At 44.8% G+C, this 125,631-nt stretch overlaps 3 protein-coding genes across 5 annotated transcripts; 2 read left to right on the forward strand and 1 right to left on the reverse strand.

Annotated features, from left to right (window-relative positions):
- Nucleotides 1-448: 448 nt before the first annotated feature.
- LOC135237417 (cyclic AMP-dependent transcription factor ATF-7-like) lies at nucleotides 449-24,748 on the forward strand. Of its 3 annotated transcripts, none has more exons than XM_064304551.1 (12): nucleotides 449-575; nucleotides 1,899-1,971; nucleotides 6,760-6,863; nucleotides 9,075-9,210; nucleotides 9,616-9,744; nucleotides 11,447-11,607; nucleotides 12,509-12,605; nucleotides 13,589-13,708; nucleotides 14,325-14,486; nucleotides 17,199-17,387; nucleotides 18,037-18,142; nucleotides 19,345-24,748. In XM_064304551.1, exons 2-12 carry the CDS (start codon nucleotides 1,924-1,926, stop codon nucleotides 19,572-19,574), a joined length of 1,482 nt encoding a protein of 493 aa, XP_064160621.1. In that variant the 5' UTR covers nucleotides 449-575; nucleotides 1,899-1,923; the 3' UTR covers nucleotides 19,575-24,748. The 3 variants fall into 3 exon arrangements, with proteins under 3 accessions (XP_064160621.1, XP_064160622.1, XP_064160623.1); XM_064304552.1 differs by having other exon boundaries at nucleotides 11,450-11,607; XM_064304553.1 differs by lacking the exon at nucleotides 14,325-14,486.
- Nucleotides 24,749-34,350: 9,602 nt separating this feature from the next.
- On the forward strand, nucleotides 34,351-115,701 carry LOC135238299 (disco-interacting protein 2 homolog B-A). The gene is made up of 38 exons (XM_064306079.1): nucleotides 34,351-34,707; nucleotides 68,035-68,106; nucleotides 71,415-71,579; nucleotides 73,725-73,847; nucleotides 74,238-74,450; nucleotides 77,989-78,135; nucleotides 79,049-79,168; nucleotides 79,821-80,018; nucleotides 80,742-80,833; nucleotides 81,737-81,847; nucleotides 82,259-82,382; nucleotides 83,565-83,674; nucleotides 85,378-85,480; nucleotides 86,037-86,047; nucleotides 86,748-86,841; nucleotides 87,349-87,468; nucleotides 88,269-88,383; nucleotides 89,398-89,537; nucleotides 91,210-91,346; nucleotides 91,568-91,648; nucleotides 92,396-92,523; nucleotides 92,852-92,966; nucleotides 93,910-94,111; nucleotides 95,467-95,579; nucleotides 102,012-102,092; nucleotides 102,398-102,521; nucleotides 103,069-103,190; nucleotides 105,219-105,330; nucleotides 105,937-106,046; nucleotides 106,667-106,797; nucleotides 106,993-107,161; nucleotides 107,783-107,953; nucleotides 108,173-108,234; nucleotides 108,708-108,765; nucleotides 109,971-110,045; nucleotides 110,184-110,358; nucleotides 110,807-110,930; nucleotides 111,121-115,701. Exons 1-38 carry the CDS (start codon nucleotides 34,623-34,625, stop codon nucleotides 111,371-111,373), a joined length of 4,686 nt encoding a protein of 1,561 aa, XP_064162149.1. The 5' UTR covers nucleotides 34,351-34,622; the 3' UTR covers nucleotides 111,374-115,701.
- A 4,956-nt stretch (nucleotides 115,702-120,657) lies between these two features.
- On the reverse strand, nucleotides 120,658-123,681 carry LOC135237219 (probable N-acetyltransferase CML5). The gene is made up of 3 exons (XM_064304101.1): nucleotides 123,625-123,681; nucleotides 122,075-122,467; nucleotides 120,658-122,022 (listed from the first exon to the last, which is right to left on the reverse strand). The coding sequence occupies exons 1-3, from the start codon at nucleotides 123,629-123,631 to the stop codon at nucleotides 121,745-121,747; spliced, it is 678 nt and encodes a 225-aa protein (XP_064160171.1). The 5' UTR covers nucleotides 123,632-123,681; the 3' UTR covers nucleotides 120,658-121,744.
- Nucleotides 123,682-125,631: the final 1,950 nt, after the last annotated feature.

Raw genomic sequence — 125,631 nt, forward strand, 5'->3', positions numbered from 1 at the left:
TTTAATAATAAAATGTTACCTATTCAATACCGGAAGAAATCCACTTCACTGAGGCTGCTGCGTCAGTGGAGCACTGAAGTGCCCTGGAGGCTCAGTTTTGATCAGTTATGACTAATCGAATTTTGAGCCACTATAGATATAAGAGATTGGAGACGAGTCCATAGACTTCCTGTTATAAAAAGGTATGAAAATGTAATATTTCCCAAATACATCTGGACCAAAACAATCATTGTCTCACAAACTAGTACACATAATTAAATTGGATTTTTTTTTTTTAATTGACCAATCAAGTTTTCATGGATTGTCAAACCAGTTTAGCTTTTTATATTTAAGCAGAGAGTTTTAGCTTAAATGTATCTCTGATTTAAGTAAATGGGCAGAAATAGTATAAAAACATATTTTATATTAACTGTATAAAAACAGAAAAAAAGCTCTTTCGCACACAGCACGCATACTTCCGGGTGCTTCACTGCCTGGCCCCTCCCACCCTAACTTTCAATCTCGCGAGATTTCACGAATAGGTCAGTGTCGGATTCCAGTGGATAGAGGGAAGAGGGTGAGAGAGGGGCGCTTGGGTGAGTTTGTAAATACTTTACGGACTAGTGACAAAACACACGGTTGTAAATCATCCAGAATATGAGCAGAGAGGCTCCGCAAGTATCAGTGAGGTATTAGTGGGACAATGACAGCCTCATGATGTTTCTCAGTCGCGGTCACAAGCTAACATTAGCTAGTTAGCTAGCTAGCTTGTTATGTTTTCAACTCCGCTCTGTCGATTTTGGCTCTGTCTTTTTCCATTTCGCTTTTTTTAACCTAGTGACGTCTTTTGGAATATGACTTGCGAGACAGTTATGCAGATTTTTGACGCTAGGAAAGGGGCTCTTCAAGCATGGTGAATGGCTGTTGGGTTTGTTGTGGCACATTTGCCATTGCACGGGGCCTTCTGGGTTGAAGCATTTGGTGAAGGGGGAAATTCCAACCATTGATAGGCACTTCGAGGACCCAGTTATAGTCAACTGTGAGTCACTATTGACAGGTACACGTCCAATGAGCAGGTGGTGTTTCGCTGTTCTTCTGTAATAAGACCAATCAGGAAGAAAAATAGGCGGATGTTGAGTGGATTAGGGCAGGGTCATGGTGGTCCTGACACATTCTAGTGGGTTGCTAGCTAGCTACTAGGTAGCTATTAGAAACGAGCTACCATTAGTTAATTTGTTCGTTAACGTTATATAGATTGTTAGCATGCACGCTAGCTAACGGAAGTAGAATTAATTTCGCGATGCCACTGAAACTTTAAAATAAGTTTTTCCGAAGAGAATTTATTCACCACAATCCTCACAGGTGACATTAACCTTTAAGCGATTTTTGTATGTGTTACTGGCGAGTTTGGTTTTCCTATTATCCTCAGCGGTAAATCTAGCCCTACTTTGAATGCTTTTGTTAAATTGGACCACTATATATCATTTACCACCAGACTTGCAATGCATAGGCCATAATTTGCACGCGATCAGTTGGATTCTATTATTATTATTCTTCTTATTATTGTGATGATGATGAGGCAGTCACCCATATCCAAATCGAATTCCAGTGCACAAATACATTCTCATTCAAGTTTATGAAAGTTTAACTTGTCTGACATTTTTGGTTAAAACTGTTTAGTAACATTGCATAACTATCAGTATAGAAATCCTGAATAGATGTCTCCCCTTTCTTTTTTCAATAAATTTAATTCAGTTCACTTAAGTTTTAATTGTACACCACTTTTTACAGACATACTGTCTCAAAGATGCTTCACAGTGGAAATACAAAAGAAATTCAAGCAAAAAAACATGATCTGCTACTTGGTCAAGGATGCAAGAGTAAGCCTACAACTTCTGCTTTTTTTTTTTTTACATCAGTTACGTTTCAAGTACGCTGAAAAACATGGGGGACGATCGGCCTTTTGTGTGCACTGCCCCAGGCTGTGGACAGGTAAGTACCTGCTCTCAACTTTGGTCCTGGAGCTGTCCACGTGTGTGTGTGTGCGTGCGCGTGCGTGCGTGCGTGCGTGTGAATCACCAGCCTCTGCAAAACACTCTTAGACCTCATAACTTAAGTTTACTTGTTTATTTGATGAGGTTCTTGTGGGTAACGTTTTGTTCCGGTGATGTCTGGTTTAGTGGGCTTACTTTAATTGTTCTGGCTCCGCTGTGCCTTCTATATATATTTTTAAGATAAACAAGAAAATAAGATTACTTACTTTCAACAAGAGCCAGTGCTAAGGATACAGAGCTGACGATCTGGATAAAACATTGATAATCTGTGGTTAAAACTTCTTGTCATCATTTCAACACAGTGTCAATAATGTACAGTGAAATTGTACTGTGATCTGGGTGGGTATTTATGGTAGTGGATGCATCAAACCTTGCCTTACAAGAGACATACCCTCAGCTGGGTAGAATCATCCATATTTGGAGAGAGACATGACTTGTTCAATTTTGTTTTCTAATTTGTTTTCAATGTAAATTTTCTATTGGGGAAAATAATCTGTTAAATGGAGACCGTCATTTACTTTTTTGATGGCCAGTTGGTAGAAAAGCTACCGTCTTGAGTTAAAGTGAGCCTTTTCAAACGTTATATTGCCTTTCTTTAATCTAGCAAATGCTCTTCTCCAGAGCAGTTTAGAATGAAAGAGAATGTAAGTGTGTCCATCTGAGCTATATGAGCAGCAGTATCAAACCTGGTTAACAGCATTTCTTAGGCCATGCAAGTGTATGTGCATCATCACCAACCACTAAGTGGAAGTTAACTTACAGTGACAAGAAAAAGTATTGACTGATTGCCTGATTTTCTCTGTTATTGCTTATTTGTCACACTGACTGGTTTCAGATCTTTAGACAAAATGTAATATTTGACAGCGTGAACCTGAGTAAACGTAAAGTACATTAAAAAATTATTATTTCATTTATTTAATGAATGGCCAAAAGTGTGTTAACACCTGACATCCAACATCTCGTCCATAATTACGGGCATTAATATGGAGTCGGTCCAACCTTTGCTGCTATAACAACCTCCACTCTTCTGGGAAGGCTTTATGCTAGACGTTAGAGCATTGCTGCAGGGATTTGCTTCCATTCAGCCAGAAGAGCATCAGTGAGGGTGGGCACCGATTGGGCAATTAGGCCTGGGTCACAGGTGGCTTTTTAATTGATCCCAAAGGTGTTTGATTGGGTTGAGGTCAGGGCTCTGTGCAGGCCAGTCATGTTCTTCCACATCGTTCTCAACAAAATCATTTCTATATGGATCTTGCTGTGTGGGGGCATGGTCATGCTGAAACGGAAAAGGGCCTCCCCCAAACCGTTGGGGAAGCACAGATTTCCCTTCACTGGAACTAAGCACCAGAGACAGACCTGCCTATTGAGCTCTAGTTCTTTGAATACAAAGGTTGTTGTTGTGACATCCCTAACGCTATTGGATATGACATGTATAAATACATGCTGCACGTAAATGCTTTCTTAGGCTATTGGTGATCAAGTCGTCGTATTTGTGGTTTTGTTTGATAATTTGCAGCTACTGGTCATTTAAAAATTGTGGGTGATTTACTTGGATTCACAGGAAATTTGCATTTGACCAATCAGAGAAGTACAGGACTGCTAGCTCCACCCAGTAGTTCCTGGTACCTTTTTTTGCTACCTCTGGAAGGGTAGCAAAATTTAGTTCTGAGAACTTTACACGGTACACTTCTGCTGGCAGTGATCATGGTTTCATGGCATGGGACGGTACAGCAGTGGAAAAGGGGGCTGTGCGTGAGGAAAAAGTGCTCGGGAGTGAGAGTAGGAGAGAAGGGGGGATACACAGATGGCACCTGGTGGCAGAGCAGAAGGGTCTGATGGTGTTTAAAGGTAAACGGAAGCTAGCTGTCCAGTAGGCCCCGTGGTGGCTGAGCAGAGGGGTCTGATGGTGTTTAAAGGTAGACTGAAGCTAGCTGTCCAGTAGGCCCTGTGATGGCAGAGCAGGGGGGTCTGATGGTGTTTAAAGGTAGACTGAAGCTAGCTGCCCAGTAGGCCCTGTGGTGGCAGAGCAGAGGGGTCTGATGGTGTTTAAGGGTAGACTGAAGCTAACTGTCCAGTAGTCCCTGTGGTGGCTGAGCAGAGGGGTCTGATGGTGTTTAAAGGTAGACTGAAGCTAGCTGTCCAGTAGCCCTGTGGTGGCAGAGCAGAGGGGTCTGATGGTGTTTAAAGGGTAGACTGAAGCTAGCTGTCCAGTAGGCCAGCGTGGTTGCTGAGCAGAGGGGTTTGATGGTGTTTATATAGGTCAGACTGAGCAAGTTGGAAGCTGTCCAGTAGGCCCTGTGGTGGCAGAGCAGAGGGGTCTGATGGTGTTTAAAGGTAGACTGAAGCTAACTGTCCAGTAGTCCCTGTGGTGGCTGAGCAGAGGGGTCTGATGGTGTTTAAAGGTAGACTGAAGCTAGCTGTCCAGTAGGCCCTGTGGTGGCAGAGCAGAGGGGTCTGATGGTGTTTAAGGGTAGACTGAAGCTAGCTGTCCAGTAGGCCAGCGTGGTTGCTGAGCAGAGGGGTTTGATGGTGTTTATAGGTAGACTGAAGCTAGCTGTCCAGTAGGCCCTGTGGTGGCTGAGCAGAGGGGTCTGATGGTGTTTAAGGGTAGACTGAAGCTAGCTGTCCAGTAGTCCCTGTGGTGGCTGAGCAGAGGGGTCTGATGGTGTTTAAAGGTAGACTGAAGCTAGCTGTCCAGTAGGCCAGTGCAGTTTTAAACTTGGTGTGAGCTGCAGCTGGGAGGCAGTGAGGTGCGATGAGGAAGAGTGTGACGTGAGCGTACTCGGGAATGTTGTGCGGCTGGGTTCTTGAGCAGGGACACTTATTCCTTAAACAGCATTAAAAGCTTGTCAGAATTTAATTTCCCAGTTCAGTCCGCACAGATAGGCAAATACGGTGTAGGTTAATAATAATACAGTAGAATCCACTTAATCGCATATTGCATTATCGCGTAATTCGTGTATTTGCATAGGATCGCCATATCTCAAAACATTTCCCACTCATTCCTTTGTAGAGAGAGTGCGTGTTTGCATAAACCATTGGCGCATATTTTGGATATTGTCATGGAATTATGTTCAATTACATCACACAATGATCTATAAATATACGTTATGTTGGCAGATGCGGTACAAACAAACCGACAATTGCCTCATAAAGACACAAAGCCGCAAAAGACATTTCCGTGTAGGAAAAACCTGATCATATCCCGTTAAAAAATCTGAAACACGTTTGACCTTTGACTAGATTTTCTGGTTGAAAAGAAAATTAGCTGAATGTTAGCTGAATATTCAGCTTGGCTGAATATTCATTCACTTGAATAGGGTCTGTCCACTTAGATTACGAACTGCCATCAGTCATACGAGGCTTTGCAAGGAAGCATAATGATGAGCATCAGTCCATCTACGCTCATCATTCGCCAGAAATAGATATAGTCTGAATCTGATAAGCTCTGTCTGGTTGAGCTTGGTGTTTCCTGTGTCACGTTCTAGGTGTTTGTGTTTGCTGACAATGCATATCAGAGCTGGTCGTGTTACGTAAAATTGTTAGCCTATATGTTGCTTATTACTCGTTATTGCTTTAAAAAAAGCAATGTCTTGTATTCCTGTATTACGTTAGAATAATGGTAAGGCGTTGTATTACTTTATTCTAACGCCACTAAGCCCATTTGACCTTACTTATTAGTTGAAATTGTGTTCAAGTATTTTACAGATCGCTGCTACTCAAATCATGGCCCTCGAGGTCCAACACCTGCTGGGTTTTTACCCTCCCTTTACCTGGGAGTCAGGTGTGAATACGGTCTGGCCAATCGGGAGCTCTAATTGTTCAGTTAAATACCTGGGAGAGAAGAAGACCAGGGCCGGATTTGGATTCAGGGTCCAGATTTGAGTATCCATGATTGTAATAACTTTTTAGCTACTGCCAAATAGCCTAGGCTATTCCCTATTATCAAGTGGACGTTTCGCCAGTGATAACAGACAAAACAGACACACAGAACTGTTGTTTTTAATTCATTTTCTTAAACTCCTTCAGCTCAGCACCTCTTGACAATTTCAAATGTAACCAGAAACAGAAAAGATCTATACAAATATCCAAATAACCAAAATGGTCACTTAAAATTTTTTTTCTCCCCTTCCTCAGTTAATCTCAAGTAATTAGAGTACTTCTAAATGCAAAATGTTGGACGTGCCTCCACAGTTTCAAAGTCTGCGTATAATATGCGACTGTGGGTTTTATTTTTTTAAGTCTTGAAAAAATCTGAAGTGGCGTGTTGCAATTTTTTGGGCTTGTTTAAAAAAATCCAGACCTGGTTTTCCCACATTTCTGGTTTGTGGACACACATTTATAGACAGTAACTAGCTTGCTTAGGTATTGTACCCCCCCGCCCCACCCCCCGGCGCTCACTCCTTCCTGTTTTGTTTTCCTTTTAAAAATCTGTACTCCTCAAAGAAAACATCAAAGGGGCAGTTAACCCAAAAATGAAATGAAGGTGTGTCTCCATGAATATGTCCATCCAGATAACTTGTCAAATTTCAGCGAAGCTCTCTAGATATTCTATAAATTTTGTTTTCTGACCTCAAACCATTTTATCAAAATGGTAGCCCTGGAGGCCCAGCTCACCATTTAGGCTAACTCCTGCTTTCTGAACGTTTTCTTTTGGCCTTTTTCTTTTTCTCTTTCCGTCTCTTTCTCACTGACGTTTTTCGTTTCGCTCTTTTTTCTCTCTCAGAGGTTCACCAATGAGGACCACCTCGCCGTCCACAAACACAAGCACGAGATGACCCTGAAGTTCGGACCCGCCCGGACCGACTCAGTCATCATAGCAGGCGAGTCCTGGTCCCCTCTCTCTCCTTCCTTTCAGACTGACCCCCCATGCTGGGTGCTTTTGTGAAGGGATCGTCAAATCAAAAGTGTTTTTCTTACATTTTATTTTGTGCAAGAGCATGATCTGTGTAAGATTCCTTTTTGGAAGCTATAGTGTAGATGCCTACAAATTATGCACCTTTCTGGAATGTGTTTTAAAAAAAAAAGCAATTTTAGGTCATACAAATTTGTATTTTTTTCAGAAAAGGGTTAATGACCGACCAGCCTAGACTGATACACATAAAACATTTTAGATTTAGATTTCAGTTTACTTAGGTGGTCAAAATGAACTTTGTTTACTTAGTAGCACTAGTGCTCCTAAACTCAAATGTTTAGGAGCACCAGCAAAGATTTAGGAGCACCCACCAAAATTCCAGAAGCACCAGCAATTTTATATTGATTTAGTTGTCTTTTCTGAGTAGATATCTCTTCGTTTTAAAAGAAGCTCTAACTAGTGAGTTTTGAACGCGATATGCCCCCATTCACATCGGTCAGCCCCAGTGAGGTAGGCTCTACTTGGGTTACACTAGATGTGATTCTACCTTAGCGTGATGGATACGGGGCTCCACGATGATGTAGGGTATTGGCTACTCTGCATTGGCTACTCAGGGGTGTGGTCTATTCTAGCCAATAGGGGCCCCCTGCTTGTCTATCAGCATTAGTTGAATGTCACCTTGTTCGGTCAAAAATAATAAGAAAAATAGCATTTAAAATTTTTTTACATTTTTATTATCAAAAAATAAATCACACTAGGGCAGAGCCCTCTGGGCATGGCCCCATTGCACTGTGGGGGTTGTGCGGGGGTGTGCTACACCAATGAACCTGCTGTGCTTAATAACTAGCCTACTCGATTGGATTTAATCCAGTATAGCTGGATCTGTATGTGGTGAGCCTCATCCGTGTGAAACTCGAATGACTCTCCATAGTACCATTTCCAAGTTATATGAGGTGAGGATAAAATTTGAAATTTAATATACATAACTGTAATTGCAGTGTAGGCTAATAGAACTGATCACAATCAACCAGTCCATCACATAAGCCATGTTGGTAGATTGCATGTCTTTTTAAAAAAAATGCATCAGTTAAAATTCATATTCTTCCCGTTTTTATCCCCCTTCCCTGTGGCTTCCGACTGTCCGACTGGTAGGCTACCCTTGATTGACGTGAAATGTGGCCAATCTGCTGCTGAGGACTTTGTTACAATAAGTACGCCTATTCATGGTATAGATACGATTGTGCACTCAAAACGTTGTGGTATGGTCGCGTAAATGTCCAACATTGCATGACAGTTACACAATAACTTTGCCAACGCATTTTATATGGGTCAGAGCGTTCTGGTCCATTTTGGGCGGGTGATTTCGCTTAATGGTGCAAATCTGAAGCTGGGATTCTGTCCTGATATGATACTGGTCTAACAGTCATGGTGGTGAAATGATAAATCTGGTCCATTTTAGGCAGGGCATGTTTCTTTCAATAGCTGAATGTTGATGGTGTTTTAAATCTAAAAACTGGGATATTTCTTTGTTCAGATATGATTCTGGTCTAATTATTTTACTTTTATGCCAATACAGGTACAATTCTACTTGATTTTGTAAATAGGCACTGAAAAATGCAGTTAAGCTTTGCCCTATAATAGATAGGCCCTATATAGAACACTGCTCTGCTCAAAACAGAAAACATTGCATAGCGGTTGCACACAATATTATTAAGTAACCTCAAAAAATAAATCTTTGTAAAAAAACAAAAAAAAAAAAAACAAGATTGTTGCATTTACTTAATAAAATTATGGACAGTGGACCTGCTTCACCTTCATTTCAGATGGAGTCTGCATGGACACAGTTGAATATATGTGACATTTTCAACTTAATCAGGTTGTCACAGCCAACTTAATAATATGGCGTGAAACCGCTGTCCCAACGATTAATTTATTTGTGTGTAGAAACGACGTTGCGAAATCTGCTAGTTTAGTAAGCGAGCTGTGGACCGGTAATGTCTTGTCGGAGTAATCGATGGGAGACGCGTACCGGTTTGCAGTGAATTTGCGTGTCGCCGCCTCACCTGGTCTGACGTCTGCGTTGCGTTTGAACTGTTGATTTGGCGGCACTGTGCTGATGTGTGGGCTGAGCCAGTCCAGAACGTTCCGGAATGTGACCGTGTTCCGCGCGTCCTTCCAGACCAGACGCCCACGCCCACCCGCTTCCTGAAGAACTGCGAGGAGGTGGGCCTCTTCAGCGAGCTGGCCAGCTCCTTCGAGCAGGAGTTCCGCAAGGAGGACGATGACAACAACAACAACAGCAGCAGGACGGCCAAAAACTCGGTGAGCCAGCGACATTTTTTTTGCTGGTTTGGAGGTGACTGTACAGATAACGTTATTCACTTCCAATGAGTGGGTGAAGCAGAACTGAGATACTTGCCACTGTTGCCCCAGGCGTGCTGTTTGGTCGGGGGGCGTTGGGGGGGGGGGGGGATGGTTCAAGCCTGGATCTCTGCTTTGTGACAAATGCCCTTTGTAAAATACACTATACAAATAAAATGTAATTGAACTGAGATACACTTACCTGCTCTCACACTTTCTCTAACAACAGTTAATGAACAGAACAAGAAAATAATAAGAATATTGAAAATTAGATAAGTCAGGAAAGAAGAGTTCAGGTCTAATTAATGGAAAGACGCGTGTTCATGATGAGTCTGTCTAAAGTGTCTCTGATTGGCTGTTCCCCAGTCTTCGGCCGTGCAGACTCCCTCTGACGTCAGGGTGAAGCGGGAGGCGTCGGTGGAGCTGGACTCCTCCCCTCCGAACAGCCCCAACTCCGTCTCCAGCATGTCCGACTCGGAGAGCAGCGAGCCCACGGTAACAACGACGTGGATGTCCAGACGTCTCAGTTAGCACCCTGTTTAGCTTTAATAGCGACGTCTTAATTAGCACCCTGTTTAGCTTTAATAGAAACGTCTTAATTAGCACCCTGTTTAGCTTTAATAGAAATGTCTTAATTAGCACCCTGTTTAGCTTTAATAGCAATGTCTTAATTAGCACCCTGTTTAGCTTTAATAGAAACGTCTTAATTAGCACCCTGTTTAGCTTTAATAGAAACGTCTTAATTAGCACCCTGTTTAGCTTTCATAGAACGTCTTAATTAGCACCCTGTTTAGCTTTAATAGAAACGTCTTAATTAACCCGTTTATCTTTAATAGAAAAGTCTTAATTAGCACCCTGTTTATCTTTAATAGAAACGTCTTAATTAGCACCCTGATTAGCTTTCATAGAAACGTCTTAATTAGCACCCTGTTTAGCTTTAATAGAAACGTCTTAATTAGCACCCTGTTTATCTTTAATAGAAACGTCTTAATTAGCACCCTGTTTAGCTTTAATAGAAACGTCTTAATTAGCACCCTGTTTATCTTTAATAGAAACGTCTTAATTAGCACCCTGTTTAGCTTTAATAGAAACATCTTAATTAGCACCCTGTTTAGCTTTAATAGAAACGTCTTAATAGCACCCTGTTTAGCTTTAATAGAACGTCTTAATAGCACCCTGTTTAGCTTTAATAGAAACGTCTTAATTAGCACCCTGTTTAGCTTTAATAGAAACGTCTTAATTAGCACCCTGTTTAGCTTTAATAGAAACGTCTTAATTAGCACCCTGTTTAGCTTTCATAGAAACGTCTTAATTAGCACCCTGTTTAGCTTTAATAGAAACGTCTTAATGAGCACCCTGTTTAGCTTTCATAGAAACGTCTTAATTAGCACCCTGTTTAGCTTTAATAGCAATGTCTTAATTAGCACCCTGTTTAGCTTTAATAGCAATGTCTTAATTAGCACCCTGTTTAGCTTTAATAGAAACGTCTTAATTAGCACCCTGTTTAGCTTTAATAGAAACGTCTTAATTAGCACCCTGTTTAGCTTTAATAGAAACGTCTTAATTAGCACCCTGTTTAGCTTTAATAGAAACGTCTTAATTAGCACCCTGTTTAGCTTTAATAGAAACGTCTTAATTAGCACCCTGTTTAGCTTTAATAGAAACGTCTTAATTAGCACCCTGTTTAGCTTTAATAGAAACGTCTTAATGAGCACCCTGTTTAGCTTTAATAGAAACGTCTTAATTAGCACCCTGTTTAGCTTTAATAGAAACGTCTTAATTAGCACCCTGTTTAGCTTTAATAGAAACGTCTTAATTAGCACCCTGTTTAGCTTTAATAGAAACGTCTTAATGAGCACCCTGTTTAGCTTTAATAGAAACGTCTTAATGAGCACCCTGTTTAGTTTGAACCAGCATAAGCAGTCTTTTCATCTCTTTGAGGTCAGTAGCTAATGGAGTGATTTTGATATTTTTGTGAGTTGGGTCTCACTTGGGTCTCAGTTTTTGGCGTGCAGAATAATTTCTGCCGCAGTGTCTGTACATTGGTCTCATGTTAAACGGCTGTTAGTATTTCACGGGGCGCTGCCTGTTTTTCCGTTTGGTCTCTGAGGTCAGTCTTGGTGAGGAAGTGCACAGCTTTATCGCTGTGGTAACTGTGAGCGGGAAGTGGCGGGCACTCACTGCGCTGTGTTGGTAGCAGGTCCCCCAGCCGCCGCCCGCGCTCAGCTCGGCGCCCACGCCCACCATCGTGCGGCCCGGCTCCCTGCCCCTCCACCTGGGCTACGACCCCCTGCACCCCACCCTGCCCTCGCCCACGTCCGTCATCACGCAAGCCCCGCCCTCCAACCGCCAGCTGGGGTGAGTACTGACGGAGAGCCACGCCCGGAGCCTCTGCTCATCTCTGCTGATCACGCACACGCACACACACACATGCAGGATAACACACACGTGCACACTGACACACACACACACACACATGCAGGGTAACGCACACGTGCACACTGACACACGCACACACACACACACATGCAGGATAACGCACACACGCACACACACACACACACACATGCAGGATAACGCACACATGCACACTGACACACGCACACACACACATGCAGGATAACGCACACGTGCACACTGACACACACACACACACACATGCAGGATAACGCACACGTGCACACTGACACACACACACACACATGCAGGATAACGCACACGTGCACACTGACACACGCACACACACACATGCAGGATAACGCACACGTGCACACTGACACACGTGCACACACACACACACACACACACACACACACACACACACACACTGACACACACACGCACACACACAGGATAATGCACACGTGCACACTGACACACCCACACACACACATGCAGGATAACACACACATGCACACTGACACACGCACACACACACACATGCAGGATAACACACACGTGCACACTGACACGCACACGCACACACACACACACACATGCAGGATAAAGCACACGTGCACACTGACACACGCACACACACATGCAGGATAACGCACACGTGCACACTGACACACGCACACACACACATGCAGGATAACGCACACGTGCACACTGACACACGCACACACACACATGCAGGATAACGCACACGTGCACACAGATACGCGCCCAGGTAAGTAGCTGCTGCAGTTTGCCTGGGAGAGGTCTGTACAGCCTGCGCTTCTCCCTCCTGATTGGATGCCTCTCTCTCTCTCCCCAGGTCCCCCACGGGCCCATACCCAATGATGATGCACCTCCCCAACGGTCAGGCCGTCCCTCTCCTGCCCAGCCCGGGCCAGATGGCTTCAGTCATATCAGTAAGCGCCACACCGTCTCCACCTTCTCCACACACCTGCACTAACAGTCACATTCAGACTTCTGTCTCTTACCCACGTACAGAACCATACAGGTAACACAGCACTGCACAGTGCCAGATTATAGGACGAGGTCGATTCTGGGAGCTGTGTCAAATGTGTCATGCTAGTGTTCAGTCGCTAGCGCAGGGGACCCCAAACCTCGTCCTGGGGAGCCAGAGGTGAGGAACAGGTTTATTCCCCAGAGACCTGCTGAGCTGAGGTGTAATTAATCTGTTTTTTGCGCAACATATCGATTAACACAGTAGAACCTGAGAGACGCAGACCCGTTGGGAAACGGGGTAGTTGAGAAGATGGAATTGTTTGCAAAATTAAATTTATCAATATTTATTTCAGTCATTTATTGACTGCATTCGTCTAGCCTTTTTGACGGGCTTATATTTTAGCTTTAGGTCTTTTTAATAATTTAACCAGCAGTCATGAAGGTTTGCGAGCAGGATCCCATCAGAACATTCGTTTTTTTGAACACACAGCATTAATATGAGACATCATAAGTCTGCAGTTTACGTCGGTTAAAAATGCGTCGCCTTCTCAAAAGCGTAAAAACACTACGGGCTGTGAGGTCTACGGTAGCTTTTGTATTACGTTACACCGTTCCCTCAGAAACTTATTCTCTGCCCACTCAGAAGAGACGGACTCAGCATGCAGTTACTGAGGGCGACGTGTATTTCCAGTTCATCGGTGGAAAGAGTCACTGTCTTCGCTCTCGCGCTCACTTTTTTTAACGCTCGACAGCACAGATCTTTTATGTCTTGTGTAAAAAAAAGCGGCTGATTGGCCGAGCCGTTTCTGGGGCTCCGTGCCCTTGTCGAGCTGGCGGCTCAGCCTGTGACGCATGTGAAACCGTGTGTGGGCGGAGTCTCCGGCGCGGTGGGCATGTCGCGGTTTCAGATTCGCTGAGCGTGTGTTTTCCTCCCCCCCCGCAGCTCGCTCGTCCGCTCTGCATGGTGCCCAACGTTCCCGGCATCCCCGGCCCCCCGCTGGGCGGAGTCAGCAGCGGCTCCTCCTCCCCCTCCGGATACAGCGCTCACTCCGACGCCAAGATGGTAAGCTTTGCGTCGCAAATCTTTTTTTTTGACCCTATATTTTATCCAAATTTTTATTTAAACTCCGCTGGGCTTGTTGATCTCCCGCTGCACCCCCTTCCTGCCGTCGTCAGGAGGAGAGAGGACACACGCACGGACTCCTTAGACTCACGTGACGCCTGTTCTCGTGATTTTCTGATTATATGCCGCCCATGTTGTTGGAGGTCAGCGTATTCTCCCTCTGTGCATCCGCAGTACCAGCGGTGCCCTCTGGAGGGCGATGAGATCAGTCATTCCCCAGGGAGACTGGGCCAATTTTTGCCTCTCCAGTGCAGACCTCTGTCCTCAGCCAGCAGGGGCGTGGCTGGGACTCCAGGGAGACTATCATTGTGTGTCAGAGAGAGAATCACTGGGTTTCAGGGAGATTATCACACTGTGTGCAGCAAGACTATTGGTTTCACTTAGATTCTGATGTTCTTTGACAACGACAACGGTGACTTGGGGTGAATGCCATTTTTGACGTCGCGTCGTTCAGAAAAACCTCGGTGACAGGACGGTCGCGCAGCCGCGGACTGGAGCGCTTGTCGTCCGAGAGACCGTTGCCCTGGTGACAGAGTGTGCTGCTTCTCCCTCACAGAGGCTGAAGGCGGCGCTGTCCCAGCAGGCCGCGGGCGTTCTGAACGGCGCCGGCGGCGGTGGCGGTATGGCGGTGGGCTCCAGCCCCATGGTCTCCCAGAGGCAGGAGCAGGGCCAGCTGCTCTCCCAGCACCCAGACACGCCCTCCCCCGCGCAGCCCCAGGTAGAGCCCCCCCCTCCTCCCCATTACACAGAACGTGCTGCTCCCCTTCTGCAGCGGAAGAGCGACCTCCATGACCTCCACTTCACTGTGGACGGATATGCTAGGGCTCTGCTCACAGTTATCAGCATGGCTGCATGTCTTAACTGGACACATCAGCGGCGCATGTCATTTTGTTTATAGTTACCAATGAGGTGGTCTTCCAAGTGCAGATGTCTAAGTGCTAAAACTAAAGCGAATCAATCATAAACGTAACATTTTTATTTGTTTATAATGTATTATGTGGAAGCTCATTGAACTTCAGAGACTTTTTTTTATCGTACTTCTTTGTTGTTCTTGGATGGAATTTTATGGTTCCTTTAAATTTCCCAATAAGCAACTGTTGATTTGTCCCTCAATGGTATCTTATTTGATTTTTAAAAAACTTAATTGAAGTTTGCATGTGCGTCAGGATGTGTGTTGCATTGTGAAGCACTTGCCTATGCTCAGCCCTAAGAGGAGATGCTCTTCTCAACATTTAGGGGCTCGGTACTGCCCCCTGCTGTTCAGAATCGCAGTAGCGCTTCTGGTTATCTCAATTACATGCATGGGTGGCAGTACTGTATGGTTCAGTACAACATTACAGTACAGTATGGAATAATTTGACTTTTTCCAGACCCGTTTTATACCAACCTGGGACTGACCTTTCCTTACCATAACCGTGCCATCCTTCACCCTCCCTCTTGACTGTACCACCCGTTGATCTGTGGGCAAATACATCTAGCCTGCTTGTGACATGCCATAAAATGAATGAAGCTGAATCTCCCAGAGTATCCCATCTCTAACTATGAAGTTGATGTTTAACTGCCAGTATGGTTTAGTGGGGGGGGGACCCAGATACAGGGAGTTGACATCAAGTTGACTGTTTTGCTGGAGGATATCAGTGGCTGTTGTGGTCATGGACGTATGTATCCAGGAAGGGGACCCGTCTTGTCCCGAGTGTCTCTTCGCCGTCATCTGACGCCTGATTGATGGATGGCTAGCCTGTAATAATGCTCTGAGAGCTTGGCCACAGCCATCGGTCAACCTCAGTGGGTGGATACTGAGGTTTGAGTGAATGCGCTTTCCTCCTCTTCTGTCCGCTGAGACACAGTGCCTCTCGCCGGACCTCTAAAAGGGGCCGTTATGTAGAATGTACTGGGGCCCTTCCACCCGTACTACAGCTGCAGTGCTGGAGCTCCTTTCAGGAGGCATCTCGCTCTGGTTGTCCTTCTCTTCTGTGAAGTTAACGTCAGGGCGATGGTTTTTTTACGGTGTGGATCTGATTATGCGTTCATATAGGGTCATGGGGTCACTGCTTTGTAAAGCTGGAGGTGTCAGCCTTGGTCTTGGTGTGAGGCACAGGTTCTGCTGGGGTAGGTTGCAATTTGCACTCAATTGGCCTTCGTGTCCAAGACCAGGGGTTTTTCACAATGTCTGTACTTGTGCGCTCTTGTGGTCTCGTGAACTCGTGTGACATCATATTTAACGGCCTAAGTCCTGTAAACCAAGAACGCATAGAAGCAAGAACGGTTAAAGATCCAGGAAAGTGGTCTTGGTTCCCCTCAAATGTCGAGTTCGCATCCGATGCATCCTTGCCCAATGAGAACGGACCTAATATCCCAACATTCATTGCACGATGGCAGATGAGACGGGCCAAGCTCACAATTAATTTTTTGTTTTTGTTTTCTCATTTCACTTATAAATGTTTCAAAAAGCCTTCTGAGAATGAAAATGAGGCGAGAAATATATGTTATAATATAAAACGTTCAATTCGAATTGGCGAACTCATAGAGTTTAGTCTGTTATCTGGGAGACCAACTCAGGGCCAGAGGATAGTATTACGTGTTAGCCGAGCCAAATTACACTTTTTTTAGTTTTCATTTCACCAATAAATGTGATTAAAATCTACGAACGAAAGAAAGAGGCAAGAAATAGGTGTTAAAATAGCTGTATTTTTACTCATTTTAAATGTAGCTTATTTGAGTAAGTATCGGCTCGTAGCCAGTACTGGCCTCTGCTGTGATGTTGGGTGCATCAACGGAGGCAATCGGAGTTGTGTGCTGTAGCAAACGCTGACTTGATGTTGTTAGCTGATACAGAGCAATTTTAAATGATCAGAATGGCTCTGCTAACTTGTTTTTGGGCGCTAGCTTGGCTGCATCGAGTTAGCCAAGCCTGCCCTTGTTGCTGTAAGCGCTCGGTAGATTTGTGTCGGTATGGAAAGTAATTGTGAATGAAGCCACCGACATGTATTAACTAGCTGGAGAACAGCGGATGAAAGAGACGTTTTTTTCACTTTCATAGGCTTTACAATTAACGTTAGTCTACAATTGAAATAAAACTATACCCCCAAACCAATGTAAAGCAGCCTTTGAAAGAAACTAGAATACACCGAGGACGGTGACTGTCAGGTAGCGTATCCACATGTCACAAGCACGTATGGTATCTCAAATACATATAACAGCATTCTTCCTTCTGTGAGCTTGCAAGTGCGGCCTCTCACAAGAACAGACTTCACAAGATCGCAAGGCCGGAGTTCGCGTTTTCGGCATTGAGAAACACTCCAGGACTTCTGCTTTGGACGTTTCATTTCCCTGTGCCTCTGAGCATAATCACAGATTCTGTAGACTGGCCGGACAGTGTGCCGAATCGTTGACGGGACACGAGCGACCCTCGCCCTCTCTCCCCACCCAGGTGTCCCCGGCCCAGCCCACCGGGGGGCGGCGGCGGCGGGCGGCGGAGGACGACCCGGACGAGCGGCGGCAGCGCTTCCTGGAGAGGAACCGGGCGGCCGCCTCGCGGTGCCGGCAGAAGCGCAAGGTGTGGGTCGGCGCTCTGGAGAAGAAGGCCGAGGAGCTCACCTCCATGAACGTCAATCTGTCCGTGAGTACCTCTCTCACACTCTCTCTCGCTCTCTTTCTTTTTCTCGCTCTCTCCTCTCTCGCTCACTCTCTCACTCACTCACTCTCTCTCTCTCTCTCTCTCTCTTTCTCTCTCTCTCTCTCCTCTCTCTTTCACTCTATCTCACTCACTCACTCACTCACTCTGTCTGTCTCTTTTTCTCTCTCTCTCACTAGAGAACAGTTCTGACCGATACTTAATTCACAGTTACTGAGTGACTACACAAAACGATGTTCAGTTAACCAAGAAAAGAGGCAACTGAAACAAAAGAAGTGCAGAAAATTATGCGTTTATCTGAATACCACAAGTAGAAGTTGCAACAACACTGAATAGATGCACTCTGCCACTTAAATGCTCTCAGAATTAGCAATACCATAGTGCGATACTTAAATTAGTTACCGCGAGGTCCGTTGTATCAGCGGATATCTCGAAAACTCATCAGATCTCAGCGATACTGTCTGGGTGGCACTCTGGGTAAATTTAAGTTTTTAAGTTTTATTTCATTTTTTGGTGAACTGCCCCTTTAAAAAAAAAGGGGGGCCTTAAGTTATGTTACCGTGGACCGAAGACCCCACTGGTCCCCTCTCATCGCTCTGTGTTTTAACCTGTGCTGTGCCGCTCTGTCCGTCAGAACGAAGTGTCCCTGCTGCGGAATGAGGTGACCCACCTGAAACAGCTGCTGCTGGCCCACAAGGACTGCCCCGTGACCGCTTTACAGAAGAAGGCCGCGTACCTAGGTGAGAGCTGTCAATCAAGCCGTCGGGCCTGTTGGGGTTTTACCGTTCAGCCGCTTGAGGACCGACTCTCGGACACTGGTGGTCTGTGGGTCACGCACTGCCAAAATGACCTGTGGGCTGTTTTACTGACTAAAGCCCCTTTATTTCCCTATCGGTGGAGTAAACACTGAAAATTCAGATGACTCTTCGCCAGACCCCCTCATGTTTTTCGCATGTTTGCATTCACTGGCTAAATAATGAATTTCTATTTCTGTGATTCTGGTGGATTTATGGACTAAGACCTGGCACAATGGAACCAAATACATATTGCAGAATAAAACCAAAATGTTTTCCGTGTGTACTTCAAAAGAAAACTCTGAATCTATCATTCACCAAAGCTGCTGTTGAGGAGATCTAGCTGGCCAGTAATTTTCCAGGGTATCTTTCAGACAAGGTTGCATGTATGTACTGTGTGATTGTAGTCTTGAGTGTATTTACAATAACATAAGATGGCAAAGGAAAGTAATGATGGGATTTGTGTTCCTACAATCAGCTGCCAGTCATTGACTTGCTTGAACCCGTCAAAAACGTTTGGCTCTCTGAAAGCAAAACACAATGATTGGTTGAACACAATCCTTGGGGCACAGGGGACAGTAAACACCACAGATTCTTTAGTCTCACTCAGCACTGTATGCTTAATATTGTGAGTGCTGTTTGCCTTCCCTTGGAGGAGACAAAATTAATTTGGGTGCCTCTTATGTGAGTCTGTGATGGGGGAATCCATGAAAGTACTTTCAGAGGTGACTGTAGTATGTTAATGATCTGCATACAGATTGTATAGGGATGGATTATTCTTCATGAAGTGACTGATATTAGTACTTGGGGTTACTGGTTACAGTGGGTAAAATGCAGAAAAATAATGAGCTGCATTAGAATCACAGATGTTGTTAAACGGAAGCAGCACAGACATGGCGGATAGGCGATCCGTATCTGTGAGATGATCTGGACTACAAATGGCCATGACTACAAATACAAAACTTTATTGACCACACGTTGGAAATTTGCCTTTGGCTTCTCTATAAAAGACGTAAGAGAAACATACAAAGTACAAAATACAGTTTTGAAAGTCAATCCAAAAAGTACCGTTGCTGTATTTTTGGATTGTGTTTTTTTGGGGGAGCCCAGAAAACCTGTCTGACTCGGCTTCTTCTGCTCCCCCGCAGGAGAGGAGAGCCCCAAAGACCCGACGGAGCCCAAGGGGTCCCCGGCCCCCGTCATCCAGCACAGCTCCCAGGCCCCCAGCCCCGCAGGACGGGCCAACGGGCTGAGCCAGCGCGCCCCCGCCGAGGTGGTGGCCATGTCCGTGCTGGCCGGGATGGGCGGGCAGCGGTCCGAGGGGGGCGGGGCCTCCCAGGTCATCGTGGCGCCGCAGTCGCAGCCCTCCACCAGATGATGCCGGGGGGGCGCCCCCGTGGAACTACTTTTAAAAAAATAAAATAAAATGAAATAAAAATGACTCGCCGGAGGGGGTGGCGGGACGGACGCTGCGAGAAGGAGGCGGGGTTTCCCTGCGACCGGGCCCCGCCTCGTCTTTTAGGCGTCCGACCCCTGCTCCCACGCTCCCGACCCTCTTTGGCTTCCAGATTCGCGGGAGTGTCGAACTGAACTGAGAATCGAGAAATTCCTTTTCACCATGCCATTGACTATGTGGGCTGTACTATTACCCCCCCTCCCTCTCATCCCCCCCCCTCCCCAAGCGGTCCTCCTGACCCAACTACGACCCCTGATACCCAACCTCACGATGACTGCATCCTCTGTCCCAGCAATGTACTCTGATACGCGCACGCACGCACACGCCTGTGGGTAGCAGACGACTGTATCGTTTTTTTTTTCGTTTTTTTTTTTTTGTCCTGTTAGTTTTGACTGTTAGACGAGCAGCGTTCGATTTCCTACGTCAGCAAGCCCTCCCCCACGGAAACGCGATTTTGGGAATGGCTTTTGGAAACGTGGTTTTGGGAATGGTTTTGGAAACGATGGTGGTGTTCAAAGCTTTCGTTTCCTAAGATCCTTCAAAAGAATGTCCGGCCGAGATGAACAGACGAGTGAAAAAACAGTCCTTTCTTGTGACGCAGTTAAAAACCATATCCATTGTTTCATATCGGCACCCTCAGTGTGTGTGTATGCATGTATGTGCATATATATACACGGATATACATATATACAGTACACACATGCATACATACATGTGTTTATGTAAAGATCAGTATATACCACTATATGCAGATGCAGTCAGATGCACTAATGCCTGGTTTTTTTAAACATGCTTTACTTTTTAGCTTATTAACAGTTGGGAGTTCCTATGTGTGAATGTAGCTGTGTGTTTAGAGGCTAATTTTTGGTTTTATATAAAATTGCACGGCCATGACATCACTGTCATCAGTGCTATTAAACTGATACAGTTCCCTTTAGGTTTTAATTGGCTAAAATTGCATGGCAGGAGCATCCATTTATTTCAGGGGTGATCCCATTTCTGGAAACATTTTTTATCCCTCTTGGACTGAACGTGAAACGTCTACTTAGGCGTCGCTACTGCAAGTGTCGGTAGTTGCAAAGCTGGAAGGGTTGGAATCTTCTAGAATCTGGTGTGTTCTGTCTCGTAACGATGTGGACCTGAAGCAGAGGGGTCGAGTTAGCTCTCCAGTGCCAGTGAGGCTTGATCAACAGGTGCTGGGGTTGGGATGAAAACCAAGCAGGTGCCTCTCCTTCAGGGAGGTAGTTCTTGTGCTGCTGCTCTGATCCTGTCCTCGTTTCATTGGATTTGCAGCAGATTTGCCGCACAGCGCACGGCTATGTTCTCTGTTTTTTGGCCCGGTAACATTAGTGCTTTTGTCTTTTGGGTAGGAGTACCCAACTTTAGTCCCTGTAACATTCGTGCTTTTGTCTTTTGGGTAGGAGTACCCAACTTTAGTCCGAGCTGGCCGCCGGGTATGCTTGTTTCTGTTGTCGCTCGGCACAGAACCAGTCGACTAAAGAAGGTTATTAGACATTTCACTCGCTTTGCCCTGTTTCTTGGGTCAGGATTCAAGGAGGACAACAGCAGGCCCTGCAGATATCCAGGACCAGGGTTTGGGACCCATTTCGTTGGGCCTGTGTGTCCAGCTTTGGCCTCTTGTGAGCTGCTTATCCCTCCCTTCTATTCTTCTGACTATTGCCGTTTATAGCATAAAGCCGATTCACAAATCTCCCCGCCATTTTAAGGATAGGTAGCATTAGGTAGGAAATTGTATTATTTTGAAAACTTGAGTTCAAGGGAGGCTTAGGGGGGTTTGTGACATCACTGCCTGTTGTCACCCCATTTCCTGTGGCATCTTGTGTATTATTTATTGGGGTGAGTGACTGTGTAACTGGGGGGGGGGGGGGGAGGGGGGGTTCCCTTGTTTCAGTGGCTCATTCTCGATATCATTAGATCACTGAGCTAAAGACCAAGGTACCTAGCCAAGGGAACCAATCGCGCACTTGTTTTTGCTCACAGGTAATTACTTGAGCTTCTGCTGCAAACTATCATTCGTGCCTCTAAACTGAAACCTTCGCTTCATTTTGCATATATGCCTACTTAGCTGCTAGCTGCATTATGATGGTAGCTTGCATTTTAGCTGACTTACCTTAGCTCATCTGGCTAGTGTTGGATAGTAACACCTGTACGTTAGATTGTTGAAATATTAACTCATTAAATTTCATTGTAAAAAAAAATTATCAATTACATTTTAAATCTTAGCAGACATTTCATTTTATATACTGTATCTGCGATTACATTATGACAGTTTAGCTACACATTTACATACATATTTCTTAATTTGAAATCTTTTTAAAAACAGATTCCCCATGTGTTGACATTGTTGGAATTTTCAAGCCAGTCTTTTCTCACTTTGCGAAGCAGACTGTTTGAAATACCATGATGGCTAGTTGGTAAATTATATACAAAGATTAGCTGACCTCAATAGTTTGTACTACATAAAAAATAGAATGTTTGGTATATGCAGGCTACCTGTATTGCCTTACTAACTAGCTAATACCATTTTATCTTGCGGGTCCTGGAACTTGCAGGGCTAGCTAGCTTGCTAACCTACATAGTTTGAGTTTGCTTGCTAGCATATTCAGAAGATATAATCTGTTGAAGCATTAGCTAGGACGCTAACTACTCACAGACTAGCCATCCTCCCTTTGAGGTAGCTGATGTGCTTTTTAGCCAGCTGTCCGTCTTTTTAGCATTGCAGTTTATTCTCTGTAATTCTGCATTAGTACACACAGTTTAAGCCATCTAGCAGTACTCCAGGGGTACTGCTGTGAATAAATGTGACTCATTCATTCTATACCAGTGTTCAATTTAAATTTTAAAGAAAAATGGTCATTGCTTTTTTTTTTATATACTTAAACTAAAATTGTGCTTCTCAACAATGACAAAAGAATTACAGAAATGTCTGGCCTTGACTATTTGGCCAACTTTTAATCAAGGTGCATGTTGTGTTAGTCTACATGACCCAGTTAGGTTAGGTATTACTATAGCTTTCTTGCTAGCTATCTACTATAACTATGCTTCCTGTTGTGCAGGCTTGTCAAGTGTAGCCTACTCGGAAAAACCTTTTAAATTTAGAGTACAAAAATGCTGTGAAAGGTCCTCTTACATATGTTTAATACAAATTAACGTGCACCCAGTTCAATTTTTTTATTTTTTATCTTTTTATTTTTTACACAAAATCTCCCAGCAGCCTCCCTGAATTGCTGGATGAATCACAGAAAGGCAGATTAACTTTTTTTTTTTAACCTGGAAAATGTCAGACCTAGGCAAGGTGTAATCAACGCTTAACGAATGTTTGTGATCAAATGCATGTTAGCCCTCATTGTACATGTTTGTGTGGTACATGTAGTATGTCATGTAAATGTATCAAAAGAGTGCCTGTGCCTCTCGACATTGAGAGGAGGAAATCTAATTAACTGAGACATGGTTTGGCGATGCTTGCCAGTTAGGCCAGGTGTAACTGAATGGGTTTGCTCAGCTGTATACAGGTGTATATGTACTTATGTACTTACAGGGTACTGTCAGTAAGGAGAGGGTCTGTGTGGAGTTGTTAATGTCCTGTGAAAAACCGAGCCTTCGGCTGCTATGAAACATGTTACAGGTTGCGTGCAGGGATCCATCCCTGCTGTTTGCCTGCACGGAACAGTCTATAGCAGTGGTCTCCAACCCTGGTCCTGGAGGGCTACAGGGTCTGCTGGTTTTTGTTTTCACCTTAAAATCAGCACCCACCTGAGACCCAAAACACCAGGTGAGCTGAGTTAACTGTGTAATCAACTGCTCTAATTTATTCATGAAGTGCAGAGTCACTATGAAAACCAGCAGACCCTGTAGCTCTCCAGGACCAGGGTTGGAGACCACTGGTCTATAGTCTAGTCTTCTGTCCTTCTGTGCTGTTGGAGGAATATGTAATCAGTTTGTCAAATTTTACTGCCCCATGGATCTTGGGGCTCCACGTCTCTGCGTGTTCTCTCCTGGTTTGATTCGAATGTTTGTCCATTAGCCCTGATTTGCTTGATGTTGCCTTTATAACACTATTTCTACCTTTTTCACACGCAAAGACACTCATGCACACACCGTAACGTCCTGCGTAGGTATAAAAGAAGCTCAATCTGCCTAAGAAAGTCCTACTTGAACTAGTACCCATTAGGACTCCCAAGTTTATTTCTGTAGTTTATTTTTAAGCCGCAAATAATTTGTTTCGTTTAATTTTGTTGGTACATGTAGACAGAACCATCGTGAGGAAAGGCATACAATAAGAAAAAAAAAATACTACATTTGTATAGGCCTCTGAAAGATTGGAAAACTACCCTCTCATTAAATTGTGATTTTCCTTCATGCATCCACTGGGAACTTTAAACTTCCTTGGTTTCACTGCCGGCTTAACTAGACTGTGATGTCATCCCTCCCCCTGTGACACACCTGTACTGGACTGGACTGAGGAGGAGGAGGATGAGGAAGGCCCACAGACACGCTTCCGTTGAGGATCACCCCCCCCCCCCCCCCATAACAGTCTGTGTCCAAGCACTGCTCAGAAATATAACATGGACTTCGTTTTTTATTCATCACCCATTACGAGCATCTTCACATCATGTGTTGTGGTCGACACACATTGTGGCCACTGTATAGATGGCACCAGAAGTAGTCTGGAATGCGGTGGCATATCTCGACTTTGTCGACGTTTGTCCAGGACCTTGCTTCCGGAAGGTTCTTTCCCCGGCAACTCGGCTTCAGAGTATAACCAGTGGAGCCCCCATTGTGCCTGTACCTTGATGGCATTCCCTCGAGTAAGCCAGTTAAATGCAAAACAATGAATATTCCTTATTCAGCTTTTCAAGTTCGTAATAGTCATTGACTTTTTAAAATCTTTGTTCTTGAATAGCTATTGTTAGAACAATGGAAATACCATGTTTTATTAACGCTTCACTTGTATGTTTTTGGCTGTAATTAATTTTTTTTTTTGTTTGTTTTTTTTTTCATTTCGGGAGGGCATCCACTTTCTTCCTTAAGATTGTTCTAGTTTCCTAATATATTAAAATGTGACTGAAAACGGGTCTGATTGTTCCTTAAGGTTTTATGTCGGTGTATATGTCTGTACTGGTGGTCTAGATTCTCTGTTCTGTTTGTGGTCTCCTCAATGCACCATTTTCTCTTCTTTTGCACCGTTTCTCACTTAATATGACTCGCATCACTTTTTATCTGTAACAGAAGGTGGTAAGGTACAGTGCCTTTGGAAAGTATTCGGACCCCTTCACTTTTTCCACATTTTGTTACGTTACAGCCTCATTAGAAAATGGATTAAAATCATTTTTATTCTCATCGGGGATTATACAATCAATCGGGTATAGGAGGTGACTTTTTAGTTAGATGTAGAGAGCACCAAAGCAGGTGCAACCCAAACAACCTTTAGTTGGGTATCTTTGTAATTCGCCACACGATCTGCGCAGCCACTGTGACAGAGAGCTGAACTGCTTGCGCAGTTGGCTCAGGTAGGCTAGTCAGAGTGCTTCATGAACCAGAAGATTCACCAGTGTACGGCTATGTATGGCTTTCAACTCCGTTCTGTTAAGTGCGTAGCATTAGAGTGATGCACATTTGCAAAGGTCAAAACCTACACTTGTTACAGGCACCACATCCATTCTTGTTGGTTGTCCATCAGGTCATTTTGTGCTCTCCCATCCTCACTGGAAACAGTGAGGCTAATGATGTAATTGAGCTCATCTGTCAGTCAACCAATTGCCCAACCCTAAGTGATCCACCCTATATAAGCCACCTCCACAAGTTTGTGTGTGTGTGTGTGTGTGTGTGTGTGTGTGTGTGTCTGTGTGTGTGTCTCTCTCTCTCTCTCTCAAATTCAAATTCAAATTCAAATTGCTTTATTGGCAGGAAATACATAGGTACATATTGCCAAAGCATCATAAATCAATTAAAAATACATATTTACAGTGGAATACTAATAATGAACATTCTATTAAAATAAATAAATAAATGTAAAAAATAAAATATAATAATAATTATTATTATTATTATTATTATTATTATTATTATTATTATTATTAATAATAATAAAATAAATAAATAGATAATTATAATTATGTACGATGGTCACTCAGTGTCCCTCAGGTTATGGCAAGCTGAGACATATTGAGCCGCAATTGGGGCTGTTGGTCCTTGTCCTAATAGGACTGCACATTTTTCGTTCTTTGATAAAGAATGGAAGTTTGGTATAATTTCTGAAAATTTTTGGTAATATATTTTTCTAATATTTGTATATTTTGTACAATTTAGGAGGAAGTGCATCTCTGTCTCAACCTCTCCTGTCTTACAGTGACCACATATTCGTTTTTCTTTTGGTAACCATGAATTTCTGTGTCTGCCTTTTTCAATTTCAAGGGTGTGGTCACTGAGTCTGTATTTGGTCAGGATCCGTCTCTGCTTTGTATCTCTGACAGAGAAGAGATACTCTGCTGGAGTATAGTCTTTTTCAGGGTTTGATAGCAATTTAGTCGACTTTGTGTTTTGGTTTCTTTATCCCAATGTTCCAAATACAAATTTTTGTTTGTTGCATAATTTGGGTTATTCTGATTTGCGCCTGGTAAGCAGTGCTGGTCTGAGCGTGATGCAGGTTAGTTTGGGTTATAGAATTAGTAAGCTTCAGTACCAGCTGACTGAGGGGACTCTTTTCTGGGTTCAGTTCTTGGGATTTTAGCGCTTTAAATTGTAGCGTGTTATTGGGACTTGATTTGAGATGTATCCAGAATTTTAGAGCTCTTTTTTGTATATTTATTACCAATGGGAATCGGCCTAATTCTGCCCTACATGCGTTGTTAGGTGTTTTCCTTTGTATTTGCAAGATATTTCTGCAGAATTCAGTATGTAGGGATTCAATTGGATTCTTGTCCTATGCAGTGTAGTCTTGCTGACTGAGTGGACCCCAGACCTCACTTCCATAAAGCGCAATAGGCTGAATTACACTGTCAAATAATTTGGACCAGATTCTAATTGGGATATTTAGTTTGAAAAGTTGTCTTTTTATTGCATATGTTGCTCTTCGAGCTTTTTCTTTTAATGCATTTACTGCCATGTGGAAACTTCCTGATGCAGTGATAGTCAGACCAAGGTAGGTATAATTCATAGTGTGCTCTAGGGCGGTGTTACCTAGAGTTAATTTGTATCTGTTTTCCTGACATCTGGGCTTCTTTTGAAAAATCATGATTTTTGTCTTTTTAAAATTTACTGCCTGGGCCCAGTTCTGGCAGTATTGCTGAAGAAGATCTAGGTGTTGCTGTAACCCTTTTTCTGTGGGTGACAGCAGGACCAGATCATCTGCATAAAGCAAACATTTGATTTCTTTGTCACACAGTGTGAGACCAGGAGCTGCAGACTGTTCCAACAACACCGCTAACTCATTAATGTATATATTGAACAATGCTGGACTGAGGTTACAGCCCTGTCTCACACCACGTCCTTGCGTGAAGAACTCTGTTCTTTTATTGCCAATTCGTACCGCACACTTGTTTCCTGTATACATAGATTTAAATATGTCATAAACTTTACCCCCTACACCACTTTGAATAATTTTATAGAATAGGCCATGGTGCCAAATAGAATCAAAGGCTTTTTTGAAGTCAATGAAACATGCAAAAAAAATTTCCATTTTTCGTTTGGTGGACATGTTTATTTATTAGGGTGTGTAGGGTGTAAATATGGTCAGTTGTACGGTGGTTTGGTAGAAAGCCAATCTGACTCTTACTCAAGACATTGTGCTCGTTAAGGAAGTTTAAAAGTCTTGTATTAAGGATTCTGCAAAATAACTTCCCCAGATTACTGCTTACACAAATGCCTCTGTAATTATTAGGGTCCAATTTGTCTCCACTTTTGTGAATTGGGGATATAAGCCCCTGGTTCCAGATGTCAGGAAAGCAGCCAGAGCTCAGTACCAGGTTGAATAACTTCAGCACAGCCTTCTGCAGCTCAGTAGTGCTGTGTTTTAGCATCTCATTTCTGATGCTGTCAGGACCACAAGCTTTTTTTGGTTTTAAAGACTGGAGTTTTTCAGTCAGTTCTAGCAATGAGATTGGGTTATCTAATGGATTTTGATTGTTTTTAATTGTTGATTCAAGGTGGTTTAGTTTGTCTTTAATTATATTCTGATTATATTTTAAGTCTTTTTGCGGGATATCTTTGTATAGATTCTCAAATTGTTTTTAGTCTTTAGTCTTGATTGTTTCTAGTGTTTCCAAATGGTTCCATCTTGTACAGCCAATTCTTGTGGTGCTGTTGTGCTCAAGTTATTCCACATATCCCAGAACTGATTTTGATTGATTGATTCTTCAATTTCGATTAGTTGTTTATTGATGTAGCTTTGTTTCTTTATTTTCAGGGTTTGTATTGTTTAAGTATTTCACAATACTTGAGGCGTAAATCTTGGTTATCCTGCTGTTTATGTTTTTGGTTTGATATTTGTCTCAGTTGTTTTCTTATATCTTTGCATTCTGAATCAAACCATTTTTCAGTAGGTTTTTGTTTCACATTTTTATGCTTTGTTTTTAGAAGGCTGGCATCAATCGCTGCTTTGTGAAAAATACAATTAATGTCATTAACTGCCAGATTAATTCCTTCATTGTTATAAGGGTAATGTGTATTGTTAAAAATGTTAATAGTGTTAGTTAACTCATTTGAACTGATTGCTTTGATATATTTATCTTTGCTGTCTTGTGCCCATCTGTATGGTTGGGTGAGATTGTAGAGCTTACTGGGCTATTTTTCAGATTTTTTCATATGTACAGTTTTTTTCAGGAACACATTTATTTGATTGTGGTCTGAGAGGGGAGTTTGCTGCCTGACAGTAAATGCACTGATAGAGGAGGGGTCCATGTCAGTGATTGCATAATCAACTGCACTACTCCCAAGAGCTGAAGAATACGTGAACTGCCCTAAGGAGTCCCCTCTGATCCTGCCATTAAGGATATACAGACCTAAGGCTTGACAGAGATGCACTAACTCTCTTCCATTCTTATTTACTATTTTGTCTGAGTTGTTTCTTTTTATTTGTGTGGGTGTGAGGTGCAGAGGGGTCTGTCCAAACACATGATTATTTCCTTTTGACTCTATGCAGTCATTTTCTGTGCCTGATGCCCGCACAGGCACAGAAAATGACTGCATAGAGTCAAAAGTCTCCACAGGCCATCACATTTCCCTGGGCCTGGAAATGGACAATTTCTGTGTGGAGGGTGTTGAAGAACTCCTCAGTGAAGTAGGGAGACTCTGATGGAGGAGTGTAGGCTGCACACAAATATATGTTTTTGTCACAGATGCCAATAGATTTACTTATTTTTAACCATATGTGTGTCCTTCCTTGTTGGACAGTTGTGATGTGCTTAGCGAGATCCCCTCTGTACCACACTATTATTCCTCCTGAGTCTCTGCCATGCCGCACAGTGCTCAGCTTCCAGGAGGGTACTATGATTTGATTGTATCCTGAGGGGCACTGAGTGAGCACATCAGTGCGACACCAAGTTTCTAACAGAATTACAATATCAATATTGTCTATGTTTTTTAAAAATTCAGGATCTGTACTTTTTAATCCAAAAGTTGTAGAGTACAAACCCTGCAGATTCCATGAACTAATTCTAAATGATCTTATTTTCAAATCGACAAATAAACATTATATAATCCTAAGTATAATAACAATGTATCTAACACAAATGTTTTTATTCTTCATATTATTAGTTGCATTTATTGACTTATGGTAGTTATAGTTAGTATTTATTTACTTATGATAGTTTACTTATTTAGTTATAATAATTAATGAAAAACACCATTGTGCCAGGTTTTTCTCCCTACCCTGTGGGTTGGTTGTACCCAGTCTGCTGCAGAGGATCCCCAGCAGGTGTTTAATTTCTCCAAGTTCTGATGGGGCAGGGAGGGGGGGTCTGGGGGGGGGGGGTGGTGGAGGAGGGGGTTATGACAGGGTTGCAGCATAGCACCCTGGTGCTCAGGGTGTGGGGTGCTGGGGTGGTGAGGGGGGAAAGGAGGACGAGCCGAATAGTGTGGTCTCTGTGGAGCTCTCTCTCTCTCTCTCTGTCTGTCTAGGGGCGATATAGCTCAGGAGGTAAGAACGATTGTCTGGCAGTCGGAGGGTTGCTGGTTCAAACCCCGCCCTGGGCGTGTCGAAGTGTCCTTGAGCAGGACACCTAACCCCTAACTGCTCTGGCGAATGAGAGGCATCAATTGTAAAGCGCTTTGGATAAAAGCGCTATATAAATGCAGTCCATTTACCATCTGTGTCTGTGTCTGTGTCTGTGTGTCTGTGTCTGTGAGTTGTTACTTGAATAAGCTATTGAATGGTTAAAGCTGCTTTGTGTTTAGAGTATGTTTACCTGAATCCTCCTTGGCACCCGACCCACGCCTGACCCAGTGATACTATGGCACCCTCAAGATCCACGAATGTGCGGCACTTCATCATGCCGGAGGAACCTGACGGAAACTTCAACGTTCTTTGCAGCAAGAGCTCTCTCTAATCTGCATGCACATACAAAGGATTGTATGCCCATGTGTGGCATTGTTGATCTCTGAACTATAAAAAATATTTGAATGTATCTCTGGGCAGGATTTAATCGCTTTGCGATATGCTGGTGTTATGTTTGATTGATCACCTGCGAGCGGCACTTGATTTTAATTAAATCAGCCCGACTGCTTCCGTTCTGGGGATATCAGGCGATCAATCCAGCATATCACCAAGCACATTAAGTCTGGGCCTTTGCCTGTTTCCTTTATTGCCCTGAATACACTCACAGCATACCTATACACCTCAGGACAGCAGACTGGAACCTACTCAGGCCCCTGTATCTTTACAATATCATGACCAAAGTTCAGCTTATCCATTTGAATGGACAAGGATCGTCTTGAGTTCAGGTGGAATGACTCATTTATTTTACATTTATGGTCAATTAAAGGAATACTTCACTTGATGATAATAATAATGATGATAATACCACAAAACATTCCCAGAACTATCCGTCATTCTATGCACACAAGCTGCCCTCATGTGTGGCCTCTGTCTGGAATCCTGTGTCCTTCTCTGCACCAATCAATCTGTGCATTGTATTTAGCACCAAAAACCGGCTCTTGGAAAAACTCGGCAAGTTTATTGACAGCGGGTAACATGATGTCTTTTCCTGCAATTTGCTTTTTCCTGATCTCCTGTGGCCTGGGGGTTCCTAATCTCCTGTGGCCTGGGGGATAGCGAGTGAAGTTGGGTGAGTGAATCCGAAAACGCACTCCTCGCAGGTATTCATCTCGGTGAGCGGCACATGCACGACTTACTGGGATAAGTTTAGCCAAGCTCTGTCCCTCATATCGATAGGTTCTGGGTTCAAATTCCAGCCGGGCCTTTCTGTGTGGATTCTGCATGTTGTCCCTGTGTCCATGTGGGTTTCCTCTGGGGACTCCGGTTTCCTCCCACAGTCCAAAGACATGCAGGTTAGCATAATTGGAGAGTCTAAATTGCCCTTTGGTATGAATGTGTGAGTGTATGGTGTGTGTGCTCTGCGATGGATGAGCAACCTGCCAAGAGTGTATTCCTGCCTCTTGTCCAATGCATGCTGGGATAGGCTCCAGCACCTTATACAACTCTGACCAGGAATAAGCAGGACTAGATAATGGATAGATGTCCCTCCTGTCTATAAATCTTTCAGGTAGCTTATCATTTGTAAGGTCTGTTACTATTTAATGACTGATTATTTTACAGTATCAGAAAACTCTATTTTGAACTTAAAAACATAAATGCAAAGAAGTTCACTCCGTGTAACAAAAGAAAACTGCACTGCTTGATTGTTTTATTACTTTTGATGTCAGTCTGGGATTGTTTTATCTTAAACTTTGTTAAGTAAGCCTGTCACTTACAATGAAATTTACATCCATGGTTACAACGTTCACCACACTGATCGGCCTAGGAAAGGAGGAAGCATTGCTATTTTCTTGAAGACCAAGTTCCACACAAACATTATTTTGTTTCAGTCTATTTAAACAATTTGAGCTAATGGCTCTGAATCTGGAGGTATCTACAGATTATCACTAACCTGTGATTGACTCTTACAAACCTATCCACACGTATGTTTGCCCTATTAATGTACTGTATGCTTGTACACACAGGGCCCAGTTACTTAAAACAATTTGGAATACTTGCTTAATTTGTGTGAGGTAAGATAGCCAATATTGTTTCTTGTAACTTGATGTAATTTTTATATCAATACTTTTAATGGAAGGCCTAAATTTTGCCAGTTTGAATTAATGACTTATAGACAGTGCTTTGTATGTGTGAGGTACTTGCCATTTTTATACGTGCTTTTCATCAGATATAATTTCTTTTTGTACTGTGTTTGTTATGAGTAACTGATAATAGCAATTCATATATAAATGTAGGCTATGACTAGCATGCATACACATACATGCATGCAAACACACCTAGCCTGCAATCTGAAAAAAGCACTTAGGCGTGGATTCAATCATGAAATTAAAGTGTATGTCATATTTTTAAATGGAAGTGTTTTTAAAGGGCTATTGTACACAACAGACTTACAAATTGTTTGTATGTCGGTAGAGGATCTAAAAGACTAGCTAACATTCATTTAGAACTGTGGTGAGAGTAGCCACAGTAGTTTAAAAGTAGTACAGGCGCAGCAATGAATATGACTTAAAGAAAATCGATACCTGGCGTGAAGTCCTCTCTTGAGGCATTTTCTATACGACCAGTAACGTTACTTACGGGAGCGAATGGCAACGAAGGTGTTGGAGCTTAATTTCGGAGGCATCTGTATCTGTACTAACGTTATACATGCGGTCAGTCGTCTCGTTAGCAAGGTAGCTAACATTAAACTCGGTGAAAATGCCGAAAGCGGAACTGTCTAAAGTGTGGGTGTATTTTATTTGGATTTCAGAAACATACATGTTTTTTCCCACAAAGATTTTACAGATGAAAAAGCAATAGTTTAAATGTTTTATTTTTAGTTAGCCAGCAAGCCAGTGTAATGAGGTAGAGACTTCAGGCTTCAGTCCTTTGTACCCGGAGCTGTCACTCTGCAAATGCACTACCCAGTGAGCTATGAGGGAGGTAGATGTCAGGACTGCCAAGTTTTGCTCTTTACATTACATGCATACTTGTATATATGTCCAACATAATTTGTGTTTGTATCCAATGTTTTTATTGGCTGATGTACCAAAATGCCCAATGGGGAGAATATTCTTTATGGGCCTGGAGCATTTGTGATGATGTAATCAGGCAGGAAAAAGAAGAAGGACAAATGCAAAATACCCTAAGTCTGGGGCTTTATTGTGTGGACGTGTGAAGTTGTTTGTGTATTCTGTCTGTTGAAATGCGGTCAGAAGGTTCAGAAATTAAAACATTAATTTCTGTACCTTCTGACCCATTAAGGGCAGAGAGTCTGTGGTCGTGGTTATTTCTGTAGGGAACCCTTCAAAGTGCCAAACCCTCGGTGCTGTATAGGTATGGGGCATGCCGCCCCACCAAGCCATAACTTGGCAAATTTTGAGAAAACCGTGAAAGAGTCGCAAAAATCGACACACACCTGCGTTGTTCTCAACAGACTTTTCAATGGATTGGTGCCTCATACCAATCCACTGTTATTCTGGATGGCACACGGCAGTGAACTTCCTGTAGGCTACTGAGCAAATTTGCATCTAGATACTTTCATGTACCTGCAACCTCTGCTGCCACAGAGCATCTTTTTAGCATTGGAGGCCACGTATCGAGACCAGACTGCTGTTTATTAATGAACAAGTGTATGCCCTTTTTGAAACACTGATGTTCTTAAAATGTAATATGCAAAGTGTCCCCCTCAATGACGAACAAATGTAAAATATCAGTTGAATAATGCCCACTTTTTCCTGTCAAAGTGTATTGTGAATTGAATCAAATTAAAGTTAAATGAGTGACCAGTGAACTTTGTTTCTCAAATTGTAGCAATTAAAGGTATAAAAACTATTTCAAAATACATCAAGCAATTCAAAATTATTTGGCTAAAAAAATACTTACAACAAGATCTCTTTTAAATTACTTCAAATACTTGCGATTTTTCCAAAATACATTTGCATATTTTTTTCTCTTCCAAATGACCGTTTTCTGTTTACCTTTGCATTCGCTTGACTGAAATTGAAATACCTAATAGCATTTCGACACAGGTCATGCATTTTACCCTGTGCTAAGTGAGGTTGTAGTCTACAGATTCACAGGTCAGGTTCAAACACAACACACAGGGCAATTGGAACGCCCATCTGTTGTCATCAAAAATGCGCATTAAGACGTTCGTCCGTCAGTTCGTTTTTTTCGGTAATTCTTTATTATCTTGAAATTAAACCTTGGATTGTGTACTTCTGTGAAGTTAAACCATTTGACCTATGATATTTTAAAAATGTTATTTTAAACGTTGAGGACGAACACGTGTGTATACAAAACACAGCTGTCAGGCAAACAAAATTCGCAAATCCCCCTTCCCATTCTTTTACACTGTCAACAGTTGGCTATTTTTCAGAGGTGGGGGTCCCAAACCATGATAATCATTGTTGGTAGAAACCCAGTACTATGTATTTATAAAATAGAAAGCGACACCAGATGGAGCAAAAGCCACTTATATCTACGCGGCATCATCATACTGCGCTTAGCCACAACTCGGCCCCTGGTTGTTCGGGACTTAGCTGGGTTAGCTTGCTCGCGCTTGGGAAGCGATATCATGTGACAGATTCCACACGGTGAAATTCCCCAGTATGGCGGAGTCAGAGAAATGCACTGATGGCTTGTAACCCGATTTTCAGTTCAGGTCTTGTCTCACTAATATCAGTTTTTGGAATTGTTTAAAGTCCAATCTGTTTTAACGGTTAGAAACGTTACTCTTTATATTTCCTACAATTATGGCGGACCGAGGCATGGATCTATCGTCTCTACCTAAAGAGGTCAGGGACCAGTTGGCTGAGTTGGATTTGGAGCTATCAGAAGGTAAGGCTGCGAGGAGCCCGATAAATCTAAGCAAAGGGGACGAAAGCTCGAAGATATTATTTTTGTGATTTTTCTGGATTTGATATGCGGTTACTTCGACACGCTTTACAACAAATACATAAATAACATTGAAGCGTTTCTAGTGCTGTGCCCTGTAAATGTCAATGCTTGCTAACTTAGTGTAGCGGACAGGCGAGAGGATTGATGTTGCTGTAGCGAGCTAGCCCGTTCCGACAATTTGGTGCATTGTACAAAAATCAATGTTAGCTAGCTAGTTGAATACTTTGTGATTTAGAAACAAATTTAGAAACAAATGCAGAGCAAGTTAACGCCATGCCTCGAGCTAGTTAGCTAGCTAACATCAACTAATAACTGTAGTCTCTTAACGGCTTGCATCATTACCCGTTGTTGGCAGTTACCAGTGGCGATTTAATCAAAAAATGTAGGCTAACACTGGCAAGAGTTTCTTTCAATATCCGAGTATCAGTCTAGCTGGATGGCAAAGTTATTACAATACTTTTTCGAGACAGAGTAGCCAAACATGAATGGCTAGCTTGCTAGCTGCTTGCCCCAAGGTATCGAGCAATTGACATCAAAGCTGTTGTGTCGACATCCGTTTGTCAATATTTTATTTGCCAGCAGTCATGTCAGTTGTCTTTAATATTCAGTTGAACCAAACGGACTGGGGTCTTTTGGCGTGAAGGGTAAAACAAGGATGAACAAAACATTCTCCACCCCGTTGAAGGACGAATAATGATTATGAGTTGTGGTGCTGAATAGGGTGTTATACAACTCCAATGTGTCCAGGACAATAATGTTAGCGCATGCTGTGATTAATGAGGGTGCTGCTTCGGGAAAAATAATTTGGGTATAAAATGAGTTGCGTGAGCTGAAGGATCTTTGTTCTGCTTTTGGTGTCGAGGCGGAAAAGACCTAATATGACCTCTGGCACGGTGCATATATTATTTAGGAAATTATTTAGGATTTTTATTATGGCACATCATGGCCATTTTATATACTTTTATTTAACCGAAGTGACAGTCGATTTAATACAATTACATAGAATAAAATTAACATATTTTGTTATATAATGTGCCTTTGGTGAGTCATTGTGTGGTGTGGCCCTGTGTAGGCTCCTGGCCCAGGGTTTTGTGAGTAATGCAATGTGTGGTGTGGTGGGCAGCATGAGTGTATACACACTGCACAGAACTTTGTCCCGCGCTGACTGTAATGGTGTCTTTGGAATAGTACTGGCAGTAAGCGTGTCCCGAAAGCTCCACCCACTCACCGGCAGCTTCAGGCTCTCTACGGGAGTGACTCAATCCATAGGAGAGGTTTTTCTTCTGCTATAACAATGGTTACCAGGAAGCATGCGATAACACACTTGGCAACATATCGGATTTAGTCCCGCAAAAGTGGACAATGCTTGTCTGTTTGCTAGTGAATAGCCAAACAGTCACGAAAGGAGCAAAAATGTATTTATACATTGTAAATATACAAAAATAAAATAATAACAGGGACATCTGCTATTTCTGCAAAGGAAAAAACAACAAGGCTCATTTAATCTCTGTGGAAATCTTGGTTACCTTGAAGGACTGAAGCTGCTTACCTCAAATTACATTTGTTTTAATTTTGAAGCCTAACATACACCAGAAAAAGGTAACTGTGTGACCTATTAGAGGGACTGTTCACCCAGAAATAAAATGAAGCTCTATTTCTATTTACCCAGTGCTATGTATCCATCCAGATAGGATTGCAAGGTTTGACGGGTTTTCTAGATATCTGCTGTCGCTCACCCTCATACAACGGATCTCAACAGTGCCAACGTACGTGGTGCTCAGACCACCAAAAATTAACATTAAAAAAACTCAACCGCAACGATTGTGCAATCAACAGCAGTCGACACCAAATGTATTGACTCAGTTACTCACGCACATCCACAGACGTTGTTGTGCATGATTTCCTCGAGAACTACTTTATGCCGAAGTACGCCAACTGCATATCTGGGCAAAAAGTCTCAACCAAAGCACAGCGGTATTCTGGGGCGTGGTGTCACCATTGCTAAAACAGTGTCGAAGCAACGTTGTAAAACGACGACGACACTGCGCCTCATGTTACACGAACTGAAGTTTAGTTTGTGCAGTATGGGAAGAGTGAAAGGTGCATGAGCTTGGATGGAATGTAAGATGCACACTACAAAGAGCATGACTTTAGGCAAACAGGTGCAGCAGTATCCGCCTGGTGCACAGCACACCTGGTTTTATGTTGTGCAGCTTGCAGCTTACCAGTAATGCATGCAAAGAGGATGACGGTAGGTCAGCAATTTAGGACAAACGCACATGCATCATTTCAAGTCCAATATCAACGTTGTGAGAATTCAGCTGGGGAAAAGACAGCCTTGATTGGCGGCTGGGTGTCATTCAGGATTGTGTTCCTATGTGCGAATATTCCACTGGGAAAAAGTGTAAAATCACATATTGCATGCATCTTTAAACATTCGTCATAAAGGGTCAGCTGGCAGAACTCAACAGCTTCATCAGAAGTGTACCCCACAAAACGACTGATGGTGTATGTGGCTGCAGATTAATCAACAGACAGGACAAGTAGTTATTTTTGAGTTATTTTATTTGGTCTTAAAGGAAAATCTGTCAGCTGATAGCCTACTTGCTGATACTCTGTATCACAACACTGTGAATTACTCCTTCCCTTGTGGATTGCAAATCAATGTCCTGCACAGCAAAGACAAAACAATGAAATATACTTCCAAATAATAAAAAAGGCAAAACGGTGCTCATCCATTGTAACCAACCATGTGGGTGCTGAAAGATCTCTTCATATGGAAGTTTTTACCAAGCATCATTCACAGGGACAGAAGAAACCAACACTGATTATGATTAGAGATGGGTATCGTTTGGATTTCATTGAATTTTATTGATACTTCTTCTCTTATCAATGCCAAAAATTTTTGGTTTGGTTCTTTATCGATACTGTTATCTGGGTCATGGTGGTAGAGGGAGGAGGAGTGGGCTGGGTCATGGTGGTAGAGGGAGGAGGGGTGGGCTGGGTCATGGTGGTAGGAAAATGCTGTCATGGTGGTAGAGGGAGGAGGGGTGGACTGGGTCATGGTGGTAGAGGGAGGAGGGGTGGACTGGGTCATGGTGGTAGAGGGAGGAGGAGTGGGCTGGGTCATGGTGGTAGAGTAAGGAGGGGTGGGCTGGGTCATAGTAGCTGGAGCTTCAGTCTGACTGTCTATAAGTTGCCAAATCTTTAAACTATATTTGTAGCTAAATGATTGGCTTTTGTTCATTAGCCTATTTTTAATAATTCATTATTAGCCTTGCGAACTCTGTATTAACGGTTCTAGTACATTACATTACATTACAGGCATTCAGCAGATGCTCTTATCCAGGGCGACTTGCACAACTCTTTACATAGCATTCACGATGCATCCATTTGTACAGCTGGATATACTGAAGCAATGCAGGTTAAGTACCTTGCTCAAGGGTACAAAAGCAGTGTTACTAGCTGGGAATCGAACCTAGGATGGCACCATGAGAGATGGAGAACCGTGAGCAAAGCAGTTGAGTTTTATTATGTTTGGTTGGCAGATGCTTGGATATTGCTTGTATTGCCTCCCTTACTGGAAATAGTCTTATTGCATTTGTGGCGACAGGCGTTATCGTCACCGGCTCGAGTGAAACATGACCACACGTGACCGTTTGCGTGTCTTGTGCGGTGGGGTTGTTTCCTGAACGCGGTGGACATTTGGTCGTTCCACATTAGGGGTGGGGGAGAGAGAGGTGTTTCCCTTTCATGCGATCTGTATCCAGATGTCTTATCGGGATAAAGAATAACGCAATGCAGCGTGTAAATGGGGTCAGAGAGGGAAAGCAGCAAGATTTTTTGTTACGCTGCGATAAATTCCTCAAAACCTGGCGCTATGGAAATCTCACGCTATAATTTCTCCCGTACCAATAGCAGATCCGAAATGTTGAACCTTTTGAACCGGTTCCCATGTAGAACTAGGTTTCCAGGGGCAACTAATTTAATCTTGAATTTTCATTTAAAATGTGTACATTTATCTTTATTATTATTTCCATCGATTCATCCATCCATGTTCTAACCTGCTCATCCCTGGTCAGGGTCATGGGGGGACTGAAGCCTATCCCAGCATGCATTGGGCAGGAGGCAGGAATACACCCTGGACAGGTTGCCATAATATATTCACCCAGACACTCATACCTAGACTTTCCAATTAGCCTACCTGCATGTCTTTGGATTGTGGGAGGAAACCGGAGTACCTGGAGGAAACCCACACGGACACGGGGAGAACATGCAAAGTCCACACAGAAAGGCCCCGGCCAAAATTTGAACCCAGGACCTTCTTGCTGCGAGGCAACAGTGCTTGGACACCGTTCCAAGTTTTATTATCATTCAATAAGCCTAAATAATCAGGACCAAATTTAATATGCAAGTATCCTTTATAAACATCACTGCAAATCCCTTTCTGTCCTTGATGAGTGGTAATTATCTATGATAGGCGTGGTGCCATGTTTGATGCCTGGCTTGACAAAAAGGTGGAGGATTGAAGCAAAGACTAGAGCACAGAGCAGAGTCCTCTGGTTACACAGGTGCTCAGTCTGCCTGCACAGGTGCTCAGTCTGCCTCTACAGCCCAACACTGAAGGTTACTCCTCACACCATGGCCATGCCTGCTCAACAGTCTGTTTCGCACTAGAGCACCTGAAGCCCCAAAACTGGTGAAGGACATCTAGGGTAAAACGAGACCCCCAGTGGAGACAGAAAGGGTGATACTCAACATGAGAACGGACTATTCCATCAAACTCCACGTGATTTAAGGGCGGAATGAAGTCTATGAGGCAAGAAATGGGAATTAAAAGGAAGTGAGTGTCACCTGTGGACCTTGGACCTCATGAATCAAACAAAATAATACAAAGTGTGAACGTCTTTCCCTGAACCAGTAGGGGGAAAAGCAAGCGTCTTTTTAAAATTTTGCCAAATGGGTTAAACCGAAGGAATATACTTAAGGTGCTCTGTTGTCTTCTTGGATTCGGATTGGACATAAATGGTTTGGATTAACGATGGGCTTCTTTTAAACTCCAGTTAACCAGATAAGTCCGGTGTGACCACATACCCTAAGACCTCAAAGAAACGGCTAAAATGAAACTTGATATTAGGCGAGGCTAGGCCTTCGGGCAAATTACTACGAGGTAATGTTGCAAGGACCTCACTGTAGTTTATACCATTGAATGATATTTGTCTTTGTTGGACGTCAGTCGGTAGTAGTTACAGTGGGATTCTGGGTCCACGCGATTTCATTAAGAGTTAAAAAAAATATTTTAAATGAAATATTATAATGAAATGGCGCGTGGGTGCTGGTCTCCCATTTGGAGACACAGTGCCGGCATTTTTATGTTCAGTTTTAACCGTGTTTCTTTGCGATACACACCAAAGACTGCTACTGGAGATGTTTATATTTAATCTGAGATTTGAGAGCGCCTTCCAGGAGAGAGTGGTCTGTGCTGTGGAAGACACTGAGGGTGTGCTTATTCACTGCATGGTCCGCTGTTCTGCTGCTATAGGTGACAGGGAAAAAAACCCAAGTTCTGTTTGCTGGTTGGATATGAGAGTAGCAGACGACAAACAAATGGTGTAACCATGGCCTTCCAGGGTTTTATCCTCAGTGGGTCAGTGCTGGAGAGAGGGAAGGAGGGGGTGGGTGAGAGAGAGAGAGAGAGGGAGAGAGAGAGAGGGAGTGAGAGGGGGGAGGGTGAGAGAGAGAGAGGAGTGAGAGGGAGGGAGGGAGGGAGAGAGAGACAGAGAGGTAGAGAGGTAGAGAGAGAGGGAGTGAGAGGGAGAAAGAGAGGGAGAAAGGTACAGAGTGGTGGAGAGAGGGAGAGAGAGAGAGAATGGGAGAGAGAGAGAGAGAGGGAGAGAGGGAGGGAGGGAGGGAGAGAGAGAGAATGGGAGAGAGAGAGAGAGGGAGGGAGGGAGGGAGGGAGGGAGGGAGGGAGAGAATAGGTTTCCCGGGAGGCAGTCAGTGTGCTGGGGAGAGCGAGCAGAAGATCGCGGCTCGCGTTTTCCCATCTAGGTCACGGAGCGCTGGGAAGGCAGCCTGCCTCGCTCATTTGCAGTCTGAGTCACGGCGCTCGCCCGCGCTCGCGCGGAGTCCTCGGCATCCGGACGGATCTCCCGCTTTATCCTCGCGCCTGGATTACATCATCGAGCGCTGAGGGGGGGTCGGGATTTGGCAGTCCCCGCGGTAGAGATGCGTGTCATATTCTCAGAATATCGGAGGGCACTTCTAAACGACTGCCTCTCAACAACAATACGCGCCGCTTAATTTCCAAGTCATTTGCGGCGTGCGATTCATCTCTCAAACACGCAAATTTAATGCTGATAGTACGTGGGCTTCCAGTGTAATGGCATGAACGATCTCTGGGAGACCTGCTAGGCTAGTGTTTCTGGAATAGCAACTCAGTGTCTGGAAACCAGTACCAGCTTTGGTACCTCAATATTGATATCAAACCGATACTGCAGCGAATCGCTGATAACCAAACATTTCCCGTTAAATGAAATGTGACCTCAACACATCTTTTCATAAATATTTATGAATACAGTATCTGATGCAGAATATCCTAAAAAAAAAGTCACTCAAGATGTGAGCTCTTTGTTGACAGTGGCCCTGTTAAACCACCGAAATACCTTCATCTACACTTGTCGTGCACAGTGCGGTGAAGAAGTATTTGCCCCCTTCCTGATTTCCTCTAGTATTGCGTACTTGTCGCACTGAATGGTTTCAAATATTCAGGTAAAATGTAATATTAGACAAAGGGAAACTTGAGTAAACACAGAACACATTTTTAAGTTATTTCATTTAATTAATAGTTAATAGAGACTTTGGTGGTGTCACAACTTCCGTTTATTAGCTAAAAAACACAATGTTTATGTGAATCTTCTCTGTCGCATTGTGCCAGGTGTCTGGCTGTCCCTCTGTTTTGCTTGTCAGATGAGGAGCTGACACCTGTGCCAGGTGAACTGCAGGTGTAGCTGGGGCCTGCAGGAGAGAATGGGGCTTAGCGTGCGCTCCTGGCCCGCACGCGAAAAACGCCTTTTTCCTTTTTCCCTCTCAGCTTTACTACTTATCATTTTAATTTTGTTAGTATCTTCACGGCCAAATCAACAAAATAACAAATGCCGAATGAACTTAGTTGAGAATTGAAATTTACCTTGGTTCTTTCTTTGGGGGGGGGGGGATTGGAAAAAACAAGTGTGCTTATTTGTTTTTCAGTAGTAATCCGATTAGTGAAGTAAAACCTTCGGCTTAAAAGTTTGAATACTGTTACCCCACTACAACAAATATGATAATACCCACCAGCACAGTGTGTTTCTGGCGCAGTGTATCTGCTGTGTCCTTCAGTGTGTTTCTGGCGCAGTGTATCTGCTGTGTCCTTCAGCGTGTTTCTGGCGCAGTGTATCTGCTGTGTCCTTCAGTGTGTTTCTGGCGCAGTGTATCTGCTGTGTCCTTCAGCGTGTTTCTGGCGCAGTGTATCTGCTGTGTCCTTCAGTGTGTTTCTGGCGCAGTGTATCTGCTGTGTCCTTCAGTGTGTTTCTGGCGCAGTGTATCTGCTGTGTCCTTCAGCATGTTTCTGGCACAGTGTATCTGCTGTGTCCTTCAGCGTGTTTATGGCACAGTGTATCTGCTGTGTCCTTCAGTGTGTTTCTGGTACAGTGTATCTGCTGTGTCCTTCAGTGTGTTTCTGGCGCAGTGTATCTGCTGTGTCCTTCAGTGTGTTTCTGGCGCAGTGTATCTGCTGTGTCCTTCAGTGTGTTTCTGGCGCAGTGTATCTGCTGTGTCAGCGCACCTTCAGTGTGTTTCTGGCGCAGTGTATCTGCTGTGCCCTTCAGTGTGTTTCTGGCGCAGTGTATCTGCTGTGTCAGCGCACCTTCAGCGTGTTTCTGGCGCAGTGTATCTGCTGTGTCAGCGAGCCTTCAGCGTGTTTCTGGCTCAGTGTATCTGCTGTGTCCTTCAGTGTGTTTCTGGCGCAGTGTATCTGCTGTGTCCTTCAGTGTGTTTCTGGCGCAGTGTATCTGCTGTGTCCTTCAGTGTGTTTCTGGCGCAGTGTATCTGCTGTGTCCTTCAGTGTGTTTCTGGCGCAGTGTATCTGCTGTGTCAGTGCTCCCGCGTCGTTTAGCGAACGCGCTAGGCGCAGCGAGCTGGCGGTCTGTTTACCGCGCGGCCGCGCTGGGACTCGGACACGCGACCAGCCGGTTACTCAACACCGGGGATCGGGCTCTCCTCAATTCTTAATGAACGCTCCCATCTGTAGGGTACCGGGCCATCGCTGTGCATTTCAGAAAGACCCTGAATTATTAACGCGTCGCTTTTTTAAAAAACCCGGCTGCATCGGGCTCACGTGCGAAGCCTTTCGCCTGTACGGTCACGCGGTCCCGTTCACGGAGACCGGAGGAGCGTCTCGGAGACGGACGTGGAGAGACGGTCACACGCGGTCCTGTCTCCCCCCCCCCCCATTGCCTGAGCGCGATGTGACCCCACCGGCCCAGCTCCGGGAGGCGGTCCGACCGATTATCGGGATTCTAATCCCCGAGTCTGTTCCTATTCGTTCGCCCACCCCACTGGGACTCGATTGGGTGAGAGACAGGTTAGACCAGAACTGTCTGTGTCTGACAGCCATCTGCTCAGGCAAGCCGATAACTCAGAGATCTGCTGCTTCCTGCTTCAGGCAGACTGTCACAATTAGGGAGAAAAATACTCCCCGACGCACAAGGGCTTACAGACTTTCTTATCCCCTGACACGCTTAATCAGTGAACGCAGAATCGTTCTCCGCACCTCTGCGTGTGTTATGCCGTTATTATAACAGATTAACATGTCTTAAAAATATGCGCTTAAAATATGTTCCTGTCAAAACAACTTGAGGGAAAGCACTTTGTGTCCAGTGAAATGTGAATGACGGTAGCATTAAACAATGAGGATAATTTTTCAGAAAAAAATATGTTTCACGATCTTGCCTCAGACTCTGTCACGTTCATCAAGTGGGGCTTTAACCCTCTGTTTGGAACCAGGGCCCTGAAGTCTTGTGCAATGCTTAATTTTGCAGTGTGTTTACTTAGAAAGAAAAAAGGTATGTTGTGGTGGAATTCAGGGGGTTGAGGGGTGGCATACCTCTAGAAAGTCAAATCTAGAAGTCTTGGAATGTCCCATCATTGCAGAAAGTGACAGAGAAAGTGTACAAGCGTCTGTGAAGTTACTTTTATACTTTCCTTTTCTCTTGACCAGGGATGGGAAACTCTGATGATAGAAATGGTCATTAAATTTTGGTCCCCGCTACCACGGGGCCTGATTGCAAATCCACACGCTCACCACCATTACTCAGTTAGCCGTTCGTGTTCGTGATTATTATACTGATGCTTTCGTTGTTTCAGATGCTTTATGGTGTTCAGTTATAAAGAACAATACTGCTGCTGAACAGAAACAAGAGGTCCATGTTTTCTCAGTTCCGCACATTAATATTAGTGCAGACAGACAGGATTATCTCAAACTCATCATTCTTTGAGATTTGAATTAAAGGCTGCTATGCATGGTACAAAATTAAAGTAAACCCGAATACTGAGTGCAATTAGCATCTTTCATACTGCAATTCCACTATACCCTCCCACTGCCTGACGTTCTTAATGCATCAACTCAAAGATCGTTCAGCGTCACCGAAAGACAACTCTGTAGGAAGTTCTGTCTTAATTAGGTCTGTCTTAATAGGCACACAATAGACTTGATATCAAATTCAGCTTCAAATTAACATCTCTCACCTGCTACGGGACTACAGGTGAAAATTAGCTCTTGAGCTAACTCTGGCACTGTACCATTTGACGCAACTGCGGAAATGTTGATTACTGTGTGTTGTCCCTTTTAAAATAAATAAATAAATAAATAAATAAAAAGCTACATTAGCCAGCCTGTTTCTTTCTTCGGGTTTGACGTGCTTCGCGGTTGTGAAGTTGCTCTTGCGGACGTGAGTACTTTCCGAACACGTTGTCCGCTGACGGCGCGAAACCCAGGAGGAGTGGGAAACATTACATTACAGGCATTTAGCAGACGCTCTTATCCAGAGCGACTTACACTGTATCCCATTTATACAGCTGGATATACATGCAGGTAAAGTACCTTGCTCAAGGGTACAACGGCAGTGTCCTACCCAGGAATCGAACCTGCGACCTTTTGGTTACAAGCCCAGTTCCTTACCCACTGTGCCGCACTGCCGCCTCCTGTCGAAACGGGACTCCTTGCAGGTGGGCAGACGTGTCGGATCCGGGCGGTCGGATGAAAGGCCGTCTGTAAAAAGGTCTGGCTCATTGTCGGAATGCGCTTGTGTGTGCGTTGAGATCAAACGCTTTGGTCTTGTCCTTGCGAGCTGCACATTCAGGCGATTCAGGCTGTATGGTGATATCTGCCAGGAAGGCCACGTCACAGAGAGTGTATCCCTGCATTCACTGCAGCCAGCGCCTTCTGATGCAGGACTTCAGGGCCTAAAGAACTTCTCCGAGCACTTAGCCTGGCTCTTCCATCTTATCCCTGTGTGCATCAGTAAATCTCAATAAGGAGAATGCTCCTCTCGCAAAAAAGTCTGTAAGCTTCCTGTGACTGAGAGACCTGTTCCCCCTCTTAGATTTGATTGGCTCAGAATAGGGCTTAGGTGCTGACTTTGCACAACAGCGACTGCGGTTGGGTCCGGCTTTACTGCCTGCATCAACTCAACGTGTCATCGCCCTATATTTAGCTGCGTTTACAATGTACTGTTCTGGTTTTCATACAATAAAATAATATTCCACTATCCGGAAAATGTTGCCAATTTTCGAGCTTCTCATAAACTGGTGCATCAAACTCAGCACATGACTGAGCCACCAGTGAATGCTTACACTACAGTATGTGAAATGCCTGCATTAGAGAATGGTGCAAACCTCTTGAAAGACTCGGTTTCATTGCGGTATGGATTCTAACAAAGCAAATCACGACAAGCCACTGTGCTAACACTGACCAGGGTATGCTAACAATTCCCCAGCTATTAGTTAGTCCCCAATACAAATAGGCTATGTAGATTATTAGTAGCCGAAGCTTGCCTCTTTGGACCATTGTGAATATAGGCTAACAATATCAAAAATATGCTGCAACATAAACTATTTAAATGTTACAAGCGGTAATATAATACATACATCTTCGCCATGTTTGTGTATATCCTCGCTAGACTTCATGCTTCCTCCTCCACATCTGGCCACTGTCAACATGGCAAGAGTTGGCTTTAGCCATGATGATGAGTTTGCAAAATTAGTAAAATATTCCGGAAAGGAAGTGCTGTAATTTCTGCATGGTGAAACCAAAATGTGTAAAAAATACCCTTTAAGTAAAGCTGAAAATGTGCACTTTGACCGCATGTGAATTGTTTGATTGTCTGACATGTCTAAAATTGTGGAGTACAGAGCCAAATCAAGAAGTAATATGTCTTTGTCCAAAACAGTAAGGAGTTCACTATATGTTTTAGGCAGTGTGTAAATATTTGAAATGCCTCTCATGCTTTGTGTCATTGTAACTCATACCTTTTGTTCACGGTGAAGGTTTGATTAACTTTGGTGTCTAGAATTCCCTTTTCATTTCTTTTACTGGCCCCCAATTTTGGCTTATCTGGTTATAACACCAGTGCACAATTCCCTGATCTAACACCTTTTAAAGGATGGGAGATTTAAGACTGGGCACATTGGAGACTGAGGCATTTCTCAACCCTGGCCCTGGACCCACGTAACCAGCAAATTCCTGTAATTGTAGTTTTTTTTGCGAAAATTTAGGATTTAAATATTTAACACGTGGAAAAGGCTGCGTACAGCTCATGTAGCTAATCCAGCGCACGTAACGGATGACCTGGGTAAATGTTATTATATGCGGAATTTATGGCATGCGCCCGTTGTTTGTTTTGTTTGCGTCGTGCTCTGATTGCCTCACGTTTTTGGCACCGCTGTTATAAGGATTTATGGAGGGTATGCATGCCTAAAATTCCAGTAAATTTGAAAGACTGATTTGGGAACTCAGTAGAGATTTATTGTCTGGGTAAGCAGTAAGAGTGATTATATAACAAGCGTTATAGAAAGGTGTTAAATGGAAGATTTAATGAATAAATACAAATAAATTTGATGAATGGGACTGTGCTTGGTTGTTTTCTTTCTACCACGTAGAGACACAGAAAAAAAAAATTTTCCGGCTATAAATGGCCCTTTTTTAGCTGCGACCGCAGCTCTATAGCTCTGTCTGTTGGTCGGTTGGTTGGTTGGTCGGTTGGTCAGTTGGTCCACAAAAAGTGTCCCACCCCGTAGCGGCCACAGTTTTCGCCCCAGGAGGCTGAAATTTGGCATGGACGTTGGTCATGACCGAAGGTAGAGCTGAGTAACTTTCAAGGCCGATTGACCAAGAGGGGGCGTGGCGATGGGTGTGGCCTATCACAAAAAGGTGCATAACTCCCAAATGGAGTCACATGTTTGCACAAGATTTTGTGGAAAGGTTGGTCATGAGCCAAAGAAGAGGTCACGTGTTTGCGTGAGGGTGTGTGCGTGGATGCGTGCACACATGGATGCATGCGCGTGTACGGTCGCAGCTATTGCGGATTCGCGCTAGTTCACAGAAAAGCCCATAGCCCATAGTCAGACATGGCAGCCTCCATGAATTGGCTTCCTGCACCATCGAGCAGCTTCCATAGGAATCTATGGAACTGGTAAATGGAAGCTGTCTCCAGTTCTTGTATATCTCGATGGTACATACGGACTCTAACATGTTTCATGTTTCGAATCATTGAAACTTATGTATTTTTTATTATACTGCCAAATTTGTTTGCCAGTAAGACTACACATGCAAAAAAAAGTAAACTTCTCAATACCTTTTAAAAAGTTGTGCAAAATTTTATTTTAAAAACCTGTAAGTAAGAAAGACCTCATTCTGGTGTAGAGGTCTTTCTTTATGAACATATGGAATCAGTCGGAATTGTGCATCAATGAGGGCATTTGGGTCAGTCTTCCTTCATAGACTAGACCTCATTCTCATTCACACATTTTGATCACACATTAATGTAAGTGTGAGATTTTAACGTCGTATTAGCCGTAGCTGTATCGGTGTACTGATAACACCATGTCTGTTCAAGTAGGAACAAGATGTGGTGACTAATGGGATTCATCACCCCGTCTTGTTCAGGGAACACAAATAACCATTCCTTCACAGGAGAGTTGATATGGATATTCTCCACTTACATATACATGAATATACTTCAGTAAAATGTCTGGCACAAATAATCATGTCTGTCTCTGATTCATTCATTTCTGTTTTTTTGTTGTGTTTTCTGAGGCCACATCTGTCTGTTCTCTTCTGCAGTAGGCTATCATGTAAGGGCACCATAATGTTTGGGACATATTGACCCCAAATCTGACCAATCCTTGTCCATTTAAGGGGTGTTCTGTTTAAGGCTTTATAATTCTAGGTGTGAGCATCACAGAGACTTGAAAAGTGGCTTAAATAAAGCAACATACTTTATTTACAGGACTGCTGGTATTCAGATTTGTTTATATTCATAATTTAGGTAAAAATAAAGTGGCACAAATGCTATTTTCTTGGCGAGAATGAAATAAATTAAGTTGTTCCCTCAATTTGAAATTTAATACTGAAAGATTGCATATATAATGAAGGTAAAACTATGCATGTCCTGGATCATAAACTCCTTGATCACAAGTGTCCAAAGTCTGAGGGTGATATGCAGAACTACTAAAGATCTATGAAGCCAACTTTCAAATAACATTCAAGGTGTATGTTTGGCAGCCAAAGGCTGGAACTGGACTCAACCTTCCAACACTGATAAAAATGGGACAGATAAGCTTTGATGGAGGAAGCACAGTTAACCAGCACACTCCGTAGTATTTCTTATGGTAAATGGTAAATGGACTGCATTCATATAGCGCTTTTATCCAAAGCGCTTTACAATTGATGCCTCTCGTTCGCCAGAGCAGTTAGGGGTTAGGTGTCTTGCTCAAGGACACTTCGACACTTATTAGCCGCAGAGGCTACAACAGCTAGCTAAGAGGATGGTTACAGTTGATACACCCGTTGAGGAAGATAGGAAAGCATACTACTAAGTGTGCTTTTTCCACTGCGTCCTCATTCCTGGCTGATGTGTCCCATTTCCATGAGTGTCGGAAGGTTAGGCTCCAGTTCCTGCCTTTGAGGCTGGTTATAAAACAGACACCTTTAATGTTGCTTGTTATTAAGTTCAGTGCAGCCTCTCCGGCAGGTAATTAGTCAAATAATGCCTTGCGTGCCGACGCCTGTTTTTCATAGTATGGTTGCTGGACTCGGTTGCCAAATTTGTGGAGGAGGGTGGTGACGCGCGATTGGCTGAAGCTCTGGGGGGTGGGGGTGGTGGGGGGGGGGTGGGTTGGGGGGGAGCCTTCAAGGCTACAGCCTCAGAGTCGCGTCAGGGCAAACAAGGCATGCTGGTTACTGGGAAACAGGATGCAGTTCCCACGACTCAAAAACCTGTTGTCGACCTGCTCCCTTCTCACACACACACACACACACACACACACAAGCCTCATTGTGTCTTTATGTACAGTACTTCTTTGAGACTAGCCCAGATTTGTATCTTTGTGAAATCTTGAGTGATAATACAAGTCCGTGTACAGAACCTGCCGAGCGTACGTTACAAAGCGTGCGAGTTTTCCCGCTATAGCGTTTGAATGACAGTTTAACTGTCATCCCAACCTTTATCGCTACCTTTCGGCTAACCGGGGAGCGTGAGTCACCATTGTAGCACCACTCCCTCCACCCCACCCAGCCCGACACGCTAAGGATCTTGTTTCAGTTTATAAGCCGTATATGCTGAGGAACCCATATCAGTGTATAAGCCATCTATGATGAGGAACCTGTTTCAGTGTATAAACCATATCCTAAGGAACCCTTTTTAGCGTGTATGCCATATTTGATTACAAACCTGTTTCATTGTATATATGTTACCTGTTTCATTGTATATTAGTTAGGCTATATATGATTTGGAACCTGTTTCAGTATGGAAGGCATCTGCTAGCAGGGTTTTTCCTGGCTGAAATAGAGCTTAGGTGGGGACTTGGTGTGACAGCGACTGCAGTCGAGCCAGCTTTACTGCCTCCGTCAACGCCACGTGTCGTCTCCCGATATTTACAATGTACAGTCTGGCCTTCCAGAAACTTCCACAATGCATTGAGATGGTGGCTATAAAAAATAAAACGCGTGACAAAAAATGGGAACAATTTAAATATTTATTGAAGGGTTAGCCTGCATATTGTAGGTGACAGAACTGGGGGGAAAATAATATATAATATAATTAATATAATATGTATAATTATTTTTTGTCCCTCACACTTATAATATTTAATTAACCCTTTAACTGAATTAATCTGCACAAATGCCACCTTAATCTATTCAGAATGTTTTTATGCATTCACAGAACCATTCTTTTTGTCTCTGGTATCTGCACAGATAGGCAGAAAACGGTATAGGTTAATACAGTAGAATCCACTTAATTGCATTACATATTATCACATAATTGGAGAATTTGCATAGAATTGCCAAATCTCTAACCATTTCTCATTAATTTCGTAGTAAAGAGATTGCATATTTGCATGAACAGTTAATTTGGAATCATGTCCTATTACATTGGATAATCTATAAATATATATTTAATGTCGGCAGGCTGATGTAGCATAAATAAATCAAATTGCCTTACAAAGACACAAAACTAAAATATCTAAAATATATTTATTAATGGTAGATGGACTGCATGTACATAGCACTTTTTTCAGCAAGCACAGCTACGCAAAGTGCTGTACAATTAATGTCTCTCGCTCACCCATTCACGCACACCAACGGAGAAAGGCAGCCATGCAAGGCGCCAACCAGCTCGTTAGGGGTTTGTTGTCTTGCTCAAGGACACTCCCCCCCCCCCCCCCCCTCCCGCCCCCCCCCCCCCCCCCCCCACCCTGAGCTAATGTCGCCGTACCAGTTTCAGTGTGTAAGCTTTAATAAGGAAACCTGTGGCATCATTGATAAAATAATCTTGGAATTCATAATGAAATGTGAGCGTACGGTCGTCTCTGAACATGTTCCTGTGAACGGTTTGTAAAATATCCACAATACACACAAATAAATGTCAAAATCCTTCCTACGCATGGTCTGTTTAGAAATAAAAAATCCATCCTAAAATTATGCGCGCATGAATGGGCTAATCAAATCCTCCATCTGAACACCCCCAAATATACGTATATGGACTGCGATATATACTCCCTGCACCATTACATTTATATGTGCCCATTTTATATTTTATTATGCCTCCACGACGGCACAGCCGTGGCCGGAGGCATTGTGTTTTCGGGTTGTCCGTCTTTCCGTCCGTCCGTCCCATTTTCATGAACGCGATATCTCAGGAACGCCTTGAGGGACTTTCTTCAAATTTGGCACAAACGTCCACTTGGACTCAAGGATGAACTGATTAGATTTTGGTGGTCAAAGGTCAAAGGTCCTAGCTGGCCTTCCTTATCAGCTTGTTGAGACTGCTGACCTCCAAGCCTTGATACCACTACCCCAGCACTACACCGCGAAAAACAGAGCACTGGCTACTGGTTGGCGGAGGCATACAACCGCAAGGCAGTATTTCTAGTTTTATATTTTTTATGGATATGTTTTGTATTTGTATCTTCTTTCCCCCCTTTTTTCACTGCACTGCAACTGGCCCTTTAAAAACAATTCAATCAAGACCCTTAACTGCCTTCACTGTAACACAGGTGATCTGTATATAGAGGCCTCCTTGTGTCCTTTGTGATTTACACTGAAGAATGCCAACACTGGAAAGTTTGTCTTCGTCTTCTATTAAAACTTAGCCTAACGCCTTTTTCTTTGTTTCATTACTTTTTGCATTTTTAAATATATTTTGTAGGACCATTTTTCTTTATTTTCCTTATTTTTTTATTTTTCTACAGTTACATTAATGGACAAGTTGGCAACCACTAGGAATAGTTTGTGCACATACTCTAGAGTTTGCATATGCCCAAGAATGTTTTCATGTCAGTTTGTAGTTGTGTAAATCTCAGTCTTCAAGCAAGATCAGAGCTGTTGAACTCCAGATCAAATCCATGAATAGAAACATTTTATAAACGAGGCCCCTGTTTTAGTGCATATGCCTCATATACTAAGAAACCTGTGCCTTTTGGTGTATGATTTTATGGGCCGTGGCTTGTGGGAGATGTGAATCTGGTAACATTTGGGCGGAGGTGGGAGGAAATGAAGGTAGATTGAACGGAAGGTGCTGGAAGTAAACAGTTTGAGGAATGTTAGTGTGGGGGAGGCAAGGGGAGCGAATGTGTGTGGGGATAAACTCACAGTCCTCACTGTTTGACTCACAGTGTGTGGGGATAAACTCACAGACCTCACTGTTTGACTCACAGTCCTCACTGTTTGACTCACACTCACAGTGTGTGTGAATAAACTCTCAGTCCTCACTGTCTGACTGAGACTCAGAGTGTGTGGGAATAAACTCACAGTCCTCACTGTTTGACTCACAGTCCTCACTGTTTGACTCAGACTCAGAGTGTGTGTGAATAAACTCACAGTCCTCACTGTCTGACTGAGACTCAGAGTGTGTGGGGGTAAACTCACAGTCCTCACTGTTTGACTCAGACTCAGAGTGTGTGGGAACAAACTCACAGTCCTCACTGTTTGACTCAGACTCAGAGTGTGTGTGGGGTAAACTCACAGTCCTCACTGTTTGACTCAGACTCAGAGTGTGTGGGACTAAGCTCACAGTCCTCACTGTTTGACTCAGACTCAGAGTGTGGGGATAAACTCACAGTCCTCACTGTTTGACTCAGACTCAGAGTGTGTGGGGATAAACTCACAGTCGTCACTGTTTGACTCAGACTCAGAGTGTGTGGGGATAAACTCACAGTCCTCACTGTTTGACTCCGACTCAGAGTGTGTGGGAACAAACTGTCGTCACTGTTTGACAGAGACGCAGAGTGTATTGCCTCTGGGCCTGATCAGTCACATGACTACGCACCGAATGCGTCTTGATTTTTCACGACTGGTTCTTAAATTTGTCAGAGTAATTGCTCGAAGGTAAATTGCCCCATCATGCTCAGACAGGTTACACCATACTTCTGTCAAGAATGAAATATCTCATTTGTGTACTGAGAGCTGTACTCTGTGTTAGTATCTACTCGAATATCAGGTCTTCACATGATTGTGAGTTTTGCACTGCTGCGTTATTTTGCATTTCTGAATTATCTTATGCTGTACCTGTGTGTGCTCTGTGCTGTACCTGTGTGAGCTCTGTACTGTATCTGTGTGTGAGCTCTGTGCTGTACCTGGGTGTGCGGGGGCGACAGCTCAGGAGGTAAGAGCGGTTGTCTGGCAGTCGGAGGGTTGCCGGTTTGATCCCCCACCCTGGGCGTGTCGAAATGTCCCCGAGCAAGACACCTAACCCCCAATTGCTCCCAACGAGCTGATGGGTACCTTGCATGGCAGCCTTTCACCGTTGGTGTGTGTGTGTGTGTGTGTGTGTGTGTGTGTGTGAATGGGTGAATGAGAGGCATCAATTGTAAAGCGCTTTGGATAGAAGCGCTATATAAAATGCAGTCTATTTGCTCTGTGCGGTACCTGTGTGTGCTCTGTGCTGTACCTGTGTGTGTTCTGTGCTGTACCTGTGAGTGCTCTGTGCTGTACCTGTGTGTGTGCGCTCTGTGCTGTACCTGTGTGTGTGCTCTGTGCTGTACCTGTGTGTGTGCTCTGTGCTGTACCTGTGTGTGCTCTGTGCTGTACCTGTGTGTGTGCTCTGTGCTGTACCTGTGTGTGCTCTGTGCTGTACCTGTGTGTGTGCTCTGTGCTGTACTATGCCTCTCTTCAGTACTGCTCCATCTGTAGATGGCGGCAGCTTGTCGTGCTAGGGAGTGGTGCTTGTCTGCCCCGTGGGTGTTTTTTTTGTTTTTGGACATAGTTTCCTGCCCCACTTCCACAGTGGAGCCTTATGGGTAACGGCTACGGTGAGTCAGAGTGACGTGGCTTTGATTGGCAGCCCTGTCGGCGGGGGCAGAGGCCTCGTTGGCGACAGGTCATGTGACATCCGGGGAGCGGGGAGCCGGATCACGTGACGGGAACGAGGAATTGACCCAATTCGGGAATTTTGAGCTTTCCCCTAATAAGCTTTGTGTGCAGTCGGCTAAGTGCCTTTGGGTTTTTGCCAATTTAAAGAAGTAAACGTTCAAAGCTGCAGTCATTAAACTGACTTTAAAGACAATGTGAACCCTAGTGATTGTACTGTCAGTGAGTACAGTCTAAGGGAACATTAGGGCATTCATTTGATTTGTACGAGCAATTGTGCCCTCCCTGACTAAAAACATTTCGAGACCAACGGTTATATATGTAACATTAGCAGAACATGAATGCAAATTGACTGTACTAACCTGGGTACATCTTGAGCATGTGCTACGGCTATTAAATTTAGATTTGATAGTTAAATATATTTTGCACAGGAAAAAAATAATACACTTGAATTGTTAAAATTAATGTTTGAATATATAACCACGTGTGCAAACCGGAAATGTATCTTGTTCCTTGTTTCAGAATATTAGCTCTTGCTTCTGAATGACCCAGTTTTCACTTGCGCGTGGTCGGTTAAACTAGCCTATCACGGAAGAGCTTGTTCACGCTCACATACTGGGCATAAACATGGCTGAAGTCATTCTGGATAAATGAGCTAAGCCTGCTTTGTTCTGAAAGCCAACGTAACAATGAGCTGAGAAGCCGAATGTAAGCTAACCGCTTGATAACTAAAGTAGTTTTCTGAATAGCTGATAACCATTTCTAGGTCAATCCTGAGTTAACTGACCACAAAATGACTTTTGTGATGTCCATCTCAGTCACCAGACTTGAATCCAATTTAAATTTGTGGTTTGATTTAAAGAATGGTGGTCCATTATCAGATGTGTACGATCTTGAGGAAGTCTCTGTGGGCAGTGGTCAGAGATTACATTACAGGCATTTAGCAAATGCTCTTATCCAGAGCAACTTACACAGCTTTTATTACGTAGCCTTTACATTGCATCCATTTGTACAGCTGGATATATTCTGGGGCAATGCAGGTTGGGTGTCTTGCTCAGGGTTATGGTGGCAGTGTTTGACCTGGGAATTGGACCTGTGAGTCGGTTACACCAGCCCCTTACCCATTATACTACACTGCAACCCCCTGCCAATGTTCTCCTGTCTCAGTAGAAGATCACCCGTTAGTGTTGTGTTTGCAAATGGAAGGTGCACAAAAGTCCTGAAAACAGGGGTGTGAATATTTTTAACCCTTTTTTGATTTTTGGATTATAGCCTAATTTTTGCAAACTGTTGTTTTGGTACATTCTGTTGAATATATTATATAGCCTATAGAAAGAGAATATTTTCCATGTTTGAACATGACAATAATGCCCAGTTCTCGTATTACTTGTTTTCCCTTTTATGTGTGTCTGTATGCACACGTATATTTATTAAGGGTGACAGTGAGAACCTTTGGAGGGCACTGTGTGCAGTGTCAGTTCTTATACAAGAGTATATTGTGTTAAAAAGTGGAACTGTGCACGTTTTCCTACATTTAATTTTTTGTGTAAACGTACTTCCAGGCTACAGGCATTTGTGGAGGTTTCTGCCCTGGAGCGTTTTGAATGGAAGTAGGCCTAGTTGATGTTTCCCTGTGTTTTTTGGCAGCTTTGCACAGAAGGTATTTGCACGGTGGCTTTGCAGTAGTGCCATGCTTCATCACTCTGTCCCGTAGAGAAGTGGCATGTTCCACCTGCCACCTGGAGGCTTGACATTCCTTTGTAAAAAAAATCCCTTTCATAAGCCCTTTCAAAAACACTGTCTGGATGTGATTTTCTCAAGAAAAGAAAGAAAACTTTTTCATCCGGAAGTCACAGTTGCCTCCCTTGCTTTTAGGGAAGAGCTGAGCCTGTACTTGGTAGTAATAAGCATGACTTTTTGTTGTTTGTGTGACACCCTTTTTAAAAATTTTTAAAAAAAAAGACACTGTCAGTAGGTCTCCCTCTTTGACATTACAGTCCCACCTTATTTCCCATGGTTTTTGAAGTTTTTGGTGGTAAGTTGTGAATATGTTGTTCTTGTGATTTTTTTTACCTGGTTGCAAACGCATGCATGCTTATCTTCTGTGTGCTGATCGTTCAGTTCCATCCGTCAACGCTGCATTTCCGGGTTGCCAAATATGTGCCTGTCGTTTTAAGGAAAAACAAAAATTCCAGCAGCATCCAAAATAAAAAATCAGCTCCTCCTAGCCTGTAATGTTTGAATCAAAACTGCATGGCAACGACATGGCTGCATTTTAGTATAACCCGGTTTTCTGGGTGCCACCAGAGTCGGCTATGATAGCAATTTGAGATGTGCCGAAAAACCTGGATCTCGGAGTAATACCGCTCGTCTTGAGCGGCCAGCGCAGAAGGGATACGAGTTGCCGTGGGCTCAGGCAACACATATTTGCATGATTAGAGAGATAATGTGGAATGTGCTGTGTAGCTACCGATGGGAAAATCACATGCCTTAAGCTGAAACATCTGTTAGATGAGAGCCTTTGAAAGATGTTACAGGATCTCTTGTTGTGGCTCCCTTGAAGCGTGAAGCCATGATACCGTTTGCTCAAGCTAACATAGCGTGGCATTTTGCCCCTCAACAGTTGGACAACCGTTGAAATGCGCGCTACACGCTGTGTATTAAGAATATTATGCGTATTCCTGATATGGTCCAGTGATGTAGGCAGCGATGTCCAGTTCCACTAACCCAGGGTGTCTCCGTGTTAGTTTTGACCCAGGGTCAGAAATGCAGGAATTTGCATGCGGCTTGTTACCTTGGTGAACTCTGGAAGCGCAGGTAGTGATGTGCATCTTCTTCAGTTTCCTCGGCTGCTGTCTTGTGTCTTTATTTTCTCTTCTGTAAACGAGCTGGATTGCCTATGTGCATCACCGGCTTTGGCCTGGCTCTTAAACATGTGAGTGGGACATTCTCTGTGAATTTGGACCAAAAAAATTCACTTGTCAGATTTTCCTGCAGTTTTCTCGAGAAAGGATGTTTGGAAGCATATTTGATACGATCACGTTAGTTTTTATTTGGCAGGATTGTTTTTGTCTGATTCTGATTAGGCAAATGTGATTTCAGTGCTAGTTTGTACTTGGCAGGATTGTTTGTTTGTTTGCTTAACAGGTTACCCTACAGGGTTGGAGTCCTGATCTAGGCTATGTTGTCACTTCTGGCACTACGATCTTTACTTCACTCTAGTGTGTTTCTTTTGCACCTCTGCACCTTGAACTAATGCACTTGTTGTACGTCGCTCTGGATAAGAGCATCTGCTAAATGCCTGTAATGTAATGTAATTTACATCACAGATATGTTTTTTGAGAGAAATATAATTTTAGTACCCATTTTGGAGAATTTCTTACCCTGTAAGTGCCTGCATTGAGACAGTGCCATTTTTTGACCGTACATGGTGTAAACATACTAGTATTGTATGTATCCTTATAGGGGGCATTCACAGTTCCCCAAGATATTTTTGTACAGTTATTAATTTTGAAAATTATAAATATTAATTTTTCCAAAGTACCATTTTTGATTTTGTTTTTGATATGTTGTGTAAAGTTTTTATTGTATATGCAGTGTGGGATTTCTGGTACTTCTTGATCAACAGCACAGTGGGCACTTTAATAGTATTTTCTCGAAACGTATTTGTGACACAAACCTCATATATGCATCAAACATCCTTCCTCGTTTTTGTGTGGAAAATCTCTGGAAAATCTGAGACGTCAAGGGAATTATTTGTCCAAAATCACACGGGGGTGTCCCTCCCAGTCTCTCTGAGCTCTTATGAGCCATGACTCCAGAGATAAAAGCACCGTGGTGATTTGGTAATGTGGTGATTTGGTGAAGGAAAAATCCCCTCATAACGCCCCGCCTTTCAGGTACAACGGACACGAATATCAGCGCCATCTGTTGACCACAGCCTGGGGCCGTTCTGTCCACACGACAGGGCATGCCAGCCACGAACCTGAACGACGCACGTTATTCAGAAATACATTTGGAACAAAGTGGTGGCAGGCATTCGCTAAGTGTCACGCGTTTCACGTAAACTCTTTTAAACATTTAACAGGCTAACGACTAATCTCATCCACATCTACACTGGCAATATTGACTTAAGACGCGTTGGCTTTTAGCATACGTAAAATGTGCAGTTATCATTGTGGTATATCGGCCCTCCCTAGATCACAGTACAGGAATGGAGACTTGAACTCTAGGCCTCGTGAGTGAGATTTGTACATGGGTTGACGGTCTCACAGAAAAACACTGCAGTGGGGAGGCTGTGGTGCACATTAGCCCTGTTGCGTTTGATAAACTCCACGGTACTCTTGTGAATTAGAAAAAAAAAAGAAAGAGCTGTTTTCCAGCTCCCCAGCGCTGGATATTCTGTGCACCAGGTGTTCTCCCCACGGCTGAAGTTTAACGTGTTCCTTGACAGAGAGTGGAGGTTCACTCGTAGGACACTGGCTCTTAAGGGACCGCCAGGCTTTGTGCCTTTTACGAATTTGATGGAACCCTATGTGTGTCATGGGGATACAACTGACAGCTTGTGCAGTGTGGGTGGGGGAGGGGGTGGGGGGCGGGGGGGTCAGGGTGGGGCTCGTGTTTTATTCCAGAGCTTTTACCAGAACACTGAGAGCCTTTCTTTTCTCACAGAATGGCAGGAAGCTGTGTGAAAGGACAGAAGATTCCGTGCTGGAGAATATGACATCACCGGCAGAGAGGTGGCAAGAGAGGAAGTGCATTTCAGAGAGAGAGAGAGAGAGAGAGAGAGAGAGAGAGAGAGAGATAGAGGGAGAGAGAGACTGCAGGGAAAAGCACATTTTTGTTGCGAGAGAGAAGCATATTAAGGGGGAGGGGCATTTCTTTTTTTATTTTCTTGGGAAATTCTGACACTTTTAGGATTAGAATATAAAGCGCGCTGGCCCTTAGGGCTTGGGCCTGTCAAGCTAATTTGTCCCAAACATTATGGTGCCCTGAAATGGGGAGGGGGGGGAGGGGGCTATGTATAAAAAGTGCATTTTTACATGGTGAAACCAAAATGTATAAACCCTTTAATAGAAGTTGAGAATTTGCACTTTAACCACATGTGGATTGTTTGATTACAAATATAAAATTGTGGAGTACAGAGCCAAAAAAAAAAAGATTTGTTCTGGAGCTCGCTGCATGTGCAGGTGAGCTTTCATTGCACAAAAGGAAGATTGTTCCCCTCGGGTGGGGGGGGGGTCCCGTAAGACTGCTGACTGTTGTTTGGCGGAAGTGCACACATGCCAACCGATCCCCAGTTCCCCGCCCTGTCTCTTAACTGGCCCCCACTCGAAACTAAAGAGTAATATTCCCCCGTAGTCCAAGACGACCTTGAAGAATGGCCTGGTCTCATCTCGTATTTCAGCTAAAAATGCTTTCCAGCAGTAAACCGACTTGCCAAACAGCAAACCAGTTCAGCTTCTAAACAGACAAATGGACAGTGCACAATAACTCCGACAGCAGTACTCTGGACCTCCTCAAATATATACTCAAATTAAAAATGCTTTTCTGGCAGGGTGAAGTCTGAAATTTGAACATTAAAGTTAGACCCTGGGATATGACGTTGAAGCCAAATGAGCGGGGTTAATATGTTAAAAAGCTGCATTGTGTGCTCAGCAGGTTGTGTTTTGTTATTTGGGTCACCTGCAGCATTTTTCTTGTTTTCCGTTGTGCTTGTAGTGTGCAAATTCCCTGTGGGGCAATAATTATCATTTATTAGCCTAATTAATAAATTGAGTAAATAAAACTGTAGCTTGCTAGCTAGCTAGTTCAAAATAGAAATGTAAAAATTATGATGCTTATTATAGCTAGCTAGCTAGAAGATTATTTTTTATTATTATTTTTTGTTTGCTGAAACAGTAAAATTATGCTGAGAACCAGAAAAGAACATAGTTACCGCTTCTGTTGATGACATTGTGCTGAATAATGTCTTTATTACCTTGCGCAAGAAAATACAATATAACATAACCATGCTATATTTTATTTTGTGCATAAGTTTGCTTTCCCCTGCCTTTGGGCCTGGTCCGTTTGCTTCAGCTCACGCCGAGTGTCTCACTTTGCTCTGTGCGAGCAGTCGTAAGCTTTGAAGCTCGTTCAGAGTGGCACTGACAAGATCTTTGCTCTTTTCTCATCGCTAGCGCTTTAACCAGATATATCATGACTGAGCAACAGACTAGGAAGCTTTTCTTCTCTCTCTCTCTCTCTCTCTCTCTCTCTCTCTCTCTCGGTCTCCCTTGCCTTCTCTCTCTCTCTCTCTCTCTCTCTCTCTCTCGCTGTCACTTGCCTTCCCTTTCTCTCTCTCTGTCTCTCTCTCTCTGACTCATGGGTGCACCTCTTCCTGTTCTGTCGTTTTTCCCACAGAGTCTAGTTGAGTGTTTATTTGAGGTTGTACCGTGTCATTGTCATTAGTCACGGTGTTCAGACAGCGCTGCCACGCCCCTCACAGTAAAAATCCTCGATCTGGAGTTCTTCTGCCCTATTGAGGTATGACAAATGCCTCAACGTGCAGACCAAGTGATTACACTAAAATCCTGACTCCATTTTAGGGACACTCTACGGCTTTTTGCAATGCCTCTTTTTTTTATATCTTTATCTTTATAATATCTAGAATCCCTAAATAAGTACTGTAATTAGAACGGCCAACCGAGGGTATTATCCACCCCCCCTCCCCCTCGGGCTGTGTAGTGACGGTGGAATCTGTGAATAGGCCCGGTTTGTACACAGCGTTGCAACCGTCCCCTTCTATGCTTTATGTTGATTGTGTTTCATTGCGTAACGTGTCACATGACGGCCTGAAGCCTTTTGGGGGGGAATTAATGTAGCCCTCTGTATATGTGAGGCAGCAGCGATATAAATTCAGCGAGCTCCATAATGTTTGGAACAAAGCAATATTTTTTTTCTTGATTCGGCTCGAGTAAGCCACAATTTTAGATGTCTAATCAAACAAATCCACATGTGGTTAAAGTGCAGAATCTCAGCTTTTATTAAAGGGAATTTTTACCATGTGGAAATTACAGCACTTTTTATACACAGCCCCACCCCATCTCTAGACACCGTAATGTTTGGGATGTGTTAATGTTATGTAAATGAAAGTGAGTCATGTTAGCACTTTGTGGCACATCCTTTGCATGCAATGACTGCTTGACGTCTGTGAGCCATAGACATCACATGGTGCTGAGTATCTTCTCCTGTGACGCTCTGCCAGGCCTGTACTGCAGCCATCTTCAGCTCCTGCTTTTTTTCGGGGCTAAAAGCTAAAAGTACCACTGACCCCGTGTTGCTTGTGCAGTGATGTAACCTACCTTCCAGAATCATGTTCTGACCACGCTGGTGTGGTTTTGCGTAGCTGGTTTTTTTTGCATAGCACGCTGGTTTTTTGCATAGAGAAAATTAGTTTCGGAGAAAAGATTGTGTGTGTCCTTTTGCTGAGGTTCATCAGAGATCCCTACTTTCAAGCGGAAGTTTCAGTCACAGTGAAGTGCATTCGGAACAAATCAGCATCCAGGGATTAAATAATCCATTTTATGAAGTCAAGTAATAAAATAAAATGGCCGTAGTGCGATTGTGTTTTTTCTGTCCACAATACTCTTCTGTCCTCCTCATAATTAATTGGGTTTCCAAAACATCTCCACACATCAGACAAGTTGAGGGTTTTCTATTTCAATGGGCCTGTTAGCACTGGCCATGATTTCTGCTTGGAGTTGCAGTCTTGTTGAATGAGTGATGTTGCTGTCTTGTTGAATGAGTGATGTTGCTGTCTTGTTGAATGAATGAGTGACGTTGCAATCTTGTAGAATGAATGAGTGACATTGCTGTCTTGTTGAATGAATGAGTGATATTGCAGCTTTGTTGAATGAATGAGTGACGTTACTGTCTTGTTGAATGAATGAGTGATGTTGCTGTCTTGTTGAATAAATGAATGATGTTGCAGTCTTGTTGAATGAGTGATGTTGCTGTCTTGTTGAATGAATGAGTGATGTTGCAGTCTTGTTGAATGAATGAGTGATGTTGCAGTCTTGTTGAATGAGTGACATTGCTGTCTTGTTGAATGAATGAGTGAAGTGGCTGTCTTGTTGAATGAATGAGTGATGTTGCTGTCTTATTGAATAAATGAGTGATGTTGCAGTCTTGTTGAATGAGTGATGTTGCTGTCTTGTTGAATGAATGAGTGATGTTGCAGTCTTGTTGAATAAATGAGTTGTGACTGTTGCAGTCTTTGTGAATGAGTGATGTTGCAGTCTTGTTGAATGAATGAGTGATATTGCATCTTGTTGGATGAATGATTGACATTGCAGTGTTGAATGACTGTGTGATGTTGCATTCTTGTTGAATGAATGAGTGACGTTACAGTTTTTTTGAATGAATGATTGACATTGCAGTCTTTGTGAATGAGTGATGTTGAATGAATGAGTGATATTGCATCTTGTTGGATGAATGAGTGACATTGCAGTGTTGAATGACTGTGTGATGTTGCATTCTTGTTGAATGAATGAGTAACGTTACAGTTTTTTTGAATGAATGGATGATGTTGCAGTCTTGTAGAATGAATGAGTGCCTTTGCTGTCTTGTTGAATGAATGAGCAAACTCTCACGATTATTTTAGTCACATGGAACTTTAGTCCCATGGAACACATGGTTTTTCCTGTCGGTCTTTTTAATACTGGGAAATTCTGTCTTTTTTAACTGAATTAAATTAAAATGAAATAATACGCTAATATCTGAGCCACAATTTGCCTGTATGTGTGTGTGTATGCGTGTGCGCGGGTGTGTGCATGCGCATGTGTGCGTATGTGTGTGAGTGTGCACGCGTATGTGTGCTCTTTATAATACTAAAACATCCTGCTCATCGCTCTGGGGAAATAACTGGGATAGAGCAGTAGCGTGGCTGCTGCAGATAAGTGTGTTCCTGAACATTATGGTCTGTTTGGATGTTTCGGGGGCGGGTGGGAAATACTGAGGAAGTGTAAGACTGGAATGGCTGAGTAGCGTTCAGACCCTTCATTGTGCCAGACCATTCTGGGTTGCTTTAAGAGACCGAATGTTTTCATTGATGAGTTAAGATGCCGTTTATAATTAGCTGATCAAAGCTGAATTCAGACATGCTAAACGTGCGCCCCACCTGTGTAAAAAATGCAGGCGGGTGCTGACCTGGCTGGTGTTGAGCAGGCTTGCTTTCAGCAGGCTTGTGTTGAGCTGGTTTGTGTTGAGCAGGCTTGCTTTCAGCAGGCTTGTGTTGAGCAGGGTTGTGCTGAGCAGGCTTGTGTTGAGCAGGCTTGCTTTCAGCAGGCTTGTGTTGAGCTGGTTTGTGTTGAGCAGGCTTGCTTTCAGCAGGCTTGTGTTGAGCTGGTTTGTGTTGAGCAGGCTTGTGTTGAGCAGGTTTGTGTTGAGCAGGCTTGCTTTCAGCAGGCTTGTGTTGAGCTGGTTTGTGTTGAGCAGGCTTGTGTTGAGCAGGTTTGTGTTGAGCAGGCTTGCTTTCAGCAGGCTTGTGTTGAGCTGGTTTGTGTTGAGCAGGTTTGTGTTGAGCAGGCTTGTGTTGAGCAGGTTTGTGTTGAGCAGGCTTGTGTTGAGCAGGCTTGTGTTGAGCAGGTTTGTGTTGAGCAGGCTTGTGTTGAGCAGGTTTGTGTTGAGCAGGCTTGCTTTCAGCAGGCTTGTGTTGAGCAGGTTTGTGTTGAGCAGGCTTGTGTTGAGCAGGTCTGTGTTGAGCAGGCTTGTGCTGAGCAGGCTTGTGTTGAGCAGATTTGTGTTGAGCAGGTTTGTGTTGAGCTGGCTGGTGTTCAGCAGGCTTGTGTTGAGCAGGTTTGTGTTGAGCAGGCTGGTGTTGAGCAGGTTTGTGTTGAGCAGGCTTGTGTTGCTGCTGCCGCTATTCCCGGCTGCCTTGGCTGAGAGGAATCAGGTGGAAAGCAGCCTGGGATTTGTAGTTTCTTGTGGTGTGGAATGTAGTGTAATGGATGGCTGCATGCGGCCTGGAGCTCGGTTGCTCGGGTGACTCTGTTCTTGTGGATATTTGACGGAGGCCATTTTAATTCCACCGTGGCCCAGCAATTACAGGTTTATAGATTTTGTTCTGTAAGTTACAGTGCCAGAAACAAAAATTTTACTGTTATAAAATGCCGCTGTTGACTGAGATTGACTGCATTGTAATGTGATCAGTAAATTTCTTTCAGTAAACCTGCCATTGAATAGAATGATGTAGCAATTTAAAATGGCAACACGGATGTTGAGGGTTTTTATCAATTTTTTTTGCATAGTTCCTGAGAATATGATTTTCCTCTGTAGTTGTCTACGTTGTTAAGTGCCTGGTTGAGCTTAACAGTGGTCATGTTAATGTGCTAGAGGATATGTGTTTTTTAAAAAGGCAGTACGTTAGTACGCCAGGTTTGAAACCTCTTACTAGTAGTTTGTGCTGAAGGATTTTCATTTTTTGGTCCAGTGTCAGCTGCGCGTCCACGGCCTAGTATACCATAAGCCTACATTACTAACCTTGATCAAGTAGCCTGAATCGCAAACATCTCAATTAATATTGTGACAAGCACTACACAGCAGCAGTTGTATAACTGACACCCTGGGCGGGGTTGAACAATTTTGTCCCTTTCTTGCTCCGTTCCCTTCGATTTCAGTTGACTCTTAAAAATGCTCTGCTACCTCCAGACTTTTCCGGGCAGTAAGCAATGACTGCTCCACCCTGTGTGGTGTCTGTAATGTGTTGGTCTGGTCTGGTCTGGTCCAAAAAGTTAAAGACAAGGAGACAGCGGGGGTAAAAGCTTCGCCGGCGTGTTTTTGAGCATGAGAACGGGGTGAAAGTTTAGCAGTCGGTTGAATAAAAATAAAAATAACAATCCTAGCAAAAAATATTAAAACAGGGATCCTACGCACGCTTGGTGTGTGGTCCCCTAATTAAATCCTCTGACACAAAATCGCAAGCAGTGAAACCTGAGTAAATCTTGAAGCTGGTGAACAGAGAAAAGCATGAAGCTGGTGAACAGAGCAAAGCATGAAGCTGGTGAACAGATAAAAGCATGAAGATGGTAAAACAGAAAAGCATGAAGCTGGTAAACAGAGAAAAGCATGAACAGTAGTTCTGGTTAAATAATAAGTCTTGTTTATATTCTCTGTGGTGTCCCACTTGCTTACTCACTGTTCCTCAGGCGATAACAGACTCTCTCCTACTTAATCCCGCCCTCTTCATTTTCTCTTTTTCTTCTCCTCCCCCTCCGGCTTTACTGATTTATTCATCCTTTCCTGCTCGCTTTCTCTCTAGTTATCGTGTTCTTCCTTTTTTTAATAGATCCTCTGCACTTGATCCTCATCTATTTTCGTTCCAGTTGTTCTTCTGTTCCTCGTGCCACATTTCTCTTCTCTGTAGTCTTTCTTCATTGTCTTGATCATCTGTGCTTCTGCACACCACATCTCATAGGCAAAGACCTGTGCTTTTATGTGTAACCATGTTAAACAGCACTAAATGTAAAGAGAGGACAGGCCATTTCAGTGTATAAACCATACATGATGAGGAACCTGTTCTAGTGTATAAACCATATCCTAAGGAACCCTTTTTAGCGTGTATGCCGTATTTGATTACAAACCTGTTTCATTGTATATTAGTTATATATGATTTGGAACCTGTTTCAGTATGTAAGGCGTCTGCTAGCAGGGTTTTTCCTGGCTGAAACAGAGCTTAGGTGGGGACTTGGTGTGACAGCGACTGCAGTCGAGCCAGCTTTACTGCCTCCGTCAACGCCACGTGTCTCCCGATATTCAGCTGCATTTACAGTCTTCTAGAGACCACCACAATGCACTGAGATGTTGGCCATAAAAAATGAAATGTGAGGCAATCATAAAAAATTGTGACAAATGAAATATTTATTGAAGGGTTACACTTTGTAACTGCCAGAATTGGGGGAATATAGCCTGTACACCAAAGGATTAAAACATTCATTCTACTGTAATAGTGTATCCATATTTGAATTGCAATATATCTTGAAAAGCATTTCATTTTTGTTACTCAAAACGTAGGGTACAATATTAACCTTTTATCTTAATGAATCCACACAAATGGCACCTTAATGTATTTAAATTATTTTGATACATTCACGTAAAGAATTCTTGCACCATTCTTTTTTGTCACTGGTGTTACTTGTACTTGTACCTGGCAATGTCTCTTCAGAGTCTGTATGCATATGATATGGTGATTTTGATCGAAGAGCATTTAATTAAGAGTATTTAATTGCTAAATCAAGTATAATTTTATTAAACCATTCAATGCTGGCATAATTCATGGCAAGAAACAAACATTTCAGTTTAATGTCAGAAAATACAATTTTTTTTCCTTGTAAATTTTCGACTTTAATATCAGAATTCTGAGTTTTTCCTTGGAATATTATGAGAATGGTTGAGCTGCGGTAAAAAAATAAAATAAATAAAATGGCTATAATACGGCATCGTACAATGTGGTGTATTGGCATGTGATGTATTAGCATGTGGTGTATTGGCATGTGATGTACTAGCATGTGGTGTATTGGCGTGTGGTGTATCTTTTTTATATCTGTTGCAGCAGTAAACATCCAAACTTGAGAGGCTGCCTGAAATGCTTTCGGGGAAAAAATGACTCCACAGTTTTCTGTTGGGTGTCGATAGACAGCCAGTCAGCAGCAAGGCCTGACAGTTATTGGTGGCTATGACAGTTATTGTTATTGCGTCCAATAATTATCCTTGCGGTATATCAGCCAGCCGTAGCTAGTATCTATAGCGGTGGTCTCCAACCCTTGTCCTGGAGAGTCTGCTGGTTTTCATAGTGAATCTGCACTTCATGAATCAATTAGAGCAGTTGATTACACAGTTAACTCAACTCACCTGGTGTCTTGGGTCTCAATTGGGTGCTGATTTTAAGGTGAGAACAAAAACCAGCATACCCTGTAGCTCTCCAGGACCAGGGTTGGAGACCACTGATCTATGGATTAATGATTTGTACCCTAACCTAGTGTATGTTGTGAGGTGTGGAGGTGAAAGAAGAGAAAGTGTAAACGCAACGCAGCACGTCTTCTTGGTCATCCACGTGTGGGACTGATCTGTACTGCCTCTGGGCCAACTGACCCCTGCCATTATTTCTTCTCCTTTGTTACGTTATTAGTTTTGGTTGGGAAAAGGGTGATTTTAAGTAAACAAGCGAACGAGAGCACGGTTTTTGGGATGGTGAGGCGACGAAACTTTGGTGGTCTGATGGTGGAGGCAGGTGTTCCCAGCGTTCTTTGTACAAACAGATAAAATCCAATACAAAATATTTATATTGAACAAAATCCATTGGCAGCTAGCCTCTTAAATGCCGTGTCAGGCACGCAAAGCTGTGTGCCGGCCTTCTTATGAAGTGATTCTTATTATCTTTAACAGCATGCTTAATGCACAGTAATGAACACAACTGTCGCAAAAGTCTGTCCGTAGTCTTGTGTCCCAGAATGCCACTAAATGCTGTTGCCTCCTCCCCTTCCTGTCCGATGTTCTTTTAAACCTCCTGCTGAGGGTGGGACTGCCCTGTTAGGAGTTGTCGACGCAGTGTGCCAACTCAAAGAAACAAATTGTAAAACGTGTGTTTTGAGTGAGCAAGTGACCCTACACTAACAGCTGTTCTGTGCTCTGAACACTATTACGGTCTGAACACCGCCCTGGCACCGTTTCAGTTTAACTATGATGCTCTGTGCCCTGAACACTGTTACAGACTAACTGTGCGTTCCTCTTGACTATGTTCCAGCCTAACTGTGTAGTCCTGTAGACCGTGTTCCAGCCTAACTGTGCTGTCCTATTGACCCTGTTCCAGCCTAACTGTTTTGTCCTGTAGACCATGTTCCAGCCTAACTGTGCTGTCCTATAGAGCCTGTTCCAGCCTAACTGTGCTGTCCTATAGAGCCTGTTCCAGCCTAACTGTGCTGTCCTATAGACCATGTTCCAGCCTAACTGTGCGGTCCTGTAGACCATGTTCCAGCCTAACTGTGCTGTCCTGTAGATGATGTTCCAGCCTAACTGTGCTCTCCTGTAGACCATGTTCCAGCCTAACTGTGTTGTCCTGTAGACCATGTTCCAGCCTAACTGTGCTGTCCTGTATATCTCTCCAGGTGACATCACTCAGAAGGGATATGAGAAGAAAAGAGGGAAGCTGCTGGCTCCATTCATCCCTCAGAATCGCAGTAAGATGATCCTGGCCTTCATCATCTCATCAATCAATCATTCAATCAACCAATCAACCAGCCAGTTACTCAGTTGACCGGGCACTCAACCGACTGATGGGTCAATCAACCAATCAAACAGACTCAATAAACTAGTCATTCAGTCAATTCATCAGTCAGCCTTTCCAAAAAATCAATCAGACCATGTTTTTTCCATATCTGTTTGCCTGGAGGCAACAAAACAATAATGAGCTTTAAAACCATGAGGTGTTGGGGTGGGAAGAGAGGTAGGGTGTGTGTGTGTGTGTGTGTATGCATTCAAGTGTGTGTGTGGTGTGAGTGTGTGTGTGTATGCATGCAAGTGTGTGTGTATGTGTGTGCTTATACACGTGTGAGTGTGCGTGCGTGCGTGTGTGCATGTGTTTGTGCGTGCACACGTGTGCGCGTGTATGTGCATGTACGCATGTGTGTGCGTGTGCGAGAGTCTGGGCTGTGGTCTGAGGCTAGAGGTTTCTCCCTTGGGAAGGGGCTGGCTCTGAACGCCTAACTACACTGCAGCACATGCCCAAAAACAAAAACAGGAAAGATGCACGCGAGAGGTGTGTCTGACCCAATCACAACAAAATCAGCTACGGCTGCTGAGTCACTTACAGCCACTGTACCTTTTAAATGGCTACCCTTTCAAAATGTATGAAAACAAAAGATAATTAGTTACATTTCCCAGAGGGCAAATAGTCAGCCACCTCATTTTAAAAAGTATTTGGGAGGGAGAGAGTGTGAGGTAGAGAGAGAAGCAATGAGAGAGATTGTTATGGGGCACAGTAAGGTACTTTACTGCTCTATGGTATTTTTATGGTTTATGGTATTTCTTTGGCTTTATATCTTCTTAGGGCTTGTTTTGGGTGTTGTCTGCATATATTTAGAATGTGTATGTTGGTTTTTGTTTAGCACTTGCAGTTGTGCGTCTTTAGATGGTGCACCTTTACTCGCTGTTCTGGGAATGTTGTTAGCCAGTTCTGGCTATATTGCTCGCATTAATCCGATTAATGCACTTCAGTACTGTAAGGTGCTCTTGAGAATAGTGCCTGCTAAGTGAATGTAATGGAATGAGTTGGAGGAAGACATTTTATGTGCGGCTCAGTAGGGTGGAATGGGTGGTGCCTGACTGACCAGCCCACCTATGCACTAGAACATCTATGGTTGAGCCCACCTATGCACTACAACATCTATGGTTGAGCCTACCTATGCACCACAACATCTATGGTAGAAACCGTCTATGCACTAGAGCATCTATGGTGGAGCCCATCTATGCACTGGAGCATCTATGCATCCTGCAGCCCTATGTGAAATACCGTAAACTTGCCCACACAATCACAACAAAATCAGCTACGGCTGCTGAGTCACTTATAGCCACTGTACTTTTTAAATGGCTACCATTTCAAAATGTATGAAAACAAAAGGTAATTAGTTACATTTCCCAGAGGGCAAATAGTCAACCACCTCATTTTAGAGTGTGACGTAGAGAGGGAAGCAATGAGAGAGATTGTTATGGGGCACAATAAGGTACTCTACTGCTCTACCAGAGTGACAGGAAAGGTGATAAGTAAGCAGGGGGGTGATAATTAAGGAGGGGGAAGGTGATAAGTAAACTGGGGAAGGTGATAAGTAAGCAGGGGAACGGTGATAAGTAAGCACGAGGGAAGGTGATAAGTAAGCTGGGGAAGGTAATAAGTAAGCAGGGGAACGGTGATAAGTAAGCAGGAGGGAAGGTGATAAGTAAGCAGGGGAAAGGTGATTAGTAAGCTGGGAGAAGGTGGTAAGTAAACAGGGGAAAGGTGATAAGTAAGCAGGGGGAAGGTGATTAGTAAGCTGGGAGAAGGTGGTAAGTAAGCAGTGGAAAAGGTGTTAAATGGGGGAAGGTGATAAGTAAGCGGGGTGGAAGGTGATTCATTAGAATAATTAAAATTCTTGTTCAGTGTCTCCTGGAATAACACAGAAGCATTGCCATGGACACAAGAACAGCAGGAAAAAAAATTGTATACATTCATTGAGCATACATACTAGAAGTCATTAGCAGTGAGTTTTTTTTCTTCTCACAAACATGTTTTACCCCAAACTGGGCTTATATTACAGAATAGAAGAGTTTAAACCTTGTCAGAATTGCACCCAAACATTTACCTCAGTTAAGGTCACTACGGCTCCTATGAAAATCCGGGAACATTCTCATCCTGCCTCCTGTGTGACATTATTGTAGATCTAGTGGTGTGCACTGGTACTGCATGGCCATTTCGCTAGAAATCAGCAGAGCTTTATTAGTGCAGTCACACGTTTGGGGAAATATTTTTCAGTACCTTGATCCACAGATTAAAATATTCTACCTCTGCCTCTGATTGGCTAAAATACGATGAAAAATGGTGGATATCAGTTATTTTAAAAAGTGATATTTTGGAGATGATTTTTGTCAGCATATGAACATCACCTTTGGAAAAAAAAAAAAAAGTGTGAATGAGAATTTTTAGGTTGCATCACAATGTTGTCTTTTCCCCGGACCAAGTAAATTCAGTAATTTAAATGTAATTTTTTCATTCAGCTTGGATATACTTTTAAGCAAATACCTTTTCAATGAATTGTAAAATGCTTACAAATGCAAAATTATGAATGCCTAATCTTATTCATCAGCACTGACTACTTAAACCCCCCTACAGTGCAGTGAGAAAGTATTTGTCCCCTTCCTGATTACTTCTGTTATTGCATGTTTGTCCCACTGAATGGTTTCAGCTCTTTAGACAAAATGTAATATTAGACAAATATTACGCACCTGAGTAAAGAGAAAACATATTTTTTTAAATGACTATTTAATGAGAAAATATGTGAATGAATATTTAATAATGGAGGAAATCAGGAAGGGGGCAGATAATTTTTCACAGTATGGCAGACTGCAAGGGCCGTCCATGCAGTGGACGGAGTGTAGCACAGTGGGTAAGGAACTGGGCTTGTAACCGAAAGGTCGCAGGTTCGATTCCCGGGTAGGACACTGCCGTTGTACCCTTGAGCAAGGTACTTAACCGAAATTGCTTCAGTATATATCCAGCTGTATAAATGGATACAGTGTAAAATGCTATGTAAAAAAGTTGTGTAAGTCGCTCTGGATAAGAGCGTCTGCTAAATGCCTGTAATGTAATGAACGAGATGTCTGAACAGCATGCCTAGCTGCCCCGCGTATTGCACTTTCAATGCAGCTGTTGAAATGACTGATGTCTCCTGCTGTGGTCTTGAATGTGTGGCCTTTTTCCCCAATGCATTTGTTATCCTGTGTCTCCCCCCCTCAGGCGTGGATCCTGCCCTACAGAGTGACCATCGAGGCTCCGGTCCCAGTTCCGCTCCCGCTCCCGCTCCCACCTCGGCTCCGCCTCCCTCCTCCTCCTCCAATCGCAACCATCGCTCCCACCGGTCCCACCGCAGCGGCGGCGCCCGGGATGACCGCTACCGATCCGGTGAGGGAAACGGAAAATTCGCCGTCGAAACGTAGCGCATGAAGCAGCACTGTGTGTGTGATCCAAGCTCTGAAATGTGACGATGAATAGAGAGCCTAAATCACTGGCTGATTCAGCCTGAGGACATCTGGTAAGAGGAGGTTCTGGCAAATTAATTAATTAATCAATTAATTCATCAATTTACTATGAAGTAGCGAAGAAAATCGGCAGTATAACTGGCATCTACTAATGGTATAGCTCTGTACTACCTCCCCGGTTTTGGAATGAGCTTCCCGCTGTAACTTTTTTTAGTTACTTTTCCCTCTTTTTCTCCCAATTCCTGGGAGTACCCAGCCTGTGCTGCAGCTACACCTTCCTCTGTCAGTTTGGTAGAGGGTCAAATACCCTCCTCCAGAACACAGGACTTCCTGTTACTGCTTTGGAGAATGGGAGAATCAGTCTTCAAACCCTGCATTCCACAACGTTGGGGCAACTCCCAGTCACAGTGCCTGTCTGTACTGGTCCCACATTAGTGAAACAAACCACTTTCACATTAATTTGGGCTGTGGTATTTTTATGGTATATGGTATTTCTATGGCTTTATGTTTCTATTCTTAGGGCTTGTTTTGGGTGTTGTCTGCATATAGGCTATTTAGAATGTGTATGTTGGTTTTTGTTTTGCACTTGCAGTTGTGCGTCTTTAGATGGTGCACCTTTACTCGCTGTTCTGGGAATGCTGTTAGCCAGTTCTGGCTCTATCGCTCGTATTAATCCGATTAATGCACTTCAGTACTGTAAGGTGCTCTTGAGAAGAGTGCCTGCTAAGTGAATGTAATGGAATGAGTTGGAGGAAGACATTTTATGTGCAGCTCAATAGGGTGGTATGGCTGGTGCCTAACTGACCAGCAGCAGCTCAGCTGCCTGAAACCCTCTCATCCCTGGGGGACCATGGCCTCTGTTGTGCATCGTCCTCTGGGGCTGCTACCACAGTCAGTACTGGTGTTGTCTGCATTTGACACCATATTGTTCTGCCCATCTGTGCACTGGAACATCTGTGCTGGAACCCATCTATCCATTAGAACATTTATGGTGGAGCACATCCATGCACTAGAACATCTATGGTGGAGCCCACCTATGTAGTAGAACATCTATGGTGAATTCAACCTATGCACTACAACATCTATGGTGGAGCCCACCTATGCACTAGAACATCTATGGTTGAGCCCACCTATGCACTACAACATCTATGGTGGAGCCCACCTATGCACTAGAACATCTATGGTGGAAACCGTCTATGCACTTGAGCATCTATGCATCCTGCAGCCCTATGTGAAATACCGTAAACTTGCCCACATTACTTTAAAACACCAGTTGTGCCAGGACATGTCCGTTGTCAGATTTTGAGGTTAGCAAGGAGTTCCCTAAGCACCGACTACCTGCTGATTGGTGGACTACACACCTCTGTTTGGCTGGCTACTTTTAGATGCATATATTTAAGGTTATCTCATTATTTTATTAACAATCCGTCAGCTGAACAATTTGTCTCCCCACCACCAACACCCTTAACTGGCTACTTTTCTCGCCTGGCTGGCGACTCAAAAATTTGGAGGAACACCCTGGTTTAAGCTACAGCATTACCTGATGAATTGCAGCTTGGATTTGTTTTTATGTGTTAGTTGGCTCCAAATGTAATGTGATCATCCAATATCGAGAAGTGGGTGTAATTCAAGTATTCCAACAAGTACACACCTGCATGTACTTTGTAATTGATACTCAAAACATTTTCTAATGAACAGCTGCACTGAAATGCATGAAATTTGGAACTTTTTTAGGTCTGGGTAGAGACAGAGGTAAATATGGTATTTGTACATGTGTCCCTGCTGTGTGAATAAGTGGGTCTGCTGTATGAATAAGTGTGTCCCTGCTGTATGAATAAGTGTGTCTGCTGTATGAATAAGTGTGTCCCTGCTGTATGAATAAGTGTGTCTGCTGTATGAATAAGTATGTCTGCTGTATGAAAAAGTGTGTGTGCTGTATGAATAAGTGTGTCTGCTGTATGAATAAGTGGGTCTGCTGTATGAATAAGTGTGTCTGCTGTATGAATAAGTGGGTCTGCTGTATGAATAAGTGTGTCTGCTGTATGAATAAGTGTGTGGTGTTTTGCAGATATCCACACTGAGGCTGTGCAGGCAGCTCTGGCTCTGCACAAAGCACAGAAGATGGCTCTGCCCATGCCCACCAAGCGACGGTCTACCAAAGCCCAATCAGCAATCACCTCCACCCCTCCCGGTACGTACCGCGCCCAATCAGCAATCACCTCCACCCCTCCCGGTATGTACTGTGCCCAATCTGTGCTCAACTCCACCCCTTCAGACAGGTGTATGTAAAGGGTCAGGTGTATGTATACAGACAGGTGTATGTAAAGGGTCAGGTGTATGTATACAGACAGGTGTATGTAAAGGGTCAGGTGTATGTATACAGACATGTGTATGTATAGGGTCAGGTGTGTGTGTGTGTGTGGGCAGGTGTATGTATAGGGTCAGGTGAATGTACACGGACAGGTGTATGTATAATGGCAGGTGAATGTACACAGACAGGTGTATGTATAGGGTCAGGTGTGTGTATAGACAGGTGTATGTGTGCACTCTGATGCGTATTCCCTCTCTCTCTCTCTCTCAGACACCTCCTCAGCCTCGGAGGACGAGGGCTCCCTGCGGAGGCGGGCGTCGCTGAACGCAGTGCTGTCCCAAAACATGCAGGGCCCAGACTGCTGGATCAACCGCACCGTGCAGCCCTCCTCCACCTCCTCCTCCGCCTCCTCCACCCTGTCCCACGGAGAGGGCCGAGTCCAGCCTGCCGTGCTTGCCGACGTGCTCGCCAACACCCGCATCAGTAAGCCCCGCCCCCCTGTGCACGACTAAAGCCCTGTACACACTCACAGGACTAAAGCCCTGTATACACTCACACGACTAAAGCCCTGTACACACTCACACGACTAAAGCCCTGTACACACTCACAGGACTAAAGCCCTGTGCACTCACAGGACTAAAGCCCTGTACACACTCACACGACTAAAGCCCTGTCACACTCCACACTCACACGACTAAAGCCTGTACACACTCACAGGACTAAAGCCGTACCACTCAAGCTAAAGCCGCACACTCACAGGACTAAAGCCCTGTACACACTCACGACTAAAGCCCTGTCCACACTCCACACTCACACGACTAAAGCCCTGTACACACTCACACGACTAACGCCCTGTACACACTCACAAGACTAAAGCCCTGTCCACACTCACAGGACTAAAGCCCTGTACACACTCACAGGACTAAAGCCCTGTGCACACTCACAGGACTAAAGCCCTGTACACACTCACAGGACTATAGCCCTGTACACACTCACAGGACTAAAGCCCTGTACACACTCTCAGGACTAAAGCCCTGTACACACTCACAGGACTAAAGCCCTGTACACACTCACAGGACTAAAGCCCTGTACACACTCACAGGACTAAAGCCCTGTACACACTCACAAGACTAAACCCTGTCCACACTCACAGGACTAAAGCCCTGTCCACACTCACAGGACTAAAGCCCTGTACACACTCTCAGGACTAAAGCCCGTAACACTGCACGACTAGAGCCCTGTACACACTCACAGGACTAAAGCCTGTACACACTCACAGGACTAAAGCCCTGTCACACTCACAGGACTAAAGCCCTGTACACACTCACAGGACTAAAGCCCTTGCACACTCACAGACTAAAGCCCTGTGCACACTCACAGGACTAAAGCCCTGTACACACTCACAGACTAAAGCCTGTACACACTCACACGACTAAAGCCCTGTACACACTCACAGGACTAAAGCCTGTACACACTCACAGGACTAAAGCCCTGCACACCAGACTAAGCCCTGTACACACTCACAGGACAAAGCCCTGTACACAACGACTACCCTGTACACACTCACACGACTAAGCCCTGTACACCTCACAGGACTAAAGCCCTGTACACACTCCAGACTAAAGCGTACACACTCACAACTAAAGCCCTGTCCACACTCCAGACTAAAGCCTGTACACACTCACAGGACTAAAGCCCTGTACACACTCACAGACTAAAGCCCTGTACACACTCACAGGATAAGCCCTGTACACACTCACAGGACTAAGCCCTGTACACACTCACAGGACTAAAGCTCTGTACACACTCACACGACTAAAGCCCTGTACACACTCACAGGATTAAAGCCCTGTACACACTCACAGGACTAAAGCTCTGTACACACTCACAGGACTAAACCTGTCACACTCACAGGACTAAAGCCCTGTCCACACTCACAGGACTAAAGCCCTGTACACACTCCAAGGACTAAAGCCCTGTCACACTGCACGACTAAGCCCTGTCACACTCACAGGACTAAAGCCTGTACACACCACAGGACTAAGCCCTGTCACACTCACACGACTAAAGCCCTGTACACACTCACAGGACTAAAGCCCTGTACACACTCACAGGACTAAAGCCCTGTGCACACTCACAGGACTAAAGCCCTGTACACACTCACACGACTAAAGCCCTGTCCACACTCCACACTCACACGACTAAAGCCCTGTACACACTCACAGGACTAAAGCCCTGTACACACTCACAGGACTAAAGCCCTGTGCACACTCACAGCGACTAAAGCCCTGTCCACACTCGCAGGACTAAAGCCCTGTACACACTCACAGGACTAAAGCCCTGTCACAACTACACGACTAAAGCCTGTACACGACTCACAGGACTAAGCCCTGTCATCACATACCTACAACTCACAGGACTAAAGCTCTGTACACACTCACAGGACTAAAGCCCTGTGCACACTCACATGACTAAAGCCCTGTACACACTCACAGGACTAAAGCCCTGTACACACTCACAGGACTAAAGCTCTCTACACACTCACAGGACTAAACCCTGTCCACACTCACAGGACTAAAGCCCTGTCCACACTCACAGGACTAAAGCCCTGTACACACTCTCAGGACTAAAGCCCTGTACACACTTGCACGACTAGAGCCCTGTACGCACTCACATGACTAAAGCCCTGTACACACTTGCACGACTAGAGCCCTGTCCACACTCACACGACTAAAGCCCTGTACACACTCACAGGACTAAAGCCCTGTACACACTCACACGACTAAAGCCCTGTACACACTCACAGGACTAAAGCCCTGTACACACTCACAGGACTAAAGCCCTGTACACACTCACAGGACTAAAGCCCTGTACACACTCACAGGACTAAAGCCCTGTACACACTCACACGACCTAAGCCCTGTACACACTCACAGGACTAAAGCCCTGTCCACACTCGCACGACTAAAGCCCTGTACACACTCACAGGACTAAAGCCCTGTACACACTCACACGACTAAAGCCCTGTACACACTCACAGGACTAAAGCCCTGTCCACACTCGCACGACTAAAGCCCTGTACACACTCACAGGACTAAAGCCCTGTGCACACTCACACGACTAAAGCCCTGTCCACACTCACAGGACTAAAGCCCTGTACACACTCACAGGACTAAAGCCCTGTACACACTCACAGGACTAAAGCCCTGTACACACTCACAGGACTAAAGCCCTGTACACACTCACAGGACTAAAGCCCTGTACACACTCACACGACTAAAGCCCTGTACACACTCACAGGACTAAAGCCCTGTACACACTCCACACACACTAAGCCACACACTCACAGGACTAAAGCCCTGTACACACTCCACACTCACAGGACTAAAGCCCTGTACACACTCACAGGACTAAAGCCCTGTGCACACTCACAGGACTAAAGCCCTGTACACACTCACACGACTAAAGCCCTGTCCACACTCACAGGACTAAAGCCCTGTGCACACTCACAGGACTAAAGCCCTGTACACACTCACACGACTAAAGCCCTGTCCACACTCACACGACTAAAGCCCTGTACACACTCACAGGACTAAAGCCCTGTACACACTCACAGGACTAAAGCCCTGTACACACTCACAGACTAAAGCCCTGTCACACTCACAGGACTAAGCCCTGTCCACACTCACACGGACTAAAGCCCTGTACACACTCTCAGGACTAAAGCTCTTACACACTCACACGACTAAAGCCCTGTCCACACTCACACGACTAAAGCCCTGTACACACTCACAGGACTAAAGCCCTGTGCACACTCACAGGACTAAAGCTCTGTGCACACTCACAGGACTAAAGCCCTGTACACACTCACAGGACTAAAGCCCTGTCCACACTCACAGGACTAAAGCCCTGTACACACTCTCAGGACTAAAGCCCTGTCCGAATGGTTATCAGCTGATGCATGTGCGGATGTTTCCGGGTTCTTCGTTTCCCGCTGGGTAAATAACAGTTTTGACGTCAGGCTCGTCGGAGAACGCCAGTGTGCCTCCGGACGTGACCTCGACGGCGGCGCAGGAGCGGGGCGTCCGGGTCGACCTGCCCCCCACCCCCCCCGTCCGCGGCGTCAGCCGGGTCCCGAACCGCTCTAGCCTCATGGAGACCGCCGACGGTAACGACCCCACTGCCTTCCGTTCCTCCTATTGGTCGTTTTTAAAAACCTTCTCTGAGCACTGTGTTTCTTTTACTGAGAACATTGGGCAGTGTTCGTCATACATTATGCCATAATCAGTATTGCCAGTAAATACTACTATGATGATCTTTATTCAGCACAGTTTGGAGAGCTCATTTCAAAGCACTTCACTGGGTTAAACCAAAAGATAAAGGGGGAACATACATAAAAATGATAAATGCTATACACATAAGAGTATGGTCAATAATCCTAGGAATAATTAAGATTTAATTATTGCATTTATGTATCCATGAAATTTAAGCATTTAAAGTTAGCAAAGTACTGTTGCCATTACTGATGATTGTGTCATTTCTGTAATTTCACAGAAGTGAATATGTGAAGCAGTGTCGAGCAAATGAATGCCAAAATATTATTTAATGGCTGATGGCAAGATAGAAAATTTAGTTTAGATGGCAGGTCAAGATTCTGTGGCCAGTGTTTTGAAATCTCCGGTTATGAGCATTTTGCTAATAAAAATAATTTTTTTTCTTCTGATTTTTTTTCCACCCTGGTGTTTTGTTTCATTTGACTGGCAGTGAGAAAAGGTAATACAAAACTAAACTGGTCACACAAGGATTTCCCTTAAGTTAGTGTGTGTGTGTGTGCGTGCATGGGCGCGTGTGTGTGTGTGTGTGTGATTGGCTGCGTTTTAGCATCCATTTCCTGTCCTTGCAAGAACAACATTGACTCCCACATAACAAATTACCCTGTTTTCCCTTTTAGGAAGTGACCCTGTTCCTCTCTGTGCTTTGTAAAATGTAGTGTGATTGTCTTGACCCTTGTCCTGGTAGTCCCCCTAAGGTCGGATGATGGTAATGTGTGTGTATGACCACGGGTCCCTCTGTTCATCTAGGTGTCCCCGTAAACAGCAGGGTCTCCACCAAGATCCAGCAGCTGCTCAATACCCTCAAACGCCCCAAGAGGCCACCACTGAGCGAGTTTTTTGTGGACGACGCCGAAGAGATTGTGGAGGGTAAGCCCAGTACTGAGGAGGAAATGTTCAGGTACAGGAAGAGCCTGCAGAAGCCTGCAAGCTGTCTGTCTGTTCACCCATGTGATGATGATGGGAGGCTAATTTAAAGCGGTTATTATGGTCTGGTTTTCCTTAACCTCGCTAGCTAGATGTTTCATGTTCTTATGGGTATATAACGCCTGGCCATTATAAAGCACTGATTTGAGGGTTGAAAATCCCCAAATTGCAGGGAGGAGCTAAACTTGATCCCCCATGTGAAATATTTAACACCTTGAGTCATGGTTGGGGGCGGTAGACTCAGGACTGGTGAACCGGTAGACATGGTCTGACTCAGAACATTGTTGCTGCGAACGTGAATCATTTGGAGGGTAACATTAGTTGGCCTGAAGTTTCATGCACATAATAGAAAAAAGATTGATTTGCCACTTGAACACCGCAGGAACCTAACTGCACAATGTGTACAGAACTGAGTACAGCTACAGTTTTGAAAAAAAAAATGTTTTATTTAATAGCTGGCATTTTACCTTTAGGTAGTTTGACTCGGATTATATTAGCCATCATATTTCATCTAGATTGTATTTAGTGTCTTTCTTTGTGCCTCCCCAAATTCCCTCTGCCGTTCCGTCCCTCCTCTCTCTCCTCCCTGCTCCAGTACCCCAGCCTGACCCCAACACCCCGAAACCCGAGGGGCGCCAGATCGTCCCGGTGAAGGGGGAGCCCCTGGGCGTGGTCAGCAACTGGCCCCCGGCGCTCCAGGCGGCCCTTGCCCGCTGGGGGGCCACGCAAGCCAAGAGCCCCGCCCTCACGGCCCTGGACATCACTGGCAAGACCCTGTACACGCTGACCTACGGTAAAACACCTCCCCTGGGGGCCTCCAGTGGCGCTGCCCATAGAGGCTCTTTCGACCATGCATCACACATCTCTCCTCCTCTTTAATCTGGTCATCTTAAGGACACCCAAAATTAGATTGAATGGGCATGTCAGAATTTGAAAATGAAGGGTGAGAACACCAAATCACGTTTTTTGAGTTCTAAAACTTGAGTGTCCTGTTGCCATGTGATACATCTCATTAGTACGATTGTTTAAAAATAAATAAATAAATAAATATCAATTTAAGCCCTGCTACCGCGTTTTGTGTGGGGGGAAAAAAAGCCATGCACTGTCTCCCTGGGGTGAAAAGTTTTGTTTTTCGTTTTTGTTGGAGCCCTGCCCACATCCGTTATGCAGATGTAGGTAAAAGCCCCATCTCTGCCCCTCTTCTTGAGTGATGGATGAGTATTATGTGTTCAACCCATCTAATATGACTGCCAAATTTCCCTGCCTGGTTAAGGTTTTATCTCTTTAGATTAATTTAGCTAGAAAAATTGCTTGCTGCATTTTCTGTCGTTTAGCGCTATTTTTGGCACTTTACTAGTTTGTTAGTCGGAGTAATCATCCAGCTTGAGGTAGGGTCAGTTGGCTTGAGGCACACTGAAACTTTTCAATGATTCTGATTGGTTCCTTGAGGCCATTGCTTGTCTGACTGTTTAGGAGTTCCTAGTCACTGTAAAATGTGTGTTGCCCCCCCCCCAAGGAAAACTGTGGACCCGCAGTGTGAAGTTAGCATACACCCTCCTCAACAGACTGGGAACCAAGAACGAGCAGGTGCTGAAGGCTGGAGATCGGGTAAGAGAGACTGAGGACTCGCGAAAAACAAAAGAAGGGAACCTTCTAGATTAATAAACGTTCAGTCCCCAACACTGCTACTGTTATCCCCTTAGGGTATGAGAAGCCTTTTCCCTCAAATGTTATTAGTGCCATCCGAGCCGAAAATGACCTGAGTTTGCTTTTCTGAACGATTGCTTCTGAATCGATTGAGTTTTCTTACCCTTCACATTGATTGCAGGCAGTCATTAAAAAAACTACTCCAGTTTACTCTGGGAACAGCAATACCGAAGCTGCATGGAGGTACTCTGAAACTGCTGGCACTGACAGTGGCACTGACACTTTCAGTTACACTGAAATGGCACCTTATACTGAATTGATTATATTGAACTCAGTTACATATTACGCTGAATTGATGGGTCTCGATCATTATTGGTATCAAATTGCTGTCAAATGTACTGAAATTGTGGGCATTCGTGTGGAAATTTCAGACGAATCGTTCACGGGCAGTTGCACTGAAACAGCCAGCCATGCAGTGTTCTTAATCGCATGTTTCCTTTTGCTGAAAGTGATAGAAATAGTAAAACTCAAGATTAGTTGTATTTGATTATGCACATCGATGCTCTAGTCCAAATCTTTCATGAATACAACGGGATTCTTTGATCCAAGATGACTGAAATTGATTAAATTTATACTTTAATTTGCGCAGAGCATGAACGGATTCATTAATGAGGTGTGTGGGAAAACTGTCAGAAATAATTAGAGAATACTGAATAATACTTTCAGCGATCTCTTTAAGAGGCTAAATCCCTGGAGTACCACACACATCCCTGCATCACACATCTAAAAATGATATTATGTAAATTGCGAAGTGTTGAGGATTTGGGTGACCCGTGCTTGGGTGTGTTCTCCTCTCTTTGGCAGGTGGCCCTGGTCTATCCCAACAGTGACCCTGGGATGTTCTGGGTGGCCTTTTATGGCTGCCTGCTCGCCGAGGTCATCCCCGTGCCCATAGAGGTGCCACTGTCTCGCAAAGTAAGAGTCCGCAATTCTAACCAATCATGTCTGAGCATGTCATACAGAACTAAGTTAAGGTACCTTTGGGTGGGTGGGTGTGTGTGTGTGTGTGTGTGTGTGTGTGTGCGTGAACGCCGTAAAATAACTGAAAGTCATTGGAACAACTTCAAGACACCGGTCAGATAAGGTACAATTCTCAAAAAGTATCATAAAGTATGTGTTACCCATGGCCATGAACATCAAGTCTAGTTTGTGCAGAAAGCATTGGCTAGTCAGTAAAGTTGTGGCAAGTCACAAACTAGAAGTGAGGCATGGTTACAAGAGATATAATAAAAAGCTACCACTTCAAGATGAAGATACAAGTGCAACGTGGAGGTGCTAGAAGATCAAGATACACGCGTTGCTTGAAAGTATGTGTTTGTGTCCTAGGATGCAGGAAGTCAGCAGATTGGTTTCCTGCTTGGTAGCTGTGGAGTGGGCCTGGCCTTGACCAGTGAAGTCTGTTTGAAAGGACTGCCCAAGACCCCCAACGGAGAAATACTTCAGTTCAAAGGTCAGTGGACATTGCCGCAAAGGGCGTCGATAAATTGGGGAGAAAATTGAGGAAAAGAAAAGGACATTTTAAAAAAGGGGTAAGCCGTAACGCATTGGGAGGTGCCTTCTCATGGACTTACGAACCAAATCCAAAAAACATTAATTCCATCCCACTTCAATTTCAAAAATATGAATTGAGGCTGAATTTAAAGGAGGTGTGCTTCTTAGGACTGTTGCAGAATTGTCTGGACTTCTTGAATTTCTCATTTAGGCTGTGGGCCAATGTCAATGAGTACTTTACAAACCATTGTAATTGCCTGTAACAGTGTGCCTACGCATGCTCACCCATGATGTGTGTTTCTGTGAACCCCTGAACTTTCATTGCAGTCAACCTAAATTTGTGGTCGTATTTTGGGCTTTGGTCAGTCATTTTCTCTAAATTGAAAGTACAGTCCTGTGGCCATCTTCGGACTTGATCAAAATTTCCAAAATTTTAATTTTCAATTTAACACCAGTATGTGCTGTAGATCAGACATGGCGAATTTAGTGAGAATCGGGGAAATGTTTGTTCACCTCTTCAGCGTGGAAAAATTAAGACAGAATAAGTCATTCATAGAGGTAGCACAGTTAGCATGCAGCTTGAAGATACTGTCTAATATTTCTTTAGGCTACGGGACACACAGGAATGAAATTGGTATCAATCGTCAAACTATGAGTAAAAGCCAATTTGTACAGAATTTATGCTTACTTTAAACATTATAAGAAGAATATATGATACGCTAAATGCTAAAGTGATTGATTGGTTTTCTACGATACATAAACTGTCAGAATTTGATTGATCGATAGTTTGACCTTTTTGGCCTTTGATATGGTTTGGTTGGTGAGGGATAAGGGAAGGGGGGGGGGGTGCGGTTGCCAAATGGTGAGCGTAAACTTTAAAAAAAAATTAAAAATTAAAATAAGTAAAAAAATAATTAAAATGTTTAGAATGCTTGGTGTCACTTCCTATCCCCAAATCCTAAATGTCTCCGACTATTGATGGGCCTCTTCAAAACTTTGGGGCGATGCTCTAACATTACAGTGTCTCCTCCCTAACTCCGCCCTGCTTACAGGGTCGCTGTGGCCATTTTGATTCTTGCCACCCAGCTGGACGATCGCAGAATGGGGGGGGAGTTGATCAGGACGTTGTTGCCTCTTGCAGGTTGGCCGCGGCTAAAGTGGGTGGTGACCGACTCAAAGTACCTGACGAAGCCCTCCAAGGACTGGCAGCCCCACATACCGACCGCCAACACTGACCCTGCCTACATTGAGGTGAGACACCCCCCCGTGCCCCTCCACACCCAGGCACAGGTCTGGCCAGCCCCTCCTCCGCTGGCTCCGCTGGTGTAGCGGTTAAAATTAATAGAAATGCAGTGAGGGATCGAATGGTACAAACGATAAAATGTGAAGGTTGTGGCCAGAGGCAGTTAAATTAACTGGTGAAGTATGCAGTCCCTGCAGAGAGGTGTGTAGTAATATGCAGTTCAGAGGGGTGTGGTAATGTATCTAGGCCTCCAGGTTTTACATCATGGTGTGGGCTTGAACCAGGAGAGAGACGAGGCTGGAGCAGTCTGTAAACTTAGGAGAGAGACCAGGCTGAAGCAGTCTGTAAACTTAGGAGAGAGACGAGGCTGGAGAAGTCTGTAAACTTATGAGAGAGACTAGGCTGGAGCAGTCTGTCAACTTAGGAGAGAGACTAGGCTGGAGCAGTCTGTAAACTTAGGAGACAGACTAGGCTGGAGCAGTCTGTAAACTTATGAGAGAGACTAGGCTGGAGCAGTCTGTAAACTTAGGAGAGAGACTAGGCTGGAGCAGTCTGTAAACTTATGAGAGAGACTAGGCTGGAGCAGTCTGTAAACTTAGGAGAGAGACTAGGCTGGAGCAGTCTGTAAACTTAGGAGAGAGACTAGGCTGGAGCAGTCTGTAAACTTATGAGACTAGGCTGGAGCAGTCTGTAAACTTATGAGACTAGGCTGGAGCAGTCTGTAAACTTATGAGAGAGACTAGGCTGGAGCAGTCTGTAAACTTAGGAGAGGCGAGGTGTTTACATGTAGGGGCAGGGCAACAGCTCTGTGAAACTGATTTACCCCTCCCAGATATCTTTAACTTGACTAAAGAAAAACGTTTTCAGCCTACATACAGAGTGTGTCTGAAGCCCACACTTGCGTAGGAGATGATCGCATAATACAGGAGCTCCGTAAGAGAAGGATCTACCTCCCGCTGTAATTTTATATTTACTTTAAATTTTCTAATCGCCACACCTTGTGAACAAAGGAGGAGAAAGGAAGATGAGGAACTCTCTAACATATTCTGGAGCTGAACCATTTAAGGCATCATATGTTAGGAGTAGACTCTTATAATCAGTTTTAAATTCAACAGCTGATGAAGGAATAAGATTCGAACCCTGGACTGATATGCCCACATTTCTTAGTTTTTGTCAGTACCCCAGCAGCTGCATTTTGTACAATATGGAGACGTTCAAGGCTGAATTAGTGAAAACAGACAATAAAGCATCACAGTTATCCAACCGAGAGGTTTTAAAGGCATGAATACCGTGTCTGCAGGAGACGGTGTCTTCCTCGGTTTAGCTGTGTTCCTCAGGTGAAAGAAGGCCACTGTTGTGTGATATTATTAATGTGAGCCTGAAACGAAAGGGCTGAATCAGTAGCCACACCCAGGTTTTTAACAGCTGCATCGAGTGATACGGAGAATCCGTCTAGATTTAAAGAAAGGTTTAAGAATTTGTCTCTTAAGAGATTTTGGTCCTACTACCAAAAGTAGGACTCTGAACTCCTCCCTCTAACCCCCTCCTCACATACTACTGACATGCATTACCATGCACCTACTGTATATTGCCTGTCTGTTTGTCTGTCTGTCTGTCTATCTGTCTATCTATCTAGAAGTATGAGTAAGACCTTTCAAAGTAAGAATGAATAGTCACGCTGTTATGATCTTCCCTTGTGTCTCCCCGTCAGTACAAAGCCAGCAAGGAGGGCACGGTGATGGGCGTGGCCGTGTCGAAGGTCGCCATGCTGACGCACTGCCAGGCCCTGACGCAGGCGTGCAACTACTGTGAAGGTGAGTCATAGGCGCCCAGGGTTCGAGGGCGCGTCCTCCGACCAGATCACCTGGCGTCGCTCTCTCCTCCCACAACCGGTCGCTGTGGTTCCCAAACTCAGTCCTGGGCCACCACGTGCGTGTTTTTGTGTGTCTGCGTGCGTCTGTGTGTGCGTGCATGCCTGCCCGCCTGCGTGCGGAGCCCCCTTGGATTTGTACTGTGGGGCCAGGAAGGAAATTGGGGTGCTGTCCAGCAGAGGGCAGTGCGTGTCTGTGTGTGAATGGAAACACTGGGCGTACACATTCGTTCTGACAGAAAAGCATCACACCATTACTTTCAGAGCACCTAGTAAACAGACTGCTTGACTCAGTGAGAGGCTTGTTGTTCATGACTGTGTACCCGATTGCACAGTTGACTTAGTTTAATATTGAATTTGCTGAAATGATTGTCCATTCTTGAAGAATTCTGCTAGCTTAAGTTCTTATCTTGCTCTACTAGTAATGGTGTAATGTGTGACTTACTTGTATTGTGATTAAGTGTAACCACTTGGTTTGCTGTTTTCTCTCATCTTCTCAGGAGAAACTATGGTCATGCTGACTTTAAGAAGACATGGATTTGGCATGCTGCTCAGTAACAAGTCATTGGCTCTTTTACGTTGACTCGCTCTTATGACATTTGCATTTGGAGCCAGTGGTATGCTCCTCCTGGACTTTCGGGACTTCTTTTCAAATTTGCTGTCTCAACGTATTTGTAAATTTAACTGGGTCATTCAATTTGTTGTAGTCACAACTTGGAGAACAGACGTTAGGATGATTATGTCAGGATGAGCCCAGTGTTCTCACTCGGGACAAAGGAGGGCCTGTGGTGGTCCACCAGTAACCCGTTTACTATCACCTTCAGTCTTTCAGGACCGATTAGTAGAATCAGGTGGTACTGCTCTCTGGATTTCAAAGCAAAGTATTTGAATCTAATGGACTGTTATTTGTGAACAAAGATGTTGCACAGTGTCACTGAGTTACAATTCATACATTATGGCATTCTAGCACGCTTATGAGATAATCACTTTGTTTACATAGACTTTAATTTGTACCATTTAACAGCTATATTACTGAGCAACGAGGTTAATACCTGCTCAGGGTAACGCATGTCTACCGTGATTCGAACCAGCGACTTCGGTCGACGCAGTTCTACCCACTGTGCCACACTGGAAGTTCACTGACAGGTCTACAGTGCCAGGCTTGCTCTTGCATATCGGTTTGAACGCGTTTTGCGCGGTCTGCGTTTCAGAGCGTTATGAACCGCATCCACACCGTCAGCGTCCCCTACGCCGTGATGAAGGCCTGCCCCCTCTCCTGGGTCCAGAGAGTTCACACCCACAAAGGTAGGAGACAGCCAGGGCCAGCGTGCCCAACAGACACGTCAGCGTATGAGACCGGAGGCATGTTCATATCCTCGTGCATGTGTCAGTCAAAGAGCCTGAAGGTCTCTGATTGGTCGGCTGTAGAATGTACACTTCGCAAATAGACTTGACACGGGGTGTGCATGTGTAGAGCAGACTTCTAGCTGTATCCTCTTTTATGGATGTAATCCACATTAGTTTTTTTGATGTTTTGACATATTTTGTGCCATGTAGTACCATAATCAATTTAACATGTACAGTTCAATACGCTGTACCAATCCCAATGCACTTAACTGTATGAACATATATATGGCAGATCTGAAGACACACACATCTATATATTAGACCTGGGTTCTATTCAATGTTCAATTCAGTTTTTTTGGTATAATGCTTTCCACAAAGGACCAATGTCTTAAAGTCCTTTGGACTGGGTTCCACGGCTGAGGGCGGGTTTGTTCTGAAGCTCCCTCCCTCTCGTTCCTCCTGCAGCTCGGGTGGCTCTGGTTAAGTGCCGGGACCTTCACTGGGCCATGATGGCTCACAGGGACCAGCGGGACACCAACCTGTCGTCTCTGCGCATGCTGATCGTGGCGGACGGCGCCAACCCCTGTGAGTTTCCCACACTCCGCCTTTCTCATCCCGAATTCAGCCGAGCTCCTCTGCCCTTTACCTCGTCTCTGTCTCAATCCGCATCTGTCCTATTCTGTTCCATTATGTTCACTCCTAAAGCACTTCTCACTCTGATATGCTCATTACTTTATCATAGTGATCATACCCCTACTTGTGTAATGACTTATAGTAATCGTGCTTGCCTGGGTTTAGCATTTTTTGTGTAGCATGAAGAAAATTACTTGTAAATAAATAAAAAAATACCCCTGTTGTTTTTCCATTGTTATCTCCGCCAGGCTGAATCCCCTGGAGGGGATCTTGCGTTTGGTCGCACGCGCGTTTGTGTGTGTGTGTGTGTGTTTGTGCGTGTGTGTCTCTGTCCGCAGCTAATCTCACATACTACTGGGCCGATCAGCCTAATATTTGTTGTGCATGCTGACAGCATGCCAAGGACCTCAATTCTGGAATCTTTTTCCAAATCGGTCAACGACAAGTATTTTATTTGAATTAATTTCCATCATTGTCCATTGAAATACATCGACTGCTAACTCCTCACTCCTCCTAACCTCTTAACCTAAGGGGTCGCAAGTGATCAATCAACAACTGCTTCCAAACGGACAGACACGCCTGGCGGAGATCTGCGCTCTACTGAGCGCACTCTTCTAGTTTTAAATTAGGTTTATCCCCCACACGTATCACTTCTTGTCACGTAAGTTGATCTGCTCCTGTAATGTGTTGAAGTAACGGAAGAAGGGCCTGGCGAGTAAAGCCTGCTCTCCGTCCCTGTGTTTGCGTCGTAGGGTCGGTGTCCTCCTGCGACGCCTTCCTGAACGTCTTCCTGGTACACGGGCTGAAGCCTGAGGTCATCTGCCCCTGCGCCACGTCCCCCGAGGCCATGACCGTGGCCATCCGCAGGTAACCACCCCTCCTCTGCCTCGCCCCTCTGCCCCCTCCTCAAAGGGGCACCTGAGGCCATGACCGTGGCCATCCGCAGGTAACCACCCCCCTCTGCCCCGCCTCTCTGCCCCCTCCTCAAAGAGGCACGCCTCTGAACATCCGGAGACATGACCTCCGCCCTTCCCCTGAAGGTCATTCTGTCTGTCCCGCCAGAACATGGCTGCGCCCCCCCCCCAAACCGCCTCTTTAGTTAGGGGTGTCTCAGTGTGTTTTTGGAATGATAAGTCCAGAAATTTAATGGTTTTGCGGTGTCGTGGTATCATGTGACCACTTGATAAATGCACAGGTCCCAGAATAATCCAAAGAACTCTAGCCTCAGCTAAGGTCAGTGTTCATGACTTCACAATAGGAAAGAGACAAAAATGGGATTCATGAGAGAGTAGCAAGGCAGAAACCACTGCTAACCAAGAGAAACATCAGTGCTCATCTCACATCTGCAAAAATGCACCTGGATGATCCTCAAGCCTTTTGGGACAGTGCAAAAAGGTTAGAGAAGGTGCTCTTTGGATAAAGGAGGAATTTATCAATGTGTCAAAAAGGGTTTTGTTTGCCAGTCCAAATTGTGAAAAAAATACAAGTGGCAAACAGGTAGAGATCCAAGGCACTCTTGACGGTGAAGTTAAAAGCCTTTATTGGAACATGGCAAGAAAAATAAAATGTGCTGGACGTACGCGTTGTGGCCTCGCTCGGCCTTCATCAGGGTAGGTTGAGGCTGCAACGCGTAGGTCCAGCACGTTTTGTTTGCCACTTGTATTTTTTCACAATTTGGACTTCAAAATGCAGCCTGGATCCAGTCACCAATCATGCGTCACCCTACGAGGCGGCCTGCTACAGTCGACACCGTTGTGGTCTGGGATTTAATCCGGGGCCGTGCTGGGCTGACTCAGCGTTTCGCTTACGGTTGTGAACGTTCTCAGTGCTCCTCTGAAGCTCTCCGTCACCCTCCCTCATCCCTCCCTCTTCCTCCCGTAGGCCAGGGGTTCCTGGGGCGCCCCTCCCTGCCCGGGCCATCCTGTCCATGGGGGGGCTGAGCCACGGCGTGATCCGCGTCAACACGGAGGACAAGAACTCCGCGCTGACCGTGCAGGACGTGGGACACATAATGCCCGGAGGTGAGGGACCTCAGCTCTCCCTGGGTCGTCTGTCACAGCTGTGAGAGCTGCTCTGTACTGGAGCGGTGGAGCCGTGTGTTTCAACATGGACACCGTGGTTGAGCATTACAGTGCAGATATGGTTACTCTGTATTTCACAGTTGTGATTCTGTGCATTACAGCACTAACTGTGATTCTGTGCATTACAGCACTAACTGTGATTGTGTGTGCTACAGCACTAACTGTGATTCTGTGCATTACAGCACTAACTGTGATTCTGTGCATTACAGCACTAACTGTGATTCTGTGCATTACAGCACTAACTGTGATTCTGTGCATTACAGCACTAACTGTGATTCTGTGTGCTACAGCACTAACTGTGATTCTGTGTGCTACAGCACTAACTGTGATTCTGTGCATTACAGCACTAACTGTGATTCTATGCATTACAGCACTAACTGTGATTCTGTGTGCTACAGCACTAACTGTGATTCTGTGCATTACAGCACTAACTGTGATTCTGAGTGCTACAGCACTAACTGTGATTCTGTGTGCTACCGCACTAACTGATTCTGTGTGCTACAGCACTAACTGTGATTCTGTACATTACAGCACTAACTGTGATTCTGTGTGCTACAGCACTAACTGTGATTCTGTGCATTACAGCACTAACTGTGATTCTGTGTGCTACAGCACTAACTGTGATTCTGTGCATTACAGCACTAACTGTGATTCAGTGTGCTACAGCACTAACTGTGATTCTGTGCATTACAGCACTAACTGCGATTCGTGTGCATTACAGCACTAACTGTGATTCTGTGCATTACAGCACTAACTGTGACTCTGTGCATTACAGCACTAACTGTGATTCTGTGCATTACAGAACTAACTGTGATTCTGTGTGCTACAGCACTAACTGTGATTCTGTGCATTACAGCACTAACTGTGATTCTGTGCATTACAGCACTAACTGTGATTCTGTGCATTACAGCACTAACTGTGATTCTGTGTGCTACAGCACTAACTGTGATTCTGTGCATTACAGCACTAACTGTGATTGTGTGTGCTACAGCACTAACTGTGATTCTGTGTGCTACAGCACTAACTGTGATTCTGTACATTACAGCACTAACTGTGATTCTGTGCATTACAGCACTAACTGCGATTCAGTGTGCTACAGCACTAACTGTGACTCTGTGCATTACAGCACTAACTGTGACTCTGTGCATTACAGCACTAACTGTGATTCTGTACATTACAGCACTAACTGTGACTCTGTGCATTACAGCACTAACTGTGACTCTGTGCATTACAGCACTAACTGTGATTCTGTACATTACAGCACTAACTGTGATTCTGTGCATTACAGCACTAACTGTGATTCTGTGTGCTACAGCACTAACTGTTATTCTGTGCATTACAGCACTAACTGTGATTCTGTGTGCTACAGCACTAACTGTGATTCTGTGCATTACAGCACTAAGTGTGATTCTGTGCATTACAGCACTAACTGTGATTCTGTGTGCTACAGCACTAACTGTGATTCTGTGTGGTACAGCACTAACTGTGATTCTGTGTGCTATAGCACTAACTGTGATTCTGTGCGCTACAGCACTAACTGTGATTCTGTGCGCTACAGCACTAACTGTGATTCTGTGTGCTACAGCCCTAACTGTGATTCTGTGTGCTACAGCCCTCATGTGCATCGTGAAGCCGGACGGTCCGCCCCAGCTGTGTAAAACGGACGAGATCGGAGAGATTCTGGTGAACTCTCGCGCTGGAGGGACCATGTACTACGGCCTGTCAGGGGTCACCAAAAACACGTTTGAGGTATTTTTTTCCGCTCTTGTCTCTGTCGTTCATGGGCTTATTCGTGTGTTCTGCACACAAAACATGCAGTAAGTATACAGTCCAGTTTAGGTGAATGATCTACTGGAACATAGCTGTTTAAGTACGTGTATGTAAGAACGTCGACCACACTGAAACGTGCTGTACCATGAACCAGAATTTGAAAAAGCGGTGGTGTTAAAATGAAACGCGTTTGTCTTCAGGTGATTCCTGTGAACTCCAGTGGGACCCCGATAGGAGAGATTCCCTTTGTACGGTCCGGCCTGCTGGGTTTCGTGGGGCCGGTAAGTGAGCAGGAATATAAAATGGCCGACTTCAGTGCTTTCTCTGTGGTATTCTTGGTGTAACTTAAGCATTGTTGCTTTAGACTGAAGATGTGTAAATCTTTTTGTGCTACAGCATTGACACCCCCTGTGTACCTACAGCAATAACACTGCAACAGCACTTTTACCATGTACGTTACTGAACTGACACCGTTACTATGTATATTATTATGGTATGGTACTGCTGCTATGACACTGTTGTAGTTTTATATACACACACACATATATATATATATATATATATATATATATATATATATATACACATATTACATTACAGGCATTTAGCAGACGCTGTTATCCAGAGCTACTTACATTGTATCCAATTATACAGCTGGATATATACTGGAGCAATGCGGGTTAAGTACCTTGCACAAGGGTACAACAGCAGTGTCCTACTGGGGAATCAAACCTGCGACCTTTAGGTTACAAGACCAACTCTTTAGCCATTGTACTACACTGCCGCCCCATATATATATATATATATACACACACACCTTGAAAACGCCTTAACATTTGCCTTTGATGTTTGGGCTGAAGGCAAATGAAAATGTCAGTTTCATCACTGTTATTATGAACAGCGCAGCATGTTCCCCCAGGCCCCAATAGCACTGATCACCCCTCCCGTCAGAACCACCAGGGTGTGCTCCTGCTGTACAGACTGAGGGTAGTCCTGTGACCCCCCTCCCCTCCCGTCCCGTCCCGCAGGGCAGCCTGGTGTTCGTGGTGGGCCGGCTGGAGGGCCTGCTGATGGTGAGCGGCCGGAGGCACAACGCGGACGACCTGGTGGCCACGGCGCTGGCCGTGGAGCCGATGAAGACCGTGTACCGCGGGAGGTGAGCGGACCTGGCCAACCCGGCCTCCTCTGCAGGCCACCCCAGCCTCCTCTGCAGGCCACCCCAGCCTCCTCTGTGTGTGTGTGTGTGTGTGTGTGTGCGTGTGTGTGTGTGTGAGTGTGTGTGCGTGTGTGTGACTGGCTGTTCTGTGTGTGTCGCAGGATCGCGGTCTTCTCTGTGACGGTGTTCTACGATGAGAGGATCGTGATCGTGTGTGTGCGTGTGTGTGTGTGTGTGTGTGTGCGTGTGTGTGTGTGTGTGCGTGCGTGTGTGTGTGTGTGTGTGCGCGCGTGCGTGTCTGTGACTGGCTGTTCTGTGTGTGTCGCAGGATCGCGGTCTTCTCTGTGACGGTGTTCTACGATGAGAGGATCGTGATCGTGGCGGAGCAGAGGCCGGACGCCAGTGAAGAAGACAGCTTCCAGTGGATGAGCCGAGTGCTGCAGGTACTCTGTTCCCTCCGCTCTCCCTCCTTCCATCCTCTTCCTTCCTCATGCCCGTCCTTCCTTCTCCATCCCTTCTTCCGATGTGCGTCTCCTGTGTGTGCCCCTGTTGTCTTAGCTTATGGGTAGCACCAGGTATTATAAATAATGAAATACACCTGCCAAATGGAAGAAGTTGTCCTGTTTTATCTTCTACAGACTCACCAGAGCCAGAGTTATCTGAGTATGGTAACTGGTAATGATATTGATATGACGCTGATAGAGTCCTTTGATTCAGAGACAGATATTTCAATGGAGTCCATTTCTGTCATCTCTTCTACGAAATGCTGTCAATTTCTGTCATCTTTTCAACCTTAAGAGCTGTTAGTGTGCACCCTATTGCGTCACTCATCACAGAAGAAATTTTCCAGGAGTGATCAATTTGTCAAATTTGAAGCCATACTAACAACAATTTCAGCTTAATTTAATTAAAAAACCTCTGGACTAGATAGAATTGGTCTAATATCTTTTGTGGTGCTTTCCCTTTAAAATTGGCTAAGTTTCTTGGGTTTGTAGTTGTTAGTGAGCACTTAATTGATTGAATAAAACCATTGATTGGTTAACTCACCTCACCGGGTTTCTTGGGTCTGAAATGGTTGCAGTTTCAGATGAAAACTTTAAGTTTCCCACACGTTTTAAATTTCTGTGACATCATCAGGTCCTTGAGATTGTTTTATTTAATCTGTTTGTTAAGGAGAATGTGAAATTTTAGCGTAGATTCCAAAATAATAAATCTAATGTACCACCACCATCGTGGCTAAAAGCCCTGTTTTCCTGTGTGGTCCCTGGGCAGGTCAAGTATAGCAATGAAGTATAATGATGTGTGTGTGCATGTATATTTTTCTGATAGAGAGAATTTGCACAAACTCATATAGGAATTCATATCTTCGTTTGTTTCTTCCTGCAGGCCATAGACAGCATCCACCAAGTGGGTCTGTACTGTCTGGCTCTGGTTCCTGCCAACACCCTCCCCAAAACTCCACTTGGCGGCATCCACGTCTCTGAAACCAAGCAGCACTTCCTGGACGGCCACCTGCACCCCTGCAACATTCTGATGTGCCCCCACACCTGTGTGACCAACCTTCCCAAACCACGACAAAAACAGCCAGGTATGACCAACACACCTGCGTCACCGTCCTTCCCAAACCAACACACCTGTGTGACAAACCTTCCCAAATCAACACACCTGCATCACCAACCTTCCCAAACCAGCACACCTGTGTCACCAACCATCCCAAACCAACACACCTGCATCACCAACCATCCCAAACCAACACACCTGTGTCACCAACCTTCCCAAACCAGCACACCTGTGTCACCAACCATCCCAAACCAACACACCTGCATCACCAACCTTCCCAATCCAACACACCTGCGTGACTAACCTTCCCAAACCAACACACCTGCGTCACCAACCATCCCAAACCAACACACCTGCATCACCAACCATCCCAAACCAACACACCTGCATCACCAACCATCCCAAACCAACACACCTGCATCACCAACCATCCCAAACCAACACACCTGCATCATCAATCTTCCCAAACCAACACACCTGCATCACCAACCATCCCAAACCAACACACCTGCGTGACTAACCTTCCCAAACCAACACACCTGCGTCACCAACCATCACAAACCAACACACCTGCATCACCAACCATCCCAAACCAACACACCTGCATCACCAACCATCCCAAACCAACACACCTGCATCACCAACCATCCCAAACCAACACACCTGCATCATCAACCATCCCAAACCAACACACCTGCATCACCAACCATCCCAAACCAACACACCTGCATCACCAACCATCCCAAACATCACACCTGCATCACCAACCTTCCCAAACCAACACACCTGCATCACCAACAATCCCAAACCAACACACCTGCATCAGCAACCATCCCAAACCAACACACCTGCATCACCAACCATCCCAAACCAACACACCTGCATCACCAACCATCCCAAACCAACACACCTGCGTCACCAACCATCCCAAACCAACACACCTGCATCACCAACCATCCCAAACCAACACACCTGCATCACCAACCATCCCAAACCAACACACCTGCATCACCAACCATCCCAAACCAACACACCTGCATCACCAACCATCCCAAACCAACACACCTGCATCATCAACCATCCCAAACCAATACACCTGCGTCACCAACCTTGTGGTGTTTTGGGGATAAAATCACACAGAACTGTATGTGTATCTGAGAATTAGCGCTGTATTTTCTGGCCAGCGCATGGTGCGTTGCGAGCTGTTGCACTGGCAAAATGGTATTTTTGTCATGGAATTTGACGCACCTCAGCCATTTGTGTGTGTGTGTGTGTGCGTTGTGCGTGTGTGTGTGTGTGTGTGCGTGCGTGCGTGCATGCACTGTGTGTGTGTGTGCGCGTTGTGCATGTGTGTATTACAGATTTGGTTTGTCTCTCTCTCAGTGGGGGTGGGGCCAGCCTCCATCATGGTCGGTAACCTGGTGGCGGGAAAGAGAATTGCACAGGCAGCCGGGCGGGAGCTGGGCCTGATTGATGACCAGGAGCTGGTCCGGAAGGTAAGGCCGGTCCCTGACTGTGAGTAATATCAGTTAGAATAACACAGCGGGGTTAGAATACGTGTAAGAGCTATTCTCCGGGTGGAAATGGCAAAAAACTGTAGAGTAATCAGGAAGGAAGTGTCAATGAGAAACTCCTCCACAAGTCATCACCTTCTTAAAATTACAAGTAGTTTGTGCACATTGTTTGTCAGTGCCAGGCTGGGATTTAACAGGTAATATTTGGTGCACACATTACCAATCACTTATATCTATAAATCTAGCCAAAGCAGAAAAGCGGACGAAGAAAAACAAAGTAGAAATAATTTATAGTTTCCAACTTTTGCTATTTTTTTTCTATCTGTGAAGGCCAGTGGGGAGGAGCATATTCCCTATGGGCAGTTCTCTCTGTGAAGGCCAATGGGGAGGAGCATATTCCTATTGGGCAGTTCTCTCTGTGAAGGCCAATGGGGAGGAGCATATTCCCCATGGGCAGTTCTCTCTGTGAAGGCCAATGGGGAGGAGCATATTCCCTATGGGCAGTTCTCTCTGTGAAGGCCACTGGGGAGGAGCATATTCCCTATGGGCAGTTCTCTCTGTGAAGGCCAATGGGGAGGAGCATATTCCCTATGGGCAGTTCTCTCTGTGAAGGCCAATGGGGAGGAGCATATTTCCCTTGGGAAGTTATCTTTGTGAAGGCCAATGGGGGAGGAGCATATTCCCTATGGGCAGTTCTCTCTGTGAAGGCCAATGGGGGAGGAGCATATTCCACTTGGGCAGTTCTCTCTGTGAAGGCCAGGGGGGAGGAGCATATTTCCCTTGGGAAGTTCTCTCTGTGAAGGCCATGGGGGTTGGGGGAGGAGTCTAAAGTTAATTGTCTGACTAAAGGCCTGCTCTGTTTTGTCTTCGTCTTATCTCTCGGATGTCGTGGGGGTTTAGCTCTGTCTGTGGCCCACCATGATGGTAAGGATGACCGCCCGCCGGTCTGATCTGCTACTTCCTGTCAGACGTGCTGCAGAGCCTGTCAATCACTGCTTTGATGACCATTCCCCTTACCTATTATAGAGTGTTTACGTCCCGCCCACCGCAAAAAAGTGACTGGACAAAGGAAGTGGTTTGAAATAATGGGATTCAAACATTAAACATCATATCTTCTCATAAGTAATTACACAACCTCTTTCTCCAGACCATGTGCTTCCCATATCAGTTTTGCTATATCTTTTTACATTACATTACATTACAGGCATTTAGCAGACACTCTTATCTAGAGCGACTTACACAACTTTTTACATAGCACTTTACATTGTATCCATTTATACAGCTGGATATATACTGAAGCAATGCAGGTTAAGTACCTTGCTCAAGGGTACAACGGCAGTGTCCTTACTCGGGAATCGAACCTGCGACCTTTCGGTTACAAGCGCAGTTCCTTACCCACTGTGCCACACTCCGTCCTGTTTTTAAGTATTCCTCTAGGGGAAATCCCATTGTTTCAAACCACATCCTAGGTCTAGTCACTTTTTCGCCGTGGGTGGAGCTATATTACTTTACTCTGTATCAGGGGTTCACATAAACCTTACTGTGTGCCGTGAGCTAACAAGAAAACCTTAATAACAACGGCCGAGAAACCGCTGCAATAGCGAAGTAACGGAGAAGAGTTTCTGAAATCAAGTGTGAGCAATTAGCACAGTGTGTCGTAGCGCAGTTATACGAGTTGGTTGTGTTGAGCGTAAACGGGACAAACACAGCACAGTAGTGGTGTGTTGTGGTGCACTCTCGTTGGATAGATTAATGATGGGTTTGAAGTAGGGTTGGGGGATTTATCAGTGATGTTATTTCTGAGTGCAATAACAGTCATAGCCACCGTGTGGTGTATTGCCTTTCTTCTCGTCTTTTTAACTTTAATTATACTTGGCGCGGTAGTAAACAACCACAGAGGCCATGTGAAGTGCCTCCTCTGTGATCGATTGGGTGACCGTAAGACAGCCAATTAGCAGCAAGGCCTCACAGGTCCATGTGATTGGTTAAAACACATCACATGATCTCATGGAAGCTGTGCGACCATGGTGCCGATTGGCCCTGATCAGCACGAAATAGATAGCAGTGGTGACGTTTCTCCTCTAGAAGCTTTTGACGCAGTCTCTTTAGCTTGGTTGTGTACTAACCTCTTCAGGTTTAATTGAAAAGAAAAAGACGGAAAGAAAGGAAAGGTAATCACCAGATTTTGGCTACGACCGTTATTGCATTCGATAATTCTTGTCACAATATATCACCCATCCCTAGGTTGAAGTGGTGTCTGTGGGGGGGGTGTTTAAATGACTTTGTAGACCCCACCTCCTCTCAGCCTTCCTACAGCCTGGGTTACAGGTGCCATTTCAGCATTGCAGTCATGGCCATGAGTGATTATTCCATACATGAGTGATTAGTCCACACCGGGTTCGCGGAATAAGTGATTATTCAGCATTACTGACAAGCTGATTGGTGTTTGTTCAAAACTGTAGAGATTTTCCAGCGGAGCAGTGGAACAGCACAGAGAGCAGTATGGAGGGCTTTCTGAAGGCTGATCTCCAGGGATCTGTCTGGGATCTACACAGACCTGGGTCAAATACGTATTTGTTTTGGATTCAAATACTTTTCTGTGCTCTGTTGATCTTGCCTGGTGTAATTGAGCCTGCCAATATGACCAGAAGGCGGGGTTTGCACTTTTTTGACAGTATTTCATTGGTTCCAATAAACCCGACAAGATCAGTAAAGCACAGAAAAGTATTTGAATCCAAAACGAATACGTATTTGTCCCAGGTCTGAATCTACAGAATCAGATTTAGCCCCATAGCCTATGCCGCTACGATCACATTTAATGAGATGAGTCTCGCTTTGTTCCCGCATTCAAAAAATCACAACATGGTAGTGTGGACACATACAATGTCCAAATTGGCATTTCAGAGGCATTTTGTTAAGGCATTGTATGTGTGTGACTGATGAAAGTCAGATTATGTGCACCCCTGTTATGTATCAGCAGCAGATGTGGCTCAGTATGAGAGCTCCGAGACTCTGCACGGTCTCCTGTGTGATGCAAGCAAGCCTGCATGTGCATTTAAAAAAGGCGTTCCTTTACCACCATGTGCACCCTCTCTGCTCCTGTTCCTTACCGATCAAAATGGATGGAAGCATATCATCCACGTCAACAGCCGATTTGTGCAGAGTTTTTTTAGAAAAATAAAATAAAATATTTTAAATTAAAAAACATCAAAAGAAAGTCTTATTTCAGTTCTAGTCATGTCCTATTGAAGTGGATGTTGTTTTCCACCCCACCTCCCCCACTGTTGCCAAGCTGTTGCCGCCTGTTCCCCTTTGCGTGTGATTGCCTGGCTTGGTGTCATTTCTGTTGTGTTGCTTTGTTCAGTGGCTCAGGCCTCAGGCTGGATCCCGTTAACGCGTGAGCTGGCTGTGAGTTTGGGGCTCATACTGATGAACGTGCCTCAGTGTGGATGATGGCTGTAAGTTTGGCTCATACTGATGAACGTGCCACAGTGTGGATGATGGCTGTAAGTTTGGCTCATACTGATGAACGTGCCACAGTGTGGATGATGGCTGTGAGTTTGGGGCTCATGCTGATGAACGTGCCACAGTGTGGATGATGGCTGTGAGTTTGGGGCTCATGCTGATGAACATGCCACAGTGTGGATGATGGCTGTGAGTTTGGGGCTCATGCTGATGAACGTGCCACAGTGTGGATGATGGCTGTGAGTTTGGCTCATACTGATGAACGTGCCACAGTGTGGATGATGGCTGTGAGTTTGGGGCTCATGCTGATGAACGTGCCTCAGTGTGGATGATGTCTGTGAGTTTGGCTCATACTGATGACCGTGCCTCAGTGTGGATGATGGCTGTGAGTTTGGGGCTCATACTGATGAACGTGCCACAGTGTGGATGATGGCTGTGAGTTTGGCTCATACTGATGAACGTGCCTCAGTGTGGATGATGGCTGTGAGTTTGGGGCTCATACTGATGAACGTGCCACAGTGTGGATGATGGCTGTGAGTTTGGCTCATACTGATGACCGTGCCTCAGTGTGGATGATGGCTGTGAGTTTGGCTCATACTGATGACCGTGCCTCAGTGTGGATGATGGCTGTGAGTTTGGCTCATACTGATGAACGTGCCACAGTGTGGATGATGGCTGAGTTTGGCTCAGAGCTCATACTGATGAACTTGCCACAGTGTGGATGGTGGCTGTGAGTTTGGCTCATACTGATGAACGTGCCACAGTGTGGATGGTGGCTGTGAGTTTGGCTCATACTGATGAACGTGCCACAGTGTGGATGATGGCTGTGAGTTTGGCTCAGAGCTCATACTGATGAACGTGCCACAGTGTAGATGATGACTGTGAGTTTGGCTCAGAGCTCATACTGATGAACGTGCCACAGTGTGGATGATGTCTGTGAGTTTGGCTCATGCTGATGAACGTGCCACAGTGTGGATGGTGGCTGTGAGTTTGGCTCATGCTGATGAACGTGCCACAGTGTGGATGATGGCTGTGAGTTTGACTCAGAGCTCCTGCTGATGAACATGCCACAGTGTGGATGATGGCTGTGAGTTTGGGGCTCATACTGATGAACGTGCCACAGTGTGGATGATGGCTGTGAGTTTGACTCAGAGCTCATACTGATGAACGTGCCACAGTGTGGATGATGGCTGTGAGTTTGACTCAGAGCTCATACTGATGAACGTGCCACAGTGTGGATGATGGCTGTGAGTTTGACTCAGAGCTCATGCTGATGAACGTGCCACAGTGTGGATGATGGCTGTGGGTTTGGGGCTCATACTGATGAACGTGCCACAGTGTGGATGATGGCTGTGAGTTTGACTCAGAGCTCATGCTGATGAACGTGCCACAGTGTGGATGATGGCTGTGAGTTTGGGGCTCATACTGATGAACGTGCCAAAGTGTGGATGATGGCTGTGAGTTTGGCTCATACTGATGAACGTGCCACAGTGTGGATGATGGCTGTGAGTTTGGGGCTCATACTGATGAACGTGCCTCAGAGTGGATGATGGCTGTGAGTTTGGCTCAGAGCTCATGCTGATGAACGTGCCACAGTGTGGATGATGGCTGTGAGTTTGGCTCAGAGCTCATACTGATGAACGTGCCACAGTGTGGATGATGGCTGTGAGTTTGGCTCAGAGCTCATACTGATGAACGTGCCACAGTGTGGATGATGGCTGTGGGTTTGGCTCAGAGCTCATGCTGATGAACGTGCCACAGTGTGGATGATGGCTGTGAGTTTGGGGCTCATACTGATGAACGTGCCACAGTGTGGATGATAGCTGTGAGTTTGACTCAGAGCTCATGCTGATGAACGTGCCACAGTGTGGATGATGACTGTGAGTTTGACTCAGAGCTCATGCTGATGAACGTGCCACAGTGTGGATAATGGCTGTGAGTTTGGCTCAGAGCTCATACTGATGAACGTGCCACAGTGTGGATGATGGCTGTGAGTTTGGGGCTCATACTGATGAACGTGCCACAGTGTGGATGATGGCTGTGAGTTTGACTCAGAGCTCATGCTGATGAACGTGCCACAGTGTGGATGATGGCTGTGAGTTTGGGGCTCATACTGATGGACTGAACTGTGTCCTGGCTGAAGTCCTCAGCCGTGTTACTGAGGATTCTTGTGTGAACATAAACTGATGCTCCTAACCCTTACCCAGAATCCTCACCTCTCCCTTCTCTCCATTTCCCTACATACCTCTCCTTTTTTTCTCTAGTTCCTTATTCCCTTCTTACTTTTTTCCTTTAGTTCCTTATTTCCTTCTTTCTCACAGAGGGACCTCATTGATATGTGACATGCACATACCTAGATAATAGAATTGCGTTTCACCGGTAACCCCGGTCAAATAGATAGGTAACCTCCACCTCTTGAAGTTCTGGCCCAAAAATGTGATTTCCTTTCATATCCCCTATGGGCACAGTTCTAAATTGAAATAATCAAAACTTAAAATCTGACTAACAGTGGCTTAATTCAGTTGATAGAACCTGCTTCAATTAGATTGGCTCCTCCTACTGTGACATCCTGTATTGTGGCTCCTCCCACTGTGACATCCTGTATTGTGGCTCCTCCCAGTGTGACATCCCCAATTGTGGCTCTACCCACTGTGACATCCCCAATTGTGACTCCTCCCACTGCCACATGTCTAAATGAACATGGATACATGGAAGAAAAATGGCTGCCGCATGTAACTAATTCAGAAGGGAATACGTAGGTTCACATTACCACGTGAACACAGAATGCTACATTAATGTTAAGGTGGTGACGCTTGTGATTCCATGAACAGAAGCCCCTTTTGGGAGGCCATTTTGTTTGTTGGCATGTGGTCTCTGTGTGAGCTCAGAGACTGCAGGACAGAGCAGAGGGGTGTGGCTGTGCGCTCACTGGTACTCTGCTCCTTCCAGCACCAGTACCTGGCCGAGGCCTTGCAGTGGAGAGCCAGCTCAGACCCAGACCACGTCCTGTTCGTGCTTCTCAATGCGAAGGTACAACACACACACACACACACACACACACACGCACACACACACACATACTCATACATACGCACACATACACACACACACACACACGCACACACACACATACTCATACATACGCACACACACACACACACACACACACACACATACAGACAAACGTACACACACAAACACAAACACACATGCGCATACTCATACACACACACACACACACACGTGCATGCTCAGTTACTCCCACAGTTAATGCAGTTAAGCAGGAAGAAGTGTGTTTGCTGCAGTGATGTGTTTCTCTGTCTGTGGGGTGTTAGGGTGTGGCCGTGAGCACTGCCTCCTGTGTGCAGCTGCACAAGCGGGCGGAGAAGATCGCCTCTGCCCTGATGGAGAAGGGCAGCATCAACACCGGAGACAACGTGGTGCTTCTGTACCCTCCTGGTGAGTCACACACACACACGCACACACACACATACACATACACACACACGCACACGTGTACACACACGTACACGTGGGCACACGTACACACACACACATATACGCGGGTACACACACACACACACGCATGTACAAATACAATGGGGCTCAACAAGGCTAAAGTCAGTCTCACAGAAACTGTGCTCTGGTCCCCTTGGGGTCTCATACTGGCTGATCAGACAGACATTGGCCTCTTGGGGTCTCATACTGGCTGATCAGACAGACATTGGCCTCTTGGGGTCTCATACTGGCTGATCAGACAGACATTGGCCTCTTGGGGTCTCATACTGGCTGATCAGACGCACATTGGCCTCTTGGGGTCTCATACTGGCTGATCAGGCAGACATTGGCCTCTTGGGGTCTCATACTGGCTGATCAGGCAGACATTGGCCTCTTGGGGTCTCATACTGGCTGATCAGGCAGACATTGACCTCTTGGGGTTTCATACTGGCTGATCAGACAGACATTGGCCTTTTGCGTTGCGTGTAATGTGCTCTCTTCTCTGCAGGTATTGACCTGATCGCCTCCTTCTACGGGTGCCTCTACGCCGGCTGCGTCCCTGCCACCGTTCGACCCCCCCACCCGCAAAACCTGGCGGCCACCCTGCCCACTGTCCGCATGATCATCGACGTGAGTCTGTGTGTGGATCACGAGTGACCGAGCGAGAGAATGTCAGTAAGCGTGTGTTGGGGTTACCTGTGGGAGAGCGTGTGTGGGGTTACCTGTGGGAGAGCGTGTGTGGAGTTACCTGTAGGACAGCGTGTGTGGAGTTACCTGTAGGACAGCGTGTGTGGAGTTACCTGTGGGAAAGTATGTGTTGGGGTTATCTGTGGGAGACCGTGTGTGGTATTACCTGTGGGAGAGCGTGTGTGGTATACCTGTGGGAGAGCGTGTGGTATTACCTGTGGGAGAGCGTGTGTGGTATTACCTATAGGAGAGCGTGTGTGGTATTACCTGTGGGAGAGCGTGTGTTGGGGTTACCTGTAGGAGAGCGTGTGTGGTATTACCTATGGGAGAGCGTGTGTGGTATTACCTGTGGGAGAGCGTGTGTTGGGGTTACCTGTAGGAGATCGTGTGTGGAGTTACCTGTGGGAGAGCGTGTGTGGTATTACCTGTGGGAGAGCGTGTTTGTGAGTGTGCATAAGCGTGTATGTAAAGTGAGCTCCATAATGTTTAGGACTAAGACATATTTAGGGGGCCAGGCACCAAGGGTGTGTAGCACCCCTATTTTCTATGGATTATTATTCTTCCTCTTATTTTTCTTCCACTTCTTGCTAAATTTTCATCCCTTTCCCATGTTCAAAAACTCACAAAACTTGGCAGGCATGTCCAGTATGGCTGACAGTTTATTATGCATGACATCCATGCCACTGACCACTAGGTGGTGCTGTTGCAACATTTAAAAAAGTTATTGTGGCCATCTTGTTTCACTTACATGCATTTCTTCCACGTGTACCTCCTCATCCTGAACAAATTTGCTCGAATTACCCATAAAGTCCGCCATATTGGAATTTCCGCCATGTTGCATTTTCTTCTAAAATAAACTTTTTCATCCTTCTCCTACATTGTTTGTCAGATTCTTACCATATTCAGCAAGTGGTGCTACAGCACAACTTCAAAATTGGAATTTTCAAATAATTGTTACAGTTGCACCCTTACATTGAATACAGACCAAAGTTGGTATGGGTGGTACTTGGATTAGGTTTGCAGTCCATGCCAAAGTGCCCCCAATACTCTACAGCTCACCCTTGGTGCTTGGTCCCTGACATCTGGGGACTGTGCTCTACAGTTTTAGATTTGTAATCAAACCATGTGGTTAAAGTTCCCATTCTCAGTTTTTAATCAAGGGTATTTTTATACTCTTTGGTTTCACCATATAAAAAATACACAGCTTTTTATACATGGCAACCCCCATTTCAGAGAACCATAAATGCTTGAAATTACGTATTAATGTTAAGTCATTTAAATGAAAGTAGTCATGTTTAGTCTGGAATCAAGAGTAGATACTGAAAGCTCTTTTATACCTGCACTGAAGAAGCAATTGAACACTCCTGACAGATCAGTAACCCCTGTGAACACCTGCCATTTGTCCTGAACATTATGATGCCCTAAAACGGAGGGTTGTGTATTAAAAGTGCTGTAATTATTACATGATGAAACTAAAATGTCTGAAAATACGCTTTAATGAAAGCTGAGAATGTGAACTTTAACCACATGTGAATTGTTTGATTGTAAATCTAAAATTAGCAGCACAGTACCAAATTTGTCCCGAACCTTATGGAGCTGACTGTACAAGATGTGCATTCGTGTGCATCTGGATAACCTGTGAGTGTGTTAATGTGACTGTGTGTGTGTGAGAGAGAGTGTGTGTGTGTGTGTGTGTGTGTGTGAGAGAGAGAGTTTGCGTGTGTGTGTGCACGTGTGTGTGTATTACCTGTTTGTGTATGTGTGTGTGTGTGTTGTGTGTGTGTGTGCGTATGTGAGAGTGTGTGTGTGTGTGTGTGTATGTGTGTGTGTATTACCTGTTTGTGTGTGTTTGTGTGTGTGTGTGTGTGTATGTGTGTGTGTGTTGTGTGTGTGTGCGTGCGCGTGTGTGTGTGTGTATGTGTGTGTGTGTTGTGTGTGTGTGTTTTTAATCTCCTCCCTCTCTTTTCTCAGGTGAGCAAAGCAGCCTGTATTCTCACCACACAGTCCCTGGTGAGGATCCTCAGGTCGAAGGAAGCAGCGGCCTCAGTCAACATAAAGACCTGGCCCACCATCATAGACACAGGTAGAGTCCGACCCTCACACACACACGCACACACACACATACACACACACACACGCACACACACACTGTTCATCTCTCACCATCATAGACACAGGTAGAATCTGACCTTCACACACACACACACACACACACACACACACACACTGTTCCTCTCTCACCATCATAGACACAGGTAGAGTCTGACCCTCACACACACACACACACACTGTTCCTCTCTCACCATCATAGACACAGGTAGAGTCTGGCCCTCACACACACACACACACACACACACACACACACACAGGTAATGCACACACACACACACACACACACACTGTTCCTCTCTCACCATCATAGACACAGGTAGAGTCTGACCCTCACACACACACACACACACAAACCGGTAATGCACACACACACACACACACACACACACACACACACACACACACACACACATACACAAACCGGTAATGCACACACACACACACACACTGTTCATCTCTCACCATCATAGACACAGGTAACATCTGACCCTCTCTCACACACACACACACACACACACACACACACTGTTCCTCTCTCACCATGGAATCACACCTGACCCGCCTGGTCCCCCCTCAGATGACCTCCCAAGAAGACGTCCCCCTCAGCTCTACAAGCCGCCCACCGCTGAGATGTTGGCCTACCTGGACTTCAGCGTGTCCACCACAGGGATGCTGACCGGTGTTAAGGTAGCTGTTGTTAGCTGGCTTTGGATGTAAACGTTAACTAGCATGCTAGCGTTATTCCTGAATTTTGTACACTCTGCTAAGCTAGCTGGCACTGGCACTGCCAATAACTGCCTAAAATAACGTAAGATCGGGGTTCGGAAGGTACAGTGTACAGTGTATGCAATATTTCACACAATACCGCATTTTATTTCTCAATGGAGAAAAGGACGGTGGCATTGCAAAAGCACAGTAAATGGTTTTGTTCGGCATGTTGTTGGTTGTATGAATTGTCTTCACCCCTGTGTAGGGTTTTGGAAGTGCTCTGCTAAGGTATACAGGAAACAGGCATGATTCTGCTACAGCTCTACACACGACAACTGCCGCCATTACATATAATCAAAGAAATAAACCAATTCAATTCTGCCGAGTGTCTAATAAAACTTTTCATCGATATTTGGCCACGCTTTCCTAGAGGCAGTAGTGAAAGAGGCAAAGATGGCCGCCTTTTGTTTCTCTATGGAGAAAAAGAACCCCAGTGTTGCAGAAGCCTGGCCGATGGATTTGTCCAGCGGGCTGTCGGTTGTGTGAGTGTTTGGGGGCTTTTGGAAGCGTGACTCACTGGGGGGGGGCGGGGTACGCAGGTGTCCCACGCGGCCGTCAGCGCCCTCTGCCGCTCCATCAAGCTGCAGTGCGAGCTGTACTCCACCCGCCAAGTCGCCATCTGCCTGGACCCCTACTGCGGCCTGGGCTTCGTCATGTGGTGCCTCTGCAGGTAAACCCGGGACGGTGTGGCCAGTGTGGGAGAGTGTGTGTGTGTGTGTGTGTGTGTGTAGTGTGTGTGTGTGTGTGTGTGTGTGTGTAATCTGGTGTGTCTCTCTGCAGTGTGTGTGTGTGTGTGTGTGTGTGTGTGTGTAATCTGGTGTGTGTGTGTGTGTGTGTGTGTGTAACCTGGTGTGTCTCTCTGCAGTGTGTACTCAGGGCACCAGTCCATCCTGATCCCTCCTTTGGAGCTGGAGAGTGCCCTGCCTCTGTGGCTGAGCACGCTCAGTCAGTACCGCATCAGAGACACCTTCTGCTCCTACTCTGTGATGGAGCTCTGCACCAAGGGCCTGGGCACCCAAACCGAAACGCTGAAGGTGTGCTCCCCCACTCACTCACACGCAAGCATGTACACGCAATCACTTACGCACATAATCACACACATATATACACGCAATCACATACGTACATAATCACACTCATATATATACACAATCACACATAAACATCATAACACACATATATACACGCGATCACATACGCACATAATTACACTCATATATACACAATCACATATACACATAATCACACACATATATACACGCAATCACATACGCACATAATCACATATATACACAATCACACATAAACATCATAACATGCATACACACAGTCACACGTACACATAATCTCACACACACACAATCACACGTACAATTACTTCTGTCTCACTCTCTTTCTCCTTCTCTCCCTCCCTCCCCCCTCGCTCTTTTTCCCTCTACCTCCTTCTCCCTCTCTCTCTCTCCCCTCCCTCTCTCTCTCTCTCCCCTCCCTCTCCCTCCTCCCTCCCCCTCCCCCTCCCCCTCTCCCTCCCTCCCCCCTCGCTCTTTTTCCCTCTACCTCCTTCTCCCTCTCCCCTCTCTCCTCCCTCTCTCTCTCTCTCCCCTCCCTCTCCCTCCTCCCTCCCCCTCCCCCTCCCCCTCTCCCTCCCTCTCCAGGCTCGGGGTCTGAATCTGAGCTGTGTGCGCAGCTGTGTGGTGATCGCAGAGGAGCGCCCCCGTCTGGCGCTCACGCAGTCCTTCTCCAAACTCTTCAAAGACCTGGGCCTGTCCCCCCGGGCCGTCAGCACCGCCTTCGGGTCCCGGGTCAACCTGGCCATCGGCCTGCAGGTGCGTGTCCCGCCCCACGCCCGTATGACATCACCACGTCCGTCTGACATCATCACGCCCGTATGACATCACCACGCCCGTCTGACATCATCGTGCCCGTATGACATCATCACCACCCCCGTCTGACATCACCACGGTCGTATGACATCAGCACACAGCGGTCAGAGCACCGGACTCAGGCCCGTTTTACATCTTTCTGTCCGTTTGTCTGTCCGTCAGGGCACCGCTGGGCCGGATCCTTCCATCGTCTACGTGGACATGAAGTCGCTCCGCCATGACAGGTGAGGCTGGGTTGGCCTCCTGTGTCTTTACTGAACGAGGGACGTGTTGGGGGGACGGAGGGCGGCAGGACTGACAGGACGGTGTGTCTTTACTGAACGAGGGACGTGTTGGGGGGACGGAGGGCGGCAGGACTGACGGGACGGTGTGTCTGTACTGAACGAGGGACGTGTTGGGGGGACGGAGGTCAGCAGGACTGACGGGACGGTGTGTCTCTACTGAACGAGGGACGTGTTGGGGGGACGGAGGACGGCAGGACTGACGGGACGGTGTGTCTGTACTGAACGAGGGACGTGTTGGGGGGACGGAGGTCAGCAGGACTGACGGGACAGTGTGTCTCTACTGAACGAGGGACGTGTTGGGGGGACGGAGGGCGGCAGGACTGACGGGACGGTGTGTCTGTACTGAACGAGGGACGTGTTGGGGGGACGGAGGGCGGCAGGACTGACGGGACGGCGTGTCTTTTTCTTTTCAGGGTGCGCTTGGTGGAGCGGGGAGCCCCCCAGAGTCTTCCCCTCATGGAGTCCGGCACGGTAAGTCTGCCACGCCCTTCGGACCGCCGAATTCCTGCCGCCCCGGATGTTTTATCGCCCTTTACGCCCAAGCGTGTTACCGAATACCTCGTTCGGCTCTCCGTTCTCACGAGCGCGGTGCTTTTGAAGAACGCCTAACTCGCGTAAACGTGCGGGCGAACGTGACGTTTCCTGACCGCACTTCGTATCGCGGTCTCAAGCGTGACAGGACGTTCCGGGTGCCACTGATTAGTTTGGAGGTTCGGGGCCTTGGACCGAACCTGCAGACTTTGTTACGGTGTGGTAATGAGGGCATTGATCATGCCTTGATGAACGTATGCTTTTTCCTGCAGTGACTGATGATTTAGGTTATGTTAGCATTGGCTAATTGGGGGGGTCCGTGCGCATGCTAGCGCATTTGTTTCCGCCCTTGCCGTAGATGGTGGAGCGCTGAACGAAAGGCTGTTCAGCCGCTGTCCTGAAGCCACAACCTGCTGTTATCAGGGTGTCAAAATGTCATTTGAAGAGATAATGAGGTCAATCACATTAATCACCACAGCTGAAGGCATTTTCTGTGTGAAACTGTAACTGAAATAACTGTTATTTTTTTTAGAAAATGATCAGGGCTAGGTTGACTGCGGAGCTTCTTGTTTATGCTTTGTTCTCAAGTGAACCTCTTGTGTTGCACGTGTGCAGTAGCTAAAGAGCCTGTTTTTGTACCTGCATTGGAGAGAGTAGAGAGATTTTATGACTGTTTTTCTGTAAAAATGTCTGTATTGCTCTGCAGAGCACTGGAGTATATGTTGTATGTATCAGTTTACAGTATAATGTCCAAAACTGCTCCAAGTTAAGATATTTTTTGTTGTTGTTGTGATGACCAGCCCAAATACACTAAGAAGTCAAACTCTACCTGGAAGCCAAGTATTTGTGTTTTCCCTCCAATTTTAAGATGTATGTGCTGCTCCTACATGTTGTGTGTGCAGGAACTTCTGAGGTTAGGCTTTCCAAGAATCTAACTTTCCAATGAGAGGCAGGTGGGTTGCATAGTGTACAAGTCTCGAGTCATCTAGGTCATGTCAAGTCATGAACCATGTATCCTCAAGTCTAAGTTGCCTCCTGTTCTGTACCCATGGCCCCTCTGTGCTCATCGTTTGCATGTAAGTCACAGTTATTATGGTAATAATTTTCATAATAATCTATAATTATGTATCTCCCTTTCTGTGTAGATCCTCCCTGGAGTGCGAGTGATCATTGTGAACCCAGAGACTCGGGGCCCACTTGGGGACTCCCATCTCGGGGAGGTAAGGGGAGGGGGGGGAGCATTTGTGGATTTCGGCGGCGATTGGTATTTATCGGGAGTTACGTTTGGACCGAAAATAATCCACAGCTCCGCTTAATAAGTGCTGTTGTGCCTGGTTCTCTCCTCAATGCCACCCCAGATCTGGGTGAACAGCCCCCACAGCGCCAGCGGCTACTACACCATCTACGGCGAGGAGAGCCTGCAGGCCGACCACTTCAACACCAAGCTGAGCTTCGGCGACCCCCACACCCTGTGGGCCCGGACCGGCTACCTGGGCTTCGTCAAGCGGACCGAGCTGCTGGACGCCAGCGGAGGTCAGAGGTTCGGGGGGGGCTGGGAGGGGGCTGTGCCTAACGAAGAGGTGGTGGTGGGGATGGGAGGAAACAAGACCAGGTCAAAACCTAGTATATGGCTGGACCTAACACACTTCGTCCGGCCGACCAATGGTGTAACTTCATAATTCGGCCAACCAATGGTGTAACTTCATAACTCGGCCGACCAATGGTGTAACTTCATCGCTCAGTCAGTCAGTCACAGACATTCGCGTTTGTAGGGCGGGGCAGGAAAAGGCTGGGGCAGTTTGGATGGAAAGACTTTGTTCCAGAGATGGAGACTCTGGAAGAAAATGTGGCGAGGAATGTGGCTTGGAAGACATTTAAATATTGCCGTGAAGGAAATATTTCTCTCTCTCTCACGTTCTCTCTCATCACCCCTGCCGCTTTGCTTCCTCCTTCCCTTCCTCCCCCCTCCATCCGTTTCCAGATCGCCATGACGCCCTGTTTGTGGTGGGCTCCCTGGACGAGACTCTGGAGCTGAGAGGGCTGCGCTACCACCCCATCGACATCGAGACGTCGGTGTCCCGCGCACACCGCAGCATCGGGGAGAGGTGTGTGTGTGTGTGTGTGTGGGTGTGCGTGTGTGTGTGTGTGTGTGTGTGCGTGTGTGTATGCGTGTGTGTGGTGTGTGTGTGTGTGTGTTTGTGCGTGTGTGTGTGCATGCGTGTGTGTGTGTGTGTATGCGTGTGTGTGTGGCGTGTGTGTGCCAGCCTTACACCGTTTCCTCCATCTTTCTCCCAGCGCTGTCTTCACCTGGACCAACCTGCTGGTGGTGGTGTCCGAGCTGTGCGGGTCGGAGCAGGACGCCCTGGACCTGGTGCCCCTGGTGACCAACGTGGTCCTGGAGGAGCACCACCTCATCGTGGGCGTGGTGGTGGTGGTGGACCCCGGGGTGATCCCCATCAACTCCAGGGGGGAGAAGCAGAGGATGCACCTGAGAGACTCCTTCCTGGCCGATCAGCTGGACCCTATTTACGTGGCGTACAACATGTGAGGGCCGCGGGACACGCCTCGCCCGGCGGTTCTGAGCGTTCAGGCCACACGGTGGGAGGGGGCTGAATTTTGGGAGGCTCAACGACAGCGGCCTTTTCTTTGCCAGTGTGTACAGTGCGGAGAGGAGACGTCGGACCGGCTTTTTGCTAAACTTGCACGTAAAAACTCAAAGTTCTTCCACCAGCCTCTCAGTCCATCGGTGGATGGTCGTAAAGGGGCAGACACCTCCCACGCTGCTCGTGTCCAGTGTCTGGCCCCTCCCCCGTCTCCTCCCCCTCCCCTTAGCATTCCTCTTTCCTGCTTTCTTTGCACCTGTGGATTAGCCACACCCCAAGGCATGCGCTCTTCCATGATTTTGATCATCTGCCTGTTGGAGTGAGATTTACCCACTGCAAAGGGGAGGGGGAAGAGGGCAGCGGGAGTGAGATTTACCCGCTGCAGAGGGGAGGGGGAAGAGGGCAGCGGGAGTGAGATTTACCCGCTGCAGAGGGGAGGGGGAAGAGGGCAGCGGGAGTGAGATTTACCCGCTGTGGAGGGGAGGGGGAAGAGGGCAGCGGGAGTGAGATTTACCCGCCGCAGAGGGGAGGGGGAAGAGGGCAGCGGGAGTGAGATTTACCCGCTGTGGAGGGGAGGGGGAAGAGGGCAGCGGGAGTGAGATTTACCCGCTGCGGAGGGGAGGGGGAAGAGGGCCGTGGGTAGCCTTCCATGGTCTTATTGTCTGACACCATTAAGGGAGAGATTTTCTGTTGGGATAAACATGTCCTATACAGCATGTCCCACTGCATAACTTCTTTTTCCCCTGATCATTCCTCCCTTTTTGCCCTCCATACTCATCCTTGTTGGCTCCCGTTGAACCACCCTCTGTAGTTTCATGGAGTTTCACATTCCCGGCTTTCCCAAGGTTGTTTTTAAAACGGTCATTTTGTGGAGCCATGTTACCAAGAAAAAGCCATGTGCAGTCCAGTCACTTTCACTACTGTCTCAGTCCATTTGAGAAGGGTCTTAAGAGAGCCCGCCCAATGTTACAAGCTTTGTCTCGATTCCAGTGATTAGCCTAATGTCATGCTTTTTTCTCGTCAGACCAGCAAGCTCTGCGATAGGCGCTCAGAGCAGCTGTAATCCAGTCTTATTCTTTAATGGGATAGGCTTGAAAATGTTGAACTATGGGAACACACAGAAATCAGGTCATCGATTCAAAGGTGCGTCATTTCCCACGGCAAAAAAAAACAAGCATGTGTGTATTTCTTTACTGTAGTCTGGAGTGAGGAAGCAGTGTTGACCTGTCATTCCTTTCCGATGACCAATATTCGGTTTAACGTAGACGTATGAACTTGTGCGCTTGCCTCTTGAAAAGCTGTGGAATTGTTTCACTGGCAAGTTCGGTGTCGCATGCTTCGCCGAATGCTGCAGTTGAGCTTACTGTATTTTTATGTTTCGTTGTGCTGTTTTAAGAAAAGGAAAAAGCGTATTTGAGTATGTTCTTTTGGCCCACTGGCCTGATTTTAACTGAACCGTAGCAGAAATAGGAAGGGGCTGTAGAAGATGTCCGTGATCATCCAGAGAGGCTGTAGTCCACACGAAAGCAGTGCTGTGCTCATCAGGAGAACCAGGAAGGTGAAAAGGACCGGACTCTTCGGTTTAACCAGAGCGCTGTGATACCAGTGCAGGGCTTCACATTGGAACCAACCTCACCTGGAAACATCACTGCGGGTCTTCGAGGAGCTCCACCTTATTGTGGAGGTGGTGGTGACGACTCCCCAAACCTCACCTGGAAACGTCACTGCGGGTTTTCGTGGAGCACCACCTTATTGTGGAGGTGGTGGTGACCCCTGAGGGGAGAGCAAAGATGCTTCTTCTCTTGGACTTTTCCTTGGTGAGTCAGCTAGACTCCATTTCTGGAGATTTTATTCAGGAGTTCAGGTTTTTGGATGCCGGGTGTGAAATCGTTACATGGATCAGCTTCAACACGTTGGTGCCAGCCTGTCATGGCACTGTTTTTAACTGGAAGATTACCCATACTCCCTTGCAGTCAAAATGTTTGGGGTTTACTGAGGGTTTTACTTTTCCTCATTTTATTTCAATGGCACTATTTTCTTTTTATTTATGTGACTATAGTTCTCTGGAACGCAGAAAACTTAATTTGCATCCAAATGCACTGTAGGCTCTACAAAAGGAGGACAACACACATTCCCAACTGTACTGTAGCTGCTCGTAAACTTTACTAATTCATTAGGCTGATTTTTTACTAATTTTGTGTGATACCTTTGCACCAATTATTTCTTCCGGACATTCTGTGAGGAGGATGTAAAAATACCAAAATGATGTTACGCACTAACCCAACTGAAGCCTGACCTCCACGGCTTATGTCCTAGTGAAAGAACACAACAAAAGATACAGGCTATACCACTTTACATTGGACCAGCATAGCGAGGTCCGCCATTATTTCCAAATGCACTTACCTTTGCATATTATATAACAGTACCAAATAGTCAGGCTTTACAAAAAAATGTCTGCAAGTTGTAGATGTTAGAGCCTTCTAACTGAAAAACCCTTATCCACCTGTCCTTTAAAAGTAAAGGAAAGGCATATTTTAAAAAGAGACATTTTAAGGAAATGAATCACAATGTAGTCAATCCCTGAGTGTATTTTTAATGTACTATTTGTAACATAAGGGCACGTGCCAGTCCTCCCTCCTTTCACAATGAACTGCACCTCGGTTTTATTGAGATTACTGTAAAATTCTAACTTGTAGGTTTTTAAACTGTATGTTTCTGTTGTAAAAAAAAAAAGAAGAAGTAATAATTGTTAATATATTATAAATTGAAATATTTTAATAAAACTGAACCTAAATGTCTGTTTTTCCCCAAATGTGACATATAAAATAAGCGTCCTTCTATCTGTGTCTCTGCCGGACTGCAGGGAAATCATTTCAGGTGCTATTATATGTACAGTAGAGCCTCAACAATATGAATCCTGTTGGCAGTGGGGTTTTTCCCAGATCTCTCAAAGGTTTTTCATTTGGAAATTCAAAATGAAAATGTTGCAAACTAGAAGCTAATGTCATAAGAAATGTGGCCGGTGTGTGTCCAACAGAGAAACGAAAGGCTCTTGAACTCAAGTAAAGCTAAGACTTTTCTGTGTACAAGGCTTTTTATAAAGGCCCTTGAGTTTGGCCTCGGGACATAAAATGGATGGGCATGTGCACTCAAGCACTTGCGTACTCGTAAGACAACACAGTCCCCCGGGGGGTGGGGGCACGTTTAGTTTCATCGTTTATGTTTACACGGCAGCTCCAGCAGTCCCTTGTTTCATGGGTAGTTTCTGGAGTCCTTGCTCCACAGCCTGTGGCTATTCCAGCAGCAGTCGTGTCTTTAAAGTGGTGCTGTTTCAAACATCGTTGGCCTCATTATGGATAAAAACCCAATCTATATATATATATATATATTCTTTTTTTTGCCACCACAGATGGAAGTAATTGAAATGCTCCCTAAATAAGTCATTTCGATTGGTCTACCGAACCCCCACCCCTCGCCCCAAGAGGGAACGAGCACTCAAGTACTGTACTGAAATAAAATTAACCCCCAAGTATCTGAGCAAATGCCCATCCCTAATAAAATGTGATGCATTTGTATGTATGTTCACATTTTTTTTCAACAGTTTTCTTGTATTCATACCAGCAAAACTGAAACTTTCAATGAAAAAAAAAATGATTATGCAAATATTTGAGTATATTTACAGATATTTTGAAACACTAACTGTATAGGAGTACACTATATGTATAGGTGTGTGTGTATGTGTATGTGTGTATATATATGTAAATATATATATGCATACATAAATATAAGTATATATGTCCACTTACAATGTTAGAAATATTTTGAGAATATTTGAATTTACACAGATTTTGAAAGACAAAATGTGTGTGTATACATACATATATACATGTCCACATAAGAGGATTGTTGTAAAGAAAGTATAGAGAGTATGAGGTATGGTGATGGAAATGTATTTTTCAGTATGAATATATGTTTACTATGGGCAGAGTTTTGGACAAATCATTCTATTCTGTTTAATTAATATAAATTTAATTAAAATGTTGATGAGAAAATACTGGGTGCTCTGTGGAACAAACCAATTAAAAAGTATAAGGTGCTTTTTTAACCAGAGGAAAATCTAAAGACTAAAGCAAAAAACAAATAGAAAATACAAAGCTCAGTGATAAAAACCTAGAAAAATATGAATGATACAAGTTACTTCCCAGGTGTCCAAGGCACCATTTTGTGAAAAAAGAGTAAAGTGTAAATGTTTCCAATAAATTCCTTTTTTTTACGTCATTGTGTGAGCCTCTGTAAATTCATTTTTCATTTTTTCATTCATTTTTTAAAATTATTTGGCTAAAGATGCTAATCTAAATAACATTGTGATAATGTATGTATGTGAATTGTATGTGAATTTCATCATTTTGAACATGGAAGTTGAAAAGGATTCCCAACCTTATATCATATAGAGTATATTCCAAAAACTGTATATCTAATATGTGCTGAAATACTGTCTACAGGAGATGGTAGTGATACTGTCATGCATTGCCTTACAAAGTGTTTTTTGTTTGACCGGTCCAGTAATCATTGCCTTCTCTAAGCAAGTGTACATCAAACCACAGAGGTTGCATTACTTTAATTTGACGCACTCATCCAGAGCAACTTTCAAAGCTGTGCACATCAAGCGGGTTCAATATTCTGTATTTATAAGAGTCGCAGTACCTACAAGAAAGGAGAGATGCTAAAATTCCCTCAACTAGTACCAGTGTAAGAAAGAGAGCTAGAAATATCTGCCACCATTGATACTGTAATCAGTCATATATATATATATAGTGAGGTCCATAATGTTTGGTACAAATACATGTTTTTTCTTGATTTCACTCTTTATTTCTACCTCATGATTTTAGGTTTGTTATCTCCAAAACAAATCCCATGTGGGTAAAGTGCACATTCTCAGCTTTTTTTGTCCTCAGTATTTTTTATACACTTTGGTTTCACCATGTAGAAATTACAGCACATTACGCTTTATGCATATGTACAATGTTACACCATAACATCCCCACCACAATGTTTGCCCCCTGGGTGCTTTGGATCTTGGGCAGTACCTACAGGCTTCCACACTTTGCTCTTGCCATTGTTCTGACACAAGTGATTCTTGGTCTCATCTGTCCACAAGTCCATTTTACACAACTCCGCAGACTCTTGGGTACTTCTTAGCAGACTGTAACTTAGCCATCCTGTTTTTGCAGCTAGCTAGTGGTTTTCCTTTTGCAGTGCAGCCACTGCTGTTCAGTCCCTGAAGTCTACTGCATACAGTAGTCACACCTGCCTCCTGAAGAGCGTCAGTGCTAAAAACATTAAGATTTTTTCTTCTTTACGGTGGGAATTCTTCAGTCAGCAACTGTAGGGGTATTCCTTGGCCTTTCAGACCATTTGCAATTACTCAGCTCACCAGTGCTCTCTTTTTAATGATGTTCCAGACATTTGATTCTGGTTAGCCTAAGTTGTGGCCTATGTCTCTTACTGTTTTTTCCCCCCCATATTTCTCAGATTCATAATGGCTTCATTGACTTTCACTGGCACAACTTCCTCATTGTTGACAAATGCCAATAAGGCAATCAAAGGCCTAGAATCAATACTAGATACTAAGGAAACAATTGAAAACACCTGACTAATCAAAAAGCTGATGATCTGCACTCTAACCACATGTAAATCGTTTGATTACAAATCTGAAATTGTGAAGCCAAATCAAGAAAAAAATATGTGCCTTTGTCTAAAGCATCTTTGCTGGTGCTTTTTGCCGGTGGTGGCATTATATTTTCCTGGATTTTCCAGCTTTGGATAAGTGGTCCTTAAAGGCACAGTCATTTTCCAGCTTTCGTAAGTATTTTTGCCTCCTTTTGTAGCCAAATAGCTTGGCTGCTTTTGTAATCATGGCCTTACTTCATGTCTTGTCCAGGGCGTGTTGTTCCCAGTTGTCCAGATCCAGATGCCACATCTTAAGATGTGATGAGAAGTTGTCCCAGTAGTGCTTCTTCTGACTTTCAAAGGCACGGGATCAATCTCTGAGCTGAGAAAGGATTCTGCTGTGGTAGCCTTGAGTCATTGATGATATGTACCACCCAATGAAGCTGATGCTTTTAAAGATGGTAACTTAAAAGCTTTTGGCATTGGTTTGTTCCAGGACACTGATGTTGGTTTATTTTGTCTTGCCAGTTGATGCACAGGATTCTTAAATGGCTTGATGAGCCTCTGGTATAAGGTCCTGGTTTTTGCTCAACACAGCAGGGAGGGGATGCAGTAACTGCAACAGCTTTGGTCTTTGTGGTGTCAGGATCCTCGAAAACCCTGGTTTGGGGTCTGACAGTAGTGGCATATGCATGGGCATTCCAATACTGGATTTCATCGTCAGTGATATGCTGTTGAAGATATGTCATCTGTTGCTGGTGCTGGCAGCTAGCATCTAGCACCAAGCACTGGGTAGAAAAGGACCTCTGGGTGTGTTAGAGTGCTCGTCCCATTCTAGTGCATGTTTCTGCTGTTGTTGATCGTTGCCGTGGTCTTCCGAACAGGCACTGACGAGCATCATCGACATACTTGATCTCTACTACTGACGTAATGGTAGTTTTGGATTTTATATGTGATGACTTTCCCAAATGTCTTGTAGGCAATATGAACCCCCCGCCTCCCTCCCTCACACACACACACACACACACACACACAGTATGTGTCCATATAATGTTACTATTTCATAAATATCCAAAGGTAATGCTATGGAGATGCCCTCTCTTGCTGTCTGTCATTTTCCCAGCTGTGTTGCTTTTCATTTTTAGTAAATGCTGATTCCTCTCCATGACGTCAGTATTTTCATCTTTAGCCAAATTTTCATTTGTGTTGCTGAGCCACTTTACTCTGGAGTTTTGCGAGGAAATTTTGGGATTTTTGCTAGAAACTTAAAGAAATTCTGTACCTGAGGATATAGGGACATTGAAGGCCTCCCCTTCAAGCCTTGAGGTTGGTTTATTCCTAACTTTGTCACCCTTTGATTTAAACTTTTCTTTTAGATCTTACTTGTTGCATGTCCCATTCTCAAAGCCATGATCTAACAAAAGGGTGGGTGGCCCTGGTCCTGAGGTGCCAGAGATGTTTTTGCTTAGTTTCCCATTGAAATTACAACTGTTGTGTGTTCCAATAGCAGTGTGTGTGGAAGCAAAGCTTAACGCAATGCTTTCTTTTTGGGGGTATGGCTTACACTTGTCAGAAGATACAGTATATGACCAAAAGTATGTGGTCTAGGGCTGTTTTTCATGGCTTGGGCTAGGCCCCTAGGTCCAGTGAAGGCAAATCTTAATGCAGTGATATTCTAGACGATTCTGTGCTTCCAACATTGTGGCAACAGTTTCGGGAAGAATCTAAATCAATGTGCACAGAAACCTGTATGGGACAAATGCCAGAAACCTCTGTCACTCCAGCCCCTGGGTGCCCTACCCTCTGATCAGATGCAAACACTAAATGGCAATCGATTGACAATTATTAAACCATACTCTCTGCGGTATGGAAAGAGAAGCCCAGCCTGTTGCATAACTGAACTTTGTCTTTCTCTGACTGAGCTACCATAGAATTTATTTCATTTTATTCTTTCGAAAATGGGCTTGTTGATGGTGCTGACACGGGTGCTTCAGTAACTGTGCTGTACTGTACTGTAACCATAACCACTGACCAATATTGGGTGCTCTGTTCAAAAACTGGGCTTGGCTCTCGGGCTGCAGGGTGTGGTTCAGCCATTCGTGGCTGTAGTCTTATGGCTCATGTGTACAATGTTTTGTATAGATACAAATATATATCAAATGATGCTGTTAAATAATTTTCCAATATATTTGGAAAGAAAAAAAATGCAATGAGAACCCCCAGGTTGTAGAGTCCCTCATAAAAAACTGTATACACTGTTGCTGTATTTGAGTTTTTTTTGTTGTTGATTATGTGTATGCATTTGTGATATAAAATGATCTATATTGTAATGTTATACACAAAAATAATATTCAAAATTTAAAAGCATTGTTGTTGAACATTTAGGGAATTAATTTGCATTATTGGCCTCATATATGAGGTCTATCTTTTCTTTGGGCACAAGTACTGTGTACTGTCCTTTCCCTGTTTGAGCATTTATGTTCTACTCTTCTAGACTAGACTACACTAAACAAAATTTTCCTTCATTTTGCTTGAGCATTGCCATGGATTCCATCAAAGTCAATTTTTACTGACCTTTTTTTCCCCTTACAAAATTTTTGATTTAACTCATTTGTGAAGAAAAGGTAATGTTTCATTTTTTTTGTTCAGGACAAATGCAGGTTTAGTCATGACCAACAAGTCTTTCAACAAGTGTACAATTTTACTGTAAGTCCAGGTGTCTTGTGCTCAGTCACAGGGGTAGACCTAATATCTTGTCTGGAAAAATCTTCTCTGTGTTCTAACACCCTTATATCTCATGGCTGTTAAAGCATCTGAAGTTACTTGTAATAACCAGAAAAATCATCCTGTTTTACTTTGGACATTGCTGGAGGAATTGGTTGTGCAGTGTCTTGAAGCTGAAATGCTGTACTATGGAATTTGTGTAAGAACCAGGACGAGCTGCAGTCAACAAAAGACTCGTCGGTCATGTAAAGTGCAGATTTAAAGCGCCCTGTAACTTAAGAAAGGTGGCTGGATTCAAGACACCGCTGTATGTGAATATAAACTAATGGCTTCGATGGGGTTTTTTCCCCCAACATCTTCTACACTATGCAACTGATAATTGCAGTTTTATCCCCAAAGTCTTACACTGAAGGTATCAATTAATGTAGCTTGAACTTTTTTTGTAATAAAATTAAAGTATGTATATTTGAGTAGGATAGTTCCATGCACAGCACAGCCAGTGTGAGGAAGAGGAAGCCGTGGGGCAGTTCAGTGTTCGGGGTCTGTACTGTCACAGGGACAGATTTCTTCACCTTGCTGAGTGGTGGATGATAATGATGCTTAACAGTAACGGTTTTATTTTGTTCATTGCAGTAAGGAGGGTGTACTCCTATACATTTTAAAGATGCTGGAATCTTCTTTAGCTCTTGTATAATTTTAGGAGTATGTAATGTTACTTTTCACCTAATTTCTCACACACCCCCCCCCCCCCATTTTTAATGTTAATCGTGATTGCCATTTTATATTTAAATTGCAAAAAATAATAAAAAAAAATAATAAATTAAGGACAAAGATAATAAAAAGGCATTTAATATTGCACAGAATTGTGGTGCTCAGTCTTTTATGACTAACCGGATTTTTCTCCCAGTCTGGAATGCCAAGTCGAAATTGCTGTCCAATCCCGTTGAGCCAGAGGAGCTGCTAAGGAGCAGTGAGGTGGGGAATGCCCTGCTGATCTAGCCCCTCCCTCCCAGAGCAGCCTCTGATGAGACGGGCGCAAATAAACGGTCCTGCAATAAATAGAGTAATTGAATCCAAAAAAAAAAAAATTATGATTGCATTAAAAATAAAATCCACTTGTGTTTGTTATAAATGTAGCTTCAGGTTTTAACCTACCAATGCTTAAAGTTACAAACGTTTGTATTTGGAGATGATTGCTTGTGCAGTTTTATATATGGTTTAATTTACTTCCAACTAGCTATTTTGTTCAGGACAGACCTGCACTTGGACCCATGCTTGTGAGATTTTTGAATTAGAGATGCAAAATATTATACAGGTATGAAAAGACACCAAAATATCATGATATATATTACATAATTTTCATTTAAATGCATGTTTTTCTTATCGCAGTAGCTGGCAACTATTTTTACATTGTATGCTTTTTTTCATATTCAAGATGTCTCATCGCTGCAGTATCATGTAAAAATGTTAAATCACATATAGTAATTGCTGGTCCAAGGCCATTAACTTACTCCTTTCTCTGCTTCAAAACTATATGTAGACGGAGGTCAGCACAAATGTTTATTAGTATGTGATGCCGGTAACCATGACATAATGCTTCTGAACCCAGAATTGGGAATGAACACATTAGACAGAATGAAGCTGCTTGCAGATTGGGGGGCATATTCCCCTGTATGATCTTTAGAAAGGAGAGGTTCTGTGAGGACTAAACCATTTAAACCAGGCACAAGTGTGTGATGTAGGGGACATACGTAACTTTAATACTCACACAGGGCACCATTTAATGTAGGGGATATGGTTATATCATTCTTTTACAAATGCGAGTGTAATTTAAAGATAATGAATCAGTCTAATTTAGGAAGTGTACCAACTATAATTTAATTAATAGTACCCATGGGGCTGGGTACCCATGTAGCACACTGTCACAGCTCGTTTTCCAGCTGTAAAACAGTGACCCCAGACAGCCTGGTGACCCAGCGAGACGACGCTGTGCTGCTGTGTGTGAGCGTGTGCACGAAGCCCATCCCGCGGTACAAGGCAATGGCGGCGGTGTGCGCAGAGGTGGTTTCCAGGACGACTCTGGCAAACCGACGCTCCCGGCAGAAGTGCAGGGCCGTCTGCACCAGCTGGGAACCCAGCCCGGTCCGGCGGCACCAGGGCGCCACGATCAGGTAGTGTATCTCCGCACGCCTCTCCGTCGCTCCGCCGCCGCCTCTCCCGTCAGCTCCTCTCTCCTCCTCCTCCTCCGTCGCTCTTCCCCGCCACGGCTACCATGCCGACGATCTGTAAGCCGCCAGCGAGCTCCGCCTCTGCCAGCCAGAAGCCGGCGTCGGGCCGCTCCCGCAGGAAGGACGGGACGTCGCCGAGGCCCGAGCTGAGGTTCTTCCTGATGTAGCCGCGGTACACATCGCGACAGCAGTAGTACACCAGCCCAGCCCAAGCTCCGCCGGCCAGCAGGGCACAGGCGCTGGAGCTCCCACCCAAGATGTGGCCCGTCACGCAGACGCTTAAGGTCACACAGATGTGATCCGGACGCCCCATGACCATCCTGAACGCTGAGTAGACCTGCTCCTTCACCACAAGGCGATACAGTGGCACGATGAGTTCTTTATCTGAGGGCTGGTAGTGACGGATGACATACTGCACTGAAAGAGAGATCAGGGGATAATGCGGCACTGCTACTGCTGAAAGGCACCTGCTACAGTAGCTTGCTCTGTGTTAGCATAGTGATCGTCAGTAACTAGCTAGATAACCAAATTAACTAGCAAGCCTGTGGAAAGCTCACCGTGTTGCAAAACATATCACTATATCACTGAAATACATGGCACATTTTAAACATTATTTTAAGAGATAGCTGCTTTACATGGTTGATATATTAGACTTGTAAATGAACACATCTGCCATTGCCTATGACTGGGAATTGCAACGTCTGGTCCCCAATTATTTCAATGGAATTTTTTACTTTTAAAGATCCAGAAACAAAACTTATAGGATACTTATATGTGTATAGGATGCCCTACTTTGCGAAGGATGCGATGCTGCCTTCAAATTTGGCTCCAAATAAGGCATCTTAAGAGTACTTACTTTTGGCCATGTAGTAGTGTATCAACATGTATGTGGACACCTGACATCCAACATCTCATCCAAACTTATGGATATTAATATGGAATTGCTCTACCATTTGCTGTTACTGTATAACTACCTCCACTCTTCTGGGAAGGTGTTATACTAGATGTTGTAGCATTGCTGCAGGGATTTGCTTCCATTCAGCCAGAAGAGCATCAGTGAGGTCGGGCACTAACTGGGCAATTAGGCCTGGCTCACAGTTGGCTTTCCAATTGATCCCAAAGGTGTTTGATTGGGTTGAGTTCAGGGCTCTGTGCAGGCCAGTCATGTTCTTCCACACCGTTCTCAATAAAAACCATTTTTATGTGGGCCTTGCTGTGTGCTTGGGGGCATTGTCATATTGAAACAGGAAGGAAAAGCACTGAATTATCTTGAATGTGATTGTATGCTGTAGCATTAAAATTTCCATTCACTGGAACTAAGGGGCCTAGCCCAAACCATGAAAAACAGCCACAGACCAAGGGGTGTCCAGATACTTTTCGGCCATATAGTATAGCTTCTGTTTGGAACATGCCTTGAATCAACCAACACTAACACCATCGCAAAAACCAACACAAACGCCAACTCAAACACCAACAGAAACACCGACACAAAGTCAAACACCAACACCAACTCAAACTCAAACATCAACTCCAACACCAACACCAAGGCAAAACCAGTGCAAAATCAGACTTACTCTTCATGTTTTCTGTGCCTCCAGCTCGTCAGCTTTTGAGGAGCTCTTACAGACTCTCTTTATTTTTTCTCATTTGTGCTTTCTTCCTATCAATTATTTATTCCCAGTCAGATGGAAACTTTGACCTTTTTGCATTGTACCGACATTACCTTAGCCCTCACATGACCGCAACCTCTGCTTGAGAGTTAATTTTCACTGAAATAAAAACATCTTGTCAGTGAGTTAGATAATCTGGAGTTAGACAGTGCCTATTCTAGAAATCCCTGTGTTCCAAAACTAATATGCCGTGCATAGGTATTTGAACAGTGACACAGTTTTCTTGTTGTATTTGCCCTGTACTCCAGTATATTGGGTGTGAAATAAAACTGAAAATGAGGTTAGCAGATTGTGAGACTGTTAGTGACTGTTAGTTACTGTCAGCTTCAATTTGAGGGCATGTACATCTGGGTAATCTATGTAAGAATTGTAAAGTCCTTTTTATACATTTTTTCTTTAGCTTAATTCCTTTTGGGTGACTGTAAAATTGAAAGAATGCCCACATGTAAGGTTGCTTATGACCTTGTGTACCTTCTTGCATTTCTGATTTTCTGTGTCCTGGCAATATAAATAGCAATAAAGTCCTCAATTATAAACCAGACAGTTAAGCTCAAGATAAAAACAGAAGTAAATTTCCAATTTTGTTGAGTAATTCAATAGCTGAGCTGAATTACCACCAAATATTGGGCCTTGTTAGAAAGAGGCTAAAACCATGATTCTTCTGATGATAATATCATGGTGCTTACCACTGCTTCCAACAACATAAGACCAATTTAATATGTAAATCTGTCAGCTTTTAGACAAGCCAAAAATTAATTTAGAAATTGACGAGTACCTACACAAAATATTAGCAGCTATGAAGCAATTAACTAGAAACTGATTAGAACCCAATCCACCACTAGTATGAAAGTATTAGGTACAGGAAATTTAAAGAAATGGAAAGGATAACTTCTGAAGTAAGAATATGTGAGAATATGGAACAAATGTAATCCCAATAACTTTAATCAATTTTGAGGGACCATGGCGCGGTACGGGTGTGGGTCTCGACCCATTTGCTGTGCATTTCCCATTTCCAGGTTGTGATCGGCTTTCTTCTTGAATTTTTTAACGTTACCTTGCCTTCTCTGTTTTTGGGAGGTGGGCGTTGTGGTGGTGAGCCTGCGGTAGAATTGGTTCCCGGGTTGTTGACGGGGAGGCCATTGCTCCTGTGAGGCATGGATATCCAGTTGGGGGTTGTTTTTTAGGGAATATTCTCTCTGACGTTTGAAGGTCTGAGGAAGTGGAGCTTTGCGTCTGCGTGGTGAGAGAGCTGGAGCTCATGCTCACGCTGATCAGGTCATTTAACCTATAATAACTGGAGTGGCAGAGAATTCCATTCACATATAGACAATCGGAGCATTTCTGGACTTCCTCTTCCACGTGCACTGTTGTTTTTTGCCTCCTGCAACCTTTTGATTCATGCACGCTCTTCTTCCTTTTGCTTGCGAGCTTGAGATTTGCACACGCAAAGTTTTCTTTTTTGCTGGCGAGCTTGGGATTTGCACGCGCAAAGTTTTCTTTTTTGCTGGCGAGCTTGGGATTTGCACGCGCAAAGTTTTCTTTTTTGCTGGCGAGCTTGGGATTTGCACGCGCAAAGTTTTCTTTTTCGCTGGCTTTTTTGCTACGTACACAAATTTTGGCATTATTCTGACTCCATATTGATCCCCTACACACCCAGTCTCCACACACACACACACACACGTACACACAGACACGGACACACAGACACGGACACAAGTGCTACACCCGCTCCGTATGCAGGCGTGTAAGTATGCGTGTGAGTGCTGCTCGTGGATTATGTGTTCGTGAGAGCACTATTGAGCCCTTTCCTTGTGCGCATGTAAACACAACAGGCAGATCAGATGAACACAGGTGCGCCAGGTGGCTACAGAAACAAAGTTGCTACAGTCCAAATATGCATAACTGCACTAC

The sequence above is a fragment of the Anguilla rostrata genome, chromosome 13 (assembly GCF_018555375.3).
Source record: "Anguilla rostrata isolate EN2019 chromosome 13, ASM1855537v3, whole genome shotgun sequence".
NCBI lineage: Eukaryota > Metazoa > Chordata > Actinopteri > Anguilliformes > Anguillidae > Anguilla > Anguilla rostrata.

Excerpts from the sequence above, each read along its gene's own strand:
- LOC135237417 (XM_064304551.1), top strand. The coding sequence starts at position 1,924 with ATGGGGGACGATCGGCCTTTTGTGTGCACTGCCCCAGGCTGTGGACAG. Across the intron at positions 1,972-6,759 it reads CTGCCCCAGGCTGTGGACAG|AGGTTCACCAATGAGGACCA; the intron begins GTAAGTACCTGC and ends TTTCTCTCTCAG. Across the intron at positions 12,606-13,588 it reads AGATGGCTTCAGTCATATCA|CTCGCTCGTCCGCTCTGCAT; the intron begins GTAAGCGCCACA and ends CCCCCCCCGCAG.
- LOC135238299 (XM_064306079.1), top strand. The coding sequence starts at position 34,623 with ATGGCGGACCGAGGCATGGATCTATCGTCTCTACCTAAAGAGGTCAGG. Across the intron at positions 82,383-83,564 it reads AGAAATACTTCAGTTCAAAG|GTTGGCCGCGGCTAAAGTGG; the intron begins GTCAGTGGACAT and ends TGCCTCTTGCAG. Across the intron at positions 92,524-92,851 it reads AAGACCGTGTACCGCGGGAG|GATCGCGGTCTTCTCTGTGA; the intron begins GTGAGCGGACCT and ends TGTGTGTCGCAG.
- LOC135237219 (XM_064304101.1), bottom strand. Across the intron at positions 122,023-122,074 it reads GGTAGCCGTGGCGGGGAAGA|CGACGGAGAGGCGTGCGGAG; the intron begins GCGACGGAGGAG and ends GCGGCGGCGGAG.